This window comes from Excalfactoria chinensis, chromosome 1 (assembly GCF_039878825.1).
Source record: "Excalfactoria chinensis isolate bCotChi1 chromosome 1, bCotChi1.hap2, whole genome shotgun sequence".
Classification (NCBI taxonomy): domain Eukaryota; kingdom Metazoa; phylum Chordata; class Aves; order Galliformes; family Phasianidae; genus Excalfactoria; species Excalfactoria chinensis.
This window is the reverse complement of record NC_092825.1, coordinates 2853033-2963054: the sequence shown is the minus strand read 5'-3', so window position 1 is coordinate 2963054 and position 110022 is coordinate 2853033. Positions and strand designations below refer to the sequence as shown.

At 43.5% G+C, this 110022-nt stretch overlaps 1 long non-coding RNA gene across 1 annotated transcript; it reads right to left on the bottom strand.

Moving 5' to 3' along the window:
* Positions 1-50314: 50314 nt before the first annotated feature.
* Positions 50315-106173, bottom strand: LOC140253473 (uncharacterized). Its single transcript, XR_011903862.1, has 3 exons — positions 105780-106173; positions 73255-73503; positions 50315-51899 (listed from the first exon to the last, which is right to left on the bottom strand). It is a non-coding gene; the product is annotated as an uncharacterized lncRNA (long non-coding RNA).
* Positions 106174-110022: the final 3849 nt, after the last annotated feature.

Here is a 110022-nt window from a genome sequence, read left to right as displayed (position 1 = left end):
AAGGAGCAGGAACAGCCAGGCTTCTGTCTCTCACTCTGCTATTTCTGCCTGTGTTCCCATCCTGTGCCCATCACCACAGCAGCTGACTGCTCCTCTGTCAAACAACAACCTCTGGGGCAGCAGAAGGGGAGCGTAGCCTTTTATTTTTGGAGGGCACCATGGCTTTCTGGACAAAAGGGTCAGATGCTGCACTTTAGAAATCATACAGGAAGATCAATGACCAACTTAACTCCCTGTTTTTGTGTGTTAGAAGCACATCGCCTCTCACAACAAAACCCACTGTTTCTTCCTGATGTCTTTTCACTCTAAAAACATCACTTTTGTTTCATTCCCGCTGCTGTTTTACATACACTGTAGTTTCTTACTGGGAGCGGGGAGGAAAGCAATAATCACTACGAAAATAAAACAGTTCTTCAGCTTAAAATATTTCCTCTGACTTACATCTTTTGGAATCTGAAGAGCAATGATCTTATTTAGAAACCACCCCGGCAAAGTCTCTGTTATGTAAGGTCCAAGGGAAGCGCTAATCCTAATGCTGAGCAGAAATGGTCCTGTCACGAAGCACTCAAAAACTACACCTACTGTTTATATTCTTGTGCCTTGCATTGTACCACGTCCACTCATGCCTCTACAAAGGGAGCTCTCCAAATGAGGCACTCGTAACTTTTTCTCCCTTCTGCTTATCTTCAGTACTGGATTTATTTTATGTTGCTACATAAATAATCTTGTTAACTTGTCTGTCAGAGAATGAAAGGTGATCTGCAAATAATTCCTCTCAGGCACCACTCAAAAGTAACAATGAATACACACAGAAGTGTTTATTTCTCTGTATTTTTTCTGGTATTACACAGACTTCAATTATGACTATTTTGAAAGACCCTCTGATAACTGGAGAGCAAGTAAAAGGAAACCAGCAGAAAGAAGATGGCAAAGAACAGCAAAAGGAAATCAAATCAGACCCAAGTGTGATTGTTTTCAATCCCAAATGCATTCCCATACCTGATCAACAGGCTGCAGAAGACCTTCTAGCTGAAGATCCAAGCATTCTTGACCCTTCCCATGAGGAGTGACACTGCAAAAACACAAAAGCCAAGCCAAAAGTCCTTTCAGAGCAAAACAAACCACCTTTGAATCCTTCTGTTGTGTTTAAGAAGAGTGAGAAATTCGTATTTTAGAGATGCCTGCTTCTCACTGCACAGTGAGATCCACGATATATGCCAGATATATTTGCCCACATATTTTTCAGCAGGAAACACATCCCATGTAGAGAATGTATTCCATCTATTTACTGGAATGAGGATTATTTACCTTTCTGTTTGTTCTCATTTATAAGTAGGTCTTCCATCAAAAACACGTTCTTTCTTTATAGCATGGGGAAGTCACTCTCAGCAGATCAGCACCTGGAATTCATAAAAGCATTTAATTAAACGTATGTTTGCAATTTCATTACAGATATATCTCCTTATGAAAGCAGACAGAAAGTTGCATGGTTCCCTTCCATCTCAGATTACCACATTCGATTACTGATTAATTTAGTGGTACCCATACACAAGCAGCTGACGCTTCCCACCACTCCATGTGTGGTGCAAGCCCTCCAGGAACCACCCCTCTCTTTGACCAACAGAATAAACACAGCCACTCGATGGTTGTACATACACGCATTTATCTATTTAACTGATATTTAACTCATATCAGTTATATCTCTACGTAACCTCTTCATTTCTGCACCTGTTATTTTAGACCCAAGGAACACCACGTTATTAAACAGCTTTTCTTCTGGTTCTGAAGTGAGAGAATTGACAAATATACCTGAAGATTTTAGGGACAGATGACTGGCCCATATGTTATACCAGAGGCTGGAAGAGGGACAGAATCAAAGTAGGGCCTGGATTGAAAAGGACCATAATGATCATCTAGTTTCAACTCCCCTGCTGTATGCAGGGTCACCAACCACCACCCCAGGCTGCCCAGAGCCACATCCAGCCTGAGTCAGGAGATGAAAGCCATCTTCAACACACAGACAGCAAAGATGAAAGACTCCCCATCACCTGGCACAAGCACTGAGCAGCACTGGAATTATCACATCCCCAGGACCACGTGCAGTTTTGAGCATTTACTAATCCTCGCTCCTGAACCTCTTGGAACTACTCAGTCCATGCATCTGATGACTGATGTTACAGGACAAAATACATCTCTAGGACAAAAACAGGGAATGTGCCTCAATAATGAACACCGATGCCAGTAAGCGCCACAGAAAATTACAGGGCTAATTATAGAACCACAGCGTAAAGCTCAAACATATTAAACACAGCCAAGCGAGAGACGTGGAAAGTGCTGGATTTTGAAAGTCATTTTGTTCCGCAGAGTATTTTTGCTTTAACCTATTGCAGCTACTGAACAGCTTCAGCTGTATTAGGAAAATATGTTCCGATCTATCTGAAGAACAGAACATACATGTGTCTGTTTTGCTACAACTTGTTTTTTTATAGAATCATTGCACCATTAAGGTTAGAAAAGCTAAGCTCATCTAGACCCACCCTCACCATGCCCACCAGTGCCATATTTCCCTTTCTCTCGAACAGCCCCAGCGACAGTGACTCCACCACCTCGCTGGGCAGCCTGAGCCAATGCCTCATTATGAGCTTTTCCTAATATCCAGCCTTTTGATCATATTATTCCCCCTCTCTCCGTATCCAGCTTCACATTTCGAAGCTACAAATAAGGTCGGCAAACTGTCAGTTGAGCATCAGAACAAAAAAGGCTGATGTTTTATTTTCTCTGGGACCTGAGAAACTCAGGCTGAGCATGTGATAAAGCTATTTCATTACGGAGATATTAAGGTTCCCTGTGGTTTCCAGGGGAAACACTGTAAAACTGCTGTAGGAGGGCAGAGTCCTGATGCTGGACCAACATACATCAATCTGAGTTTCGTACAGATCAGAATTAAAGCAGTTTGTTTTCTGTTTTAGTGCCTGAGATAAGGAAGAGTAAAGAGATATCGAAAGAGAAGAAAGTGTAAGGAATAATCAGACAATAAAATCTCCTGTGTAGGCAGATTACCATCTTGATGGCCTATCTACTCCAGGCATCATAGGAAGGCATAACCTTAAAACAGAGGCTTTAAGATACTTCTGTGGCATTTACAGAAGGCCTGCATGGGAAAAAGCTCCTTTCTGTTGAAAGGACACTGAGCTGCAGCCAACCACTATCAGTTCAGACGTGTGAAAGCCAAGGAAACATATCAGGAAACAGATGAGATGATGCACAACTCTGTGCATCTGCAACTTGACTGCAGCAGTTGCCAAATAGGTGCTAAGGGAGAAAACTTCCAAGAGGGAAGATGCAGAACACGTACAGAGAGGATGCTGTTGTGTAGAAGACCTTCTGATGAATGCATTATGAATATGATTAGCAGAGATCACAAAACTTAAGGACACCTTGTCAAGATAAAAATTCCACCTGGACAATGTGTTGAATGTTTGCCCAGGGAAAAGGAAGATAAGGATGAAAAATCAGTGCTACAAAAAGTGACTACAAATGAATTGAGGACACAGAAGCTAGCCTGGAAGTGGTCTGTAATGAATGGTGCAACATGCTACTTGTAGAAACGTGGCTACTAAGGAACAATAAACAGTGACAGGAAGAATCAAAACAATCCTAGTGACTTATTAAAGAAGCGTTACGCCTTTATTCGGCCCACACTCGAATTCTCCTATCTGCAACAGAGAGATAATTGAATTAATTCATCAGTTACTAAATGAGTTCACTTACTTCATGGCACGCCTTTCATTTAGTCTGATCCGTTAACAGGCATCCTAATATCAATTTGTAACAATCTGCAAATTCAATTTAGTTTCTCAGACACGATGAGAAAAGGGGAATTGAACACAAGAGAACAGAACCGCACTGAAGACACAAAACTCACTGAGGTAATGCACAACATAAATAGCATTAAGCATCTGTCGGCAAGGTCCACTCCCTGCTCAGCAATGCTGACCATTCTGCATTCACTGTGCAGTGGTTAGAACAGGTTTGACATGACATATGCAGCTGCCAGCCCACAATGATGTCCCCAAGGCCACTGCCTTGCAGCTGGACTGGGTTTTCACAATGTATTCCCCTTTCAGCCCCTCGCAAATAATCTCATCGAGAGATTCCTTTTGCACAGAATTACTTCGGGTTTCTTTGTGGTTTTAATACTGGCCAAGTAAATTCATTTTAAATTATCCCCACAATTGTCTACTGCAGCAACTGCGAAGGTTAAAAGGATGTAACACTTGAAGTGATGACTGGGGAAAGTAAGTATGTGCTATGTAACGTCAGCTGCAGAAAAGGGCCTGGCAAAGCAAGATAGAAGAAAAAAAAAGAGAAAAAAATGTAAGAGAAAGCAGTCTTCAGAAGGAAAACCTGATAGGGATACGAACGTGGTACACGCATAGATCTGCATACAGACTCCAAGCGCAGAGCAGGTGACAGGAGGACAACTTGGCATGGTGCAGGGTTGTGCTACCAGACTGCAAAGTGCCCACGTTCCGGAGCAAACACAGAACAGCATCCTCCAGAGGCACTGTCTGCCTCTCAGCAATGCTGGCTGTTCGAGCAGCTTCCTTTCAGCACGGAGAGAAAACAGGGAAGGAGACACAATCGGCATAGAAGGGAAATCAGGCGAACAATGATAACATTAGCGGACTATATTAAGCCCTCTTTAATGGTAAAATTAAGTTAAGTTTCTATCAGCAGCAAGCCAGATTTCTTTTTTCTACTGGATCACAATACACGTGACTGGAGCTTCAGGAAGCCCACAGTCTTTCTGCTTAATGGGTGACTCAGCACAGAGCGGCACGACACGACTGCCTGCACAGACGGCTGCATGGCGAGCACCCCTCACCACCAGGCAGGGTGCCAGACATGTGGCCTGTCACTGTGCCACCAGCCAGTCCTCTGCCCCCACCTCACGCTGCAGGGTAAGGGATTTAAAGGGAGAAACAGTGAGTTAAGTGACAGATTTTTGTTTGTTCTGCCTAAATTAGGGCAGAAGGGAGAAGCCTGCGTTGATCAGACTCAAGTAGTTGCTTGAGTGTCAATGTACGATCTTAGAGGCTAAGTGTGACCTGCTGCTCATGATTAAAGGTGTCCCATCTGGAGTGATTCTCATCCAGACTCAACTGCAACCCGCATTTAGGTAACAAAAATAACCAGAACAAACCATCAGCATGAACATCAGGCAAGTCCACTGAAAGAGCCTGGAACCCAACACTCAAGGCTGGATATCAGGATAAATTTATCCTCAGGAAGAGTGGTGAGGCACTGGAACAGGCTGCCCAAGGGGGTGCTCAAACAAAGGGGAAATATGGCACTGAGGGACGTGGTTAGTGGGCATGGTGGGGATGGCTTTACAGTTAGTCTAGATGATCTTAGAAGTCTTTTTCACTGTTGGTGACTGTATGACACAACAAAAGCAATGCTGACACTACAACTCCTTCCCTAACAAAATGTTAAGGAGGCAGCAGTCTTGCTACAAAAGCTCCTACCCTGAAAGCAGGAGAGCTGTGTTTTGTACCATCATAGCTTTCTGCTACACCCTCTATCCAGCCCAAAATATGGAAGCAGTGGGCATTCAGCACAACAGCACGACTCTTTTAAAGTGGCCACACTTACTCCTGGCACCCTGACAAGCCCTCTCAGAGCTCATCTGAGCACTCCTGAGCTTGCTGCCCACATGCACACGTGACTGGATTTATTGGTGCCCCAACGCTTGCTTAACACATCACAAACAGGGTTTCTTGGAAGTGCTTCCCTCTATCCTGATTGCTTTGAGCCCAAAATAATGTGAATTACATCACGCCCCTGCTATCCTCATAAGTCCTGAAGCGTTCCCCCAACGCGGTTCAAAGTTCCCTTTCTGCCGCGGTGAAAACTGAGCTATTCTGTGATCCAGCACTTTTTCACAGCAGATGCAGGAAGTATTTCCTCATTCTGGCCCAGACAGCGAGTTCCATAACCAAGAGCAAAAATACAAGGACGTGTGTACAGGAGAAGGAGTAAGTAGAAGAATTTTGGGTGTAATTGCAAGGACAGTAACAAACACAAAGCAAAACAGAAGCGCAGGATGAAATAAATGGAGGAATGAACACGATTATGTTTGAGGCATTGTAATACAGGACAAACTTGCAGGAGATCCGTTGCAGGGTCTCGTTGACCCTATTATTAATCACCATGTTGTACCTCAGACACTCTTAATAGATTTTCCCTTATAGCCAATGGACAATCAGCACTTTCTGCAAGAGAAGAGGTGTGTTGGAACTGGAGAACATACCCACTTGCATTTCCAGACTGAAAAAGTCCTCTGTTTACACCGAGCTGTAAAACATCCAACTGAAACAGCACTCATCCTGCTTCCAAGGACCATAAAATCCGTATTCAGTTTCCAGTTAAGACGAGGATAATGCGGATCCTGTCCGGATGAGACAGGATAGGTTAAAATAGCTAAAATAACTGAATTAAATACGCAAACTGAACTGTTTAAACCTAAGGAATAACCCTCGCATGCAAAGCAGAAAGTCAGAAAAATGACAGACTTTGGAATATGAATTATAGAAGTATTCTTTTCCATCAGTACGCATCCATAAATTCAAGTTTCATTACTCCTGACACACTGCCCTGTGCTATTGCCCACCAGTAAGACACGCTTTCCTCACATCCCAGCTCTTTAGCAGTTCTGCACCCCAGTACCAGACATTTATGGAGGTAAGGGAATGAAAAACAAAGGATTTGCTACAATCCAATCAAGCTCTTTTCTCCCCATATCGACAGTAGCGCGTTATGAAAGAAAGATGCTAAGCCTGCCTTCTGCACCACTAATTCCCCCCCAGCACCTTCTGCTCTTTGAAACATCACGCAGGGAAGATTTCCAACACTGTGAGCTGTGCATAACTCTGCTTCTGACCCTTCCTGTCCGGGACTGAGCAATAGGCTTTGTCTCATTAATTCAATGGTTTTTAGGAAACTACTTTTTCCTGCCAGTTTTGAAACCCAGAGGAATTTTCTAGATGTGCAGTGACAGCGCATGAGTAACAGCTGCCCCATTAACTACCACGGAGTCATAAAACATAACAAATTGTTCAGCTTCCCAGTGTTTTTCCGATCGGCTTTCCCTTTCCAAGCCCTGTAGTGCTCACAAACATCCCAGCTATGTAAGTGACGTCATTTATAGTCAGAATCCTTAAAAGAAACAACATGCCCAGGTTGCTCAATCCTTTGGTATTCTTGTCGCCATTTCTCTTTATATTCCCTAGGGCTGTTTTAAGTTGTTTTCCCTTTTTTATTCAAGTTTTGCCTATATGAGGACTATGTGTCCCGTGCCCACGGTCAAAAAGCAACGTGGGGAGCTGTGAAGAAGTGAAAGACGAGAATAAACCTGCTCTCCCACAGTTCTGCATCTGCCACCACAACATCCACGCCTGCTTTTTCTCCGACATGGCACCCACCATTTCAGAAACCACAACCTACCAGCTTCTGTCTGAATGCACCTTCAGCAGGCAGAGCACCTCGTATGATAACTCAGATTTGGAGAAAGCAGGGCTGTAGACATTCCTGTTCACTGCAGGGGAGTTGGACTGGATGGTCTTTTAAGGTCTCTTCCAACTCAAATGATTCTATCATTTTATGGAAGTAAAGATGGGAACAGTCCCACACCTTTTACAAACAGGGAATAAAGCAATGTAAGATACCCAACCCGATTCCGTCTGGGAGATGGAAAAATTCCACAGTGTTTCTATTTTGCATTTATTTTGACTAAACTGCAGAAATCATAACGAAATGTCACGATCCAGTGATTTCAGCATAAACTTTAAGGTGCAGTTGTTAACCCCGTGCTACAGACGGCAAAAAGGAGGACAGAATCAAGTTGGTGTAAGGTGACCAGAGTTCAGTGTTCTAACTGAACAGCCCTTAACGTCTCATATTGACGAGAACTGGAACCTGTCTTATAATGAGCAGCAAAAAGCAAAGGATTGAGATGAATTGTGTGCTCCAGGCTGCGGTTCTCAATGCTCAATCTAGCAAAGTAGTGATATCCATTGAATGCATCTCACTGACCTCACGGATTTCTCCAGGCCATTGTTAGAAAACTAAATGGTGGAACGTTTATTCCCTTGCAGAGGGACCTGCTGGCACCTTTCTCTTTGTCTCCAAGTCAGTAGTTTTGGAACTGAGGAGGAATCAGCAGCTTTAAACAAACACCTGTGACAGAAAAGAAGCAGAGTGATTAAAGTTGGCAAGAGTTTGCTTGAGCAATAACTGAGCAAGGATTCCAACCCAGGGGTTCAGGAGACTCACTGATAATGATCTCACTCTGAGTCTGGTGTTAAAAGACAATGGCTGTGAAAACTGGACTCTATGCATTCATACAATCATAGACTCAGAGAATCACCAAAAGACCTAAAAGATCATCCAGTCCAACTGCATTGCTGTACAGCAGGCAACAAAGGTGGGATCAACCTGCCAGCCGAGCTTGTCATAGCATCTTTACGAAACAATATGGAAGTACTGATGAGAAATGGGGGTTTTCAGTAAAACTGAGATATACAGCAGACACAGAGGTGGACTGCACTGGGTTAACTGAAATGGAACTGTTAAGATTCAGGTATTTAGAGACGGTTCGTGTAAGATGAAACAAAGAAGCAGTGTATGAAATGAAGAACTGTGAAGAGAGACCTAAGAAGCACTCCTGCTCATCCTTCTAATGTAAAGAAAGGTACAGTGAACTAAAATTATGTATATGTTTAGCTATTTATAATGCAATCCCAACTGGACGCTGGTCTTAATGCACTGAGAGCAGCAATGTGCACAAACACAGAACTCCCACTGCCCTGTATGGTTTACAGCCTGCAGAGTGGGGGAATACTCAGTGCATTTCTAAGCACAGGTCAAGCACGGACCTCAATGCCACAGGAATACCAGAGGCAAGATCTTCTAAGGGTTCACAAATCAGGCCTTTGGGTAAATAATGGAAAACCTTCAGGAGCATTAATTTGTATGAAAAAAAGGCAGACGATTCCTCAAATCTTTGCAACTGTCCTTTACAAGGACTCCACAACCTCCCCCCAAGATCTTTCGTACTCGTTGCTGCTAGAGATGTTATCAAGCAGACAGGCCAACCACACATCTGAAATCCTTTACTGTTCCTGAGCTCCTCTGACGTAGCTCAGCTCTGTCATTTAAGCTGAACATTTCCAAAACAAGAAAAGCTACTGAAACCGAGTATGGAAAGTGTTTCCAAAGCTGCAGGGACCATCAGGCCAGTTGACAGCTCCTCATTAAGAAGAAGCAAAAAGAAACAAAAGAACAACATCTTTTCCAGGCGGTGAATGACACCAACATGAGACTGACAAGTTTTTGAATGAGGTCACCTCCGCTTCCCTTCAGAAATGATGCTAGCAAGTACAATTAACAATAATTAAAAACTCCTTTCACAAAAGGGACACTATACTTTTATTATCTCTGTTGAAACCTCATCAAAAACATCACAATGGGCTTGTTGATTTTTTCTTTTCCCCCCTTTAAATCAAGGCTGACAGGAAAGAGAAAGAAACTGGCAATTAAAAACAGAAGCCCAGTTTTCTTAGGTGCTGCAGAGTTTTGGCTCAAAATGTATGTTCTCCTCTACTCCCACAGGAGAACAATTCACTATTTACTACCACAATACGACAAAACACAACCACAAATTCTAATTAAAAACAATTTTAAAAGCTTAATAGGGAAATATGTGATCTCAACACTCAAATAAGGAGGTTGGAATGTGATTGCCTTTAACGTCCATTCTGACTCATGCCATTCAATGATGATTTGATGAATCTATATGGAAAATGTAAGCACTAAGTGTTATCACACTCGTAAGGATTTACTGGCCCCAGGCCTAATCATTTTCTTCTGCATCAGATTCCAGCTGCATAAAAAACGCTGAAGTTTCTTTGCATCCTGATCCACCGTCACAAGTTCTGAGATGTTCACTGCAAGGATGTGAAAAGTGCTTTCAACTTTTACACTACTCCTTATTCCTATTTGTTTTCCCTTACGTGTGGATGAAATAGAACACAGGAAACACTCAGCAGAGATCCAAACAACACAGCATTACCTGTAGAGCAGCATCACTCCCCTCAGGATATTCAGAACTAGAATTATTTGCCTAAGAATAGCACCTATGCCTCCTGTCACATCAGGTGCTGTACTTGGCCTGCAGCTAACATTCCACAACACTGGGATACTCCCAGAAAACTCCTGTTGTACCTGCCAGCCCCATGGGCATGTCCCATGAGGTGTCTCAGAAGCATCACTCATGTGCCAGCAACTGAACCCTGCCCTGCGCGCTCATAAACAGGTATGGGTGAATGTACAAAGTTATTCTGTCTTTGCACCAGTGCCAAATGCCACCCATGTAGTCCACTGCACATCCATAGTGTGATGAGAATTAGAAAAAGGAATGAAGGCTTTATAAGGCTTTTTATTGTGACTGTGGACACGGAAGGTTCCACTGCTCTTTATCACGGAAGATATTTTGACACTGGCGTCTCCATGTCTGCAGGCAGGCACAACTGCCAGCTTGGATCTACCAAGCAGAGCTTTAAGGCGCAGATTAGACACTGGTAAGTGGCTTTGCCTAGAAAAGAGCCCTTCCACCACTTCCAGAACACAGTTTGTTCTGAAAGACTTCCTGCTGTAACCCCTAAGCGACCCTGTGCCACGCAGTGCAATGCTACGCACCTGAGTGCTGCCCACGGCCGTGGCACTGGCTCTCAGGCCATCCCTCCTCCTTGCTGGAATGCTGCTGACTCATCTGCTTGCACCGAGCCCACTGCAGAGATGGTGGCTAAGGCTGGGGAAAGGGAAATGACAGGGTTAAGCAGCAAGCATGCAGGACACGGGTGATGTGAAGACCACCTGCCCACGCGCCACGTGCCTGTGGACAGGAAAGGTGCCGGCCAGCAGCCAAGAATAACGACAAGCAGGCAGACGGGAAGGAAACACGTGCTCTTGAGCAAGAGGTCAAGGCAGTTTGAACCCATCAGCACTTAAATACAGTCTTCCAGGGACTGAATACTGCAAACCCCCACTGGTATAAAGGGGGAGGTGGAAGGCTGACTGACGACCACACAGACAGAGGATGTTATGACAGGAGCAGATAATTCTGCTGCTGCTGTTTCGCATATATATATATATTTACAGCTGAGCTGACTGTAAACAGGGAAGTCACGTGGCATCCGGATTGTCACGCAGTGACTTCCTCAGTGTCATGCAGGCTTAGAACAGTGCCTTCAGCGTCTGTCAAACCAGAAGGCATCCGCAAAAAATGGGAGCCTTAAAGCAACTCCTATCAACAACGCCCATCTCAGCCATCTTCCATGACTCAGGAATCTGTTTCTGGATGGCGGTGTGTATTTTCCGCTTTCATTCCCAGCAGTGTATGTAACAGAAATGAATCCGAATGCTGACACAGGGAGTAGATTGATTGCAGCATTTTTTATTTTCTTGGACCGGGTCCCAATTTTCGTCTGATCTGGTTCTCAGATAGGAGGTTGCACATTGTCATGTACTTTGTAAAAGCAGTTGCTACGCTGATCTGACAAGATATGCAAGGCTGTGCATCTGCAGATCAGAAAGGCAGATCATCGCGCATAGCAGATGCATCAGATTTTCCTCGGAATAATAAAACTAGTAGAGATTCACTGAAAGGAATAGGGAAATAATTCTATGGGCTTCTTCCAAACACGCAGATATAAAACACAGGTCAGATTTGCAGAGCGCAATCGCATTTGCACGTTTGTGTTTTAAAAAGCACTCTGTAAAGAGAATATCTGGTAATATTACTAAGCCTGGGAGGCAGCAGGTCCAGGCCGTTTTCCTGTCCTACTATGCACACTGGGTTCTGGAAAAAGAAAATAACCAATTATCCACCTGACAGGTGGATTTTTTCCCATTTCTCAGTATCCAGGAGGTGTCACCACGAGCTGGAATGAAGCACACAGGTGCTGTCTGCTGCCGAGCACTTTGAAAACCTCATCTCTCAGAGCTACACACTCCCAATGGCCATTTGTTAGGCAATACACGCGAGCAACAGAAGCAAATGCACCTGAAAAGCTCAAGCAGCTCAGAAGTCCACTTTCTTACTTATGGCCAAATCAGTTCTACACATTCCCTTTTCCAGTTTGTGCTTCCAGCCACTTTCTTTTATCTTTGTGCTGCAATACCTCAGTTACAGATTCTGAGACTGAAAAGGTTAATCTCCCGTGATTCCATGTTACAGTTATCCCACTCTTTTGACACAATTCTATTAACTTGACTCGAGAGAGCAGGTCTCCTTCCTATTATAAAGGGCTGTATGTCAGTTCCCGTACGCACATTTTAATGGGTGTACCACTTAAGATACCATTTTTGACAGAATCTCACACCTTGGGATGTAGCCACGATGTGGTTTGTATACGTGCTTTCAAATCAGACCCCTTAATCTTGCAGCATCTCCTGAGCCAGCAAAGGAAGACGGTTCTTAAGTCTCTTACTCTGTGTTAGCTGCGAAGCATTTCTTCCAGTCAAGGAACTGCATGTTTTTCTAAGCAGACAAATCATTCTCTGACAAACGGTTCTACCGGACCAAGCAGGACAGAGGAACAGCACAATCCTATTTCTGACTGTATAAAAAATAAGGTGCTCTGAACAATCCTTCAGACCACAGCTGTAACCTAAGGAGCCCACATTGCTGGAGCCTCCATCCATGAAACACAGCAACACATAACAGGGAGCCATGAGCCGTAATGCAGGGTGTGACGAGTCCTGCAGGTTGGAAGCACTACCAGAACATTATTATTAGAAATTCCTATTTCTAGTATTAGGAAAATAAGATACCCCTTGCACGTACCTACAGTCTTAAGGCAGCAAATACAACTGGAGCACATGACTGACCGTATGGAGAGAAAAAGAAGAAATTCAGAGCATCACAAGGGATGGGATGAGTGACTTTGTCAGTTTTCATTTTCCCCCAAAACCACCCGCCCTGCCCTTACTCCCATTTCAGCATTTTAAGCTGCTTCAGCCTGCTAAAAATATTCTTACTTCTTGTTTAAGCCGTCTGGCTATTTTCCTACAGACGCTATCTCAGCATTACAGTCAATATAACTAACAGCATTAATTACTTTCTTCTTTCTGAGACGGAGTGTTTTCCTTCACTTTCTCCTGAGCACGTCCCTTGAACAAACAGAAAAAGCCCAGCAATGAAAGCATCGAGAGATAGTATCATAAAATCTGTTCTACAACAGCAGGAAACGATTAAGACAGTGATTAGACCTTAGGTAATTCCTAAGTTCCAGTTCTGTGTTTAAGATGACAGCTTCCAAGGCTCAGAACTCTGTGGGGCAGAACTAAAGTCAAGTAAGCCCAGCCAAAGGGATGTAGCAACGCACCTTTCGACCATGTTGCTCTGAACATTCTCCGCAGTGCCTAAAATACGCTGCTTCATCGCATCCCAAACCTTTAGGAAACTGTAAACCTCCTTCCCTGTAGCAGCTTCCCACAACCGCCCCTTCAGGTAATAAAGGATTAGAATGATCAGGACGGCGGTGTTTATGAAAGCTTTCTTTCTGCAGCTCTTTCCTCGGTCTAAAAATGAAAGGAGCGGCTACGCTAAAAGAAAAACAACATAATGAAAAGGAAGCACACACCCATATGGAAAAAAAAAAAATGGCAACAGGCGAAGCATGCTTATTGCAAATGCTTTGTAACCTTGCCACCGCCAAAAAGAAACAAACAACTAATTAAACAGAAAAGAAACTTCAAGGTTTTCTTTCCTACTTTCAGGATCTAACGACAACCTGCGTTTTCACAGAGGACACTTGCTGCTCTCATGGCTGTTGTGGTTAGTTTTAATATCAAGTGTAACAGCGAGCAAGCTTCTAGCTAGGGCTGCAACTGTCAGTACTTTACCAGCCTCTAAGCAGTCCCTCTGATGGCAGTAAGAGGGGGATTTTCAACCCAGCAATTCAATTCCTGCAGTTCCTAAAACACAAAGCACATGTAAACACTACTGGGATTTGTGCTTAGGTAAGTAATGCAAATGTGGGGCTTTGAGAGATCTACAACCCAGCAGGCTTGCATTAAACATACCCACACATTCCTCTGCATCTTACTTTGCACAGTTACTACGGCATCTGAACATGAGCAAGAGATTTGAGTTCTTGTACCAGCACAGCATCTGCCTTAGTGCAGCAAAGTATTTCTGGATTTGTCTCAGATGAAAAAGATTAAACAGACTATAGCAGAAGCTTGCGTGACTGTACTTACAGCTTCGGAGGAGATTTAGATTGCAACAGGTGATGCTCAAGATGAGAAAAAAAGACTATGACAGAGCAACCCTGTTTGGTACAGCACACTGGGTGGTGTGCCAGGCCTTCATCTTGCTGTTAGAACACATGGAGAGCAGTAGGTTCAGCAAGGTGAAACTCTCAGCTTGCCTGGTTACTTGATGCAAAGACCTGCAGGGCCTGGTCTCCAGTAGGGTATTTCAATCCCACACAGTGTGTTAGTTATTCCTTAGCAAACACACACCTTTTTGGCAGCTAAGATAAAGCCTGTAACTTTCTGCAAGAGTCATTCAATCCTATTTGGGCTTCAAAAGGACTTGCTTTATTATAACAAACATTGAAAACATACCATACACAAGCCAGCGTACCTTAACAGAATAGTACAGCAATTACCTTCAACAATAGCCCAACTGTATCTGACTCGAAAAGGTCACAGCTAGGGTTTAAACTCTGCCATGGTAAATTAAAGCCTATTACTGATTAGACACAGTGAACTAATATACCAGATGCAGGGAAAAAAAATCTAATTAAAGTTGTCAGTTGTGGTTTGCTAATTATTTAAAAATACTTCAACTTCATGTTACATTCATTCAAATGAAATGAATGCTAAAGCATATGCTGAGTTCACCTAGCTTCTCTGGCATTTAATTGAGAGTCAAAACCACCATCAAGTAATGATCATCTCACATTCTCCTGCATGAAGATCAACAAAATACAACCACCTGAGGTAAGGCAAGAACAACTGTTCACCAGATGCACAGTCACACTGAGACACGAGCTGGATGGAGACTGTTGGAAAGCAAGAGAGGTCTTGGGAGATCTCTTCTCTATCCAAGCACGTCATGATGCCTCCAAGCCTTGGGTGATGTTGGTTTTGCCGTTCCTTCAGGTACTGTTAGTCAGCCCGTGAAATGGCTTCAACCTTTTTGCCACATACCGACCCATCAACTCACCCCCTCCTACCTCCTCTCTCACTTGCCAGTCTAATTACCTGCCCACTCGCATTTTCTCTTACTCAATCACACTAAGCCACCCAGTTACACGTTTCTCATTCATTTCCCCATCTGGTTACACAATCCAATCCCCAAATACCTTCAATCCACTCTCTAATAGTAATTTAATCTCTTATAACATTTCTGTCCTCACCTCTAGCTTCAATATCCCTAGCTTGTATGGAGCTTCTTAGGTGGTTTTATGGAAAGCAAACAAAAAACTCTTCTCTGGAGCCTTGCAACGCAATCCTCTCACCATTTGGGGCACTCTGAAATGAAAAACAGTTACAGTGCTTTAGAAAATGGAGGTTTGGGCTAAGGAGATGGGGAATAACCAGAGGAACTCTGGTCTGAGTCAGGACAGCATGGCCACGGGCCAGCTCACACCAACTGGCCTCTCTCCCACAGGGTATAATGGCAAGAACAATGCCCATTTGTCCTCCTTATGGTCAGGGAGTGTTTATTTTAGGGGGCGTTGATCAAGTTCTTTGTGGTTAAGATGTTGGAAATGCTGAAGCCAACCCTGCTTGGGCACCCAAGGTTTCTCACAGAAAAGACCAAGCACTGAGAAACAAACAACAAACAAGCAACCTCCAGATCCCACCAAAACGAATGGAACTATGCAAAGAAGCAATAGTTAGAAAGTGGTTTCGAGAAGAATAGAGGATAATGGAAAATGAAGGGGGGAAAATAAACATGCAGACAACTACAATACAACTTCCAGTATTTCTGTCACTAAGTGTTGTTTTATTCTTTCCCTTTGTGATGCGTTGTTATACAGATGTACCTACACGAGCTCACTTCCTCAATGCCACAACGGAGTTAAGGATCGCTTTATTGACACTGGCATAACACCTCTACACAAAACCATTCTGACACGCCATTCTGAACTGAAGGGGCAGCACTTGGGTAAGCGACGCTTTAATATTCACGAGCACATCATTCTGTTCTGCTCAGAGTTACAGGCTGTTAGCATCACAGAGTGAAGAACTACTGAAAGATGAGACCATGGCCTTGAAATAACACAATAAAAAAGCAAAGAAAACTTTAGGCCAAATATCAGGCAAAGAAAAAGCCATCAAGTTCTGTGTAAAAGAGTCCCAGAGATTGAAGGCCAAGTTCTTGGAGTTTCTCTAAGCTGTAAACCACAGAAGAAAAAATGTAGCAGAAAACATGTCCTGGCAAGAGGACGGTCTGCATGATCTAATGCACTTTCCATCTCTTAACATCTATGACTCTGTAGTTCCGCAGGAATGCTTAGCAGACGGCTGGCCAACCTCAGCACCAGCTCAATTGTCTGATAATAATCTGATAATCAAAGTCTTGAGTTGAAAGGATGCCCTCCTATCTGCATAGTGCTGTTATACCACACCACGTTCATTCGGCGCTGAGAGTTACACTGCCATCAGAGAGCCCGATGCGAATGGCGGTAATTAAAGTTGTGTATAGCTCTCCTAAATAGGCAAAAGAGAGTTCAGTAATTAAAGAGACAATCGTCATCTTCCTTGCAAAATGTTCAGGGTCAACTTTTGACAGCAGATTTGATGATAACGAGTTCAACTCTGTTAACATTTATGCACGCAAATAACTTTACTCATACATTCAACGAAGCATTAGCATGACTGGATCTATTCTAAAGGGCATTTTCCATTATATACCCTTGACTTTTGTGCTCAGAAAATACTCCCTTGCAGTAAAATACCAGATTGCTTCTCAGATCACGTGCTTTGCTGTTTTGATGTTACATGGTGAACATACATACAGAAAGCTCAGAAACACATACAGCATGAGCACATCTTCCATGCTAAATGCGTAAGAAAACTGGATTGTAGCAATAAGAAAATGAAGAATAAAGACTACTAGAAAAATACAGAAGAAACAAAGAGACTCCGAAGCAATGAACAGAGACATGCTCAGTTAAATCAGGTTGCCCAGGGCCTGATGGGGCATGAACCACATCTCTATGCAACCTGTTCCTGTGCCTCATCACACTCACTGTGAAAGATTTCTTCTTATATCCAACCTGAATCTTCTCACTTTGAACTTGAAGCCATCTCTCCTTATTCTATCACAACAGACCCTGCTGAAGAGTCTGTCCCCTTCTTTCCTACAGCTCCCCCTATACATGCTGACAAGATGCTATCAGGCCACCTCGCAGCCCTTCTCCAGGCTGCACAGCCCCAGCTCTCTCAGCCTTTCCTTGTGGGAGAGGAGTTTTATCCCATGGACCATTCTGGTGCTCATCCTTTGAATGCACTCCAACAGCTCCACGTCTCTCCTGTGCTAAGGACTCCACATCTGGACACAGTACTCCAGGTGAGGCCTGACCAGTGCAGAGCAGAGAATACCTAATATCCATACCTGCTTGCTTTGGAGATCAAGGCTCCCTAAGCACCTGTATCTGACGAGGTTCAAAAACTTATCTTCCTCCCAAAAATGGAAGCAAAATCTGATTTTCAATGAGTTCAGCAATTGATCCAGCTCAACCCAAAGCCACGCGGTCATCAGTGCTTACCACAGAAGAAGCTAGCCCTTAAATCCCACATGAAGTCTGCACAGCAGTTCAATGTGTTCTGTACCCTCAAGTTACATTGCAACGCTGAATGCAGGGCATGCAGCTGTCCTGGTCACAGCCATCCAGAGACCTATCCAAAAAAGATGATATTGTTGCCTTGCAGCGCAATCCCAAGTTGAGGCCTATTCCTTCTGCAGATCCCACTTCCTACAGAGCAAACTTGAGGTAGAGCTCGGGCTGAGGCCACCCTCTGTCCTCCCACTGGAGTAGCGCCAGCGTAGGGAGGAATCCCGAATCCACAGAGCCATAAAGAGAAAGCACTGCAGGGCAAATATCACTCCATAAGACAAGAGACTCCCAGGAGAAGGGGCAGAGCTCCACGCTGTGATCCCTTCTTAACTGCTCATGCTTAATGCACTGAAGATTAGATAAAAAGTACACACGGCTCCTTTTACATTAAAGCTTGAAAAGATATAACCTATGAGCTATGTAAATACACTGAAGAGCCAAGTGAGAGCTCTGCCCTAACAGGAGAACGGCACATACCTACCTGTATTCTTGGAAATAGTTTAATTTTTGGTGGATAAAAGTAAATCAAAGAGCAAAGCTGAGATCTTTGCAGTTATGACTCACTGCTGCCAACCTCATGTTTTGGCAATACAATTGTATATACAGGAGCCTGTAGTAACAGGTCATATGAGGAGTTTCAGTAGCCGCTTAGGTCCTTAAAGAGACAACTGAGGTGCCCTGATTTTTGATCAGAAAAGCCTTCCAGCTGCAATTTGAGCAGCACTGCCCATCAGCAGGCCAGGTTACCAGCAGATGTGTAAGAGAGGCCAACAAGCAAGCAGAGCAATGATTGCTGCACAGGTCTGTACTGAAACTGCACGGATGCAAATGGCTTCCATTCACGCCTTGCGCTGCTGGTATGCATACATCTTTATTTGGCTTGATGGATTGTTTTTGTTTTAAATGTTGGACCGTGATTCCAGCAGAACAATACGAGAGGAAGTGTTCATCTCTTCCAGGTCCAATTCTGAGCTCACCATCCTGGAGGCAAACTTCAGCCACAAACTCTGCCTTCGGATCGCTACAGGCCATGGAGAACTTAGGAAATCACAATACAGACAGAAAAGCAAAGCCAACCACGTCTCTATACCTTGCCTGCAAGCTTTCAGGTGGGAATCCCTCAGAAGTCAGTGCAAACAGATGCTATAAAGAGACTGAATGCACCTAAAATGCCAAGCACTGGGGAGCTTTAGTGAAAGAAATACTACAGCAAAATAACCCATACTACACACCTGTGTATCCAATTTCAGCTTGTTTCCTTGCATGCAATTTATGGCCTGTGTTTAAGAAAGACATGGCTTACGATAAAGGATTTTTTGCAGTATCAAGACATCCACTTACTAACGTAATAAAGAAGTTTTCTGCTTCAGAGGAAGCGCTGTTAAACCAACTTCTGCATGCTGCATTTTTTCAGTCAATATAATCACAGAAAGCATTGGGGGGGGCGGGAGGAACAAAGCAATCTCTGCACCATTTATTTTAGATTCTACCTCTTCTACTTAGTGACGTTTTAACAAGAAGGAAACAAAGATCCAGGTGCAAAAACAATCAAAACAAAATCAGCAGCATCCACAATACAAGGCTGTATTTTCCACTCGTTTTGGGTGAGCAGACAGTACGAAGGGCCTGCTCCCCAAAAGCAGAGGGTTTCAGAGAGCAGCCGTCCCTCCTGCTCTACAGGTGGGTACACAACAGCTACCTGAGAATCTAAAACTGCTTCTCCTTAAATGGGTCCAGCCTGCAGTTTCTTAATAAACGAAACCGCTCCCACGTGAAGCTGAGGAAACTGGATCTGCTGCTTCAATTTACGTTTAACAATTAACAGTTTAGGGGCTATAAACATCCACAACTTCCTTTCTCTCTATCTGAAGTGATAAGAAAACAGGGATTTCTTTTTCTTTTTACACACGGTCCCTCCTGAGAACACTTTGATAAGCTTATTGCTGAACAAATGCTCTCCAGAAGACACGCATTAATTCACCAAACTACTTGGCAGAAACCTACCCTTCAAATATTTAATTCACGTAACATTCCCTGTTATTTGTTTTAATTCAAGTCGAATGTTTTCCTCCGCCCTTTCCCTTTCGTGGGCTCTTCACACCCACATAACAACCAAGTGACTCTTCCCTGACCCTGCCTCCCACTCCGTTCGGTACAACTGCTCACTAGAAACTCGCCGTGCACGTAAGCTCCTCTCCTGCGGTCCAAAGGAAGCACTTAAGGAAAGGAAATCCAGCACAATGCTAAACCTTCCCTTCTGGTTTTTGTTTTTATTTAACCGCTGGGTTTATTCCCAGCTCTGCAGGGAGATGCAGTGGATGTTGCCACTGCGAAACATAAAAGGGGGAGGGGGGGGGGGGAGAATATTTGCTGAGCGTTGTATTACAACTCACGCTTTGATGGGTTAGGAACGGCAAGACGTCCTCATGTCACCTACCCAGGACAGGAAAGCCACCACTCTGCATTCCTGACGCTGGGCTGTGAGCAAGCAGCACCAACACTTAACTGTGACTGCTGTCTGGAGGAGACGCGGCACCCGGCGTGATGAATTAAATAAGCACTCTTCTGCTTTCCCTATCTTCTTATCATCTATGCATGCAGAACGATTTTCTGGAAAGCAAAAGAGCCACGGTATCACATACCAGAAAAACAGCTTCCTCTTTGGAAGGCAAGCGCTGTGATAATGCTGATGAAGCACTGAAGGTAAGTTAAACATCACTACCCTCGCTTTACTGACTGGGTAAGTAAGGAATAAATAACGAGCTGCTTCATTAGACCCCTCCTCCAAACAAAACACCCCCAAAGCAGTGGTAGAGTCACAGGCAGATCCAGGGAGCACAACTTCCAGCCACAGTTCCATCAGCCAACGTGATTCCCTGCAGCCAAGAGTACATTCATGATTTCTTATTTATTTTTTTTAGTGTTTTTTGTTTAAAGAAACCACTAATTGATAGCCTTTTCACAGAAGATTTACAAAGCCACTTAAAAATATCATTATTTCTATTCTAGGAAAACGTTTCAGGAAAAGTACCATTGGATTTACTGCATGGTAACGCACATCTGATTTTCATATGAAATACAAAATAAACCAAAGCTTTGTTCTTGCAGCAAAGAAAGCAGGAAAGCAGCGGAGCAGCAGAGGCTCGGGGATGCTACGATCCCAAAGCTGGGGCAGGGAGAGCTGGCCCATCTTTCTGCTTTGCACCAACACAGCACGGCTTTGTAAGTGGAAGCTGGGAAGGAAAAGCAATTTCAGACTGCTTTTTGTCAACCCAATTGCCTGAGCTTGCCCCCTCATTCACAGATTCCTGCACTCCAGCAGATCAGCTAGCGTTTTCTGAGGGAAAAAACAACCAACAACAACATACCTTGCCATGCTCACAGAGCTGGGAGGAAATTTCTTTCCATTACATTGAATAAGATACCATCTGAGCACTGAAAAGGAGAGGTTTATATAAACTTACCACTGCATTATCAGGAAAAGCATCAGAAATGGAGCTTAGGTGTTGCTGAGCAGTCAGCACCTCAGCTCCTTCCTGGCACAAAATCCATGCAGCAAGCAGCAGGTACCAGAAGCACCTCTCCTGTGCTAGTCCTACCCGTACGCTCACAGATGTCTTCTGAATCTGCCACCAACAAAAGAAACCACAATAAGACCGTTTCCCTGATTCTTCATAACTGAGTCAGTAGGTCAACAATTCCTTCGGTTTAGGAGCCAAACCATTTCCCTTAAACACCCCCTCTCTTTTTTTTTTCCCCTGATGGAGAAGCCAACTGTCTGCTGCCAGTGGCAGCTCAGCTGCTCACAGAACAGAACCAAACTGCTCCAACAAACCAGCTTGCCCTGGCGCAGACGTTCATCCTGACACAGCTCCATTTTGTCTCTCACGTCTGGGAGAAGCCACGAGCAATTACTTACGTGTTTCAAACCGAGCCACAGGCAGGGAAGTGCTCCGCGTGCACCTTGCGTGCTGCCGCCATCTCCTGCAGCCCACATCCTTGCTGCCCATGGCAGCACGTGGTGGCACGAGGAAGGGAGCATCACCGAATGCACCAGACCTGCTCCCGCTCCATCCTTCTCCACACCAACACAGAATATCCTGCCCGTGCCTCTCGTGTGCTCTGCTCGAACAAAGAGAAAGCTCGGAAGCTGCTTTCCTTCTTCCCGATCCATGACTCAAATGTCTGGTTGAAATTGGTTTCGTAATAACCCTTTAGTACCACCTACTCACATCACCAAGTGCTTCTTTCAGCAAACGAGCAGGAAATCACCAACGAGTGCCAATGGAGCTACTATTCCAAGAACTCGCTCTTTCGGTTATTCCTCCATCATTTGGAAACCAAGACACTTTTACTTTCCCTATCGCACCGGGTTGTCTTTTTTTGTTATAGAAGAGCCTTTAACTGCGATCCCATAAAATACTTGGTTGATAAATCACCAGCTGAAAACTCGCCCACTGTAAAGAAAAGAATTTCACAACCTTCATTCCAGAAAATACAGTAAACTCCTTTCTGGAAATAATTCACCGGATGAAAAAAAAAATCAAAAGGGTAGAATTAATGTTTGGAGACCGTTTGCATCCTGCACAGCAGACAAAGACGGTGCAGTGAGCCACGTGCCTCTGTGACCGTCACCAGCAGACCCCTGAATCACCCAACCACACGATGAGTCGCTGTGAATGGTTTCCTCTCCCTCTGCACTCCCCCGGCGGGCTCGGCGCTGCTGGAGGATCCTGAGCCTAATCCTGACTTTGATGGGGATTCCAAAACTCATCTCCTAAGGCTGCAGCCACCAGCGGACGCCGCAGACATCTGCTCCTCCTGCCTTTTGAGTCACCTGTCAGCAGTACAAAAGGAAATTGCTCAGCGTTGAGCACGTGGAAGCCCGGTGCTAAAGTGCAGAAATAGAAAATACCGGAGTGCTCACATCACCCTCGGGGAAAAAAAGTACTCCGTTCTGTAGCACTGATATTCAAAGAGGTGAAACTCAGTAATAATGAGTAGACGCCAGCAAGCCTTACAGCTCAGCCTGCAATGCCAGCGTCGTTGAGGCAGCGATGGAAAGGGGGACAAAATAAAAGAAGACATTTTACAAACACTGGACCTCCACTGTGCGTGACAAGAAAAACAATTAAAACAACTGAGAGAACTAATCTGTGGCTGCTTGGGAAGTTAACTCTTCGAAGGAAATGATTAAGTAAGAGAACAAAAGCCAAGTGTTATGTTTATCAAACAAGGAAACCTCACAAATGAGCACGCCTGCTCATGGCAGCGGGGCCAGAGCGGCGACAGACCGCACAGGAGCAGCTCCCACCATCACGCTGCCATCCATGAGGTTATTAAACAGCTCCTGTTTCAAAGAAATAGGCTTCTTAAGAAACGCAAAGCATCGTTATGCCAGAATAAAATGATACAGGAAAGCATCCACAATGTCCTGCGCCTCTATGAAATTCCCTTTATATGATTCCTGCTCAGGATGAAATTCACTACGATTTCAGCAAGGAATCCTGGTTAACCAGGACGTTATTCATGAATCCAGGCCAGAAACGCTCACACTTTTGTGTTGTTCCATCACAAATAGGCTGCTCACGAATTCAGCCATCCAGAACAAGACTCCAACTTTGCAAAAGAAAAAACAACCCACAACAGCAAACAGGAGAGGAAAAAAAAAAAAGGCAATTAGAACACATCATGCTTTGCATCTTCAGGAATTCTGACAAAAAATGAATTCATTCTAAAGATGTAATTGTCTAACCTGCTTCTGCATGCTGAAGAGCCAGACCTGCTGCCTCTACAGGGAGGGAAAGAGGCACTTCTTGTTTCTGTTTCGTATTTGAGTTCTTCCCTGCATGGGAGATGATCTAATTATTCAACGCGTCAGTTTATTGCTTCACCCTTTCTTGCACATTTACTGACATTAACATATTTTAACTATTCAGCTCATTAGGAAGGAGGGGAGGCACCGAATGACAAATTGCCCTTACAAATCCACCACAAAAGCACGAGCCTTCCAGTGTTTTGTCCCGCACCTAGCCCAAACTCTATGGGAGCACACAACAGATGATGCTGAATGCAAACTGGCAACAAAGATCAGGAAACAGCCCCTGTGCTGCTGGTCAGATGTATGCATACCTGTTCAAAATACGAGCCCCATCCATGAGCTCTACACAGGTTAAGCCGAATCCTGCCTGGTTAGGAAGCACAGAACTCCCAGAGCCCATCTTCCCATTGTATTCCCATTGTATTCCCAAGCTCGGTGCTCAGGCTACCAGGGAGAGGGAGCTGTCACACCTCGTCTTCAATTGGGTACAGGTGATGAAAGCAAAGGGTCAAACCACACAAGGCTGCTGCCAACAGACTCAAAACGGATCCGAAACAACGCAGAAATCCAAATATAACAAGCACGGCACCTGTATTTGCACATGTGGGATGCTGAAGGATTCCGAGCCTCTTTATCAAATGTCCTTCTTACAGCAAAAGCAGACAGCCATTGGATACTGAGCTCCTTCTGCATGCAGTCATTACAGAGATGATGCTCTTGTCGTTTAGCCCTTGCCTCTGTCTATCACAACACATCCGCTCACAAACTGCCTGCAGCAGTCTCCATGGCACATACTAGATCCTAGATCATAGGAAAGGTTTCTTCAGCAAGTTTCTTATCTAATAGCAGTGTCTATATATAAACGTGTTTACGGCTATTTCTTAGAGCCCACTCTGAGTCGGCTCCTTTACTGCAAATGAACAGGATGGATTGCTTCCCAGCTAATGCTTATATAAGGCCTTCAAGGAAGCAGAAACTTATTTCGCATAAAATTAAGCCAGCATAGCAGTAGGTGCAAAGAAATTACACTGCTACATGTTAAATGTCATTAATAAAAGACTCGCACTGCAGTCAAACGCTACGTCCCGTTAGTACAGTCAAATAATTCCTGCCATAAAACTGAACTGTTCTCAGCCCAAGGAATGTTGACAGGTAAAGAGCATCTGCTTTATTGATTTAACACCACACTTCTTAATAAGAATAAATGTGCAGTGGCAGGAAGGGTATATCTTTATGAACTGCATGTCTTGCTCAGCCCAAGAATGCACTTTACTCAATCGTGGACCCAGCTGCCCCCATCATACTCAGGAGCTCACTGCCCTCTTCCTCCACAAAGAAGCAGCAAGACTACGTGCTTGCAAGGTGACTTAGCCTGCAAACAAGAATGGAAGCTTGCAAGTGATGTTTTATAGCGGTATTACTGAGACACAGAGAACATGAAAGAGGTCTGCTTCAGGAAAACATCTCTGCTGCATGTAGGCTGGGGGGGAAAAGCAGTGCTCCCTGGAGCGGATGCAGTTGGTGTACACAGTGACACAGCCAACAAGGCCAAAGTACCCACTCCACTACCAATAAATCAGTCAGTCTCACGTGATGAAAACAGGCACTTCCCACAGGACTTCCTGGGCAGCGCTGGCGTTTCTCTCCTTAGCTACATCCCACTTTGTACCCCCCTGCTGCAGCAACGCAAGGACTAAACCAGATGCAAACTGAACTTTGTCTTGTTTAAGGGCCTGCTCCTGTGGGCTCCTGAGGCGTGCAAGCTGTGAAGTTTAGGCCAGAAACCCTGCTGGCAGTATGTGTGCAATGGGAACAGACCGGCCCAAGCACTCAGGTGACGAGATGACTAAGCAGGCAGAGCCCAGCCTCACCTTTCTGAATGGTGCTCAGCACAGCGCTCCAATCTTCTTTGGAAGAGATTGCCAAAGAGATGCTGCTCAACTCCAGGTTTGGTTTCTTTTAATCCTCTTCCTGCATTTTATCCAAGCTATATAAGCAGACCTCAAGTTAGGACAGATGCACTTCCAAGCACTTAATACTGGCACTTCACTTGGTTTTCTTCCCACTTGGCTTGCTTGGTATTTTTTTACATGTTTAACTTCTCTAATTCTTTCTACAATCATCTCCCAGATTATCTGCAGTTTGCAGTTCCAGTGTTGGAAATCTTATTGCCACATTTGGTCTCACTCGCTTTCATGCAAACACTGTGCACAAAGGAGTTGCAAGAGCTGACAGGAGAGGCTCCATTCCAATCCTGCAACTACTTAAATGACAACTTGAGGGGTATGGAGAGAAAGAGAGAATTACTCTCCTGATTTACTCTGGTAGCTACAACAGACGGATCATATAATCCAGTGCAAACAGCAGGCAAGTTCCATGCTTGTCGTAATAAAGGACACAATGACCTCTAGGTAAAAATCCTAGGAACAGCAAGCACACAAACTTCAACCCGCACAACTTGAATTTAATGCCAGGGCTCAAGTTGAAGATAACAGTGAAGACAAACACTCTGGACAGATTAATTCAGACCATAATTCACTGCAAGCACATACCGAACTACGGTGCAAACCTACTGCCTTTTAACACTCCTCACTGCAAGGCCTATTTTTGCTGATGAAGAAGGTTTTCAGAGTGATCTCTTCTGCAATTTGGCACAGCCTCCTTTCGCAGAGAGAAAGTAGTTCAGGTTCAAGCTGCAGTGCAGAATGTCCTAGCATTGATCTGCAAAGGCAAGGCTTCTCACAACAGAGCTCTGTTGGCGTTCTGTAACCATGCAATGATTCATCACATTATTGCTGCTATCTCCTGCTCCATCCTTGCTCCCCTCTCACCCCCACAAAGGTTTTAACCCTAAGATTTATTTGGTTTGCAAAGGCTGCTCAGTTCCTCAATGGAAAGTCAACGCCAGCACAAAGTTTCCTTGCTATGAAGGTACAGATTACCTGAGTGTGCACATATTAAAACAGACTACAAAATTCCCTGCTCCATGTGATTAAATAGCCCTCAAAGAGCTCAGTTTCACACACTCCAAATACTGATGGGCCGCAAGGACTCTTAAGTGTTCACCTCTATCCAAAAGAAATGAATTATTCAGCAGTAATGAGTACAAGCGAGGGGAATTTGTGGAGTGCCCTTTATTTGAAGTGCTGTGTTTATACCACCAGATGGCACATCTGAGACTCCCAGCATCTTGTAAAATTACAGTAGACTTCACTCTGCATCACCATGTTTATCCTGCTATCCTTGCACTGGATGGAAAAGTACAGGTAAAATGATACCACAGCAGTTGAAGCAAGATACGTGGGCAACTAGATGTAAAAAAGGGCACGTGAGAGGGCAATGCACATCAGCAAGCTGAGAGCAGGACTGCAGGAGCCCTGAGCTCCAATACTGCGGCCTCTGATCCCCAGTACAGTCTTAGGAAACCACTTCATGTCTTGGGAGAATGGTTTGGAGAGGGAAGATGGGAAAGGAGGGTCAGAGTTCAACCTTCTGAGGCACGATGCCTTGTTTTACTGCTGTTCTGCCATGCAGGGCTCACTGGGACGCAGTGTGAAGAGCTGCAATTAGAGGGAATCAATGTACAGGACAGGCTGGTTATCACAAGAATTTATTTATTATGACACCTGCATGCCTTAAGACTTCCAAAATGACGAGCAGTTTTCTTGCCTGAAAATCCAAGTAGCTAATACTAATGAAATACAAGCAGACTGAAAGATCCTCAAGCACTCAAAAACGTTAAGACACAATAACAGTTCACAGCTTCTCCAACATACCACCACAAGCATAAGCTGATGGTACAGAGAGCTTTCAGGGCACAATCTAACAGTAGGAGAAGATTTACCCACACCAAAGAATCACCTTTTTTCATTACAGGACCCAGCTTCTCCAAAAGACCAAGCACTCCGCATCCCATGGCGGTGGACTCAAGCACTCCACGTCAGATAAGCAAACACACAGCAGCCCACGACCCGCTGAGTCAGCTTCATGGGCAAGTCATCTCCTGTGCTGGATACGCTTTGGTGTATGCCCAGCTGTGCCCTGGTACCAGCCTTGACATGGATGCCAACATTTGGCAGCATCATTTCCTTTAGGCTTCTTGCTTGTTCTTGCTGCCAGTTTCTTAATTTCACTCAGCCCACTTTGGAAGTGCATGAGCACAAGCATGTATCTGCCACAACCAACATTCCCTCAAAAAGAACAAGTTAATTCAGCACCAATTGTAACGACTATGGGCACACAGAGACTCTACTTGTCACGGCACTGCACCCCACATGCCCCATGCAATTTCAATAAAAAGAGGATTAAAAATTCACTATTATCGCTTCAACACTTGACTCAGTCCTTGGAACTGACAATAATGTCAAGGGGGGGAGGGGGGGGGGGGGGGAAACATAAAGAATGTCAATTTAAATTTGAGCAGGAAAGTTTGCTGATAAACCCCAAAGGCAACAGCAAAGAAGACTTCTTGTCCAGATGGAAGAAGCAGCATCGCCAAAAGCACATGGGTACTCACTTCTGCTTTCATACTTGCAGTCTCAGCCAACACAGCCCAGCGAGGTCTCTTTTAGACATACAGGCAACCCAAGGAAACTGATGTCAAACATCATGATGCAACAGCTGCAGTTTGATCTCACCGTTCTCCATGGGCCTGCATTATGGGTGCAGGACACATCAATGCTTGGAAGCCAGCAGTTTTGGGAGACTACAGTAATCTGAGCTCCATTTTTGAAGCCACTGAAAGCAATGGCTGTCCCAAAATGCAGGTTTCAATTGAACAGTACCAAACCTCTTCCCAGTACGCGCCCACCATGTTTTGACGGCTTTTTATATGAGAACAGCAAGTGCTTTGATAGGTGGGCTCATTTCTCAGCATAATTACCAACCCCACCGCAAAACTTGGCAGTGGATAAAATGGCAGGTATTTATAAATTAAAACTGCAATCCTTGAAAATCTGCTTCACATTTTGCCTAAGCCAATGAGACAACCCAATTCACTGTGCTCCAAAGAGGAAGAGAGAAGCAGACTTGAAAACTGGGATTAATCTCACTTTGCATCCAGGTTAGCTACAAGGACCTCCCTTATGGTCAGAGGGAAAAAAAAACCCGACACTTCCAAAACATGATTCATCTGCCATACTCCACACAGCTACCCTGGGATGCTTTCCCTTATTAAAAGGAAGCTGGGAACTCCACAGCCCTGTCACATGAGTAATGAAGGAATCAAGTTCTGTTTTAAGCTACTGTAAAAGCTATCTTGGAAAACGAGAGCTTTCTGATAATGACTTACTGTGCAGATTTTCCTCCATCTCCTCCTGAGTGGAAAAATACAAGCGTGGTCTCTTGCAGTTTTCATTTAACAACCATCCTGCTCAAATTTGCAATCGAAGCTCCTCAACAGCAGCCTTGCGTATGAGAATTAAGTGAAGAACTCAGGCCAACGTGCGAATGAAGCAATTGATCTATTTTCACTCTTTATCAAATTAATTGGGAAGTAAACACAGTCAGGTAGAGAGCAGAAAGTAGATTTCATCATGCAATATCCTTCTACGTAAATAAAAGGATGTTTGCTTATAAGGAAGGAAGAATAATCTCGTGGCTAAGGGCATGATGGTCAAAGTGCACTACCAGCTCTGGACTACATTTCCTGCTTACCTCAGTACCACCCAGACTGTGAGCGCTACCACAGACCTTGATTTCTGGAGAGGAGATGGCTGTGAAAGGAGGTGTTCCTGGGAGCAAGATGAAATGGACACTGCTGAGTTCTTTCTGCATAGAAAGGCTGACTGCAGGGAGGAAGGACCCCAAGGACATTAAGGAGGATGTGACTATTACAGCACAGCGTTTAGGCTCATGACATTGCCCTTGTTCCTGCAACGCTGCTTCGCCTGAAATAACTTCCCTGGAAACTCCCCCACCATGCAGCCTCGCTCTCAGCATATGAAGGGTTAGCAACAAGAGCCTCCTTATCTTCACTGCGAAGCCTACCTCTTCCCCAGTCGACAACCACATGCACACAAATAGCCTTCTGAAGAAAGCAGGAGGGATCATTTCTGCGGAATTAATGTGAACACTTCACATGTGAGTGCCAGAAGTGCATCCCGAGGGCAGTGTTTGTGCTGTGGTATGGGCTACAGTCAGCTGGAACCTACCAGTACCTCTGCTGAGAGCACTTCACACCTCCTGATCCCTTGCTGTTTATAATGCACCTGGACCCTCACCTTGCAGAGGCAACCCTGTATAACAGCATTGTTCCCCACGTGAATACCAACCTTAGAGGCATCACAAAGAACTTTCAGTGAAGTAGCGGGTTTTTAATTTCAGAGCTGATTCCGCCATCTGCATCAGCGGAGACTTGGAAAACGTAGAAGTGATTCACATCACTCCCAGTTCTCTTTAGTTATTTATCTCCCATCTGCATAAACAGGCTAACTCCGCTCTCACCCACACTCGTAACCCTATTAAGGTACATACAGTTTCTTCTACTAAATTGGCTGTGCAGGATTGGCCGCTGGGAAAAGTCAACATCCTTGGTCAAAGAACATCGAACAATTAATGCGCTTCTCCTAGCTGCCACCAGTGATGTCACCAAGAGCAAAGTACAACAACAGAAGTGACATCCAGGCAGGATGGAACTTTTCTGAAGTATTGCTTGAGCAACAGCCACACAAACCCCTCCTTGTTTATCTGCCTGGGGAAGCGCACGACATGCAAACAGCCACCTACGTGTTGCTCAACACATATTAAGAGATGCTCGGGCAAATTTATCACTGGAAAAGAACATCTCCAACAGACTGCAAGCTCAATCATGTAAATTTGGGAGAAGAGAATCCCATTAAAAAAGCAAAATTAATGTTAAGTGTATCAGATGAAAGATTCTGTTTGTAAAGCCCGCGCCAGAACAGAAATTCAAGCTACTTCGAAGACATTCAGGTAATTCAGACAATAATTTTAAAATGGCAAGGAAAGACAGTCTGATGATCCATGTATGGAAAGAGGAGCCAAAAGCTCTGAATCATTAATAACAACACTTAGCAGTTAATCACTGTAGGTCTCCACTACTCCACAAAATGGATATGAATCGCTGGCACCAAACCGTGGCTCCTCTGCAGTAGGTTGGCATCACGTGGCTTCACAAAGAGGCCAGCAGAGAACAAGGGTACTTTCCAAACGCCAGTCAGTGATTACAGATCCTGTCCCTGTATCTACCTACCTGCAGTTCTCATTTAACATTTCTCATGCTGCAGTCCTATCTCCTCTCCTACTGCACTAAAGCCGGATGAAATGAAGTTTTCACTTAGTTCACCTGCGGCAAATATCCTTTTCAGAGAGTCGGAGGTGCTTCAAGTAGCTGAACTTGACTTTCAGCCTCCTCATGCGCTTCGGTGGACTCATCAGCACCCACTGTATCTGAAAGCACTTTCATGCTTTTATTTAAGAGCAACACAGTGTTCAGCTAAACCCATCTTTCCAGTCCCTATCTCTCTGTACTTCACTGTTTTTCTCAGTCCCACTTATATCATTGAGTCTTTGTATTTCCTTTGCAAGAAAAATAGATGAATGCTCCCAGAAAATAAGCAGTGTGCTGAAAGAATAGAAGAAATGTCAAAGGTAACATCAGGCTGCACGCCTCTACAGCACTGGCTTTTCTATCTGGTTCCCTCAGCAGTGCTACACCCTGACTGGGACTGCTTCCTACAAAACATGCCCCAACTCCCTTCTGCGCAATGGCAACAGCTGATCCACAAGGAAGAAGTGAAAACCTGCAAGGCTGTCTGCCTTTTATTTGGAATGCCTTGCTAGTAATGACGCGATGCTATCACTCGCTATTTCTGCAGCTACCCCATGATAGCAGCGCGCTTAGAAACATGACCATCTCCAACCAAAGGACAGGTTCATCCCTCAGACAGTTTTGCTATCTACTAGAAGTCCATCAGAAAACAACACAGAAATGTATTTTAACAAAATCTATTTTTACCAGCTACCACTGCAGTCAGCGTGAGATTTAAACCTTACACTCTCTCAGCTACACCCTTGGCTTCTATTTCACCCCATAGCTAAGTCATAATCATCCAGAGTTTCAGACATCCCTTCTTTCCACTGTAATGATGGGTCGACGTAAGAATAAGAGAAATTACTTTGCACATTGAGCCTTTATCAAAAGGAACAAGAATTTCATTAAAACTGAAAAATGGCTGATATTACAAGGGAAAACATGGGCTACATCCTGCAGGAAAAAATGTTTTGATCTTGTAAATCTACTCTATGGATTAAGGGTAGAGATTTTTATATAAAACTTGGTTTTTCCTCTCCTCTATGTTTTCTGTAACACAGAAGCTGCCTCGTAAATCTTTGTGTTGGAGATATTTGTCCCAGTAACGTAAACATCGTGTAACGAAGCTACGACAACATCAAAGGAAGAGGCAGTTCATGGCAAAGCTGAAGAACATTCGCTGTCCCCCAGACAAACGTTTACAAACTTGCTCAAGCAAAATCCATTTTAAAACTATATTCTCCAGGTGTGCCTTCAAAGGGAAGCGAAGCCTCCCCTTGACATTGAGCTGCAGAGAAAACAGTTTCCTGGTCAAGGTCAGGTTCTGTGCCAAGATGCTGCTTGGCCAAGTGGCAGTGCCAAGCAGCGCTGAGAGCCACAACTTGCAGCAAGGACTGATTTTAACACCTCGACTTCCTGCTTTTCAAAGGGATTATCTGCATACTTCTTCATCCAAATCTGCTGGATACTTCTACAGTGTGTCACAGATTTACTTCCTTCAGCAAACACACTCATGTTCCTCCAAAGGCCTCAGTTGATACCCAGGAACTCTTCTCTCCCATCCTGCTGAACTTCATTAGCTACATGAGAAATAACATTCCCACTTCTCTCTCAAGTTTGCAATTTGTGTCACCTTATTTCCCCTTTCAAGTACCAAGTACACTGAGCAAACACATTACAGAACAAACCAGGCTGGAAGGGACCTTGCAAGACCACCTTGCATGGGATAAGGGAGCCCAAATGAGACTTGGTCATACTTGGGAGTGTTCAGACTTCCTGAAGTCAGTCCATTACATCTAAACAGAGATCCAGAAAATCAGAAAACGAACATTTGGTAATTATGATATTGTTCTTTTAGGTCGTAAAGGAATTTCAGAAATAGATGTCCCTACAAACTAACAACCCAATAGACCACACTTTGATGTGAACTACTGACATACTTAGAATGCTTTACCTAGTGAAGTTCTCTATCAGGAGATCTCTAGTGCTTCCAAGCAAGAACTAGTCCAGTACAGCAGAATCCAGTATAGAACAGATTTCTGTTGGAAGGGCAATCTGATGTGTTCTTCTGCTGCCTCTCCATTGGCTTCATGAATCCTGTCCTCAAGGAGGGTCCAAGACTGGAGTAAGGATGAAGATGGGACCATGTCACTCAGTACCACTGCAGACTGAAGCCTTGTTAAGCAAAGGAAGACATGGCCTAAGCAACTGGAGAAGAAAAAGAGTTATGAAGAGAATGGCGTAAAGCAGATGCGAAAGATGAGCTGTGGTCTGTCCTGAAGAGGGCAGTGACAGAAAGCAAGCCTGTCCTACAACCACCTGCCATAGAAAAGCACACAGCCTTGCCTAGGTACTTTCCTTCATCTTTTCAAATGGAAAAAAACAGCAATTAAAAAATACGTGGAAGTATAATACTTACCAACCAAGTTCATTAATCATACCAACACGTTGAAAGCAAACAGGCAGAACACATGTCATGCTTCAAGTGGTCATTCAAACCACAGCAGTCTTACATGACCAGGCTCCTTGAGCTTCAATGAGCTGACTCCTGAGCTGTGACACGTCTCAGAGATGCAGTGTGGCAATGAAATAACTTACAATTCAGACTAAGGCACGTTTGGAAAGTGGTGAAAATCCATACAGGGATGACTGGTTGAAGTACCATGTTCACTGTTGGTGCCTGCTCTTCCCCTTTATCCTCTCTGCCTCTATCACACCTGCTCCTGGAGTTATTTCTTTTAATGACAAGCTTGACTGAAAACTTTTCATTGCATTAATTGATCAGTTAATAGGCCTTTCATCAGCCAGAAGCTTTTTCCACTCAATAATCGTAACTACTTTGAAAAGCTTGTTTACAGAAATGGACCAGTGACAGTCAATTCTACTCAGTAAGAGGGTGAAACGGACCAGACACAGTCAATTCTACTCAGCAAGAGGTTGAACTACAGACCTCCTAAGGTCCCTTTCAACCTAAATCCTATGATACCAAAGAGAAATCATCCCACTTCATAAAATCCATTCAGTTTTGTTCATGTTTTTAAGTCCCATGAAAAAAAATAATAATTAAAAAGAAACATCTCTGCTGCCAGAAAGTAAACTTTTGGGTAGGAGCAGAAAAGGAACCAGCAGCTTTCATTTGCAGCAGAAATACTTCAAACTTGTCTACACTTCTCTGAAGTCATTTTCACCTTGGGATCTGGAAATTCCCCGAGCCCCACTCGTTCTATTTCACAATACCACTTATGTTTGCTTGTAGATATACAAAATTCACTCTGGCACAGTCAATGTTATCTTTTATTTCCTCTTGACTTCCTCTTTGAGAAGGAGTAAAGATATGGAGCAATCACACGGCCAATCAAGGAAAGACAACCCAAAAAGGGCAGCATCTTCTTTATTTACTATCCACATTCGAGTGTTTAAGTATGAGGGAAAATTTGACTAGACTTCTTTGCAGCCACGCTGCTCTCATTACACTCCTCAGAGTTACAGTGCAGACTTCGGTTAACCCAAAATCTGTTTTCACCCAACTCCAATTTAGATTCTTCAGCCCACACAGTTATACACGCACTGCAGTCGTTTTTAGCAAGTTAACTCAATGAATCTGCAGTGTATCTTACAAAGCTGCCAGTGCTTTGAAAAACAGACCTCTTTTACACTTAGTCCACATCAAAGGAGAAAGATCGAAGCTCTTTGGTTATGACGTTTCCCCCTGAGCCCAGCCACTTCATTCCCAGCAGGTTGACCATCTCATTTAAGACTCTACCAATCCTCTGACACGTGTCAAACGCTGTCCACAGCACATAATGCTAACATGGTCTCAGCATGCAAGTATTCAACAGGAAGATGGAAAAAAAGATGATAATTAGGATTGTACTGTAATCGTAGCAACAGAGGTAAAGGACGCTGGAAGGAAGGGCAGGATTCCTCTCCAGAAGTACTGACAGAGAAATACCTGTTGTGCAATTTCCTTCCATTGCAGTTAGTGTACTTCAGGCTATTCAGCAGCCATGAGAGAAGACTTGGGATGTATTCTTGCAGTAGGAACTTCCACCTGGGTTCAGGCAAGATCTTTAGGTCAAACCTCAGGCAGAACGACTTAAATTCAGCCCAATCACAGAAGTCAGGACAGCACACACAACTGAAAGGTTCTGCTTATTTCCTGCACCGAGGACGCACTAAGTGCTCTTTTCATTCTAAGAGGATTAGCAGCACATAAACAATTTATGTAAGGAGACTGACAATTTTATTGTGATGTGCCGTTTAGCATTTCCAGAGGATCCGATTATAAAATCTTTACTTAGTTTTCCATGAGTCACCCTCTGAATAACATGTTTTGATTTACCTAATAGCGAGAACTCTTGGTTGGAGGCGGTTTCACTAACCATGGTCATCCCAGTCTATCATCACTCTACTGTTGGATGCAAATTCTGCACAGAAAAAATGACATTTCCTGCAGTGAAAAACTGTTTTATTCTCACCTACCTTCGGTGAAGGAACACGGTGATTTAGCTTCTGGTTACAATTATATTTAAGGCTCGTCTGATGAAACAATCTGGCCACGTTTGGATCACAAGTGATACTGAAAACAGAGCTCTGAGCTATCTCAGAAGAAAAGCCAGCCAAACTTCTGGACCATGAAGCAGAAGTAAGGAACTCCAACATAATACAACACAGTCAGCTCTCAAATATGCCAGATAACAGGAAGCTGGGGTAACCTAGTTAATGAAAAACTATCAATAACAATACTATTCTTTGCAAAGCCAACTCCTGGCATCTCTAGGTGGTTTTACTAGCTCGGCCACAACACCGCAGGAACGCGCAGATCCAGCCTGGGTCCTGGAGCAACACGGTCATGTTCCTCTAACAGCATGTGAGCCTTGAGAGTCTGTGTGGAGCAGCTGACGTGTCTCTGCTCTACATGGCTTCCAACATCAGAGCTTATTCCAGAGCAACTATCAGTGCTGGCCCCAGCACAGTCACAACCTGAATGTTCTGCTTACAGACGTCACCAGTCCCCTTCAGCTCCAATAGCACCACTGCTGGTGCACCGGGACAAGGACATTCTTGCAGTACCAGCTTCAGATTGTGAAACAGCGACTGAGGCTAAAACTAACTCAGGAAGAAATAATTCTTCCAACAAGCTTGAGGAAGCGTGGGGAAAGAAGTGGAGGGAAAGTAAAAGCAGATGCTGAGCAGAGCTATAGCCAGAGCAGTTTTCTCCTCACTCAACCAGCACGCCTCAAGGACCACAGGTCCCAGCAATCAGTATCTAACTGCACGTATGACAAACAGCAGCAACCCTAAAGCAACCAGTGCCCATTCTCCTCCTACAGGCACAACACAGGTAGAATTTCCACCCAATCTAAGTTTTTTCCCATGCAAAGCTCTGTTGCAAACATCCACCAAACTCGCACAGCTCAGGCTGCTCAGAGTGAACAAAGCAAGGCTGCTGACGAAGGTGGAATACACAACAACATAGCCATGCTAAAAGACGACCGACATGGGTGGAAAGTCAGTAAACAAAACAAAAATAAAACGCAGATGGTATGCAGCTAAAGCAAACTGTATGGTTCAGTGCATACCTAGCAGGCCAAGAAGGAAGGGAAATTCCTTCCCAGGGTTTACGTGAACAATGAGTTTCCCTGAGAACTCCAGGAGGCCGTTCCCAGCTCCTCTGCTGGCACCATCACTAGGAAAAGCAAACGCTGGAAAGGTTGTTTCAGTTCATTACTGACCTCAGTACAAATCGTAGTACCCATGAACTCCAGCGTAGATCAATGTGACCTCTTGCTTCAGCGGTATTGTTGTTACAACGCGTACAGTACGCAATGCTGCTTGGTACAAGAAAATACAGCCATCTGTGTGCCACTGTATGTTCCAGCGGTCACACAGCTTTGATCAAACCGAGCTCAGCGTGCTGCAGGCTCCAGCCAAACCCTCCTCATTTTTAACATAAAGAACAGAGATGAGACAACGTGCCATTGGAGGTAAAGGGGGAACTCCTGAAAGCAGCAACCGATGTATTATAGATGAGGAGGAGAAAATAAATAGAAATCAGCCTATGCTTCAGCCAACGCTACGAATCAGATGTGACCCAACCTGCTGGAAGGCTTTTGGCAGCTGGGTGTGCAAATACAAACCAAAGCGCCTCCGAAATATCCCATTAAAAATACGCCCCAAAATCCATCCAGAAACTCTTAGAACAATCTCCTAACAGCGACGGCATAAAGCATCACAACATCTAATGGCTATTTGCAAAAAAACTGTGGCTCTTCTGCTCTATTGTTTCTATTGCATTAAAATGTCAGTAACGGTTAAAATGTGAAAAATAGGAAAGTCTCACCAATTCAAACCAAACCACAAACCACTTTGTAAGATGATGGAATTCTACAAGTTAACAGACAAATGAACAAACATGCACACCAATAAAACTGCACATGAAGAAACATGCCAGCTTCTATTTATTCTCATTCACTGTGTTCTGCAGTTCAGGGGGGGGGAAAAAAAAAGGCTGTAGCAGTTTTGTTAAAGTTGGAGGAAAATTTCACAAGTATCATTAAAGAATTCAGAATAGCTTCGTTTTTCCAAATGGCTTTGATTCCAATGGAATGGAGACATTCATCAAAGCATTTCAGAACCTGAAAATACAGAAGAATGTAACAAACATCAAGTCCTGTAGTCGAAAATGCTCTCCTAACACAACTTCTTACCTTCAGCCTTTTGGTAATACTTGATACGCTGTGGTTAGAGTTGAAAGAAAGGACAAAAAAGAGGTAGGTTCCTTATTTGTATGTACACGCAACTCCTTATTGCAGCGTTTTAGTTCAGATATAAAAGCTGGCCTAAAGCACTGGCAAGCATTTTCACAGAAGTTTCCGTCTCGTGTTTTCATACGGGTTTAGAATTGCTGAAGAATTTTGGATGCTGTGAATAATCCCAAACCCTAACCTACTTTTACTGACAGCAGAACTGAAGCACACAGAAATGTACCAGACATGACCCAGCAAGACAGGGAGGAAGACTGGAGCAGCAATCTCTTGTCTGCTCTACTCATGTCCGCTTGTCTGCCATGCAGGAAGGTCAAGCTCACCTCTTCTCACATGGAAACTGATGTTGAATATGCATTCCAGAAATAATTCACCGACCTATTGCCTATGAAACAACTAAAATAAAGAGAGACAACGTGACCAAGCAAACCCATTGTACAATGGATCACTCCTTAGCTTAGTCGCATGCAGAAAATACACGTTAACGCACTGACAACTTCTGACCAAGGAAGCTGAAACCTAAGAAGTTTTTTGTTAATTCCAGACAAATACTCATTTAAAGAGATTTATATATATATGAAGTTCATTGCTGAGCAGGAGTTCAATGATGGTAAATTCATCTTGAGTTACACACTGACCATGTGAAAGTCTTGCAGACACTGGGCTGCTCAGTTAGATAGATCTTGTCTATTAGTTTAACAGCAGAATTCAAGAAAACAGGGCAATGCTTGACTGCACAGTTCTCATTATATTAATATAATGAATATGGAACTGCATAGGTAATAACTATTTTACCCTAACTACCTTACCCTGCCTTGTCTTCCTGCTCTTCAACCAGCATTGTTTTAGGCTCCAACATGCTTGCAACTCAATGGAAGCAACTGAGGCTACGGAAGACAGTTCGCCTTTGATCTAATTAATCATGCATTGCTTACCAAACCTTTACCATCACTTGAAAGAACTCCTTGCTGCAGCAATTCAATTCTCACAGCCTGTTTTCATACAACACAGGTAAAAAATGAAATAGGTTTCATTCACTGAGTGTGAATAAAGCAGAGAGAAGCAGCTATGACTAATCTTCATTTTCCAGACGGGAAACCACTGCGCAGAAGAATGCAATGCTATGCTCAAGATCACAAGCAGAGAACTGCAATTTCACCTTACGGGTTTTGATATAAATTCCCCTGTTCAACACAGCTGACTGCTGTTTTTCAAAGTACTGATGAGCGAACACCACAGCTCTCACTCGGCACTCGAGAGAAACCTGCATTTTCAGAAGCAAGCTGACTTATATTTCGGCCATAAAAGCTAACAGAAATATTTGAAAACATGGCTTCTAATGTTAATAAACTTCTAATAGCACTTTTGAAGCCAGGACATGCAACCAGAGTGTTTCCCGGGTGTCCCTCGGAAGCTGCCCCACAAGGGCCACGGCTTCCCCCTGCGGATATGTGGTGCACTCACTCACATTGCACCAGCACCCACCCAGCAGCACTCAGGATGGCTGCGGGGCCAGCAGCCTGATGCTGGGATAAACACCTTGCATGAAACGACAGAAAAAAAAGGAGAAATACAGCAAACAGTGGCTTTCTGGAGCAGTTCCAGAAATGATTATCTAAAGTAACCTTAGCAAAATCTGAAGGATTTCCGTTTGTCTTTCCTTCCTCCCCTCATGCAAAAAAAACCTTGCGAAGGCGTTAAGCAGCATCAAGTTACCCTGCAGTGTTTAGGAGACATTCTTCATGCTCCTACTTCAGACGCCAGCCAAGGAAAACGCCGTCGGCACTCACACAGCTCAGAGCCCCAACAACCTGCACTCACAGAGAGGGACCAGGAGCAATCTTGGTGGGTGACGAGAGGGATCCTTTCAGGATTACATGCTGCCAATCCCTCCTTTTCAGTTTGCAGTGGATTAACAATAAAAGTATCGGGAAGTCCTACACTTCCGAAATGGCTTACTAAAAATACCCCGTGTTACTTCAAGAGAAAACAGCAACGAGGGCTTGCTCATCAGTTTACAGGAACGTACATTCCCAGCACAAAAAGTGCTGGCGATACCAAGAGCAACAAGAGAGACGTCGGTAGGTTTTAGGTACACGTCGATGATTAAAACAAAAACTTGCTATACTGAATTTTGGCTGCAGATTTGCTGATGCCTGCTGGAACAGCTCTGCAACCCTTTGCAGAGAAAGCTGTGATTCTCACTCGCATAGCCTGCATCTGAAACTAAAGCCCCACTTTTTCTACACACTAAAAAGTTACTGGAGCTTACGGGGATAGACAGAAATACACCTATCCGCCGGCTTTATAGCTGTGTGTACACATTTAAAGCACTTGAAGCAACAGATAGCGAGAGAAACACTAAAAGCTTGTCTGATAAAACTGAAGCGCTACGAAAAGGAAAGAGACTCAAAGAATTACCTCCGTTTTTTGCTGAGGGATACGTAGTCAGAACAAGACAAACTGCATGCTTCGAGCCGTTAATAAAGAGAAGAGCAAGCGAATGAACAGCCTTCAGAAGAATCCAAATAGTTTTTGTTTCTCTGCTGCAGTTTCACCACTCCCACTGGGTAATTTCTACGTTCACTTTATAACGAAAGCAAAGTACAGGTCAAAATAAGAAAGGGAGGAGACCAAAAAACTCCACTGCATTAGCCTGTGTTAGTCCCTCTCGCTATCTCCATTTCAAATGGGGGAAGCAGGGCTGGTGTGACAGAAGGGGATTTGGAGGGGGGTGTTTTGCTGAGGTTTATAAACCAGAAGCTTCGGTTCATCTGCATTTTATACGATCTGACTGGTAAAAGCAGGAAGCAAAAGAAAAAAAAAACAACAAACCTTTCAAGTGCATGATTTATGGAAATGCATCACGTGGCAAAGAAGCACAGAACAGAAAGGGCCGAACTCAGCTTTCATTTACACCAACGTAGTTTCCATACAAGTCCACCACCTTCAATTCTAAATAAACTTGAAAATCAGAGTTAGTTCACGCTTTCCAAATGCAACAACTGCTCCAGCAAAGATCTCAACACAGAATTCCTCTGCTAGATGAGCACCACGGGATCAAGGCAGAATAGTTTTACACACAGTTCTGCCACCCCTTCTCCAATTGCTCTGCATCCAAACAAGCCAGCCACCTGCATGCTCCTGCGTGGTGTCACACTTCTAACAGTGCTTTAACATCTATTTTAGGTACGTGAAAGGCAGGATGATCCACGAGTGCACTGGGAATGCTCTCCTAGTTCACCAAAGGAGGTTATGGACAGGTACACACTACTATTTAAGGAACAAAATACAATCAGGTAACACCCTGCAAGCTAGGGAATTTTCTGTTTGAGTGAGAATAAGAAACATTAAAATGCTAAAATTGGGTTTTGTTCTGCTGCTAGCAATCGCGTCCCCATTTCCATGAACAGCTGATGGATGGCATGAGCCATAGGCCTGTGCTGGTTTGTTTTCCTTCCTTACCTCAAGTGTGGGCTTATATGCTAAGAGCAGAAAGTGTGAGAGGTGAAAGAGGACTGAAGAGGAGCACTCATTAGGATACTAGCTGGGCGCTGGGGAAAAAATGTGAAGGAACAAAGGGGTAAGAAATTAAGAGTAAAAATTACAGAAGAAAATGAGAGAGTGAAACAGAACCACCCTATCGAAGGTGGGGTTTTTGTCAGAAGCGTTGCTGCCCCTCAAGCAAGCCACTCAGATGGCACAAGGTTAAAAGCACTGAGGAAAACCTGAATCATCTGACCTAGAAATGGAAAAGAGGAGTAAAAAGGCCTTGTGGTACAGGCTTGCTTTTAATAAGATGACCTCTTAAGCACTGAAGGACTCAGTACCCTTTTGACAAACACTTGCTAAAACACATACATTACATGCACAGATGGGGAAACCATAATGATAATTCACTTTACCAGGCTGGGGTCAGAAAGATCATCTCTACTTTACACTAGGTAGTAACAAACCATGAATCAACAGGGTGAATTTCATACATAAATCTGTGTGATATTATCAAGTATTTCAGTAGACTGTTACTTCGCAAGTTGAAAGTGACAGATCCAACTATTACGCTGGCATTTAATAAGCAATAAAATGTTGAAAAAAAGCAATTATTGCAGAATTCTGTGTTAACTTAGCAGTCCAACAAGAGCTGTTTGTAAATAGCTGAGAGACAACGCATGTAGTTGATAATAGAGCTGATGGGTTTATCGTGTTGTCCTGGAAGCGCCTCTGTTTAAGAAATCCTAAGCAAAACTTAAAGCTCATTTATAAACTTGTCTTCATTGGAGTATTGTGGCATCCCTAACCATGGGCTGTGAATAGTGTTCCTTTGTACTCTACAGAATTTCTATACATTCCTATATACAAAATGCCTCTGGGCTGACTGCATAGTGGTGATGCAGTCATATACTGATGGAGATGGCATTCAAGTGAGGAACTAGAAAAGGAGTAAGAAGAGCACAGAGCAAGACCTCAAGGACTCAGAGCAGCAGTCAAAGAGATGCTGGCTGGATAAAGAGATGCTGTGCTGCTGAACACCAGGGCTGCAAGCACGACTGATGTCTGTTCAATGCTGTGTGCTCCCACTTGCAGCCAGCAGAGCTTTGCTGGAGACACACTGAGCTGGGCTTGGGGATATCTCCCAAGATCCTGGTAGGACAAGTGACAAACAAGCAGAGTAACCCACCATCTAATTCTGTACAAATAAACTAGCATTTGCAGCTTACTCTAACATCTGTATGATAAAACTCGAGCAGAAATTAAACTAGGGAGGAAAAAAAGCACTGAATCCCAATCTTGCTACGCTTTCTTATAAAACATAAACCTCTACAAAAGGTAATGAACAACCTAGAAACTGTGCAGTGCTAAAAACACAGCGTTCTTCAAAGTGAAATCTCAGAGCTGTTTGTGTTATAGGCAGAATTAAAAGCAGCCAGAGCCCTACAAGGGGTTGTGGGTATCAGGGAACCATGTATCTGGTGCTGCCAGCTCATCTTTGTACCACAAATAAGGAACAGCAATCTAAAGCATTCTTTCTAGATTGATTACACACAAGGATAGGAAAACTAAACTCATGCCTGTCTTCCATTTCATTCAAGATGTGAGCCAGACAGGAGGTATTACTCACAATTCAGAGCACAATATTAGGATGTTGACTGTGGCCAGTCAAAGACCGACGCGTAAGAATGGAGCCATCAAATTCATTTCCTGGTCAAGATTCACAATCAAAATGAGAGATTTCTCAGAGGGAGGGTGAAACATGGGAACGGAGAAGAAACAGAGCCTTGGAAGTTGACTGCGCCTCTAAGTTCAATTGTCATGTAATTCCTCCAAAGGAAAGGGAGTGTTTGTGCATGACACAGCCAGCCAAACATGCAGGAGTCACATCCTGTCAAAGGGCTGCAGCTCCAACACATTTGACCTAAGTGGACAGCTTTATTGGATTGCCAGGAACACTACCCACCCTGCTGAAGATAGAGAGAACAAAGGTAAAATAAAAACAAACTGATTTACTTAAAAGAAGGCGTCAGTAGGATGCTGCCCTTCTTGCGGGCATGTTTAGGTCCCCAATGAGCATCTCCAAGAATGCGTTCAATAGGTTTTTCCTCACAGTCACTTCAGAGCCCAGGGAGCACCTTCACATGCTGCTGCCATGCTGAAGATCAACCACAATTCATCAGTATCATTAAGAATGAACAAACCCCAGCAAGGGCATAAGAGGAAAAATCGTTCCACACCCTCCAGGCTGCAGGACTACTCACTGTTTCCAGGGACTGAACTGCTGATCCTTCCACATCCCCAGTCACGGATGTCCATCCAGATTCCCTTGTTAGACCAAGAGAGCACTACAATCTCAATCAGCGTAATAAGCCGCTTCTACGTATAACACTGTTTCAAACCCAACATCCATTCCCGTGTCTTCAAATGAATCTCAGGATAGATTTGACTCACTTTGCAAAATCTGACTCATGCCTCTCGAGTATGGAAAAAAACAGTTTGCAGTTAACTCCTGTAGGCTGTAACCTCTTGAATCTCAACGCTCGTTTATTTAATTAACAGCCACATTATCAGTCCTCCACTTCCCTATGAGCCTTGAGTACTGGAAGAGAAGCCTTGGGAAAACTGTAAGCACAGAGGGAGTTAAAACAGTTACCTTTTGCTTGGAGAGAAGTACCAGGCATACATAGGAAGATAGTGAATGTTTTAAGAAAGTAATTAAAACGCATGTTTCACTTTGCTAGAGGTTTAAGTTTTACTCCCAAGTCCGAAGGCAGGCAATCACACTAAGGAATCAAGTCAATACTAGATGTTTGCTTAGCCAGTTCAGCTTCTGGATTCAAAGGCTATGCTTCCCCTATTAAGCAAGTTTCACATGATTATACCTCCTTTGATTTCTATGCAATGACTTAACTACTGTGACTCTGGATGGGCTCCAGTGAGGTTACCCTGTATGTACAAAAAGAAAGGCCCAAACCTGTACAAACTGATTACACGATGGGAAAAGTTCCCTTCTTTGTTCTTTTTATTGGTGTTCTCGGTTATTTTTGTGTTTCCCTCTGACGGGATTTGCACACACAGCTTTCACACAGTGACTGTGCAAATACTGAAGCTCCAACAGCCAACAACAATAAGACACAGAATTATCTGCATTTTCAGATGTATCCAGCCATTATTTAAGACCAGTTCGTTTGAAATGATACGATTTGTAATGCCTGCATAAACAACAAATTCATCCTCAGGACACACTCAAAAGCCACTATGTTCGTTTCTCCCAAGGATCAAAGCTGCACTTGTGTTTCCTCTGAAAGCAGCAACTACTTAAGCAATTGAGTTATGACACTACTTGAAATTATTTACATTGAACTGCTGAACTGGTGATTCAGTGTAAGCTCACAACTCCAAAATGCAAGGAATCTCCTAAGGAGGGAAATTCATTTATTTAAAAAGAAATTGAAGAAATACATTCAAGATGAGTTAGATCTGGCTGAAATGCTCGACACCCGGTTCAGTCGTGCCAGTGGATTTGAGGAATTCTGGATGAGATGTTACAGAAGTCCAGTAAATGCCAACATCACTTGGTAACACAGCTGTGCCTTGAGAATATGACTCTGATGCTTCTTATCACTTCCATGCCCAAAGAGAAGAGCCCTCAAAAGACAACAAACTGCTTGCAAACACTTAAGACACTTATTATCAGCCAAAATCCTTTATTAGCAGCCTTGCTTACCTAGAGGAGGTTACTGAGGACACACAACATTTCAGGAGCGTGCAGCCAAATGGCAAGCAGCCACAGTCACAAGCTGCAGCGAGGTGAATTCTGATTAGATGCAAGGAAAAAACCATTCGGTGTGAAAATGAGCAAACTCTAGAAGAAGAGGCCAGAAAGGCTATCGGCTCTCAGTTCTTGGGGATTTTCAATTAGTAAAAGCATTGAGCAGCTTCATCTAGCTTCATGCGCAGCCTTGCTTTGAGCAGGAGGTTGATGACCCCAAGAGTCAAGTGCAATTTATTTATGCGGTTTAAAGAGACGACACAAACAGCTTCAAATATGTTCACCATGCTTGCAGTGCTCTATTTGCAGGACTTCTGTGAAATGAGAGCATAGTAATGTCCTGAGAAAAACACTAAGTCCATAGATGGAGTGCACTTCCACACTGCCCTCCAGACTAAGCAGGCCTCCCATTGACAACTCCTAGCTCAGCATCTGGCCCCACCAAAAGATGCAAGAACCCAGAAGGCCTGGATCTCGCCAACATAAACTATTAGAAGAAAATATGAAACGTTTAGCAGCAATTTTGCCAGTTACTGCCATGAGAGGCGTAAGATCCTCTAGCTCACCTATCTCAATACTGATACGCAATGAGAGATCTTCCACACCAGCTGAAGGAGAAACATCCTTCCATGTGGATTTCCTTGTGAGAAGGGAGTTGATGGAAGACTGTCAAGACTGTCCCTAACAACAACAAAAAAAATAGCCGTCTATTTCCCAGAAGTTAAAACTACAACTACAGAACTGCACCAAATAACATCCCAGCACTACAACCTTTACACTGCAAAACATGCATCGCGTGGAAATTTGCTGATTCCATATAAACGCTCTTTGAAAAGCAACAAGTCTGTCCAGCTTCCTGCCCGGCTGCCTGCCAGTCCTGGGGTGGGTAAGTCCAAGCTCTTCAATTCAGAATACAAATATCAGATACAAGAAGACTCCTACAGGATGGGAATTCTGCTTCCTGTAGGTCTCTAATTAAAAGAAATTCCTTATAGGTGAGTATTTCAGGAAGGACGAGGAAGGCTCTGGATTCAAACAGCGGGAAGGGCTTCTCAAAAGCAGAAAGCGGTCAAGATTTGTTGTGTTTCCACAGACATATGCATTTCTAACATCACAGAAGGGTGTGGATGAGGTGTCTCTGTCTAAGTATGTGTGAGGAAAGACAACAACAAGGAAATCCAGACAGCAATAGGACTAAGCTGATATAGGGAAAACCTTGTCTCACCTCTTCTGCAGTATGTATACATTTCCTCTGTTTAATTACAGAAAGGGTAATTTCTGTTCATACTGCATGGTTTTTAATATCCCTGAACCAAAGCACAGCAGTGCTCAGTATCCACCCTGCTCACTCTGCTTCTGGTGACAGAGATGCCTGCCACTGTATAGCTGCAGCAAGGCCAATGCAGCAGCAGAGAACCAACATTCTGAAGAGCTTTGGTTTTTATGAGCTACTTCCTCAGCCCCACACCATGGATTAAAGCACTAACGGTAAGCCAGAGCCTAATGCCTGCTCAGCTTCACTTCTTTTATTTGCAGCAGCAGCAGCACATTAGCTGAAACACTTCTGGCCACACCACAGTCGATACCTGCTGTGCCTCTTCACTGTTCACTGCTGCAGCAGATCATCCAGTCTGAGGGTGTGATGAGTTCAGGAACACAGATGTGCTTGGCCATGCAAACAGACGATGCCAAGTATAACACTGAGCCTGACAGAGTGCTTTCTGGTGATATAAATTGTATTTTCCCCTTCAGCAGCCTACAGATAAGGCATCTGTCCATGATGTACCAAGCTCCAGTTGGCCGAGGGTAGGATTAGACAACACTATCATACAATAGATGAGGAATAGAACCAGTGGTTCCATAGCTTTTCCTATTAGCTTTTGCAAACATGGTGCTTCTTTAAGTCCTACTTTGCACTGCAGCCACAGGATCTTCCACACGCTCTAAAGCATTATTTCTGAGCTCCAGCTCTGCAGATTTTCACCCGATGTGATATCACCCCACCAGTTATTTCCCCCTTTACACAAAGGATAAAAGATTTAATAGTTTCAAAATCTAAGGAGAGGGGGAAAAAAAAATCCTACATTTGAATTTAATAGCAAATTACTGCTCAGATGGACATGAGCAACATTAAGACACACTTTAAAAGCCGTGTGAGGTATTTAAACTCTGATGTTACACTGATGGTAACAATAAACATCTGAACCCGTAAGGAAAATCTCTATGATTCATTTGTGACAGATAAACCCACCAAGACATGCATCTCCTCACTGAATCCTCTTGTGCCATCTCGTCCTGTCACAGGAAGGCTGGTTCCGTACCAAGAAGACAACCTGGCTCTGCTGACCTCATCTCTTTAAGAGCTTGCTGCCTCCTGAAGGGTCCTAAGGTATTTTTCCAGCCTGAACTGTTAGCTACCTGCTCTGGAGGACTGGACTAAGGAGAATCATTTCCTGTGAAAGGGCAGCAGCCACGACACCACAGCAGCCTGGATGACAGGGAAGGAGAAGCATTTCTTCTACAGAAGATGAGACAGACCTCAGTCCCTCAGGACTGAAATGATTGGAAAGGAATGCATGTTCACCATTTCCTGTATCTGTAACAATCCGGTGCTTTCACAAGACCCTTGTCTTTTCTTTTCCTGCCATGTTATATTCTCCCCCCCAACTACCTTCATTCAAGACTTAAAGCCCAATGCAAACAGAACTATGTGATATAAATACAAGGTATAAAACTGCAAGCTCAAGAATGCCAAATCAGTGATTTCAGAGCTCCAACCAAACAGGCTGCATCCCTCCAAGCCTAAACTCTGGAGCAGTGATTTCTCCCCCTGCATCCCATGACAGAAGCACAGCACAAGCAAGGCTCACCAGCTCTTGGTGGTTTTTCAAGTGAAAACAGGTTGTGACAACAATTTGTAGCAGCTTCAGGGAAATCTTTTTCTAGCTAAGGGTCAAGGCTTTTAAGCATATTTGGCAGGCTGTGGCCATATGTTAACAACTGTGTCAGTACCGTTCTTAATGTGAAAAAATAATATGATAGGCTGTGTGAAACAGCTGTGAGTCATACATAGCCTTTTAGGATATGTAGGTTCCCAACCCTGAGCTATAGAAACCAACCTCAGTTAGGGGAAAATAAAACCTAAATTAAGTCAGATAATGATTTGTTCATCTCTGAGTTTCATGTTAAGAAAAAGAACTATCAATGCAAAAATATTCAAATAGGACCTTTTTTTTTTTTTCAACCAGCATCTCCACAGAAAGAAGTTTAAAATGATCAGCCTCTGCCCACTGCTTGTTCTTACCAACACCAAGAGATCAACATCAAGGCAGCTTGTAAAATCAGAAGTAACGGTGTATTCCAGATGCTACATTCCTCCAATGCTCCCTGGGTGTGTGTTTGTCCTTGCATGTGTTTGCAGGAGGGGACTGAGGGATGGATCAGTGAGCATCGCCTCATAGAGCTGTTTGGTATCTGATCTGCACGTATATTTTATCAGCTTGCAAATCAGACAATAAACTTGTGCATTAACTCCAGTTTCCAAATAGAGTCCAAAATCAAGTGCATTTTATCTTGATTAGAAGGCAAATCATTACGAGAACAATATTAAAAAGAAAAAAAGAAAATGGGGAAATGGTTTTGCTGCCAGGTGCCTTCCCATTTCAAACATCAGAAGCCTTCAGAAACCTGCAGGTTCTGAAGCATTAAGCAGACTGAATAACAGACGGGGGTGAGGAAAGCAGGAACAGATGCCATTTACCACTTAGCTTGAGATATATCTGCCAGGTCTTCATACAGCTGCATAACATCCCGAGATGGTACTTTTTCCTGTTTGTTTTGTTTGCAGGGCAGTGGGATTACAGACAGCTCTGCTCACTGTAGCAGCTGAATTACTAGGAAAAGGGAGGAGAGAAGCTAAAGAGAACCCTGCTTCCTGCAGGCAGGGAATCCAGAACTGTTTAACTGCCCATCATTTACACCAACGAAGAGCACCCAGCACCACATAGCTCCTATTCACGTGATGCTGGAGCATAAACATTTCCCAGTGTTAATGGTGGTGCCTGAATTTGATATATGAAGCCATTATACCACAGGCAACTCATAAAATGCAAATCTAGTAACCGGTCCTGAGAAGCTGCTCTATTTGTAAAGCACACATTAAACTCGTAGGTACTTTCACATCTGACAAAAATTAAAAGTGCTCATTTAAGAAAAAAAAAACAACACAGTGAGTTTTTATCTCCACAAGTCATCTAGAAGACTGCACTGTCAAATGAAGAGTTTCTTTATTAATATTTACTGCCTGTGTTAATGGCTACTTCACACACACTGCTCATCCTTAATGAGGATTCAGTACCCCCAGATCCCAATTCCCAAGTACTTCTAAAGGAAACACTCACAGAAGAACTAGCCCCAGAACTTAACTATTCCCCTCAGTGCTGAGCTACTTCAAGGGCCACTCCAGCATCCAATGTCCACTAAGAAAACACCAGTATTTTGGAAAGCTAAGGATTTTAAGAGCAAGGTATTCAGTATTTCACAGTATAACCTATTGTTTTCATCCAAAGAAGATCCTCCAGCTGTGCAGACAAACGCACTTCTCCCTTGTCTTTGCACACACAGCATTCCCAATGAGCTACTTAATGGCCTGCCTTGGCAAACCCAATAGACAGAACTCGTTATGGGCCTTCTATCTGCTCCCAGTAACTAAGTGCTAAGTTAACTATGTTTAACAGTCTTCTCCAGCTGTCAGAAAGCCACAGAGATTATATAATGTTTGGCCACCCTCTGGAGACAAACAGAGCAGGCATAACAAAATTTATCACCCTTGCATGTCTGATGATTTATTATATTGCAATCAACGTCGATGACTTCAGCATTCATCTTGTGCTTTTCCAACATATGAGCTTGCAGTTTCCAAAAGACACCCTGATGGCAAACCCAAATAAATGCATGCTGACAACACGGCAGACCACGTACTGAAGCAGCTCACTGCTGGACTTTCCATACATCTTCAGAACCTGAAAACTACAAATGGCACTGACTGTAAGTAGGAGGAAGATGTTAAAAAAGCTACCCTGGATCAATCTTGTCTTACGATACTATCCTTTGTGTCAAAAGGCCTGCTGTGCCAAACACATCATCCACCAGCCTCTTGTGCAAACACTTAGGGAAATTAAGGAAGCCCTTAGCGATTTCATTGCTAAACTAAGTATATATTTTATTAAGTACAAATTTCAATGAGTATTTTTTTCTACTTTTTTTAAATGAAGAGCTGTATCAAACCACACCACAACCTTTTTACACCCCTTATCCAGCTAGGCATTTCTTAACATAGTTTAATATAGCACTCCAGCAAAAAACTTCCCATAAATTACTGAGATAAATGACGATAATAAGGAGCATGAGCCAGAAAGTAATTTGCCAGGGGCCAACACAGGTGACTGTATTGACTGCAGTTTTCAGAATCAACGACACGTATTGCAAGGAGAGGAAAAAAAAGTGACCCCGCTTAAGAACTGTTCCATTTTTAACCATGAGCACTCAGGGAATGCGCTAAGGAAACAATCATCCCACTGAATCATTTCAAGAATTTTACAGCCAAGATGATTTATTACTGTCAAACAGGTCTTGGAAACAAGAATATTTGAAGAGACTCAATAGCTATTAAATCAGTGTGGAAAACATGACGCTGGAGGAATTGCATATGCCTGACACATGTTCTACCACTTTTTTCTTTTAATCTTTCTTTTCCTTATAAATAGAAGGTGCCTCTAAAAAGGCAGTCTGTAAAACTGCCTACAGTTTTAGACGCAAAAAAAGTCCAACACAGATAGTAAAATTACATTCACGTGACTAATAGAAAAATAATGAGGAACCACACGACTGTTTGACAAACTGAAGGCACCAACAGTATCAAAACTTACACCTTAAAAACATATTCACCCCTTACTGAATAAACTGAGATGCATCTTGCAGACACAGATTGTTTGACTCAACAACGCACAGAAAACCTCATGCAATATCTTTATGAATTCACTTGTTAGGCCACTATGGAACCAAATTCAGAATAATACTAGTTTTTCTCTATTACAACTGCTATGTAGATGTTTTTAATCACATAGTACAGGGGCTGCTCGAGACAGTTAAAAGCACACATCCCCAACATCTACTACAAGTGAGTCAGAAAGATGAGTTGTAAGGCTTGCTATCTGAAACACCACCAAAAAATGCCTTCCTTCGCTGACCAAAATGGAAGAAATCCTGTGCTAAACTGCAAACGCATCTGGTACTCCAAATAAAAGTTATCAACATATACAAAAATATTAATCAGTCTTGAAGGAAGTTTAAAATTTTCCTTACACCAGCTGTTACTATGGAGAACTTCACTGTATTTTTGTAACCTCCAAGCCCTTTCTCACCCTTCTTGAGTATCTGTAGGTTCCTCTGAATCCTCAAGTTTTATCAGAAATGACTTAAGATAACAAATGACTTAAGCATTTCCCTACAAACCTCTTCTTTCTTCATCTTTGGGCCATCAATGCTCTAATCAAAACAATAATGAGATTACAGGACACAATCCTGAGCAGTATCTTGACATAGCAATGAGAAACTATCTACTAAATGCATCTCAACCTTAGCCACAAGACTTGAAACCAGCTAACTCAAAGTAGCTCTACAAAACGCACGTACCTCACTGACACAGCCAAAGAAAGAAGGAAAACTAATTGTCTTCTCAATTAAATATATGTTTAATGTATGAGATCAAACTAAGTATTCTTTCTTGACTGACTTACTCTTTGGATTGTCCCTGGATGCTTGTACGACAACTCAGCCATCATTTCTTCCTCTGAAACACAAGAAAGAAAAGAAACTCTGCTTTAAAAAAAAAAAACAAGTGTTTGCTTGAACTGAAGTTTCTCATTACATTGTTAACTAATGCTTCAAGCTTACTGTTTGCTTTTACTCAGTAACGGAAAAAAGTTCTGATGTACATCTGAATTTCTCCTATTTGATTGCCAGAATATTTCTGCTCCATGAAACTGCTCTACCAAGATGAACAGCAGAGTCTGCCTTGTGATATGCGCATCATGCCAAAGAACGTGGAAAATTCCAAACTCCATTTCATAGAGTTGGCCAAAAAAGTTCCTCCCAGCCATGGATAAACTGACAGAAAAATGCAAAGAAGCATTTAATTGCTCAAAGATAGCAACGTACTACACAGCCTATGGCTGTTCTCTGTCTTGCTTCCAACATTCGCTCCAGAGAAAGTGGGATTTTCCTTCAGTTTTGGTCACACTTGCTAAACTCAAGTTTTAGGCACTCTAAAGCACATCAATGGGCATTCAGTATAAACAGCCTGGCCACTCTGTCCTCCTCTGTGCTTCAGATTCACATCTGTGAAAAGTATTGTCCTTAAACAGAATGCTCTAAGGACACACTCTCTGTTTAGCCACATAATTAGTAAACCTTTAGCAAAGCCATCCTTGTTTCCTTTCCATACCAAGTAGTGACCTGGAAGAGCTACTTAAAACCACCACGAGGAAATGGTATGTTCAAGACAGTGGAATAACTAGCAAAGGAGAATCAACTGGAAAATGAAGTCACTCATTCAAGGTTAGCACCATTAGCCTACAAAGAGCAGTAACACACAGACACCAATAATGAGATGGGAAGAGAAGGACACCAGATATTAAGAGCTTGCAATCAGCAGGGGGTGACAGAGGGACATGTAAATGCCAACAAAGACCTATCAAGCTGCTTAATTTCCCTTTACAGAAAGGGGAAAAAAACAGTGGATGTGAAGAAGGTGAAGCAATCATCAGTCATCAGAGTGTCAGTTTTCCTTCCGCCATCCTGCTTTTCCCCAAGCCAATGAATGAAGTACAACCTCTAAAACTTATGGTAACACAGAAAAACATACATGAAAAATTAAACTATTAATGGTTTACAGCAGAGACCATACACTGATCTTAGCAGGTGGAACTCAGCCTTCAGCACCAGCAATAAATAAATGAATAGATCAGAGCACTTAGAAGAGCATCTTTCTTAAGTTCATTAAGCAACTAGGCATGAGAAATGTTTTCTGAATCCAGCCTCAGTCAACCTAAGTTCTAAAATCTCAATGTGCAGTAAATACGTGCCTCACTAGGAGGCATGAAATTCTCTGAGCCCTTTAAGAGGGGCATCATGAAATATCAAGCTATTAAACTTAACGAAGCAACAATAGAGCTTTATGAAGCGTGTTTCTCACTAATGACCTGGCCACTGTTTTTGTTAGGCCTGTCTGTAAAACACACAGCCAATATTTGTGGTTTCAAAACAAAACAAGAACAAAAAGAGATTTCTGGATTTAAAATGTTGGTGTGGGGAGGAAAAAAAAAAAAAAAAAAAAAAACAGAAAAAAAATAAACTCCAAGTACAACCAAATATACAAAGTTAAAACCACACAAGCACAGATTTCATCCTACTCCTCCAGATTTCAAATAGATGATCGTATTTTGGTGATGGGTGTGATTTTATCCGGCTATGCCTCTTCACAATTAGCAACTGCATTTAGTTCAGTGGCTTCTGAGTCCAAATTCCAATCTCTAGTTGAAAATAGACCTCACAATAGAGTCCTATGGCTGAATATACTCCAGGGTAAAACTATTTCCTTTAATTTATTTCAATCTCATTTACATGGCAGTTTGTCATTAGTATGTACCAAAAAAAAGTAGTATCATATGAACAGAGGAAGAATTCCATGCCCACAATTTAAGTTCCCATCTCACAGTGGGAAGGAGCTTATAACTTAAAGCACAGACCTGCTGTGTTTGGATTTTGTTGTTGTTCTTTTTTTGGGAGCTATTAGTAATAGGTGAACAGTTGGACTGGATGATCTTTTAGGTCTTTTCCAACCTTGGTGATTCTATGATTCTATGATTTTTACTATTAGTGTTATTATCTAAGAACTGTTAGCTGTGCACAGACGGTACTTATTCAGGTATCACATGCTATCAACAGAAAACACCACCAACACCATTTCTTTGATACCTCAGATCTAAATAGCTACAAAGAGCCACAAGGACAACACCTGGCACAGGCTAGAAATAACTGGATGTGCTACAACACCATGAACATGGCTCAAGTACGAAGAGAAGTCATCCTCCCTTCCTGATTAACGACAAATAAAGGAGAAGGAAAGGAAACACTTTCAATTTGTAGCTCCATCGTCAACCTTGTTGTCCTGGAAACACTTTCTGCAGGAGAAGTGGTACCGAACTACTACAACATCTTCTGCCACTACTTTTCCTCCTCCTCCTCCTCCTCTCTGCAGTGCTCTGTTTCATAAATAGCCAGCAACGAATATTTCCTCACAGAACAGTATATAAAAATGCATCTCTTGCTCCTTGAAGAAAATATATCGTTCCACTTGAGTATGTAGTACTTACAGGAATACCAAGAAGCCTTTGGAAAGCATTCTAATTCTGCTGTTGTTAGAATGACCTACTAACTGAACCTTTCACATTGGGAACATGCAGTGCTGGTAAAAGGTAATTGCTGATTTTAGAGCACCACATTTTGTCATGAGAGCGGAGCGAGAAATCTGAGAACACGCTCCATTTTCACAGGAAAAAAAAAAACAAACAAACAATGCTGCCCATTGCCAATATGGCCCAAACTACTGCTTGTAGATGGGATGCCCAAACATACAGCAAGTGGAGTACTGGACATGACAAATATTTGCTGCGTGGCCTCCCCCTTCCCTTGACACACAGGCTGCTTCCTGACCTACAATCAGCTTTTCTTTCCATGCAACTCCTCAGAAACACAGCACCAAGGACCCAGCTCTAACAGCAGTATAATGCATGCTCCTAAACACTGCATGAGTAGTGTTAAATCACAGAGTGCACTGAGTTCAAAGTGACCCATGTGGGCCAACGAGCAGCACCCAAAATCCAAACCCTACACTTGAGTGTCATCTAAATGCTCCCTCAGCTCCAGCAGCTCATGGCTGTGCTCACCACGCTCTGATTCCAGCTGGCATGGTTGCCTGGTTTTATTTCACAAGAAAACAGAAGATTAATAAAAAAGGTCTTGGGAGTCCGGCTCCCCACAACAGTAAGACATACTCCCTGATGTGTAGCAGCCCAGCAGCTAGATCACAAGTAACAAACCTATGTCTAGCCTCCAGCCAGACAGGTGAGACTGACCTCGTGTCTTGTGACAGCACCTAAGCACCAGCTCTCAGAATATTTGGGCTGAGAATCCTCTTCCCACTCCTGCAGATGACCACCACTGCAGGGACACAACCAGTCAAACCATCATTAAATAAGTCTATCTCCTGATCACAGCCGTGAGGTTGTATGGTTATAATGTATGCACTTGAAAGGGAATGCGACAACTTTCGGACTTCAGTTTTGGCAACGTGTTACTGCATTACTGTCTACAAAGAAATAAAAAAGATGTTAAGAGCAGAGTTTTGATGGTCTCCCATTCCTAAATGAAAGCCCTGTACAGAGCAACCTCACATACAAACTGAGTAAGGGGCTGGTAAATTTGGCAAGCTTTCTTACCACAGAACGGTTTGGGTTGGAAGGAGCCTTTAAGATCACTGATTTCCAACCACCAGCTATAGGTAGGGATATGTCTCACTAGACCAGGGTGCTCCAAGCCCCATCCATTCTGACCTTGAATGCTTCCAGGGAAGAAGCATTCTTAACCATGTGCCCTGCTGTCTCTCCATCAGAAGCGGCCTCTGCATCACACTGATCTCTGGATGATGCCCAAGCTCTGTATGGAAGAGCATCAATTGATCCAGGATATAAAGCCGTGGCAAAGGGCGTGCTGTCTGTTTTAAGTGATCACAGAATCACCAAATAAAAGCCGGTTTTAGAAATAAGATGCGTCTAAGAAACAACATACTTGTTTCAGATCTAAAACTCCACACTCTTCTACACATTCGCCACATCCACCCTTCCCTTGAACACCACCAGGGATGATAACCCCTCCACCTCCATGGGCAGCCTGTGCCAATGCCTCACCATTCTTCCAGAGAAGAAATGTTTCCTAATATCCAACCTGAACCTGGATTTAAAGCTGTTACCTCCCACCCTATCAAACACGGTTCAAACCACTGTAATAAGCACACTTACTTAAACACCTTCAAATTCTTACGTACTGAACTGTCAATGTGCTGAGTAAATTCTGCCCTTGATACCCTCAGTCACCCCACCCATGCTTATTGCTTTCAAGCCAAATTCCACAGTTCAAATTGCTCTCAAAGAGAAACACCGCAACTCAACTCCATTTTCAAACGAGATCTGTTAATTACCAAAATTATTTGGCAACTCCAAAGGTGTTTTGGAGCCTTCAAAAGACCTATGGATAAACACAATTAGGCTCACCAGTTTATTTAGTGCAATTATCTACTGTTTGGTATCACTCTTTGGCAAGAAGGAGGCCAGTATTAATGCCACATATCACTCTTTTTGTACTTTATATTTTACATAATTTATCTGCCTTCATATAATTATTCAATTGTGAGTTCTTGGTTGTTACTTCCAAATGGCTGATTCAACACAAGACAGATCTCTGTGCTTCACCTACCTTTGTGTTTTGTATTTTCACTCCACGTGCATTGTTAACTCTCAGGTGTCTCTTACTGCATTGATTACCTGTATACTTAGCTGTAAAAATCACCTTAAATCTTTGTAAGGATCTAATTTACCAACTAGAGCCGCTACTAATAAGCTACCACCACCACCACCAGACCTCAAATCCTTCAGATCTCCATCTCCCACAACTTTGAGCTGTATCTACAAAATGCCACACAACGTTTCCCAGCAGCATTGATCATATGAAAATAAGGATTCTGATTTCTTATCTACTCAACTAAGGATCCAGATCCCCAGGCAGCGTTTGTTTCACAGACCACACACCAGTCGCAGCACAGTAATGGAGATAAAGGCTGGTTGTGATTTGAGTTACTTTTTAAGATCTAGTATCTGTAGGCAAATTCCAGTGGAGCTGAGTACATTCTGGATAGGATACCAGCACAGAATGATGTGAGGGCATTTCACCACCACAGTGAAGAGCAGTGACAGGAAAAAGCATATGTACCTAAGGGGGTATGGCTTTTTAATAAGGGTGCATAATGATAGAACAAGAGGGAATGGTTTTAAACTGAGACAGGGATGTTTAGATTGGATAATAGCAGGAAGTTTTCCCACCCAGAGGGTGGTGACGCATTGGAACAGGTTGCCCAAGGAGGCTGTGGATGCCCCATCCTTGAAGGCATTCAATGCCAGGCTGGATGTGGCTCTGGGCAGCATGGTCTGGTGGTTGGCAACCCTGCACATAGCAGGGAGGTTGGAACTGGGTGATCATTGCGGTCCTTTTCAACCCAGGCCACTCTATGATGACATGATATGAGCATGCAGGACAGTGTGACAGCCTGGCAAAGCTGTTCCACCTCCCATTTAATACAAAGCAAAACAAAAAAAAACCCCTCGCCCCCTGCAGATTACTTTTACTCTCAGTCTATAATGCTATAAAATACATAATAAAACTGACACTATTTGTTTTAGGACACTCACTCATCACCTGAGGTTATTTTGCAGTTTACTCATTGTGATGTCCATTACCGTACGGATTCACACCAGTTCTTTCCACGCAAGTATTTCCAGTGAAGTCAGCGGGGATTCAGCAAGGCCGTGACCACAGTATAAATAGAAATCAGAGAATAGTATTTCCATAAGAAACTGCTCAGGGTTATTGGATTAACAGGCACTTACAAGTGACTCACGCTGACACAGCCTATAGTAATCCAATCTATCTGTAATAAAAAAATTCAAGAGAAACCTTAAATTTAGAAAATCACCCCTCTGGATTCTCACATGTCTGGTTTTATGACATAAAATCACATTAGCTACTCCCTCCAAACGAGAAGACAAATAAATTAAGAGATGAATTTTAGTCATTCTTTTTATACCGTGAGTGCAGCACGTTCTTAACAGCAGTAGCTGCCACGAAGAGCAGGAAAAAAGAGCCCTGTGTGCCACTCCTGTGTCCCCCAGTCCTGAATACACACACACACACACACACACACACACACACACACTGCATCAGAAAGGACAAAGAATAAAGTCACTACAGTCTTCTCACTACATCTTCCTCGATAGAAGTAAAGCAGAATGCTGGATCTATGACGGCAATCATCGATTCCTTCAGTCTGCATACTGCTTTTGATTTCTAAATTTGCATCTCATGAGGAGCTTTACTTCTCCCTAGGGGATGAACTATGACTTAATACATACTGAGGTGTTCTGGCACAGATCACTGAAGTATCAGTGCCTTACTGAAGACCTGAAGGATGCATTCACAGCTATCACACCTCCCTGAAGAACAGGGTGGTAACAGCCGCAGCCTCCCTGCTTATGTACCACACTGCCATAAATATTCCTTTGCAGCAAGTATTTAGCATTTGATATACCTACCTCTTACCAGTGCTGTGAAGAAAAAGCCTTCCTAAATCATTACTCATTAGAAAGTAGCAAATATAAGTAAAGGCAGCATGGGCTGTGCACTATGGACATGGAATTCTGACTGTTACCTTTCATCATCAGTTACTGCAACTACTGTAATCGTTACCTATGAAGTATGACACCTGAAAGTCATATCTCGTTATCCTCAAAGCACAGACACCGGTCCACAGAGTTCTACATCACTGGGCACACGGATGGAAAAAAAACAACCCTCACATCTGTGAGAATCAGCTGCACATTAGTGAGGACAACAAAAGCTTCCCCCATATCAACTTCAAGGCTGCCACGACAGTTGCTGTTTAGAGAACAGGAGCTCTCTCCCATTCCATGTAGCTCAGTCAGATCAAAGACAACAGCACATACCTACGTGCATCACAAGCAAGAGGCTCATCTTTATCTTTTTATACAAGCTTTCCTGATGCACGCACTCCCACTCAAACAGTTTCCATCAATGGCTCCTCTATGATCCTAAAAGGCAGTATGTTTTAGCCTTGGCTTAACTAAATTAGGGTGATCTACGGTGCAATTAAAAAAATCAAGAGTGAAAACCATGCATGCTACTTTCACCACAACTCAAAATATGCCCCCACAGAGCCTCAATGCAACATAAGGGTTAAAACAACAACAACAACCAGAGTGTGTTGTGACCATCTGGGGGCTTCTCTAATGACACTCAGAGTAAAGATCACAAACTATCCAGCAGCCAAGATTTTCTGATCCCTGCACTATGTATGGAACAATATGAATGTACAGCTACATTCTCCTAGATGGAAATGTAACAAGGATGATCTTAAGATGCAGGAAGACAGACAGCGAGTAAAATGGCAGGGCACAAGGGGACTATCCATGATACAGTCTGTCTGAAAGACAACATTAAGAAATCCCATTTGCTATTGCATTTGATGGGGTTTTTCTTTGTGGTTTTCTTTTTGTGTGTGTGTGTAACCTCCTTACCCTTGTGCATTTTTCATACTTGTTCTTCAAGCAATGTTAGTCTCTACCTTACAGTAAAAGACTTGGAAAATGTTCAGATTCTTAGATTTTGTGCTAGCCCTAACTCATAATCATTCTAGCCTTGCAACCATGGTGTGAAGTGTACTGAGCTAGACAGCTGGCAAGGGGTGGGTGTGAAGAGTGGGGGTGGTATTGGGGTTTTCTTTATTATTATTTCACTTCTGGTGCTCAACCCTTTCACCCTACAAAATCCATATTTGTAAATAGGAACAAAGATGATTCTTTTACTTATGGCTATTTGGTTTGATTCTAAACGCACCTGCACCTTTAATTGCAATGAGCGAATCCACTTCAGATTTACTTTGGCGACTGAAACAGAAGTATTTCCAGACTGTAGCTCTGACCAAGATATCAAGTTACAACGCTGAAAAGAATTGCTTTGTCCACATAAGGCTCTGTCTCTGTCATCATCTGTACCTCCTAAAAACTCTTTAATAAAAAAAAAACACACTGAGAAATGCTTTACAAGGAAACCTATAAACAAGAAAATGTCCTGAGTTCACAGTGCTGTTACCAAACTAAGGTTTTGCTGTAGTTCCATGAAATGATTGCTAATTTTTCAGGTGAACGCAAGTTTTGACTGAAGCATAAAATCCTACTCAACCAGCACATTCATGCCTAAATTTAGTACTCCACCTCTTATCGCCAGTCATAACAGCGAGCTGCTTCGGCTCTGCAGGTTTCAGAACACAGTCAAACCCAAAACTGAGCATCAATGTGGCTGAAAGAACTCAACCCCGGACTGAGAAGAGGCCGTCCACAAACTCACTCTGCTTTCAGTACACAAGTGGGCACTGGCCACAGCACTTGCGAGAGCTGCACACACAGCCCTGTTTTATCCATTCACATCATACACTCTGAGTTGTCATCACGTGCTGAGCAAATTTACATAACCTCCCTTAGAAAGCAGTGGAAGGTCAGCACATAAGAAAGGCTAACTTGTGCTCGATTTCTTGTGCAACCCCTGGTCAATTATTATGTTTTCACAAACCTTTTACATAACAATGCTTTAAAGGTCACTATCCTCACACACGTGATGAGAACTGTCCAAAGCAACACTGGGTTGGTGTCTGGATCGTCTCCCAAAGGCAGCACGTTCAAATGATATCCATGTATTTCAGCCTTTGTAACATTTTCTTTAGATGGGTTCAAGTTGTCTCTGTGAGAAAAATTATCTTGTGTACATCCCATTGAAAAGATTCATCTGTTCAACACCTGATGATTCACTCACCCACATGCTGAAGTCCACATCAAGATGACTCATTCCGTCCACAAGAATAATCACCTGGGATACCAAAGTCCCCTCATCTTTTCCAGAGCTGATAAACTGTTTTTCTATGCAAAGTAAGTGGATGATAGGCTTTCATGTTACTGCACGTGTGCCATGAGCAGCCAGTAGTATCAAACGGGGCCCTGGCAATTTTATTAAGTCTTGAGTTTGCAGATGACAAGTTAAGGCAGAGAAAATAACACTCTGCAGTGACCTCATGGTGAATGAAAGCAAGTTATTCCAATCCTACCAACTTCAAGTCACCCATGATTTCAAAGTCAAGGAGACATGGCCAACCTCTTCACAGCGGTCTGTGAGTCAGGGCAAGGGAAAACAGACACAAAGTGGAGCATAGGAAGTTCTGGACCAATATGTGAAGGAACTTCTTCACAGTGAGGGTGATGAAGCACTGGAACAAGATGCCCAGGGATGCTGTGGATTCTCCTTCTCTGGAGATATTCAAGACCTGCCTGGACAGTTACCTGTGCAGCCTGCTGTAGGGACCTACTTTGGTGGGGGACTGGATGCGATGATCTCTGGAGGTCCCCTCCAGCCCCTACAATTCTGTGATCAAGGAATACAGGCTGCTCCTCTGGAAAGTGGACATATTTCATCCAGAAAAAGCTCTGAAGTGAATCACCTCCATGTGAACCCACAGCGTACTGATGACACCGTCTTTCAGTGCTGATGAAACAAATCAAGCTCAATTTGAAGCCAGATCTTCACATCCAGTTCTGACAGCCATGCTGCAAAGATGCTGGAGTAGCGGCAACTGTTGAAAGACAGATCTCAGATAACAGGCTGCAATATAGGCTTCATGATGCTAGAGCAAAAAGGGTAAATCCATTCTATTAATGAGAAAATGAGGATGTGACCCAGTTTTTAATAAATGCCTTGTGAATATCACAACAAGCAACTCCTGCAATCCTTGTAGAGAAAAGTATAGGAAGATACAATGGTAGGAAGCTGAAAAAGGTCAGCTTTGAAGTAGCCTGTCATTCTTTTTTTCCCCCCTCCATACCATTATTAGATATTTAACACTGAAAAAAAAAACAGAAGGTTTACCACTGTTTGATGTATTAGGACCAGACAGCTTTCTTGAAGGCACTCCAAGCCTTACTTTTCAGGAAAAATTCTCATTATCATACATTTGAGGTCAAATTAATCCATAGGACTGCAGTAGAGACATGAATCTAAAACTTCAGCGCAAGCTTGATATGAGATCATAAAATTACCTTTGAAATTGTTGCTATGCAATGCTTACTGCTGTATGCCACCTAGAGATGAATTGTCCCCTTCTGACTTTAAAGTAGCACTTTAAGGACTGAGGGAATAACTATGTGCAAAAAGGCAAGGCAGCGAAAATACCCGATTCATTACTTTCCTTTCTCCTCATAGCTTCAAAAAGTAACACGGAAGCTGAAATTAAGATAGGAAGGAAATAAAGGAGAGGGGGGGAAAAACATGGAGACTTCAGTTGTGCATCACTAGAATATGATGAGAATTCACATAAAAGATGACAGCCACAAAACAATTAACAGAGGAGCACAAAAAGACATGCTTTCTGCTTTCATGACAGAAGTCCCTCCTTCCATCCCTCCCATCATCCAAACACCATCCTTTCTGACTCTCCAAAACCTATGGTTTTTTTACTGAAGCTGAAATAACACATGGAGGAATGAAGTAAACAGCACACAGTTCAACAATCACTGGATCTCCCAGGCTGGAAAAGACCCTCAAGACCACTGAGTCCAACCATCAACCTAACTGACAACATTCCATCACTAAACCACATCCCTTATCGCCGTGTCCGTCTCTCTCCTGAATACCTCCAAGGATGGGGACTCCAACACATCCCTGGGCAGCCCATTCTAGTGTCTGGTCACCAGCTCCACTGGGAAATTCTTCCCAATATTCAATCTCAGTTTCTCTTGGTATAACATCAGATCATTCCCTCACACATTATCTTCGGTTATATTTTATTTGCTGCATTAATAAACTTCTGAAAGCACATACTCCACCTACACAGCTGGCTGTACCAGTGTGCAAAGAGCCTGTGTGTATCACCTGCAATGGAGTACACTGCAAGAGAGACAAAAGGAGAGAACTCATGAACATCGCAAACACATCCTGATAAATGAGCAACAGCAGAAGAAATACTGCAGGAAAGGAAGGTCGTTATTTGACACTAAGAGGAAAAATAATGGATGAAAACTTCGCAGTTAAGAAACAAGAGAATCAGAATCAAAACCAAGCTACTCTACTGCACTCACTACAGAGTGAACCTACCCGTCTACCTCTTGTAGGACGTGAATTTACACAGTACTAAACAAGGCATCAATGTTATGTGCTTTCAATTCTGCAACTCAAATAAATTAAGGCAGAATAAAGCATAACTCACTCATTTTTACTCTTGAGTCATCCTGAATTTCTAGATTCATGTGTCAGACTATCTGTATGCTCTGAAGAAAGCATCAGAATTCGGCTATTTCTTACCACATTGAAAATTATGAAATGCATATTTTCATTTCTGGAAGTGAAACTTCAAGGCTGGCAGCAGCAATTGGTCATCATTTCCATTTTGTATTGAAAAAAAATAATAAAGCCCTCTTTACTCATTATGGTAGTTTTGAATAGTTAGGCTGCATGAGATTAAAGCAGGCAGAATCCTTTCCTGCCTTATCCAGTTCATAACTACAGACCTTGAAGAGAACAAAAATGGTTTAGTGGGAGCTGTTGGTAATAGGTGAACGGTTGGACTGGATCATCTTTTTAGTCTTTTCCAACCTTGATGATTCTATGAAAAAACAGTGTTGAGAGATGAGAGCAAACCCCTTCACACAGACCTGTGCCATGGGCTACGCATGCAACACAAAAGCTACCTCCGGCAGCATATGCTGTACTTAACAGATAAAATACTTATTAGCTCCACTCCTGAGGTCAGGAAGAGAGAGTTCTTCACCTCCTTCTTACAATTCCATTTTATTCCACTTTCGTGCTCTGCGAAAACTCAAACGCATTGTTTTTATGCAACAGTATCTCATTTAACCCCTGAGGTTTGATTTTCACTCTTTCATGATACAATCCTAATTCCCAGAATACTACATTGTTTCCAGAAGCCCAGAACGCCAGTATTTCTAGTGAAATTATTGCAGGAGTATTCAGCACAACGTTACTCAGTCTTGTAATTTCATGACAAGGCGTGAATTGCTCAGCATTTTTCTTAAAACTCTTGTTAACAGAATTAAGAATTATCAGGCTACATAAGAACCTCAGATTTGTTTTTAGCCTCCAAGGCAACACAGAGATTAGTGAAAACCACTTAATGTTCTCCCCTACAACATCAACAAAAAGCACATAAAAAAAGCTCAAAACGTTCTTAGTAATTTAAATGAATTATCAAAATACTAACAGGCTAATTGTGCTCCAAATACTTTTAGAACATTGACTGGTTCCGTACATTCCTGTCAGGTTTTCTTTACTGAGAAAAAAGTGCTTTTTTGCATCAGTTTTCCAGCCATTTCAAGATTACAAGCACCTGATGTGATCATTAAAATAAATATCTTGGGTTTTTCATACAGCGTATGAATTGAACTAAAACATTTCCATCTGAGATCACCACACCAGCCACTATCACATCAGCACGCAGTAAAGCCAGCAGGAGCACTTTCCTATGTATGAGAGCAACACACAGCACTTTCCATTTGCTGCTTCAAGCTCGTCATGAATGTGTCCTAAAATGACCTCCTGGAAAGACGTAGCTGGGAGACGTGATGTTTCTCTTTATCAAATGCCTACAACAAACAAAAAGGAGGCATCTTAAGTATCAGTTCACAGCTAATAAACATAGGCACATACTTTTGGACACAACTTTAAGAGTCCACAGGTGTGGTCCAAAAGATCACGATAGGCATTAAGAAGCCTGAATTCTATAGATCAGTGTGAATGAACCATTACATCTACGAGCTGCCCAGACCAGCTGCATGTCCAATCCAGTATACAAGCTTTCCAGAGCTGCTTACAAAAAGCCTTTTACTCTTCTTGCTCACTGGATACCAAACTCCACATCAGGAACAAAGCCCTCAGCTGCTAAGTAAAGAAGATGGACAAAGCAATGTCAATACTGCGGATGACCAGCAGTCTCACTGACCACTCCCCAGATGCTTTTAGCCTCCAAAGCATCTTGCACAAGCATGTGGTACAATTAACTTGGGGTCTTATTGTAGAATGAATAAGGGCTCCAAAACGGATCCCTCCACTGAATTCCAATCTCAAGCTGAAGTTCTGTTAATTTATATTTTAACACAACCTGCGTGCTGGCGTAATACCAGCATATGGCAGCGTGTGTTTAATTTGGAAGGGCTTTAAATGAGAGAAGCAGTACCACTAGAAACAAAAAGCTGCTTATATATAATAAAAAACAAGATTTTTTTTTTGGTTAAATGGAGCTAGGTCACTCCAGATCAAACACAAAGATTCCTCTGCACAATTATCTTTAGACTGCTTTTCCATGGCAGAACACCAAGGAATTAGAACTGTGGAGGAAGCCAAAATTCTCTGTTTAGAACATCACAAAAGGAAAAGCAAGCCCTGCTACTTGCTGTTTGAAATGATTTCTGCAGGAAGTGACCCTGGATAAGTCTCCCTTTAGCTCTCTGAAAATCAGACATCAGATGAGGCTCATCATGGAAGCCCCTCCTCACAATCCTGTGGGATCAGATGGATCTCACCTTCCACAACGCAGGTTAGCCAAGATGAAATCTTGGAGTCCGAAAGAACCAGAGCTCTGAGATCTGCAGAAACTATATTTGCATTACAAATCTGAATAGGAGCTACTGTAAACAAGACATAAGATACCGTATCACTGGCAGCAATGCCTCAGCAGAATCTGAAGTCTTTCAGCAAGCATCCAGAAGAGAAAATATCTTACTGAAATAACACTGGGATTCTGCTGAAGGTAAAACTGGACAATTTGAAAGAAACAAACTTCAAATAAACAAAAAAACCCATTATTTGCTGACAGCTGAGCAGCCCTGCCTTGTATTTGTAGACTGAGCAGTGTTAGCCTCTTTTTCTTGCAGGCCTCAGTTACAACAAATCCTTACCGCTGATTTCTGTATAAGCAAGGACTATCTGCCCACTTCCTTGAGAACAGTAAGAAGCACTCAGCAACAGAACTGAAAGCTAATATATCCTAAAGACATTGAAATATTGCCCCACAGATTCCATGTGAATCTTCTTTTCAAAACAACTAGTTCAATCCAAGAACTCGGTAACCTCTCATATGTGGAACAGACAACTCCTCATGTGAGTATTCTCCAAGACCACAAAAATTTCATGTTAATTTTTCTTAATTCCTGGCAGGCATTAACTGAAAACACCCCTTCATCTTTTAAGTCCTGACACTATCCCTGAACGCTTCACAGAATCACAGAATTATAGGGGTTGGAAGGGACCTCTAGAGATCATCGAGTCCAACCCCCCACTTGGATCTAATCTACATTTATTTGATGGGAACAAAGTCACAGCGCGGTCGTGGGATCCTTCAGCTCTCCAGAAAGTACCATCTTTCCTCAAATTAAGTTAATTACATGGAATCGCTGAATGCTATCAAAGTGAACAATTGCATTCAGCCCCATTCCAGTCATTGCTCAGCGGGCGCCTTCGACCTACTAGAAACCAAGGCCTGCTTTCATGCAGCTGAAATAAAACCCAGCAGCACGTTATGTAATCCACATCATTTTTAGACCTGTCTGCATTCTCACAAAGCACAAACCTGAAGAAGCAGCAGGCAGAACAAAAGGGAACAGAAAAAGTTCAAGAACCCCAGCCCAAAGGCTGCTAAGGAGTCTGCATTTACACACTTACAAAGTATTGCCCGTTCACCCACACAAATATGAGCTTCAGCATCTACTCTTGTACTGCTTCAAGTAAAACACCACGAAATTTCCAGCGACTCAGATCAGTCATTTGGATGAACGATCTTGAACTAATATGCTAAAACACTTTTTGGAAATAACTCAAAAGGTTTTTTTTTTTTGGGGGGGGGGGGGTAGCATATGAATAACTCCAGAATGACACAAACTCATCTTAGAACAGCTCACCAGCTCTATTGCTGCTGTCTATACACAACAACCAGAAAGTGGTAATTCAGAAGCTAAATCTCACCTTCAAGGACTGATTCAACTCACTTAACTCCATCAGTTGAAGACGTAAGGTTCTTTCTCACTCATTTATGTATTTTCTCCACCTGTAGAACTGCATTGCTGCTACTTTAACATGATCTCCCTGAGACCGAGCAGCATGAATACAAAAAAGGAATGACATGAAATAAAAATACAAGCAGTATCTGACCACATCTCTGAGATATATACTTCACATTTGTACTTGCTCACTTTAAAGTACAGAACTATGAACCACTCACCTCGTGCCATGCTGTCCCACTGTATTTACAACAGTGCTATAAATGCCATTTACCAACTTACAGATCCCTACAGTTAAATTCTGCACTCCATCTCTCAGGTCACTCACAAAGCCATACTTCCATTTCACCAAGACACCATGCGCCTTCTTTGCGTTGTATCCTGTGATAAAGTCAGTTATCTTTTTAGAAGTTCATATGATGCTCTGTTTTGGATTTTTTAATGAAAATAACAAGGATAATATACCTTTTTAGTTGTTGCTAGGCAGTGTTTATACAGAGCCAGTGACTTCTCAGCTTCTCACACAGCCCCACTAGTAAGCAACTGGGGGTGCACAAAGAGCTGGAGTGCATCACAACAGCTGACTCAAACTGGTTAGAAGGATATTCCATACCGTACAGTATCCTGCCTGGCAATAAAAGCTGGGATGAAGAAGGGGGATGTTCAGAGTGACAGCATATGTCTTCCTAATAAACAGTTATCTGTGATGAGCTCTGCTTCCCTGGTAGCTGAACAGCTGCCTGCTGACTGGAAGTGGAAAGTGAATTCCTTGCTTACCTTTGCTCACATTCACAGCTTGTGCTTTACCCAGTACACTCAACCCATGAGTTCTCATACTTTTACCATTCCAATTCACCCCTCCATCCCACCTGAGGACAGCAAGTGTCTGCGTGGTGCTGAGTTGCATGCCCCAGTGGCCAAGATCAGCAGACCTAATCACCATGATGACAGATAACTACCCTCCAGCTCAAAGGAGCAAAACAGAATCCAATACACCTGATTTCAGATGTCTGCAATGGACCTATATGCATCCTGGGTGTTCGGCACCATAGTGTAGTGCCATAGTGTAGAGTGACTGACCCAGTGGAGTCCGGACCACAACGCATCTATCCGACCCCATGGAGATGCTTACAGCAGGATGAGCCAAACTGCTATCTGAACGTTGGTGGCTGAAGGCAGGATCCACAGAACCACAGGGGTTGGAAGGGACTTCTTTGGATCATTCCTTGTTTAACTTTAGCCTCTTGCTATGCTGGATGGTGTAACACATGCCAACAAGGACTAGAGACCCAACCCCACAAGGAAGGGAGATCCCAAGGGGAGACATATGATGTCCAGCATGAGGGAGGAGCTATAATGTGTCCCAACACACCGTTCTTAGCCCAAGGCAGAAGATGAGCCAAGGTTCCATGAAGATAACTGACAGCTGCCAGCAACAAACACTGCCTCTTGATTTTCATGTGGCTTAATTGGAGGATTTCAGAGACATAAATTCCCAGTATTATCAATGTGATGTAAACACTACATTAAGAGACTGTTAATTACCACTTCTTCAAATAGCTCTTAAAACCCACAACAAAGCAGGACTTGATGCAATCTGCAAGATGCATACAGGATCTTGCTCAAAACATTCTCTGTTGAAGGGTGAGCCTATTAGTGATTACAACATATTGAAGCTCTGTACTTGGAACAGCAGTATTCTCTACTTCTAGTTATGTGACTAAAAAGGGGAACACTCCAGAAACTTCCAGCACTGCAGCCTGATAGCAGCAGCAGCAGAAATGCAAGCAAGATTTCAGGAACAACTAGGAAGAGAACCAAGACAAAGTAAGGAAGCAGCAATTTGACGCTAACCCATCTAAGACCTGAAGGAAGACAAAGTGGGTTCATATCATAGACATTCATGGAGGTGATGATGATGATGATGTCATCCTGCTCAGGATTCCAGCAGGCTACTTGAAGGATGCTGGACTCTGACCTTGGAAGCAGAGCTGCACTCCCTCTTTTTGCACACCTCCATAAGGTGCAGCTGCCCGCTGCTGCTCAGGAAAGTGATTTCAGGCTATGTGTCCTTTTTATTTGAGCCATTATAGGCACTCTTGTTTCCCTGTTACTGTATTAGGCAATTGCTCAATTAACATCAGAAAACATGAACAACTAATAGTTCTGCTGCTACGGCAACTTACTACACTTAAATCACCTAAAACCAGCATGCATTTAGAACTGTGAATATCATTCCATTGAATAACCTCCCTTCTTCAGCACGATTTTGTACACGCTGCTAACAGTGCTGATGATCCTCAAGTTATTCAGCATAGCAGAAACAGTCAATGTGTAAGAAAAACTGAGAATAAACAAACCACCGTGAAGATGTACCTGACTGGACACTAAAATGCAGTTGAGAAATTCAAGATATCTGTGAAAACGAGTTTGAAATTGGCTACGTGGTTAAAAAAAGAAAGTCAACAGGCTGCAAATTGAGTCTCAGCCTAAGCTGAGGTCTAGAAAACCATGATTACCATAGAGAGAGTAAACAGGGATCAGTCATCTGCCTCCATTTCAATATAAGAAACAGACATCAAATGAAATTCAGGTTCAAACAGATATGATCCATCATTTACTGTGTTGTCACATTCATTAATCTGTTGAACCACAAAGTATTACACGTGCTAAAACTTCTTATGGCTTGAAAGAAAGATTAAACAAATTCAGCAGTCAAATCCTGTAAGCTAAGAAAGTTACCCAGCTCAGTAAGTCCTTGCACTACCAATGTCTGAAGACTGAATAGCATGCACAAGGAGCATCACGTGGTTTTGTTCTGTTTTGCACTCTTTATTTACACTATTGCTAGAGAAAAAAAAATGGGGCTCTACATGGGCACATAAGAACAGCTGCTCTTTAGTCTCATACTTACTACCTTTCAAAAATCATTTTACCTTGCATGGGTAAAATGTCCTGAGTAACTGACAGGTTTTCATCTCTTCCTATCCCACTATGTAGATGGTCACTATTTAAAGCTGCATTCCATCTCTCCACCAAATCCACAATTCTTAAGTCTTATATTGCTTTATATTGATGCATCTGGAAAATTTCCTTCATTTTCTCATCTCTGAGGAGCCAGATGGGAAAGAGATGGTCCAAAAAACCTCGAGATACAAGACTTAACATGGAATCCCCATGACCGATGCTCCCAGATATCACTGTTGAACATCATCTCTACAACATGTTAATGAAATGCTTGATGTACTTGACCAGCCTGATATATCTTTAAGATACCCAGCAGAGATGTAGAGATTAGCTGTCCCAGGTAAAGCCTAGTCAAAAAAGTCAACTCCTTATTGGAATTTCCTCTTCCAAGAAACAGAAGGTGTCTGCTGCTTAACCCTCCTTTTTTCCCTATGACCTCTACATTTTTTTACTGCTGACTCCTCTTGCCAAGAGGAAAAATTCCCTTTGAAAACCCCCAACCAAAAAACTACCTCAGTGTCCCAGCAACAAGAGGAAATTGTTATCTTTCTAGGAAGCTGTACTATTTACATGACAAAAATCAACAAGAATTTTAGTCACTCTTCTAATAACCTCTAGCAGACTCCTTCAATACTGCTGTACCAGCAGCACAGAAACTGAAGAGACAGAACTATAATAACCAGACAAATAATTGTTAAGAGCATTACTGTATCACTAATTCCCATTTCTTCTTTCAAAAGGAACTCAAGTTACTCCAACATGGAGACCAACACTTCTTTCATTATAGGAGTACAAAAAAAGCTCTACTTGTTCTAGCTGCGAAGAGCACTAATTATTCTTAACAGCCCAGGATGCAGAAACGTGTTGCCATGTATAAACTCTTCAAGCAATCAGAAATAGTGAAGAAATCAATGCTTTTAAGTTTCTACTCCCTTTCCATCACATAAAGTATCTCAATGATAACAATCAGTAAAACGGAATTCTTACCTGTAAATATAGCTTAAGTTCTGCCCAGCCATTTTGTTTTCTCCTATAGAGTCCAGCTGCCTAAATTCTGTTCCTATTTAAATGAAAACATGAATGTTACACTAACCAACTCTCAAGTATCCTTGATATTGAACCACGGTGTTCAGAAGTCTGGAAAAACTGCCAAGGTAAGTCATCTGAGCTGGAAATAACTGGGTTGTATCAGTGATCAAGTTCACATCCAGTAAATCTATTTCTGGATTAGGAATGAAACATGGAGAGGAAAGTGCGTGTACATGAATTTCACATATAAACACACCCAGCAGTATCAAACATCCAGGCCTCATTAGTGGGCTGAATCATCAACAGTACGTGGTATGTGTCTCCAAAAGTCATCATCCTTTTCAAAGGTTTAGGCTGAGCAGCTCCCTACCTGCTTTCTACCATCAGCTTCAACAGTGCCTGGAAGGTTGAAGTTTCATGAGAAATTCTCACCCACAGTGTTTGAGGGGAAAAAAAACCAAAAAACTGAGGTACCTGGATATGCTGAAGACGCTTTCAAAGTGTGCCCAGGATGAAGCTTTTCTCCATGTACCCCTGGGACTGCTGACTGACTTCAATCATCTGCTACATAGATATCACGTTGTAGTCTTATATACACACACACATCTGGACATTCACCCACAATTACGCACATTACCTTTCAGGGTTAGTCATGTTTCTTGGAAAGCAAAGGATCTGGATCCACATCTACATACATACACACAAAGTACCTTCCTCTACCTTCACTGTGTGTCAACTTTATATTATATTCTCCACGCCTGCTGCAAATACTTCGCCAGCACATCTTTTCATATGAAAAAGAAGTTATTTTTCCATAAAAAGAAAAGCTTCTCTCAGCTGTGTACTGAGAGAACTGGACAGCCTGAAGCATGACCTCAAAATAAACAATCTAATAGTTGAGCTGTGACGACAGTAGAACTAGAACTGCAAAATAAGTACTGGGGTTTAAAACGATAGTTCCACTCGGGGCTGCACCTACAAGCATTAGCTTCTGAGATTCTGCAACAGCTCTAAAAGGTAACAATAGTTACTAGATGAAATGGGCTTCTACATCTATTCCATCAAATCACAAAGCTGCCATCGAGCAATTCCTATTTCTTCTTGGACCCACCATATCTAAAAAACAATGATCCTCTTGTGCTGTAAAAGGCATGGAATGTGAAATCCCATCCACATCCGAACAGAATCCCACAAACAATTTGGCAGCAAAAATTTATTATGTAAAGTCCAGATGGTATCCCAAATATTTCTACTTCAAAATTCAGAATTTCTTTCTTTTTCTTAAAATAAATGACACAAAAGCATCACACCCAAAACTAACTATACCAAAGTATTAAACTAGGTAACCAAACTTAACTGAGTAGTTATTCAGACTATGAGAAGAACGTGAATGTGGCTTTCTCCATTTAACTTCATTGTCAGAAAGGAACAATATTTTCCTATTCAAGTGTGTTTGAATGACTGGCAGAGGAGGAAGATATAATAAGCAGATACAGCAACGTGTTATACTTAAATAATAATGTTTCTAGTTCCATCTAGAGCCTAGGAGCTCTCCATTAACTTCTGTAGTAAAGTCTTAAACTTTCACAGCTAAATTTGGCATTTTTGGGTTTTGCTATTCTAACAGAGCTCTTTTCTCAACCTTTTGGGCCACCACTATGAAGTTTCACCTCTTGAATCTGTCTTAAAAATGGTTTTAGCTACTGCTTCACCAGAGCAGAGATCTGAAATCCACTTAATCACTGCACGCTCTTTAGGAAGCTACGGGATAAAGAAACGGCCTTGATTCTGTCATTTAGCTGTGAACCCACTCCCGTATTCCTTTTATATCCATCACTCCACCAAACGCCAAAGAAATCTCAGTGCACTTGGCATGAAGTCTCCACTTCCTATATTTATGCCTCCACTAACGTACGCTCCACTTCAGTCCTTACCAGCTTAAAACCATCCGTGAGTAAAGACAGCAAAAAAAGTTCATGCAAAATGTTTCACTTACGTGAAACACCGTTCACCCACACTGCTCTTGAACTATCCTCCTCCTAAATTTCTTAATATATTTGAACAGAAAAATCCAACACTAAAGGATCTGTGACCATTTTTAAGTGAATACCGCATGAAGACGCCGGGATTGTTGCTCTTACACAAACTTTCAGTAACTCCAGATAATAAATCAGCGTTCTTTAATTGTACTACCTGAACTGTGCTGGCAGAATCACATCTGATCCTTCAAAACAGCTGAAAACAAAGTGTTCTCTCCAGGCAAGAATTCCGTGCATCTGGCACACTAACACTTCATCCTTTTTAATTATTCCACAGGTGGTTGCCTTGGAAACTGCTGAGTAGCTCTTGGATTTGAGGAATCCAGTATGAGAAAATAGCAAGCCTTTATCCCCACAGCATTCGCATCCATGGCGGTTACAGCAACAGAATGGCCGTGAAAACCTGAAAGAGACGGATTAAAATTAGTGGAATTGAGCTATACTGCTTTTTGCTTTAAAAACACAACTCGGTGAAAGTGACAGTTAACAATCCAGTTAACAATGAATGCAAACAAGGCTTCAGAGAAATACTGCTTATGGAGCTTCCCAGCGCAGCATCTCACCTTAGGGAAGACAGCTTGAAGGAAGGAGCTCATGAAACCAGCTTTCAAGGTTGAGCTATCTGAGATTTTCCTCTGTGTCAATAGAGGTTTCCCTTAGCATGTGCTCCAACTGCCTGAAACTCAGTGCCATTGTTTTCCTTTGAATAAAAATAGAGTTAACTATAATGAATCCCACCATGCCATGCTGAATCATCCTACTCTGTATCGTACAGCTAATTGCTCCAAATTTCGTTTAGGCTTTAAAACCGGAAGAGTTTTGTTCGCTTAAAACACAAAGCCCCAGCAAAGCATCACATTCTGCATATACACACACACACACCACATATACACACCCTGCAGAATTTAGTTATATTTTCTATCACTGGTCAAAGTTCTGACATACCATTATTCAGAATGAACCTTCACTGTTTGTTAACAAACAAATAACCTGCAAGTAGTTTAAGTAAAATTATCAATCATGCAAATGATCACTCCTGCACCCAGAGACCGTCTCTGTTAGCAGATCCATGGCAGCAGTGACTTCTCAAGGCCTCGCTTGACTTGCAGTATTGCAAATAGCCTGCCATGACCTCCAGTAGCAAAGACATGGAGGTGGATTTGACCCCACCTTTCTCTGAGGAGATATCTAAAAGTCATAAGAACATATTTGTTAACACTAGGTTAAGTAGCTTTGACAATGAAATGCCTTCACCTGTGCTTCCAGGGCTGACTAGGTCCTTTCCCCAGGTGCCCAACCAGTGTTTCAGGCCATGACTTAACATGTCCCATACAAAGGCCAGGTACAAGGTCCTACACACCAGTTGGGGCAATCCCAAGCACAGATATAGGCTGGGTAGAGAATGACCTGAGAGCAGTCCTGAGAAGAAGGATTTGGGGGTGTCCACAGACCAAAGACTAAATGTGAGACAGCAATATGTTCTTGCAGCCCAGAAAGCAAACTGTATCCTGGATTGCATCAAGAAAAGCGTGACCAGCAGAGTGAGGGAGGTGATTCTGCCCCTCTACACTGCTCTCGTGAGACCCCACCTGAGTATTGCATCCAGTTCTGGTGCCCCTGGACAAGAGAAGGCTCTGAGGGAGGCCCTTATAGTGGCTTTCTAGTACCTGAAAGGGGTATACAGGAAAGCTGGGGAGAAGCTTTTCAGAAGGACATTTAGCAACAGAACAAGGGAAAATGGCTTAGAATTGGTTAGTGAGACACTGGAACAGGCTGCCCATGGAGGCTGTGGAAACCACCTCTCTGGAGGTGTAAAAGGCCAAGCTGGATGGGGCTTTGAGCAACCTGGTGTGGTGGAAGGGGGTCCTACCCATAGGGAAGAGGTTGAAGCTAAATGATCTTAAGTCTCTTCCAACCCAAACTGTTCTATGATTCTTCCGCTTATAGGGAGGACAGAAGAATTTCTCCTACAAAGTCAATTCCAGGAGTGGTCATCTATTTTTCTTCCCAACAGGATCCATTACACGATGAGCTCATAAAAGCAAAGTGTGCTTGAGCTACTATCGCATCTACAACACAAAGCAGGTTGTTTTGTCCTTGGTTTCGTCCACAGCTCTATGATAAGTTCAGAAAAATCAGGATTTACGTGCAAGTAAAATAATATATATGTATATATATAAGGAATATCTCCCAAATTATATCAAAGTACAACTTCTAAGTTAGTCTGCAACGTCTTCTTCAATCTATACCACACTGAGGATCACAAAAGCACTGCCATTTTACAGCTATACCAGATAACGTGTATCTGCACAATGAATATAGAAATCTAAGATGAACAAGAAGAGTCATCCATTTCTGCCTTCAATAAAAACCTTAATTAAGAGTTTTTAGTAAATGAGAAAGATGGGAGTTTCCCCTATGAACTCACAGGTGGCCTGAAATTTCCACCCGAGAAAGTCTTTTTAAAGATTCAACAAGAAAATATACAAACTAAGTGTAAAAAGTCTGATCAGAATATGAGGTACCCTGGCTGGAACATAAATTCACAACAACACCTACCAGCCAGCAACCACACAATGAGAAATGAGCAGACAGCTTACAAGGCCAGGAGACTTGTCAAGAAGCAGCTAAGAAAACTGAACAAGAGGAGCAGCAGCAGAACATCCTTCAGACAACTGCATGTGGGCACCTCCAAGGAGCTTTATTTAAGATAAACCAATTCAAATAACTGCTTCAAAAAGCTCTGAGTTGCATTTATGCAAGCGGTCAGACTTCACTTGAAGTGGCTTCCTTAAACTCCAAAGCAGCGCTAAGACCTCTGCTGAACAGGGCTCTTAGGAGCTCCTATGCAAAAAGGAAGGATAAAGCACAAAGTGCTCTTAGAAAATACCCTTACAGCTTTGTTTCTCAGTTGCAAAGTTTGTGAAAAGCAGTCTGTGTCTACTCAGAGAACCTGTGAAGTCAAAACACAGCGAAGCAACACACAGCCAGGTTATCTAAAAACCAAATGAACCACAATAGATATTTTTAAGTCAAGTATTTAAGAGTTAATTATACTGAAGGGATATGGATGGAGCATTAAGCAACCTGGTCTAAAGGGAGCTGCCCCTGCCTATAGCAGGGGGTTGGAACTACACCATCTTAAACCCAAACCATTCTGTCATATGATATCAGCATACCAGAGAGAATGCAAGAAATAGAGCCCGATGCTTCACTCATCAACACTGTTGCCTAAACAGTGCTGGGACCTCTGGGGAAGCACGTATTTTTATACAGCAACTTTCATTATAGTGAGTCACTGGTAAACATCAATACAAACATAAAACATGTTTAGACAATGCCAAAATCAGTCCATGCTTTCAGCAGTATCTGCAAGAGATTTTTTTCCACACATAGAAAACACCACCAGTATCTGACACACTAGAAAACTAGCACACAATCTGACTGTTTTCATTTTCAATAATCATGGGGATGGATTTCCCAGTCAACCAGAAGCTGGCAAGGATAAGAAACACAACCCTGGTAATTGCAGACCTATCAATCTCACATCAATGAGAAATCCTGAATATCATTCTGCTGAGTTATTGAAAAGCATATGAAGGACGACGCAGTCGTTGGTCACAGGCCATCAGGGAAGACCTCGTTGCAAGCTACAGCTTCACCGAGAGGGTGGTTGGGTATTGGATCAGGCTCCACTGGCAGTGCTGAAAGCACCAAGCTGCTGGAGTTAAGGAACAATTGGACAACGCTCCCAGACACAGGGTTTGGATTTTGAGTGGTCCTGTTTGGAGCCAGGAGCTCAACTCAGTGATCCTTATGAGGTTCCTTCCAGCTCGAGATATCCTACAGTTCCACGTAGAAGGATGAACTGCACAGAGTTTGCCAGCAATGGCCTGGAGCCATTCCACTGTCCAGTGAATAACCCTATACCGCTATGCTTTACTTGCTCCTGGAGCCTTGCTCTTCAGAATGTCCGGTGCTGATCAGTGAGGTGGGGCTGACTGCCATGTCCTTTCCCAGGTCTTCTTTTTTCCTATGCTTTACAAAAGGAGCCATGTTTCCACTTCACCAGTCAGTGGAACCTTCAACATGCTAAGACTGACACCAACTTGCTTCATGTAAAACTCATAGAAAGATTGTCCAAAACCATTTCTGAGCACCACCACTATAGATATGAAAACTTATAAGCAACGCAACACTTGGACAGCATTTGCTTCTAAACTGCTTTTGCTACATAAGCTGCATTTTTGTATTTCAGAGTTCTGACATATGCTGAATTAACAGATGTGGTTATTTTATGCATGGTTGTAAAGTTATGATGTTAACGCCATGAGGACCAAGCCAAAGATGCAGAAACAACATGAGCCACCATTGTAACCATTATTTCTAGCACGAAATGGCCAAGAACCAACAGCTGAAAGCAACTGCAGTTTCACCATCTGCTGCTGAAACAGCCACCAAAACAGGCAGCTAAACTCACTGATCATTCTGCTTGCCACTTCTCATCCCTGACTGTTCATTCCTGCCCCTTTTCCACTTGCGTTTGTTCATACAGCTCTGCTTGGAATCAGATCTTGGTACCAGCCCTGCATTGTTGTAGCAGGTTCTGCAGTTGATTCCCTGCACAGCTGTACAGAGACCAGGCCAGCACCAGGGGCCAGCATCTTGACCATGGCCAGCTGGCACCAAAGCAGGAAGTGACTGCTTGTTTCAGCAGCTCTGCCATTTTATGCCAACTTAAAATTGCTGCAGAACTACAGTAAACCAGAAGCTAGATTGTACCCAGGTTAGAAATGCAAAAAACACGAAGAAGAAGAAAGCACAGAAAGCGTTAAACCAACAAAACGAGCTATTCAGCCTCCATTTTTTAGGAAAATAAGACAGCATGCCTTTCTGAAGAAGTTTTTCAACAAATGCATGCTCATTTTTTAGTTGGTCACGACCTACAAAGCTCAAAGCAGGGGTAACAGTCACACATCACGACCCACAACACCCCAGATGTCAAGACTAACTGATTCAGTAGTTCCTTCCTTCTGCCTTACATCTTTGAAATGCACGCCTGTCTCAGTTCTCTCCCTGGTTGGCAGGTCTGCAACAGAGTCGTTTTTAATGATATTCCTGTCTGGAATACATTTAGGGGTTGAATCTGATTTCTTCACGTAGAAGCAAGTCCTACCATTTGATCTGGAATTCATACCTTGTTACAAAGGAAGCAGCAGAGGTCCCACATGTTCCCGTTACTAAGCTAGCAGCGATGAGAGAGAAAGAGCCATGCTGTGCCAGAACTGGTTACCAACCTCATCAAAACTCTCAGCTGTGAACACTATGAGTGATAATCTTGCCTGCCATAAGCAGCTTTGGTGAGTAAAAATCTTCATGTGTAGAAGCAGTAAGTAGGAGCGTCAAATAAAAACTCTTTGGCTTCCAGTTCAAGAGCATCTTTCTTCATGTTTCAGTTACTAAGTTGAGTTACTAAGACGACCTAATTTAAGGCAATTTTGAAATAAGGAAGCTTTATATATCTAAATCTATATATTCTGTAAGGCAAAGGAAGATGGAAGAAGTGATAGAGAGCATGGCATAAAGAGTGCTGCCCGCAGCCAGTGCCCACGTAATACTCAAGTCTCTCTCAGTCATAGCTATACACACACACTACCTTGGGGAAAAAAGAAAACAAAACACTCAAGGTATGTAGGAGTCTATTTCTAGTGTTGCCAACCTCTGCCAAAATTCTATTATTCATTTTAAAATAAAGATTGCACTCAGTGAAGCACAGGATTGTTACATTACACAGCAATACCTGCCAGGAAACTAGAAATGGAGCAAGAAGAAACAGAGCAAGACATCAGCATTCTCTTACATTGCTTCCTGTACAACCAGCTCCCTGAAGCAAAGTGGAATTAATCAGCACCGCTGGCTAACTGTACATTTAAATCCAATGCAGAGACAGAACATGGACTGAAGAAGCAAGGTCAGGGCAGGTAGCAGAGAGAATGACTGTCAATATACAGGATGTGAAAGAACTGGTGGAAGATAAAAGGTAGTCACTTATTACACTAAGTTTGTCATTACATACTCTGAAAACCAACAAGAATATACTGTAAATAAAGACGTAACACAACATTCAAGCATCTTGACTACCAAGAGCCTTTAAAATCCTAGTATGCTTTGTACAGATTCACATCCTTTGTTCTACATGTGCTCTTTCAAGTGGTTCGGTTGTGGGACTCGAGGCACGAGCAGCTGAGAGCAATGAACAGCCTGTACCTTACACAGGAGGTAAACCAGGACAGCACCAAAACCCACTGGTGTTCTCCCCCTTCTGTTCTTCATACTGTCTGACAATAGTAAATCACAAAAAAAAAAAAAGCACTGAAAAAGTTTTGTTTTAAAATACGAAAGAAAAAACATGTTATTTGTATACAATAAATACCTGAGATTACTAACCTGTACAGAAAACACTGACACCAGCAACTAAAGGACTATCAGCAACACTGCTGATATTAAGGAATAAACACACATAAGATCAGAGGCAGACATCAACCTCAAACCCAGTATAAAACTGCTCAGGTACTAACCGCATAGTAACAGGATTCCTGTTAAATCAGTGCTGATGAAGTACTGGTAGTACAAGAACTGTGAACTGAATCAGCCTGTGTATTAATCCTGCTCATGGCCCAAGAAATGCAAAGGTCAAGCATGGATGTACCTTAAAATAAAAGGCAGTCATTCTTATGGGTTACAGTAAAATGCTGACTTCATTAGTCATAAAGAATTTGCCCCTCTGAAATGACTGAAAATACTTTAAATTGCTTTCAGCCTTCCCTTTGGTAAATAATAATTACAGATATGAATCAATTCCATGAAGAAAAAAAAACCTGTCACTTCTAACCACAACTAAGGCACAAGTATTGCTAAACTGACTCTTCAAAAACCACGTTTGCTGACAATACAAAGCTGGGAGGAGTGGCTGACACACCTGAACACCTTGTTGTTGTTCAGTAAGACCAGAGTACACTGGAGAGTTGAGAGGAGCCTGATGAACGTCAACAGGAACAAGTGTAGATTTCTACACCTGAGGAGGAGTAACAGCACACATGGGTACAGGTTAGGGACTGACCTGCTGGAGGGGAGCTCTGCCAAGAAGGACCTGGGCATCTCCTCTATGTGGGAAGACTGAGAGACCTGGGACTGTTCAGCCTGCAGAAGACAGAGGGGATCCCATCGCTATTTAAACATATCCAAAGCAATGAGAATCAAATGGATGAGGTCAGGCTCTTTCCAGTTGCATGAACTAACAAGACAAGGGGCAATGGGCAAAAACCAGAACATGGGAAATGCCATACAAGACGAAGAACTCCTTTACTGAGAGGATGACAGAGAACCGAAGCCTCCTTCTCTATTGAAGACCCAACAGGACACTCACTCACCTACTGCAGGGAATGTGCTTTGGCAGGGCAGCTGGACTTGATGATCCCCAGAGGTCCCTTTCAAGCCCTACCATTCTGCAATTCACATTTATTTAAATAAAGCAATGAAATCATCATTACTGCTAGTAGATGCGAGCTCAAAGAAATTTACCAGTTCAATGGGGGAAAAAAAAATAATAATAATCTACATTTTTCAAGTGTTTATTGAGAAACTCTACGCAAAACCGCGTCGTTAAATACTCAACTAACTGTTTCATATCAGTTCAGTTCTGCTTTATGGGAGAACAGATCTCTGCATCCTTTGCCATCAGCGACGTAAAATCCCACGCTGAAAAAAACGCAGAGATAAAACTATTTTTTGAAGGGAAGTACAAAAATTAATGAAATTTAAAGAAAATAAACCCACCACAGTAGTCATGACAACCCCACTCCATTTCCTTCTGCTCGCCCATTTCATCAGTACGACACCGAGAATAATCCACAGTAATGAAACTATTGGCAGATCTGTTGGTGCAGGAAATAACTCTCCAAGGACCAACGTATAACCAGGATGCAACCAAAGCACTTCCCTAGTGCAAGCCTCACCCATCAAACCACTGACAATGATTCTGATGACAAACAGATCATGAATCACACCTTGCACTGAAGAGCTGCGTGGATTTGTTTTTCATGTCATTTGCTTTCCATCTCAGGAGATGTCTGAAGAAGCACAAGGAGCAACCTGCTGCATGTTTTAATCAGAGAGACAAGGCTTTCACCAAAAGAACAGCTATTTTTACAAATCTCATCTACTATAACCAGCTTAGAACTCTTATAACATGGTTAATTAAAAAGGTTCATTAGAGGATCTAATGCTGAGGGGAAGGGGAACCAGCAGTCATCCCTTTTGGTATTCTTTAAGTGTAACTTACTGAAAATCATGCATATTGCACCTCTGCTGCATACACTGTTACTATCGTAAGTTATGGGCTTCTCCCAAAAAACTCAGTATCTTGACAGCTGAAAACCACAGTCCTTAACACTTTATTTTGCATGTATCCCACACAAATTGCTTCTGCTTGTTATACACATTCATATAGAAAATTCTGCTAAGCTTTTCTCTCCAGAAAGTACGGTTACATTTACAAAAAGCAAAGTGGGAGCAATCCAGATTGCAGAGCATAGTTAAGAGTTGTTTCTGGAGCTCCTCGATGGCCTCCATTACTCTCCATTACTTTTTTCCTTGTTGAAGGAAAGACTGGATGTTGCATTGAGGGACATGGCTTAGTGGGAGCTAGTAGTAACAGGTGAACGGTTGGACTGGATGATCTGTTAGGTCTTTTCCAACCCTGGTGATTCTATGATTCTCCATTCACCCAACATAAAACCCAAGTAACTGAACAGGCAGCTAAAACTTACACCAAGGTGCAAGCACAAAAAGAGCAAGATCGTGTCCATTAACTTCAGCAGATGTTTGCACATTTAATAAGAAAGCTTAGAGCTAGATACATGTTTACTTCACTAACTCAAGTCAACTTCTTTCTGTATTATTTCAACAGCGGATGGCACTTCCAGAGATGGCAGAATAATCTGGAAAGAACAGAAACACAGCCCCATAATTCAGCTTCTCTTCAATCAATCCATATGGATATTCTAAGATTAGCAGCTAAATTACATTACAGAATTTGATTACAATAACAGAACCGAATTTGTCAGTATTATCTTTGGGATTTTAAAGGTAGACAGACAGAACAGTGGTACCACACTTTTAGAGTTTAATGGAATAGATTATTCTGGTCCAATACAGAGAAATCCAAGACATGGTAGATAAATGAGAAGTTTGATAATATTTCTCCATTCTGCCCATTTTCCCCTGCAAAAGCCTGTTTTAGCACATACCCTTTCTGAAAGACAAGAGACCCTGCATCCTACAGAATTCTACAGAAAGACATCACAGCACACTGGTAGAAACTGAGGTTTCTCACAAAGCATCATAATCAAAACACACATATCGCCCTGGATCGTATTTACCTCACTTGTTAACAGTAGAGGTCTCCACATGGAAACCAGCTGTGTCCGTTACCCCGTAAGTAACAGGATCAAGTTATAAGAGTCAGTAGCTCCATCCACTAAATCAGTCTCTACATGAGAAAAATGAAAAGTTTTCCCCTAAATGTCCTACAATAACCCTCCTCTGACTGCGAAGAGTCTACTTTGAAATTCACTGGCGTCATTTGTCTGTGTTGCTGTTCCACATCTGGAACCTGGAGGGATCAATCTCATTGGCAACAGCAGGATTCTAGGCAATCTCAAGGCACTAACAGCCATGCTCTCACCCCCAAAAATGAAATCTTAGGCAGAAAGATTTGATTTATATTTTAGTATCAGAAGTGATAATACATGCGTGCTCCGAATATTAAAGACATGCTAACCCCTAGTCTTCAGACAAGGAAACAATGCAGAGAACAAAAACAAAGATAACGTGTTGGGAAACACACAACGCTGTATGTGAGAACAAAGTAGTTCATGCTACTCTTGTAGATATTTAACTGCTTACGTTCAATTCCCTATGATTTTACTCAACATAACTCCACTCCAGTGGTTTCTTACACAACGAATCACAAACAATACGTTGCTGAATATGTGAGCCACAAAGACAAAGAAAATCCCGTGCTGATCTGATACGCACCCTGCTGACCTTCATCTGCTATCTGGGTGGGATCTGACATCTCCACTGAGCTATCAAGTCTGATCTCAGCACTCCCATCAAAACTTCATTGCTTGTCATTCCTGTTAGTGATATAACAGCTTCAAATATTCCACAGAAAAGAAAAATACCCCGAACTACAGCAGGAATAGCACACTTCTATTCCTGTTTTAGGTATATTTATGTCAGGCACCATCCTCTTCCAAGATATTTCAAGACATCTTTTGAAACAGAGGCATAATCCCATTAAATGGTTGGCAGTACTGCAGCTTAAAGCAAACTGTGAGAGCTTTACCATTAGTGGCCAACAGCTCTAAGAGACAACCCTTTGGTAAAGCTCCCTGTGAGAAAAACTTGACTTTCACACCCAGAAGAGACTCTAGCGCTCATTTCTACGCATGCTTTTCTAGCACAGGGATGGACCACTCTGGTCATCTCTTTGTTTTCCCTCTTTTCTTCCACTCTTTCTACTTAAAACTGAGGAATATGTCGGGATTGTTATGAACACACTCAAGAGATTGGCACCAGCTAAAGCAAATCAACAGAAACAAGGCCCTGAAAACGGCTTCTGCAGATGCTGCCTACAAAACATCTATCTACAAGATACACTCACACAGGACAGACACCGTTTGGTACTGAAATTGGTTTCCCATTACAATAAACCTATTCGGTCAAAGCAAAAGATGATGTGCTGACAACTACACAACGTACAGCCCATTGTCACTTCCTATCTCATGCCAGTTTTTATCATCCCAATGCAGTTACCACCCGTAACATGTAATACCAGAAATTCCATTTAGCCTTACAGTCTTTGAGGAAGATAAAAGAACAATATGCCCTAAAAATTGATCAGAACTGCACAGAACTGCTCTGTGCATTAAGGTTACAGCAACAGACACCAGCAGTAAGAGAGAAGCTACACCAAACCCTACACCAGTCTGACATCATGATCTGGTTCAGTTCACCTTTACCACAGACATGATGCTGCCAATTCTGGCAATTCTCTGATGGAAAGAGTTTCCCACTGATGCTGTAAGCATTCCCAGACTTCTATACAAAAGTAGCAAAACTAACTGATTATTTACAGAATTGATACCATAAAAAATCCCTTTATCTCTGAAGACAAGAGATACGTTATTTTATTACTTCATCTTTTGATTAAAAAATAAAAGAATGCACACTGCATAATTCCATACATCCTCAAAGGAAACCTACAACTATTTCAGAGGAACATTCTGGTTTGGGCGACCAGCTTGAGTAAAGCTAATACACACACTGACCTGCTATTTCAGCACCTCAGACCCTCTCTCAGCCTACAACTCATTTCAATGGAGAATGCTTTTCTCCAGCTCCAAGTATTATCTGGCTCCAGCACTGAATGGAGAAGTCTGCTTCATACTTTATTTACTCCTTGCAACACCTCAGAGGCTGCAAAATGCAAGTCTAGCAGATCTGATGTAATAAGAGTCCAAAAGCTGCAAAAATTAGAATTTCACGTCTGACCGCACTCCTAGTGATGAATGCACAGGGTATCTTACTGTGCTGCATTAGAAAAACTAATACAGCACTGCTGTCATCTGCACTGCTTCATTATGAAGAATCTGCCCATTATGAAGAATCAAACCAGCCTGGTTACCTCCTTTAACCTCTTGCTTTCTTCTGCCTTCCCTGCCCTCATCCTTCTTCCAAGCCCATACCAGTTGCCATTCTGTGAGCCTCACAGCTGAGCTGATGTGATATTCTTCAATTTGACGTTACTCACACAACAGGATTTCTGTATTGATCTGTTCTGGTAATACTCTCCAAATCTGAATGATTACCTGCATGTAAATCCTTGAATGGCTTCCAAAAAAGCCCATGTTCAGTCAAAGGTTAAAAACTAGTATGCTGTTAAACAAAAACCTAAACAAACAAAGCCATGCAATTCAGCGTAACGCAGTGTAAAGCTATTTCCATTCTAATTCGAAAGATGTGATAAAAAAAAAACAACTTGCTTTACTACCACCATAATACTGCATTTTGAGAACACACACAGTTATACTGCAATTGCTCACTTTGTAAATACTTTGGTAGAACAAGAACTATACTTAAGCATTTATCCATTCTGAAAGCAGCTCATCTCATTCAGTTAGTCCAAGTCCCTTCAGTATACACCATTTTCATCCAACTTCTGGAAAAGAGCAGTAGGTAACCTCTGAGCGTTTTCAATTCATGAAGTCTTGTAGTCCAGTCCTAACTCTCCCCATTAAGACTGAATGGATCTTAAGTCTTTGCTCTGGTTAAATCAACCCTTAACAGGGGCCTGTAGCAATTAGACAGATCGATACAGTGCAAAAGGCATTACAATAAAGGTGTATAGCAAAAGGACTGGCACAATAAAGACGTGCTACAAAGAAAGAGAAGAAGATTGCTCACCCATATCAGAAGATTCCAGGTTCACATGGGAAAGCTCCTCCAAGGAAGGATTTCCAGAAAGAGCTTCTTCCTTAGTAGCAATCAACCCTTAAACCTTAGAGGTGCAGCCAGGCTCCACCCCTCCTGGTCACACAGATGAGTTGCCTTCACTCTGCGCTCCCAGAGCTGACCGGGTTCATTCCCCAGAAGCTCAATCAATGGTTCAGGCTGGGACTCAGCAGTGCCCATCATACAGGGCCTCACCTCCACCTTCAAGGCCTAGCATTTTCTTTCCAAAATTATAACTAGAACAAAAATGATCTCTAATGAGATAAGTAGCACTATGCAGTTTCTGTTCTCACTTAATTGTTATTTCGATTATTTTGGATTAGTTTTAGAGCAGGCTCTTTAAAATGGAAATCCTCAAGACAACATGAGAAGCCTTGACAGGTAAAACCAGCTGTCAGATGAAGCATTTTGCTAAGTCCTACTTCAGACTTCTAGAAAGATCTGAAAATAAAAGAGAATCTCTGCAGACCCCCTAGGAACAATGTTCCAGAAAGAGTTGCCTCGACAAACCTGTAATCCAACTCAAATTATAAAGACGTATATGTGGGTCCAGGGGGCTAAAGCCTGAGATCTGCACAGTGCCCAGTCCTATCCATACAGCCAGCACAGATAACAAATAGAAGCCTGCTGTGACCTTGCTATTTGACCATTAGGAGCCTGAAGCAGCACATCAGGATTCTGTAATACAAAAGAGACTGATTCCCACAATAAAATAATGAAGTCAGCTAGCTGGGAGAATACAAATGGATGGTCAAAAATATTAATAAAATAAAACAAGGTCTGCCCGGAATCAAAGCAATACTGTAGGAACCAACAAATGCATGAAAGCTTAAACTCCAATTAACACAGAATGAGAAAGAAGTGAACAGGTTTATTTAAACACAAGTTTCAACAAAGCACCCATGCAACAGTCCCAGATCTAAGCGTTCCTGCAGGGAGATGGAGAGGCTGTGCTGCTGAGTCCTACAAAATTCAGCTATAGAAACCAGCTGCATTAGGAAAACGTCTCAAAGCAAATGAAGTACATGAATCCAGAGATGTAAAACCGTATTAATTCCATAAATAACACTTCTTTTTCAAGACTCTGTTCCATTCTAACCAGATCTAGAGGCTTGTAACAATTCAGAACTACCTAAAACTGGGCAGTGCTCTTACTTCGAATACCAGGTATTATTCCAGAAGAGTCAGTTGACATCTTTTCACTTTATGCAATAAAGCAACTCTTACAGAAATCACAGCGAATTTCACACACTGGCAGCCTGCAAGATTATATCCTATGGAACTGCAGCACATCATACTTATTAATAATCTGTCTTACTTTCTTTTTCTCTCCATCTGGTGTTATTTTCATGAATCCTTCACTAATTTTAAGTTTGAAACCATTTTTTCATCTTCTCGTGTCATTTTATTTAAAGCATATGCTTCAGTTATCATCTTTGTCTGCATGTGTGATATCAATAATGATCCTATACAGAAAGAGTCAGAATCTGAAATCCTTGTTAGGTAACAGCTTGCCTCAGCAACACGGGCAGTCTACAGACTACTTACACCAATTAACCTCATTTCCATTTTACTTATCCCGGTACAGATACTGTACATCAGAATCTACGTAAACATACACAGACCATGAAAAGAAAAGCTATTTGCAAACACCGTGCAATACCACAAATAAGCTAAATATTAGCCAAGATGACAACAAATGCTGCACTAAACCCCGGCTAGCAATCCACCTTACACAGCACCCTGCCCAGCAGAAGCATCCGTATCAGAAAAAGGTATTTGAAATTACTGTAATAGAAAACTGGACATTAACCAATTAAAAAGCTCACTTCCACCTACATGCCATCAATTACTACCCGACACATGCACACAAGAATAAGCATTCTGCTGATTCGATGACAAAGCAAGCACCGAGAGATTTCCAAATGTTATCATACTCCTTTCTCTTCTGTTACACAACTCTCTACTTTGAGCAGAACAATATCTGAAGTCACAACTTACTATGCAGCAACCTTCCACCAAGTACTTGCCTGGATTTTATAAACTAGCACCAAAGGAGTTAACGGGGAGAGGTAAACAAGCAGCTCCTTAATGTCGTGGTCTGTGTGTCCTCCTAGTGATAGCTATCTGAAACTGCAGTGATGTGCTGTTAAGAGCCTTTCTGTTTAACTCCCAGTTTACTTCACTGTTTTTATTATTATAACTGTTATGTTTCAGCGTGACTGCAGCTCTTAGGCCATATTATTACCCTTGCTTAGTGACCTAAATCTCCTAATCGGCCAAACCCTTTTCTATCATTGCAACTCACCCCCGTGGTCCTGAGTTGTTTTTTTTTCCCCAGCTGAGCAGTCAGACTACATGCTAGACAGAATTGGTAGGAACCGATTCAATCAAGCACACCTAGATTCCCTTTACAGGTGAACGACAACACCAGGACAAAGAGGAACGCAACAAAACCTGAAGAGGTCCACCTGGAGCTGGTATCTGACAGTCAGGTACATCCATTCAGCCTAACCACAGTGGTAACTTCTGTCTGTTATTTAATTCTCAAAACTGACCAAAATCACGCGCCGATCAGACAGTGCAGTGATTGCATTATGATACCAGGACAGCAAACCGGAGCCTCACATTAAGAGACACTAACTGAAACCACTAAGGTGAAGAGTCTAACATAAAGCAAATGCATGCTCCCACAGTTCCCAATAACATCAGCACAGAGTCATTACTTTCACATTAGGAGAGAAATTTTTCAGTAATCAATCTCAGGATTAAGCAAGTGCCAATGCAGGCATTGCTTCCATTTCTCCACATCCACAGGTTTCAAACTTGGATAAGAAAAGAGAGGGGAAAAGTATCAACAGAACACCAACCATGGCTATCTCAAGTCAATTTAAGTCTACTTTCTTCATCCAACAGCAACTGAAGCCACAGGAAGCTGAGGGCTGAACTGTATTTATAGAAATCTGCAAACCGATTCTGGTACAAATAGACAGGGTTTGGGAGATGTCAGATTTATGATGGATGAGCTATTGACAAGTGCCAATAACTGATAAAATTACCATGAAATGGACAGGAATATTGCCAGCAGGCAGCAAGGCTCGATGGAGACGTAGAGAATGGTTTTATAGCTGCAATAAAAGAATGTGCTGATTGGCCAAAGAAAAAGAAATTATTCCAACTATTTGTTTATTTTAGAAGTATTTGTATTTTTAAGGCTTTCCTTTACCAAGTCTCAGTATTATCTTCCACAGTCATTAAGCAAAATACCTCATCTGAATTGAACGAGATATCATTAGCCACAAAGACAACTCTTATTTTTCTTGCACCTTCAAACCGATGTGAAGTTCTCCTCCACATTTTTAAACTTCAGATCATTTATAGATAATTTACATTTACAGAGCTGTTCTAGGTTCTTTACGCTGCTAGCATAGCGAATAGCCTTGTTTAGCAAAGTGGAAAAAGTTAAATAAAACAGGTGACCCATACATTGTATATTATATTCCCTTTAAGAATCATACATGTTTTTAGTTATTTGGATGAAAAAACAGACAATTCTTCTATATTCTTCTAAATTCTTGGAATTCTCTTGTTTCCTAGAGATGAGCTCTTTATAACTGCAAGTAACTTCAACTATAGCACTGCACAGAAATAAGTGCCCCTTAGATATTTAGAACTGAACATGAATATAATGCACTGAAAAGTTATGCCAGTTCAGGTTTCGCTTATCTTAGATGTAATCTGACCATTTGCCTATGTATGACACACAAGTTTACTAATGTTCAAGACTGTCAATATTGCTGCATGTCAGACTGCTTTAAGCACTTCCTACTCTACCAGCGGCGATGGCTTTCTGGAACTACCTTTCTCTGCAGCACTCCTACAATGCAGCTCGTGCCCTCCATCACAATGCATCCTGTCCTGCAATAAGCAATGGAGCAGAAGCAAAAGTAAGGAGACAGAAGCAAGAGAAGAGAAAACAAAACACAGCTGAGTTTTTCGAAGAAATACATTTTTAGATTTACCATGTAAAACAAAAGCTTTCAGGAAGTGGCTCATACAGGAAGCCAATGACCTCACAGCTTCTTATAAATAACAACCACAGAACGAGAGAGAGGCAGCATTACTTGCTCCCACTTCAACATTCACATTAATAGTACAAGTTTCTTTTAATTCTGAATATTGTATGCCCATGTGCAAAGCCCTAGCAGGTATAGACACCCCTTATGCCTAAGCCACACACATGAAAGGTCTGTTCTCTAAAACCTGCCCCCATTCTACTCCTTCCATTTCCTAAACTGCCCATCACCACTTCTTGGCCACCCTGTCAACAACATTACAGCTTTCCTGATAAAAGTGCAGCTTCAACAGCATTCTTCCACATAGCTTCCCATCAAGGACCTTACATAAAGTATATCTTGCCAGATACCAGGCTATTCCAGCATGAGCTACTTTTGATAAAGCTGACTGTATTTAATGAGGTTTATTTCCCAAGTCTACTGAAGCCACGTGAGCAAACGTAGTTGTCCAGTTCCAAGGTGTCCAGGTTTCTGTTACCGTTTAAAAAACAGTGCTCTGGATTAAGTGCAGCAGCTCAGCTATTTCAACATACACATTAGTTATGAAAAACATTAAGCTATACCAAAGTTGTGTTAAAAAAGAAGAACTCCTGAAAGTTTTGGTAGCACATCACACCATCTGTACTTCAGTGCTTCAGCACCTTTCACTTTCATAACCGCCTCAGTTTCTAAACCCTTACATTCATCAGCCATCCAGCCTTTCCCCCCCACACCATGATTTTACACAGTGAATGAACCAAATGCTTAAATGTTATCACCTCCAAGGAGAGCTTTGCCTCCCCTTTCTATTTTGCTGTTTGAATGACTGAAGAACCTTTTGGTATTTAACAACCGCCTTAGCAAGGCTTATAGGTTCCATTTCAGTCACGTCTCCACTCCCTACATTCTTCTTTAATGCACTTATCCACACATTCAGATCAGAAGTACTCACACTCAGTTAATACAGAAATCAAAGCAGTATTACATCAACTACATTACCACCGATATAAGGAAACGAGCAGATTTTCTGTCCAGTTTCCTTCACTGATTTCAGTAACTCAGAACGAGCTGAAATGCCTTCAGAAGAACTGGATCTCACTATCAGATTTTTCTAAATCCACAAAGATATCCTGAACATCTTTCTTCTGAAGACTTCTCCACGTAACTATTCTATGGTGATGGAAAGGTGTAGACACTTACAATTAATCAGCTTGGTTTAGAAATCAGGGGCTTGTTATGTTTTCTTCCTATTGCAATCCTGACATAAGACGGAGGAACGCAGTTGATGCCTGTTGATAAAACCACGTTAGGAACAGAGAATCAGGATGCTGCCCAGAAAGAGCTGAATAACCCTAAGAGCTTGAATAAGAGAAGCAAATTCCAACGGAGGCGATTCATATTCTTGGGCATATTTCTGCTATAAACAGCTCCTCAGTTTGGAAACAAGGAGGAAAAAGCTCAGCCCGTTACAAAGTGACCATGGGTCATCAGGCTGACATATAAAGCAGGTGAGACCCCAATTTAGAGCAGCAGCTCACAGCTGCCTGGAGAGCTTATCCAATTATCGTGTGTGCCCTGTTAGAGAAGAATGAAGACTCAAGCATCAGCACAGAACTTTCTGGTAGCAGAGCTGGCAACAGAATGGTAACAACCAACCCATCGAATGACAGCACAGTGCTTGCAGAATGGAAGGGATTCACCAGAATGTTTTGGGGGTGGTTGTTTATTTTTTAATCAAAGAGCTGTGTGATCCCCAGCAGCAACCTTAGGACTACAAATTGCAATCAGCAACAGCAGCCAAAGGATTCAATCTAGACCACGAGGAGATAAAAGCAGCAGAGAAGCACCAGCATAAATGATAGACAAGAGAATGTGGTCGCTTGCTCCTGCTGCTTCCCAGCAACAACAGAAGACTGCCTGCACGAGCTCTCACTGCTGCTCTCTGCTCCATCGGTGCTCAACTGTTCAACGGCAGCAATCAGCTGAACAAAGCAGAGAAGCACCTGCAGGCTCCATGCCGGCCTCAGCTGGAAAATGACACAACAGCACCAGCTCCAAAATGAAAGACAGGACCATGAAGTTTCAGAGGCAGGAAATGGAGGACGATTCACGCAGAGTCAGCTGTAGAGCAGCAGCTAACAACTGCAGGATGATTAAGAATAGTTTCTTAAACCATGTTTCTGCTTTGATGAGCTATTCCAAGTGCACAGCACATCAAAGCCCAGCACAGCAAGCTAACTCACCACAGACTTCAGGCATTCTGGAGGGTATTAAGAGTTGCCAAGGGACACTGTTCCCATGCTGCTTTAAGTGAGGGCAGTAGGCAAACTGAGGTGCAAATCTTTCTCAGATCTGAGCCAAATATGTAGATCAGACACAGTTCAAGACGATCAAAAGAAAGGGGAAGGGGTGGGGCTGGAAATCAGTGCTTTGAGCATAGAGTAAAAGCTTTGTTCGCTTACCTGACTAAGTGATATAGTTCCTAGTCATAAAAGCATTACAGGAATAAACAACGAAGAAAGAGGGCTGTGTAAGGCAAAAACTGCTATTACTTAAAAAAGGGAAGAAGGGGTCTGATAACAGCCTTAAAAACTTAAGTCAGCAACTGGGAAAAAAAGGCTCTACCCATCAGAGCAACTTTAGTCTTCTAGTTTAACCAAGGAATTAAACTACACTTAAGGCAAAGTTCCATTAGTTTAAAATCATAGCCATTAAAGTGCACCAGGCCTCAAATACCAACTGATAAGGCTAAAAATCTAAGAAGCCCTTTGCTTTTTTTTGAGCCAACGTGCTTGGTACAAATCCTGCAGTTACATCACACATGCTGTCAGCATTACGTATCTTAGACCAGAAATTCAATACTTGACAGCAATGATAATTATCAAGTACTGAAGACACAATAAATAAAATCGACCCAAAAAGTTCTGCAATCTAAAATGACCCCTTCAGCAATAAAAGCAATAAGGGTAAAACCGAACCATAACTGAACCATGATCATTCATTAAAAGGCCTTATGTTCCATCTTCTCCTAAGCAGGTATTTCCTGATTGTGACAAGAAACATCTTTGAGAAAACAGAAAAAATATATTCAATTATGTAGAGAAGAAGGGAAATGATCACTACCTATTAATGTAATACCTAAATAAGAGCAAGCATGCACTGGCAACACTGCTTTTTGTTGTTGTTTTTAAACATGCAGAACCCAAACTATCAGTAATATCATTGCTGTGGGACCATGTTTGTTACCTCAAAGCACACACCACTGCTATGGAGCAAATGAAGGCACCTCCAGAAGCCAACTCCTTACCACATTATGTGCAACTCTGAAGCCTAAAACATGAACATTCCTGCACGCTGTAAGGAAACATAACCCCACCACAGCCCTGACTTAATAACATAAAAGTAATAATAAGACTGATAATTTTACAGGCACGTAATCTAGACAGATTTATTTGGAAACAAGCACTCCTAGGGGGAATTTCTACATTGGTATTTGAGTCAAACTTGAATACTCCAAATCACAATTCAAGGGCAGAAGAAATCCTGCAAGAAGCGTGTTAACCGTAAGAACCATTAACTAATTAACTATAGTTACGAATGCACAGAAATGACTCATTTAACAAGAAACAAACCATTTCCAGCATGTGAGCCAGATGAGTGCTGGACCACATCACTTTATGGTAAAAACACAAGAGCCGGTGTTATCCAGGGCCAACAAATTAATCTTGTGATAGGACAGTGACAAATCTTCCCATTAAATCTATATTTAAGATTCCAGATTTATTCCTGTACAAACTCCTGTACTGAAACCTCCAGCACTTGACATCTCTCAAGTTAATTCCTACATCAATTCAATGGTCCCTTCAGGAAAAGGCAGAATGCCTTCTGTTTAATTTCAACAGTCGGTTCAAATACCGGCACTCATAAGAGCAGTAAGGAAATGAACAGGTAACGTGACCAAATGGGAAAGGCTCCAAGCAAAAACTGAATGCAGAGGAATACAGGCTAGGAAAGGCAAGTGGAGTGGTTCAGGCACTGCTATCTTCTCACACAGCTGAGTAAGGGATGGGATGCTTTCCTGAGTTGATGTAATGCTCTCTTCACAATCCTAGAAATGGATAATATATTATAATACGGGGACAGCAGGCATATGGTCAAGAATGCTTCCTGTCAGGAAGAAGGAAGCTTCCTCTCTGGAAGCATTTAAGACCAGTCTGGATGGGGCTTTGAGCAGCCTGGTCCAGTGAGAGGCATCCCTGCCTATAGTGGGGAGTTGGAACTTCGATTATCTGAAAGGTCCCTTCCAGCCCAAACCATTCCATGATGAGAAAGCAGTCTACGATACAGTATAAAATATGGAAAATACAATAATGGAACAGCTTATAAAATTCCTATTACATGTCCCTTAAGTTAGCTAAGTGTGTGATAGTACGTACCAGGCACATGAATTCATAACCATCAGATACAGAAGAGTTCCCTGAAATGTTCAAATACGATTTTTATGTACAGAGCAAACACTTCTGTTTAACAACTCATACTGAGCTTCACTAAAAATAGAACCTCACCTGTTCTGGCCTCCCTGCACTGGTCATCCCTCTGCTCACCACAGACTCTGATTTCTCATCTTATCTAGTCTGGGTTTTTTTGTGCTTGTATGCCTTAATTTCTTTTAACTCCCTTTCTGTGCCCTCCTTGCTGCCAACTTGATTCCCTCATATCCAACAAGCCTTACCAGCAACAGTCAACGTGCCTCACTGGGATATCTCAAGCTAGTTCAAGCTGACCTCTTTCCCAGCAGTGCTGGCAGTCAGCACTGGAAGGACTGCAGCCCCAACCTCTTATATACAGTGCTTACAGGAGATGAAGAACAAAGCAGCAGAACTGCAAATATAAGCAACTTGAATCCTGAGCTATCCACAGAGCTGGTTAACATAATGTAATACTTAAATATGCTCTTATGAACCACAGGAGGGCACAGATAATACTATTAATACAAATACTACTTAACACAATTCTTTAGAGAAGTAGAGGGGTCGGCTGAATACCAATTAGTTGAGAAAACATCTTTATATCTTTATTCATTTTAAAGTGAGATAACGATGGAAGGAAAAATTAAGTTCTGAATTCAGTTCTGCAAGAGATGTTGCTAGAAAGTCTGTCTTAACAGCAAGCACTCTAGAAAGTTCCATTCATCTACTGCAAGGAGTGGAGATGCTATGAACATCTATCTTACAGCTACAGGATGTGAAGCCACTTAGCAAGGAAGTCAACTTAAGTGAGGAATGGGATATTCATTTATTTCTAAGAAATATTAACGTTATGAATCAAAGAGCTGAAAGCCACAGGAGGATTTCCTTAAGCATCGCTAAGGAGGTAAGATGAGTCTGCGTTCATCTTCGTGTCTTGACTGCCTCCTGACAGCAACAGGCAAGAGCAGAAAACAGACGTTACTGAAAACTGACATCACTGAATGCAGCTGAATGCTGTAAGGCAAACTGAACCGAGCACCACGTAAGGCCCAGCATCATGGCAAGGACAGGGCAGAAGGAGAATCCCAATGATGCCCTTCCTTGCTCAGTTTTCTATTCTCTTTAAACTTCCAGAAGCACCAAACCACAAAGGTAACGTAACATCCAGGAAATAGGTAAAGAAGGGCAGAGAAACAAGTGAAGAGAAAAACCAATAGAATCATAAATACCACCTGCAGGAAGAAGATAGACTTATTCACCCTTTTCTTGTTTGCTTTCTGCCAGGCAGTGGCAGAATGAAGGCAGACACCAGCAGCAGCTACAGACAAAGGAACAGCCGAAGAAAAAACCTGAAGGGAATAGGAATCACCACAACTTCTTTTGAAATCCTGATGAGTTTCTGCCCGCGTTATTAAAAAGAACAATGAGCTGTTAACAATATTAGTTAAGGTCTCCGCAAAGATTTATGATCACAGTGTTAAAATGAAATAAACCGCGTATATTTACCCGAATAAACTGCACAGAGAAGCCAGTAATGTTAAAGGTATAGAAATAATTAGACACAGCTATAAAAGAGGACGTATCTGCAAGTCTCAGGGAGGGCTTCCAGTTTAACTGTGGAAGTAGCAGAGTAAGAAAGAAGCTGTAGTCCCTGTCTATTAGGAATGTTATGTACATCACAGACCTGCTCTTGAAAGTAGACCTCATCTACTGCAGGTAAATACATTATTTTAGTGGTAATGGATTTTGTTACAAACTGCCAGAAGATGCAATCACTGCTTTCAGCAGCCAGCAGTGCAGGGAACAAAATTAAACCTGCTCATGATAATAGGAGTACTTTGTCATCTCTAAGGAAAACATGAATGGAAGGTATAAATACACAGAGACTGTGACTAAACTGATACTAGACATGGCAAAATAGCATCTACATTATTTATCTGACCTGGGAACTATGAGAATAACACTACAAGAACGTTCTCAGAAGTTAACTTTACCCACAGGAACATGAGGTGACAGGAAAACATTAAAAGAAGTTTGGTTTTGAAACCAGTGGTCTTCAAACTACAGGAGCATGCAGTGCATCCTGAAGAGGGGGGAGGGCATGAATAAAGAACTGCTGGTCTAGAACAAAACAAAGGCCATGAAAGCAGTTAACTGCTATCCACAGATGCAACACGTGTAAAACACAAGGGAGAAGACAGCGGTATTGACATTAACGGCCAGGATTTGCACAACAAAAAAAAGTATGGATGTATGCAGACTGCAACTTACAGACTTATATTTACCAGGGAACTGAGTCTTAAATTTCTAAGCACCAGTGATATCAAACACGGAACAGCCTTTTAAGAGGCCCGGAGACAGTTTCAACTTGAAGCCTGAAAACTGAATCATAGCATGTGCCTGCATGCAATACAGGACTGCACCCAGTCATCCAGGCTGCTCCTGGACAATCTGTTTTCCATGTATGCCCTTAGAGAGATCCCTCTCCCACCAAGTCAAGGGCGTAGGCAAACCAATCAAACATCCCTACCAACATTTTCTCCTTCTGTATTACAGTTCTGATTTCCAGCATCACTGCTTATAGGTGCCGCTCATTACCAAAACAATACTTCTTTCAAGTAACTGAAATTGGATCAATTCAATTTACAGTTCATGGTTAATACTCCCTGATCATCATCTCTGACTTTTTCTTTCCAATGTTCTGCAAGGACTTCCTCATGAATGTCAGTAATTCTGTTAGAGAACAGAGGCTCTCGCTGACGTAGGATAAGCTGAACTCTGTCTTCATTAAATCCTTTTTAACCTCAGCACCACTCGCACATGAAAACTCCAGTTTCTGGAGGAGACTAAAGCAAGAATTTACCTAAAACACAAAAAGTAATAATAAAATAGCGCTGTGCTGTACTACAGGCTTACCAAAACCAGCAGATATATTCAGTGTTAGCGAGGACGTATTAAAGCAGACAGATCTCATCCATCTCATCACGTGCCATACAAACGCTATTCAAATGTGTCTTGAATTTAAAGATCGATTCATTCGTCGGTACTGTTCCATAGGTAACCCTGGATGAACAAAACCTGTCAGGGCGAACCATCCAAAGACTAAAGCCACAGTATTGTTTGTAACTTCTATGGGAAGGGCACACTATTTTGTTAAGCTAACAGAGTTTAACTATGGTTGTATATGACAGTTTTTAGAGGACCAGCAGGTCCCATGACGCTGGATCTGCCATTCCGGCTTCTGTTTATACAGACAACTACAGGCTTCACTGAACAGATGCTCATGGACACAGATAAGAAGGTAAGAATACCAACTAGCCGATCTGGCTCGAACCTGAACTGACAAGGAAGCTGGAATGCCAAGTGACGCGGTTGAACGTTGTCCCAGAGACCCGGAGCGCCCCGGGGCAGCTCGGGCCCACCAGGCAGCGCTGTGCTTCTGCTCTCCTCCGGCAGAGGGCAATGACACTTACACATCCCTGCGCTGCACCCAGAGGCTGATCTGAAACGACGAACACCACTGACACCTGTCTTAAAGCACAAGCAGTATTTAACACCGCAGGATTTTAAAGGTTTCTGTTCTGTTTAGACTTGGCTTTTACACGTGTCATTGCTATACATACGTCTTGCTGAGAAAAAAATACCAACTGCTTTACACAGACTTGGAATCCTGTCCTCTATCAACAGGATAAACAGAATCCGGATAGCTCCAGGAGCCTGGGCCACTGCCCTGAAGTCACAGAAACCAGAACATGAAAGATATGAGTTACATACACTGATGTATAGCAGACCTTAACAGATTAGCATTGAAAGACAAGCCAAATAAATACGAGGATGGCTGAGGGGGGGAAGGCACAGTACAGCAGCTAGACCTGAAAGCAAACAGTGCTTTCAGTTTACAAAACACATGCAGATAACAGCTAGAAACTCTTTTTTTCCCCTTCTGCCAGAAGTAAACACCATTGCTAGATGCAGCTTCTCTGTCCCAAGAGACTCCACGGCTCCTTATGCTACCGGTAGTGAGAATTCTCCCACTGAATTGCCCTCATCAAGCAAAGATAGGCTCAGCTTCAGACATCTCTTCTGGATTAACTACCACCAACCATCCAGCATCCCGTCAGGCAGAACCACCTGATAATGCTGATATAAATGGCAACCAAGAAAATGCTTCCCCCACCCCAAACAGGCTAAAATTTGATCTCCCTTTCAGTTCTACTTTTCCTTGGCACAGTGTAGTTGATGAAGTCGGTATCTGCCTTCATTTCACAACGACACGTTTGCAGAAGCTCCGACCAAAGCTGCCACAGATCTATTAAAAACTCTGTAAAGTGAATATAATATAGTTATCATACAAATCAGACGTTCCGGGCATCCCATACACAATGCTAACACTGAAGTACCATCATCTCATGCAAATCTGAGAGCAGTTACGGTGCATCTCCAGAGAAAAAGTCTGTAGACAACATTCAATCCAATCTAACAAGCAGTACAAAGGAATAAGGATTCCTTCAGCTCTCGGGTTGCTTGATGGTGGTGGGACATGCAAGCAGAGCAGCACATTGCTGCATGCAAAGCACCACCAGGATGGGGGGGGTCACAGCAGAGCAGGATGCTTTCCATGCTTCCTTCTCCACAGCTTTCCCATCCAGGCAATTAACAGCTGCCTAAAAAAATACTTCCCTGTATTATTAGCAAACTGACAAGCTTACTGTTGCTCACAAGCTTACTGTTAAGGTGAGGCTCCTGTACTGTATTCTTTATATCTTCGTACGTTCTCAGCTTGGTGCCAAGGAGTAATAATTTGGAAGATAAAACAGGAGAAACACTACGCCTGCTTTAGCATCTTTTCACTTACCAGCTATGCTTGCTTACGAAACAACCACATTATTTATGTTCTCCAGAAGGACCTTCCGTCTAACCAAGAAATACGTTCGGAGAAGCGCTAATAAAAAATGGCTCCTGAAACTATTTACTTCCCCGTTTCTTTTGTTTATGTTTTAATAACAGATTTATAGCCTAGAAAGAATGTTTTGGTTAAAAAAAAAGAAATAAACAAAAAAGCCAGCAACATCAGCAGAAAACATTAATGCTTCCTATAATACAGAAGAAATTAGAGTTCTCACATCACAAAACAGCCCAATGGGATCCAGCTCAGTGTGACGCCCAGTTCAGGAGCAGCACCAACTCCCCCCCAATTATCCCACATGTTCAGATTGAAGTACTCATAAAATAAACCTACCGACGACGGCGAAACTTCCGCATCCAGATTGATTCCAACTAATTATAACCAGCATGTACTACAACCATCGCTTTTGTTTTTTCCCCTTGCCCTGCTAAATACGTCACTTTCTGTCAGAAACTGAGCAAACTTTCAGCTTGGCTGTTTTACTGCCACAATTCATATTCTTTTTACTGAGTCGCTGTCAGTCTTTCGGGGACTTTCAGGGATCTCCCGAGTTAGATCTGCGGAGAAACAAGCTGTTCCTGGGGACATTTAACACATTCCTTTCTGAGCTCAGGATGGGTCACAAACACCCACAAACGAGGGCCCGTCTGCAAGCGTTAAGTGCTCTCAGATCAGGAAACTACGGAAGGATGAAATCTCTGACCTTGATAAGGGTGAAACTCAGAACACAAACAACTCCAGTTTGCAGCCCGGCTGTTAGGTAACCACGCAGAGCCTGCCGGCTGAGGTGCAGCACCCTGAAGGGCTCACAAAGGATGGTAAAGTCTTATGCTGTACCTTCACAAAGCCTAAAGCCAAGAGAAAAAACACCATATATGCATAAACTCACTGCAAACAGTTGCTACTCTAATTAATTCTTGCTTCAGAAAGCCCCGAGTCGGGACACAAAATTATCATGAAGCTGACTCAGAATTACTATCAGGGAAAGGTTTTGTCATTTTATTCTTTAATTTCTATGTCACGGATCGCGTTTGCAAGTATTTTTATCCTTAGTTATGGGTTCTTTAAGCTCATATTCCGGTACCGCTGTATAATCGGAGAAGCAGGATATTTATGCAATAACACTGTGTAAATATTGCATGGTCGCTACAGCCAGTCATACTACAGACATGGCAGCAAAAACTTCACTGTGTGCTTTTATTGTTAATAGGAGGAGGGGAAAAAAAAAAGTCAACACGTGATGACAGCAATGGAAAAAACACAGCCCAGAATAAGGAGCTCCTCTCCATTTGAGCTGTGTAATAGGCAACAAGTAACATTAACAAACACTTGCCTTTTAAAATAAGTTCCCAATTTCCCTTTTTATTAAAGCAGCCTTTCGCTACTTCCTGGAGCCACATCAACGTGAACATTTATTTAGACAAATGCTTTTCCAAACCTTCTTTTTTTTCCTTTTAAACCACAAACAAACAAGAAAACAAGAGATCTTTTTTTGCTACTGAAATGCGGCATTAGATCCCACCGTGTAACACCGAGTACCTCTCACATGAAAGATAAATTGGGACTGTTTACATAGAAGTGAGAAGAGACTGGCACAACACCTATTTTTTCATAGGCTTTCATTTCTTTTTTTCCTCCATATACATTATATTCGTCACCAAAACAGCTCAGTAGAACACCGTGTACGGCACACATTGTTCCCTGTCATCAACTGACAGCAATTGAAGAGAAGGTGAACTAAGTTACAAAATGAAATATTTCCCCCCCCTCCAGCCGACTGAGAAGATAAACGATCTTAGTTATATTAAAGAGAAATGGGATACGGGATCCAAAGCGCCCGTTTTATGTTTAACTGCGTGTCACCGACAAAAAAGAAATAGAGAGAAAGCAATTTCCTGAGGCATCAATTCCCACCAGCAATTCCACGTATACAAAGATCAGACACTGACGTGCTCTGCTCCTGTGCGCCCTCAGATCCCCTCACAAACCAACTGCTCCCTGCCCGTTTCCTATTTAAGGTAGGTTCCCCCCATCACCCCAAAGTAGAAGGATATATATAAGACAAGCAGATGCTGCTTAGGCAAATAAATGTACTTCTGTGCCCAACGCCATCTCATTTGACTCCCATAACCAACACAGAACACCAGCACTCCACAGCATGTGCCAAATACGGCTGATGATCATCCTTTCACCCTACAGCACAACTACTCTTTCCTATATCTTAAGGCAAGATTCCCTCCTCTCTGAGGCAATCTCCTCCAATCTGAGACAATCTCACTATTTCAGATGCAGAACACCGTACTGGTAATGTTATGACAGGATGGAAGCATCATAACGAAGCATCATAAACCATCCCCAATACATTTAATGACCTGCACATCCTGCGAAAAACTTTATCCTTCTATTCTCCTTCTCACATTCTGTCTCAGAGCATTAAAACCCCAATACCATTTACTGCTAACACAAGATTCAAGCATAACTCTGTCGTAGTTTTAAATATCCGGGCACGCTCGTCAGCACTGGTTATAAAATCATCTCTCTCCAACCTATTCTTGCTCGTTTGCATGCTGTTATTTAACTCTTTAAGGTTGCCACGCTAGGCTTATGTAACTCTTCAAAATACATTAAACTCAACCTTTCTTTTTAAGCTCTATAGTAGCAAAACAGACAGCAGAACACCCAGATACAGTTTGCTTTCCCACTCCTCCTCCACTTACTCTAAACTAAAATATCTCCATGATCTAGAAATAGAGATCTTCCATATATATATATATTTATATTAGTTTTTTTTCCAGGATCTTGAGATGGAGAAACCTGAACTCCAAGCATTTGCCTGCAGGCACAGGCACTTCCTACAGACCCCATGCAAGCCTCCAGCCGACTCTTGGGGTCCTCTGCCTGCGAGCTGAAAGCCTCTGATCTAGAACTGCGTATCCTCTTACTTGCTGTTTTCTTCTGCCATCTGAGAAGTTGCATTAAGACAGCATTACGTTCCTCAATGCCAAGCTTGCTTTTCCTTACACAGCCTACCAACCTTCTTCCAGAGCTTTCCATCAAATCCTAACTCCGGAACACCAGAACATCACTAAGACACCTCGCTCGGCCCCAAATCCAAAGGCACTCTGCAGTAAAGCCTGCCCAACCTATAAATAGTGTTTATGCTCTGGAGGATGGCAGCAACCTCCGTTCCCCTGAGCACCAAGCAGCGTGCCATAACAACACGGCCCGGGCAGACACACAGGACGGCACAGAGGGAGAGAAACCCACATAAAGCATAAACACGTCGCATACAGCCCGTTCTAAAAACCCTCCTGTCGAGAACCTCACGCTGGGCTCTGTCACAGCACCAGACAGACCCACTCACCGGGAAAAGGGCCCTCAGGAGGTGCGGCGCGGCCCCATCGCCCTCTCCCCTCAGCACTAAAGGGTCCCAGATCGATCCGGCTGCCCCGCTCTGCCCGTTCCGGACCCACTTCCCTCCTCAGGCCCTGTTCCTGTCACAGGCCCCGGGCCCGCCCTCCCCCGCCGCCGCCACGAGCTCCCCGCTGCTGCCGTCGCCCCCGGAGCGGCTGGGGGCGGCGCGAGGCCGGGCCGCGTGACTGCCTGAGCCGGCGGCACGTGGCCCCGACCATAACAAACAGGCGGGTGGGCGGGGGCGGGCCGCGCTCCAGCCCTGCCAAGGGCGGGCGGGCTGAGCGAGGTGGGGGGGGGGGGAGAGCGGGGAGGGAGGGAGGGAGAGAGGGGGGGGGAAGAGCGGGAAGGGAGAAGACAGGGAGAGGGGGGAGGGAAGCGGCGCGGTGATTGGCCCGCGGGGCGCGGTGGGCGTGTCCAGCCGGCCCGCCGCCGTGGTGCAGTGCTGAGGAGGCGCCAGGCGGGGGCTGCTGCCGCGCGTCGAGGGGTCGCGCGCGCTTCCCGCCCTCAGCGACGCCGCTCGGCCGCCCCGACGATGAACCCCCCCCCCCCCCCCTGAGCGCGGCCCGCCGCCTCGCAGCCCCTTCCTCTCTGCCCGACCCATCCCGTCCCGCCCTCCAACCGACCCCCCTCGTACTCCCCAGGCGGCCCTGGGCCCCCCCAGGCTCTCCTCCCGGAGCGGCGATTGCCTCACAGCCACCTGCCCTCCCTCCACAAGCCAGTTGCGCCACGCAGGAAAAAACCACTGCGGCTCTGCCCACAGCTCTCGTCCCCTCCCCTCCGTCCCCTCCCTGCACAGCTGCTGCCTCGGGCACCCCCAGATCCCCTCCCTACGTAACCATTCCTTCAGGTACCCCAAAACGCCGCTCCTCATCACCCTGGGATCCCCTTAAGCACCCCAAAACTCACTCGTCACCTCAGAGCGTAACTGTTCCCTCAGGCACCCCGAGACAGCGCTCCTCATCGCCTCAGCGTCCCCTCCCAGAGCAGCCATTTCCTCAGGCACCCCAAACCCGACTCCTCGACGCCTCAGGGTGTTCCCTTCTCAGTGTAACCATCCTCTCGGACACCCCAAAATGTGTCTCCTTCCGATCCCCGCTGCTCCCTCCCAGCACCCCAAACCCATCTCCTCAGCACCGCAGGGATTTCTTCATTGCTTTTCAGCACAGCGATTCCCTCCTGCACCCCAAAGCCACACTCTGCAGTACCACAGGGTCCCTTCTCAGCAAGGCCGTCCGCTCAGGAACCCCAAATATGTCTCCTCCATAGCAGCGTCCCCTTTAGTTGCTGCTATGCTTATCCTCTTTCAGCACTACAGGGCTTCCCCTATACCACGCAGTGACGCCCTCTCGCACCCCAAAACCTCACAGCATCACCTCCCAGGTGCAGCCGTTCCCCTCCAGGCACCCCAAAACCCAACTCCTCCATTCCCCTTCAGCACCATCCCTAAGAAACTCCGCACCTCAACCTCATACCATCCTCATACCAGCACCCCCAGACCTTCACTCCCCAAACAGTGCAGCCTTTCCTCCATCCCCTTTCAGCACACGGCGGTCCCCCCAGGCACCCCAAAAATCACATTTCTCGACCCCACAACGTCACCTTCTAACGCAGCCATTCCCCAAAGGCACCCAGAGCTCCTCACCGCCGCACTGCTTCCCCTTCCAGCACCACCATTCCCTCAAGACACCCCAAAAATCTCACTCCCTGACACCACAACGTCATCACCCAGCACGGCCATTCCCCTCAGGCACTGCAAACCCTCACTCCTCAAACAGCACAGCGCTTCTTCCTCCGTTCTCTTTCAGCTCGACGATCCCCTCGGGCACCCCGAAACTTTGCTCATCACAGCATCGTTTCCCACTGTCAGCCATTCCTCTCAGATACCTCAAGCTCAGCATCGCAGTGTCCCCCATCCCAACACCCCCCAACCCCTCTCTCCACAACACAACGTCATCTCCCAACACGGCCATTCCTTCCAGCACCCTCAAACCCTCAGCCTTCTCAATGCACCCCACAAACGCACTTCCACTTCACAGCCACCCCCCCCACACACCCTTTACGGCCGCAGCCCCCCCACAAGCAGCACCGCTTCACCCCCCTCAATCCCCCCCCACACACAGAACCCCACGCACCCACCTGTAGGGCCGCGTCCTCGGCCGCCCATCGCCCCCGTCATGTGGCACAGCGGGGCGAGAGCTGCGTCAATTAATTAAGCGAACGCTCCGTACCGGGGCTGGAGCATGCGAAGGGCTCGGGGAAGTGCTAAATATACTCGCTGCCAGCGAAACCGCCTGTGTCACAGGCCCGGGGCTGGCGAGGCAGCGGCGCTTTCCTCCCCGCCCCCCCCCCCCCCCCCCTACCCCCCCCCATCGGCCACATTTTGTTTTTGCCATACGCACTTCGAAACGCAGCCCGCCCCCCCCCCAACCACCTCCCCCCCAACCCCCCTTTCGCTCCGCCGCCCCCGAATCGGCGCTGCCGCTGTGGGGCTGCTGGTGGGGTTGGCTTTTCTCTGTGTTTATTTTAATTTTTAAAGGGGGTGTGCAATTTTTTTTTCTCTTCTCTCTTTTAAATCCTCACCGCGAGGAAAACAACACCACGAACCCCTTCCTTCCCCCCCCCCCCTCTCCGCACAACCCCTCTCGGCGCCCACCCGCGACGCAGACACCGCGCACCTGCCGCGCCCGCAGAGTTTATCCTCTCCTTGAAGGCACGGCGCGGGATGGGGGTCCCTACACTACACACCAACCCGTCCTCCATCCATAAAGGGAGGGGGGAGGGGAAAGGGGGGGTCCGGACCGAGCGCTCGGGGCAGCGCAGCCAGGTGCGGGGGGCGAGCGAAGGGGCGGGCGGGGTGCGATGGAGAGAGCCTCCACCCCCTCCCTCCCCCCGCCTCCTCCTCCTCCTCCTCCTCCTCCTTCCACCCCTGCCCCCCCAACCCCCCCCTTTCCAGCGCCGCTTGTGTTTACCTCAAGTTTGAATTTTATCTGCGCAACATGAGCTGGAATGCGGACATCGAGGCGGGCACGGAGCTCCGCGGGGCTTTTTCTTTCTTTTTTTTTTTTTTTTCTTTTTTTTTTTTTTCCCTCCTGCTCTTTTACGCGGAGCTCCGCCGCGTTAAACATGGCGGGGCCGCTTCTCCCGCACAGCCCCACCGGGCCCCCCCCCCGCACACGCACATACACACATATACACACACACAGCGCAACCAGCGCGGCCGCCTCCGTTCAGCGCTCCGGCCCCGCTGCTCACTCACCTCCGCTCCGCGCCCCCATGGCCCGCTATGGAGCTCGCAGACAGGTGCAGGGCTGCGGGCCGGGGGGGAGGGGAGGAGAGAGGTGCTGCGTACCCCCTCCGCGCTCCCTCTGCCCCGTGCTGCCCTAATGCTTCCCTCCCCACAATGTTGTTTCATTATATCATGTCCATCATGTGACACCCGCAGGCCTCTCGATGGAAACTTAAAGGGGACTTTCACGTGACGATGCCGGACCCGACGGCACCCCCGGGCCTCCCCCGCCCCTCGGGGCTTCACCGCCCGCAGCCGCGATGCTGCCGAGGCCGCGCTCCCCGCACCGCGCGGGCTCCTCGAGCCCCAGCAGCTCAGCTCCGTCTCCCTGCCCTTTTCATCGCCGTTTTCCCCCATTTCCCTACCTTTATCGCTACTATTTTCCCCCCTTCCCCTATCATCATTTCTCCCTTTCCCCTATCTTTATCCCTCCTATTTTTCCCCATGACATTACTGTTTTTCCCCTCTCCTTACTATTTTTCCCTACCCTTATCACTACTTTTTTTCTCCCCCCCTCACACCTTACTATTACAATTTTTTCTCCTACCCTCCTCGCTATTGTTTTCCCCCCTTATCCCTACTATTTTTTCCTCCCGTCTCTATTACTACCAGTTATTTCATCCCTCCCCACTCCCCCCTTTGCTCTCAGCATCCCGCCCGCCTGGCACCTTGCGCAGCGCGGACGCACCCTGCGGCTGCGGGATCCAGCGCGGCTCCGCTCGGCTGCGGCTCCGGTGCTGAAGTGGCAAAAACTTGTTTGTGCCAACGAGGAGGCAGAGGATGCGAGCAGTGCCATTGCTCTGCTGGTGCACGGAGTTGTTGCGTTGCTTGCAAGCGTGCTTTTAGATCCGCAGCTCAGCCGGCTGATGGAAAAAACTATACAGTGAGGAGCTAATCTGTAACAACATCAGCTTTCTGACACCGGGTAGTGTTAGAGATGTTTGTACGGAGGGATGCTTCAAGGAGTGATGCTTGGCATTACCGTAACGCAGTCCCTGCACATGAACAGACGTAAGAAAAAAGGGCAACAAGATGATATTTTCCACGCTTTGGGGAGACCCGATCCTACGCACGCGGCCGGGGGTCTCCCGGTGGAGCCCCGTTGGCGGCCGGCTCAGCAAAGGCTGCTGTTCTGCCTTCAGTGCTGAAGCGGCTTCGGCTCCAGCTGGTGCCCCAAGGGTGGTGGGGATGGGGCTAAAGCCCACCCTCTCCACGCACCCATCTTCAGTCCTTCGCTCCGCAGTGAGACTCCCGATGTCCGGGCGATAAGATGGTGTGTTGGTCCCTCAGGAGTTCCCCAAATTCGGCTCACAAATACATGATGCTGCGGCAGTGTTTGCAGCTGAGTGTGAGGTTTGGGGGGGCTGGTTGGAGGGCAATGCATTTTGCAATTAAAATACCCCAAGAGGGTGGTCGGGCACTGAAATGGGCACCTCAGGACACTGGTAACAGTACGGAGCTGCTGGAGTTCAAAATGTATCAGGACAACACTCCCAGCCGTATGTCTGTTTTTTGGGTGGTCCTGCACGGAGCCAGGAGTTGGACTCAATGATCCTTTATGAGTTCCTTCCAACCCGGGATATTCTAAGATTCTAAACAAAGAGCTGAGGATGCATTGCCACATTCATGGAACCATAGAATCACCAAGGTTGGAAAAGACCCAAAAGATCATCCAGTCCAACCGTTCACCTATTACCAACAGCTCCCACTAAACCACGTCCCTCAACACAACATCCAGTCGTTCCTTGAACACCCTCAGGGTCGGTGACTCCACCACCTCCCTGGGCAGTCCATTCCAGTGCCTGACCACCCTTTCTGAGAAGTAATACATCCTAATGTCCAGCATGAATCTCCCCTGCCATAGCTTGAAACCATTCCCTCTAGTCCTATCACATTCAGTTCCTTACAGCCTTTGCTGAAAGCTGCAGCCCCTCGATGATTCAAAGCATGACCCACAGCACTGAGAACAGGGCTGGAATACAATTTATCCCATTTATTCAGTATCTTTAGTATCAGTTCTCTTTATCAGATCCATAAGTATTGCCTTCGCCACCTCAGGTTGACACCAACGCCGGTTGAGTGCCCATGAGACGCAGTGGCCTGGCCATGGTGTGGGAGCAGAGCTGCTCAGACAGGCCCTGTCCTTGCCCTTCCATTCTCCTGCTGGGGTTTTCCAAGTTGGAATATCTTTGCTTGAGCTCGTTGCATTCAGCACGCCTGCACAAGGAGCTGTATATTTAACCCTCAGCACCACACCTGCCCTTGTCACGAACACCTCCAGGGGTGATGACTCCACCACCTCCCTGGGCAGCCCGGTCCAGTAACGCATCCCTACATCCACCCTACAACTTGTGTTTGCTCATCTGCCCTTCCCTACTGAGTTTTGGGCTGTTTTCTATCACTCTTTTTGCCGTAATATCCAGGCTGCCCCACTACTATGGATTCTAGCTTCAGTATTCCTCCTTTTCCATTTCTCTGATGTTCATCTGCCTACCCCATTTAAGCTTCTTTTATTCCACATTCCCTCCTCAGGATTGTTCTTAAAGGAGGAAGAGGCTGGAACTGGGATATAAATTAGTCTCCTCGGAGCGCTGCCAGAACCAATCACTTTTACACTGCTGCTGCTGCTGCTGCTGTTCTGCTGTGTCATGGGAAGAGAGTTACCTCGCCATGCAAACCCTTGCAGACGTGGGGGCTGCAGCAGACACCTCTGACCAAACTGCTCGCTGCGGAGCCCAGCCCTGCTTTGCAATGCTGAGCTTCATCCGGCGCAGGATTTTGGCTCAGAGAAGGCATCGCTCTCCTCCCCGGCTCCGATGGGAAGAAGATTTGCAGGAGGCAGAGCAGCAGCAGCAGCCACATCGTCATGCGGCTGTGTTTCATTTTGTCAAGCCCAGATGCTTTAGGTTACAGCCGAGCAGAAAAGCCTAAGGATGCATTTCTGTAAAAACTCGCTTTTTTTTTTCACCACGTTTGCTCTGAATTCTTACAACAACAAGATCTTGGACTAAGAAAGAGCAAGGATTCTGCCTTCTCTTAAAAGCATTGCTTGTTATAAAACCTTTACAAGCTTGGCTCTGTCCACCTGAGCTTATTTGCTTTAAAAACTTACTTTCAAAAACGTGAGGTTTAAGTATAATTCTCTCTCTTTCTCCCAAGCCCGTCTTCCCTGGAAAGGCCCAGAGGAGCCCCATGGCTGTGTCTGGATGTGAATGAGAGAGGTCTGAACAAACACCAGCGTGCACACACACACGTGCATACGCATGTGTGCACGTGGGGTTTAAAGCGTCCCGTTGAAGTGAACATATAGGAAAATCCGTCGTCATGTGATAAGCTTTGATATCTGCCTTAAAAGTAATCCCTGACTGATGGAGTCTGTCCGTGTGCTGGCATGGCTGCGTGTTGTGTGTGCTTTTGTTAAAACTAGCAAAAATAACCTCCCCGTTTACTGCTGGATTCATCTGTAAGTGTTTTCCCCGCAGCTGCCTGGGAAATGTTCTTACACTGGTAACAAGGAAACTTTCCTTGTTCAGATCGGGTTTGTTTCATAGACTTGCAGCCCCACAAAAAAAAAACCATTCAAAAACCCCACCTAACTGCGGAGCAGGCAAAGCAGGACTGGAGCTGATGCCATTCCCTAGGGAAATACACACAGGGCCCTGCAGAGTTCCTTCATTCCTTTGGCACAGATAAACAAAACCTCTGGGTTATATTAGAGATAGAGCTCCGGAGACGTTCCTTCTTATTGCAGATATTCTCTTTGCTTCTTCTTCGTTCATCTCAGCCACTGAAACCAGATCTTTTCGTTTCACTTCTCGTTCTGATTTGTTTTAGTCTTTAGTTCCTACGTGTTAGAAAGTGCCGTTTCATTTAGATACTCAATAGAAGGGAAGGTCTGATTCCAAAAAGCAATTTGCAGTAATGTATTTTCTTTGCCGCTCACATGAAAACGTTGCTGCTCACACATATCTCTGTGTAAACAATGCTGACAGGCCTTCAAAACCAAAACCAAATTGTGAAATTGAGGCGAATAGCCCAGGGAACCTGAAATGTTCTGGTTTCTAAAACACTGGCTGCTGTCAAAAAAAAAAAAAGTAGAGTAAAATAAAGCTCTGTTTACATGAAGAGCACACACTGTTTGTTGATCAAGTTTCTAAGGTGATGTAGCAGGAAATACTGATCTTAGGAAAAATGACACGAACAAAGCACCAAA